General features: G+C 48.2%; 10 protein-coding genes across 10 annotated transcripts; 1 reads left to right on the top strand and 9 right to left on the bottom strand.

Moving 5' to 3' along the window:
- Positions 1 to 246: 246 nt before the first annotated feature.
- On the top strand, positions 247 to 4398 carry LOC144941172 (transcription factor Jun-like). The gene has a single exon (XM_078867729.1). It carries the CDS (start codon positions 831 to 833, stop codon positions 2112 to 2114), a length of 1284 nt encoding a protein of 427 aa, XP_078723855.1. The 5' UTR covers positions 247 to 830; the 3' UTR covers positions 2115 to 4398.
- A 44142-nt stretch (positions 4399 to 48540) lies between these two features.
- LOC144941261 (trypsin-like) lies at positions 48541 to 52696 on the bottom strand. Its single transcript, XM_078867878.1, has 5 exons — positions 52657 to 52696; positions 51060 to 51219; positions 50045 to 50304; positions 49349 to 49482; positions 48541 to 48690 (listed from the first exon to the last, which is right to left on the bottom strand). The coding sequence occupies exons 1-5, from the start codon at positions 52694 to 52696 to the stop codon at positions 48541 to 48543; spliced, it is 744 nt and encodes a 247-aa protein (XP_078724004.1).
- Positions 52697 to 57868: 5172 nt separating this feature from the next.
- LOC144941263 (trypsin-like) lies at positions 57869 to 61405 on the bottom strand. Its single transcript, XM_078867879.1, has 5 exons — positions 61366 to 61405; positions 59766 to 59925; positions 58754 to 59013; positions 58181 to 58314; positions 57869 to 58018 (listed from the first exon to the last, which is right to left on the bottom strand). Exons 1-5 carry the CDS (start codon positions 61403 to 61405, stop codon positions 57869 to 57871), a joined length of 744 nt encoding a protein of 247 aa, XP_078724005.1.
- A 4896-nt stretch (positions 61406 to 66301) lies between these two features.
- On the bottom strand, positions 66302 to 69850 carry LOC144941171 (trypsin-like). The gene is made up of 5 exons (XM_078867728.1): positions 69811 to 69850; positions 68211 to 68370; positions 67187 to 67446; positions 66614 to 66747; positions 66302 to 66451 (listed from the first exon to the last, which is right to left on the bottom strand). The coding sequence occupies exons 1-5, from the start codon at positions 69848 to 69850 to the stop codon at positions 66302 to 66304; spliced, it is 744 nt and encodes a 247-aa protein (XP_078723854.1).
- A 4793-nt stretch (positions 69851 to 74643) lies between these two features.
- LOC144941170 (trypsin-like) lies at positions 74644 to 78178 on the bottom strand. Its single transcript, XM_078867727.1, has 5 exons — positions 78139 to 78178; positions 76541 to 76700; positions 75529 to 75788; positions 74956 to 75089; positions 74644 to 74793 (listed from the first exon to the last, which is right to left on the bottom strand). The coding sequence occupies exons 1-5, from the start codon at positions 78176 to 78178 to the stop codon at positions 74644 to 74646; spliced, it is 744 nt and encodes a 247-aa protein (XP_078723853.1).
- A 5177-nt stretch (positions 78179 to 83355) lies between these two features.
- Positions 83356 to 95605, bottom strand: LOC144941055 (uncharacterized). Its single transcript, XM_078867480.1, has 10 exons — positions 95566 to 95605; positions 93966 to 94125; positions 92954 to 93213; positions 92381 to 92514; positions 92081 to 92218; positions 86852 to 86927; positions 85253 to 85412; positions 84241 to 84500; positions 83668 to 83801; positions 83356 to 83505 (listed from the first exon to the last, which is right to left on the bottom strand). Exons 1-10 carry the CDS (start codon positions 95603 to 95605, stop codon positions 83356 to 83358), a joined length of 1512 nt encoding a protein of 503 aa, XP_078723606.1.
- An 11990-nt stretch (positions 95606 to 107595) lies between these two features.
- LOC144941169 (trypsin-like) lies at positions 107596 to 111144 on the bottom strand. Its single transcript, XM_078867726.1, has 5 exons — positions 111105 to 111144; positions 109505 to 109664; positions 108481 to 108740; positions 107908 to 108041; positions 107596 to 107745 (listed from the first exon to the last, which is right to left on the bottom strand). Exons 1-5 carry the CDS (start codon positions 111142 to 111144, stop codon positions 107596 to 107598), a joined length of 744 nt encoding a protein of 247 aa, XP_078723852.1.
- A 5179-nt stretch (positions 111145 to 116323) lies between these two features.
- LOC144941054 (trypsin-like) lies at positions 116324 to 120474 on the bottom strand. Its single transcript, XM_078867479.1, has 5 exons — positions 120435 to 120474; positions 118808 to 118967; positions 117816 to 118075; positions 116636 to 116769; positions 116324 to 116473 (listed from the first exon to the last, which is right to left on the bottom strand). Exons 1-5 carry the CDS (start codon positions 120472 to 120474, stop codon positions 116324 to 116326), a joined length of 744 nt encoding a protein of 247 aa, XP_078723605.1.
- Positions 120475 to 132352: 11878 nt separating this feature from the next.
- LOC144941165 (trypsin-like) lies at positions 132353 to 135602 on the bottom strand. The gene is made up of 5 exons (XM_078867722.1): positions 135553 to 135602; positions 134790 to 134949; positions 133701 to 133960; positions 132744 to 132877; positions 132353 to 132502 (listed from the first exon to the last, which is right to left on the bottom strand). The coding sequence occupies exons 1-5, from the start codon at positions 135590 to 135592 to the stop codon at positions 132353 to 132355; spliced, it is 744 nt and encodes a 247-aa protein (XP_078723848.1). The 5' UTR covers positions 135593 to 135602.
- Positions 135603 to 137708: 2106 nt separating this feature from the next.
- LOC144941168 (trypsin-like) lies at positions 137709 to 141335 on the bottom strand. The gene is made up of 5 exons (XM_078867725.1): positions 141296 to 141335; positions 140300 to 140459; positions 139284 to 139543; positions 138111 to 138244; positions 137709 to 137858 (listed from the first exon to the last, which is right to left on the bottom strand). The coding sequence occupies exons 1-5, from the start codon at positions 141333 to 141335 to the stop codon at positions 137709 to 137711; spliced, it is 744 nt and encodes a 247-aa protein (XP_078723851.1).
- Between the last annotated feature and the right edge of the window lie 1993 nt (positions 141336 to 143328).

Genomic DNA, 143328 nt, shown 5'->3' with positions numbered 1-143328 from the left:
GCGGGGTGAGTGTGGGATGGAGGGGGGCGGGGTGAGTGTGGGGGGCGGTGGGTGGGGAGTAAAAACAACAACCCGCCAACGCGGTTACGTCATCCCAGCGTGCACCGCGCTGTTTGGGGCGTGGCGGGCCCCGCGCGCGGGGTGCCATGGCGACCGCGAGGCGGACCAATGGGGAGGCTCGCTCATTACGTCATGGGCGACCAATGGGGGATCCTCGTCATTACGTCATGGCTATTCGGGGGCCGCGCGAGCGCGCTTATAAAAGGGGGCAGCGGGGCCCCCCCGCGCCACTCACTCGGCGGGAGACGCCCGTGGTGCTGTTGCGTGCGGGACTCGAAAGCTTTTTGAGACACGCGTTAACTGGTTAACTTGTTTGGTGTAGTTGACTTTTGGTTGAAGGGAAGGGAGAGGAAGGAGGGGTTGTGTGACGGAGATAAAAAAAGTTAACTTTTTTCAGTTTCGTTAAGTGTAAGTCGACGAGACAGGCCCCCGAGTTGTTTCGGTTTTTTGTTATAATTACAACTTTTGGCTGACGCCAGTGTTGGAGTGCGTGGGGGAGAGGACACGTACTCGAGTTGCGTGTTTCACCAGCGACTTCGGTTGGGTTCGACACTTAGAGCCAGTCGCAGCCTATCGAGCAACCCCCCCCCCCTCCAAACTTGAACGTCTCGTCTTCAACACCGGGGATTTCAACTTATACCCGAGGAGCCGAGGAGGGAACGGAGCAGAGGAGTTCCCCCCCTGACCCACCTCGTCCACCACCTGTGTCGTCCAGAACCACGCGGGGATCAGCGGGTGGCGGTGTCACCACCCCACCTCCCCCCCAGTGCATGAACTCCAGGATGGAAGCGACCTTCTACCACGATGACGCTCTGAACGTGGTGGCCCCTCACGCCGACTCCACCCGCTCCCTGCACTCCTCCTTCTCGTCCTCATCCTCCTCATCGTCGTCGACATCACCGTCGACCTTCTCCTATGGCTACCGCTCGGCGAGCGCAATGAAAAAGAGCCTCTCCCTCAACCTCTCGGACCCGGCCAGGGCCCTCAAGCCTCATCTGCGAGCCCCGGGAAGCGGCGGGGAGACCACGACGGCCGCTGCTGCTGCTGCGGCTGCTGCTGCGGCGGCTTCATCCAGCAGTGGAGGAGCCGGAGGTCTTCTGAAGCTCGCCTCGCCCGAGTTGGAGAGGCTCATCATCCACTCCAGCAACGGCCTGGTGACCACCACGCCGACGCCCACGCAGTTCCTGTGTCCGCGCAACGTGACGGACGAGCAGGAGGGCTTCGCCGACGGCTTCGTGAAGGCTCTGGAGGAGCTGCACAAGCAGAACCAGCTGCAGGGCATCCCCTCGAGCGGAGCTGCTGGGACGGGAGCGACCGCCGCCTCCGTCACGGTCGCCGCCGCCGCTGCCGCCGCCGCCGCGGCCGCCGTGGCCGGAGCCGGCGCCCCACTGAGCCCGGCCACGGCGCTCCAAATCGGGGCCATGGCCGCAAACTTTGGCATGGAGGCGCCCGTCTACACGAACCTGACCAGCTACCACCAGCACCACCACCATCACCACCACCAGCATCAGCAGGGAGGCGGTGGGGGTGGAGGAGGAGGAGGCTCGGCCATCAGTGGTGGTGGCGTGCAGCCGCCGGCCACGTACCCCGGTGGTCCACCCTCGGGCTACCAACCTCGGCTGTCCCTGCAGCAGCAGCAGCACCCACGCCTGCAAGCTCTCAAAGAAGAGCCGCAGACGGTGCCTGAACTTGGCAGCAGCAGCTGCTTGACCATCGGCGGTGGCAGCAGCGGCGGTGGCGGCGGCAGCTCGGTGGGCACGGCGAGCGCGTCGCCTCCGCTGTCACCCATCGACATGGAGTCGCAGGAGCGCATCAAGGCGGAGCGCAAACGACTGCGCAACCGCATCGCGGCCTCCAAGTGCCGCAAGCGCAAGCTGGAGCGCATCGCCCGTCTCGAGGATCGCGTCAAGGGCCTCAAGACGCAGAACGCCGAGTTGGCGGCGTCCGCGGGCGCCCTGCGGGAGCAGGTTGCGCGGCTCAAGCAGAAGGTGATTAAGCACGTGCAAGGCGGCTGCCAGCTCATGCTCACGCAGCAGATGCAGCACGGATTCTGAGCTCGCGTGTGGCTTGGCTGCCGGCGATCTTTGCGTGCCACCACGCAACGGGACGACGGGCTCTTGACGGACGGACCAGACCTCATGTTGGTGAGGACACGCGCGCACAGACACGCGTGTGTGCGCGTGTGTCGGGGTTGCTGCCACAGCAGCCGCAGCAGCTGGATCATCACGGGACCCGTGGTGGACTACTTGAAGGCATCTCAGAGCGCCGTGTGTCCGCTAAACCGCGCGCCAAGTATTGGCGTGGCCAGCTGCTGCGCCTCGCCAGTCGCGACGGACACGCCGCTGGACTGACTGTGTGTGTGTACTGCACGCCGGTATACTGACTGTGTGTGTGTACTGCACGCCGGTATACTGACTGTGTGTGTGTACCACACGCCTGCAGAAGACGCGTCGAGCACGATGCTGTTACTGCCCACTCACTGATGCACTGTTTGTGGTGTACGTACTCAGCCCGGCTCATCTCCGGTGTTAACAACCGAGTGAGTTTGTGCGAAGTCGGCAGTGCTTGAACTATGGAGAGACTTGCCCCTGCCATAGGACCGTGGACTTTCCACCAATGCCTCGGCGCTACGAGTGGAGAATGGAACGCCTTGCGATGTTTTATTTTGAGGAGGGAGAAGCGTTTGCCTTTTTAACTTTTACGCACTGCTATCGGCGAGGTCGAAATGGGATGTCTTAAAGCAATGGGCCTGACCGTGGATAATACTGAATTGTGTAGCGCTGCGAACGTGTAACAGAACTTTATACATGCTCGTTAAGTGTACTACATTGAGGGTCATATGTACTATACAGTATATACAGTACTGTATCTGAGTTAAACCTCAGTAGGGAAGTTCAGGTTGAAATTTCAATCGGGGCTCTCCAAACTTTGTCATCCATTTTTAAATGAACTGGCTCCCGCCATAGTAATGTGGAAGTTCCAACAGCTGGCTTGGTGAGAGCATAGGCACTCACCGGCGCCTTTGTGTTGTGTACAGTATATGGCGTGTCTTTAAACAGCACCTTGGCTAATAAAGTGCTGCGAGTATTCGCGTCATCTGTAAAGCAACTTAATATACCATGTACTGCATTACTGATCCCGATGGCCCAGATTGCAGTGATAATACAGTACTGTATAGAGTATATACTCTATCTAATACCATACCAAGTGCGGTCAGTGTCTCGAATGTGTCTGTCTTTCTAAAGTGCGGTCGTGAATTGATGTGGCCGCTCTTGGACATCACTCGGCCACAGTGAACGTTTGTAAATGTTACCATTATTTTTTTCCCTCTAACGTGTAACAGAATGTATGAGTGTGGGTTTTTTTTTGTTTGCGTTTGTCATGGCTACTATTTTGTTTGTACTTGCGTCAGTTTTTGTGACGCCAAAAAAAGCCTGCCCGGGACTCGCGTCGTCCATGACATCTTTCGCGTGCGTCGTTTCACTTTATATTTTAAAAAAAAGGGGGGGGCAAACAAGAAACTTCCCGGTCGTGGTCGTACTAGTAAAATAAATACACCATTCGCCCATATTTCCCGATGCCTTTTTCAAGACGTTGTCGCTAGAAACTTCGACCAGAGTTCGAAGCCAAAGGGACGACTCTACCCCTTCCTGTTTTAAGTTAAAACTAGCGCACACCTTTCGCCCAAACAGATTTGGTGTCGACAGAATATCGCTTTTGTAGGCATAAATCATGCTGGACTGTTAACAGAAAGACCAAATATGTTTTTTGCTTGTCCAATCTTGAGTTTGTGACGTCTATCTGAAAGTGGAATTTATTCAGAAAAAAAAGTCACAGAAGTGATTTTTTTTAAGTTTGAAACTTGAAATCTTTTGAGCTTGGGGAAAGTCTTTTTGTACACTGATAAAGCCTTATTTTGTAAATTAAACTAAATAGCTCTTGACTAAAACAAGTCAGTATTACCATAGCTTTTAGACTTCTTTTGAAAAAAAACTAGTATTGCGTGTAGAACTGGTGTACAAAGTGTTAAAATGTCTTAAACGTATCCTGAAACCAAAGCCTATAGTATAAATATGCAAATGTAATTTGGTGAGGCTTTTTTGTAAGTTATTTTTTTTCCATTTTATTTGGCACGTGTAACACATTGATTGGGTTTGACCCAGCTCCTAGCGCTTGTGTTTAACATGGTTTTATTCATTCCGAACGTGACTGTGTGACGATTAGTTCTACACGCTTTCAAAGCGCTTCAACACTTTGTAAGGATATTTATTAAAACGCAATAAAGTAAACGAGAGACTTGCAGAACTGGATATTGTGCTTTTGTTACAAGTACCAAGTTTACTGTCTGGGCGGGGTGATGCCGTGGCCTGTTTACAGGGGTCAACTTATCTCATCATTCCTGTGGACAATAAAATGAGAGTCACCGTGGAAAGACAGTGGTGGTTATCCTTTGGAGAAACTGATTCCTGCTATAGAAATTACACGTTTCCATCACTGGCTGGCTCATTTGGAAATGAGCGTTTGCCCAATATTACGTACGGTGCGAAATACGTCCATTACCAATTCAAGCAAATGAAAATCGACCTTTGACTAGTTTTCTATAATTTTAAAGCCGCCTAATAGTCACGAACACTTTGCATTGAGCCACTCTGTATGGAGTTGGCAGTTCGTTTCTACGTCCTGCTATGCGCTCTAACTTTGAGGTTAAACGTTCTTGGGTCATCCACAAAGAGTGGGCTATTGTGTCCCGGTGTCAATGCACTTTGGATGTAAAATTAACTTCCGGCAGGCTAAATTCTCTCTCGAATAATCGCACGTGCTGAAGGGTTTCTTAAACCTCGATTGTGGCCCGCCAAATTCCTATATTCGCCAACGCGATTTTTTTTGCCTACTCATTCTCTTACACGGAAGAGCGCCGGGCAATCGCTAGCACGAGGGTGGAACTTTCCTATATTTAGACGGGCAAATAACCCCCCCCCCACCCGCTACCCATGCAGATGCCATGCAAGGAGTGAGATGGAGGCCGCTATTGCCATAGCACAACCACGTAACTCCCAATTGTTGATGTGCAACATTTATTTGTTTGCGATAAAGCAAGCAGGGTATCCAGATGAGACATTTTGCAACCGTTGCACAATCTCACACGAATTACAATTTTACATACAGTACGTAGGTTTGTTTTCAGCCCTTTGTTAATCCATACTTCAGGGTGGTCTTTGCCAGATGTACATTCATGTCCTGTCTAGAAATAGTCGCATTGACATGGTATGCGCTTTTTATTTAGTAAATGAGATAGTGGACGACTGGTTGAAGTTTTCAGTCGGCTGGTGAGGAATGGAGATGACTAGCAACCAGTGAAAATCATGTTCCACGAGTATATAATATTAAAACAAATTACAAAGCCATACAGCATTGGACAAACTTTACATGTTCACACAGACCAGGGATCGGCAACCGAATTAACAAGAAGAGCCATTCGTTTTCGAATTCGGTCCAAAAGACTCAATTTCAAGAGCCGCAATGAATACATCGACATTACCGTCACGAAGCAGTTCGCAAAGAGCCGACAACTGCGATACAACAAAGACAGATCTCTGCGTGGCTTTAGACTGGAGGAGCAAGTGCTGCTGTTAGCGAGCACCTACGAAGGCCGGCACGGCACACGAGGGGGTGGGTAGCTACCATCACGCCCGGCCGTCTTCGTCTCGCCGATTGTGATGTTTACATACTGCACCAGGTACTCATTTGAGGTTGAGTCAACCTAGGGCAGGCACAGGACCGGTTCGAATAATCGTCACTGGTGTTGGCCCTGAGTGGGAATCAAAACCGGAGCGCGAGATGCGCAGCGCAGAGCGCTAACCACTACACTACCGCTCCCCACACACACACAGGCCACACACACACAGGCCACACACGCACACTTGGCATACACGAACCCCCCTGTAGTTGTGACAAGTGCAGTGGCCCATCCTCCAATCCAGCACCTTCCCCACAGCCCTCATCCCCTCTCCCCGTCAGCCCCAACCCCCCTCCGGCACTCTTCCCCCGCCACCCTCTTCAGCCACCCCTACCCTCTCCGTGCTGCTCAGCGCTCAGAAGTGTCGGTGGTCGTCGTCGTCGTAATTTTCCATCGACTCTAAACGCCGTTCGGCTGAGACTGAAAGCGATAAGACGCTCGATCTGTGTGCGTCTGTAACGAGGGCGGCACTGTGACGCTTCCGTGAAGACGAGCCAGTGTAAAAGAGACTTTAGTGAAGACGTTTTGTTGCGATTGGACAACTTGACAAAGGGATCAACAGGTTGTCCAAAAGTTGGGAGAGACGTAAAAACAAACACAAAACTCCCAGCGCTAAAAGGACCCGGGTCGGTAGCACCCCGGCCCTGCCAGCCGAGACAAAAGACAAAGATCCCCCGTGTAGCCTTTAACAGAATGTTGGGGCAAGTGCTGTTAGCGAGAACCTATGAAAGCCGGAGAGACTTACGGGATGTATGGGTGGTTTGGCCAGCAGCACGCCCGGCCGCCTTTGTCTCTCTAGTGGCGATGTTTACACACCGCATCAGGTACTCATTTAAGGCTGAGTCAACCTAGGGGAGGCCCAGGAACGATTCAGATAATCGTCACTGGTGTTGTCCGTGAGCGGGAATCGATCTGGCCCCGCCAGGTTCATAGTGCAGCGCACTAACGCGACGCTACCGCCAGCGGAGGCACAACAACAACAACCGACATTCGCCACTAAGTGGCGGTGACGTCACCACGACGCTTGTGCCAGGCCATGTGCACCTTGAGGCCACGTGAAGTGTCGAACGCCCGCTGGCAGGAGGTCACGGGGAAGACCCAGGTGCCACGGGTCGACTGACTGAGATGACCGAGATGACTGGTTGATACACCACCTGTGCCCCCTACTGTGCCAACTTGCTGTGCTTTAGCCACCCGGCGCTCTGCTCGTTATTGTGAGCGTCGCTCCTCCGCCCTCCGTTGTTGGAGGGCGACTGCCTCCAACTGCCCAAGTAGCGTCCTTCACGAGCCTCCTCCACTGAGGCCGATCTTGATACCGCTGGTCCCAGTCATCGACAAGTCTGGTACCAGTGGTGTCAAGATCGGCCTGACACACACACACAGTGACACACACAGACACCATCCTCCCCAAGTGAGCCACGATCCGAGCCCAGATGTCTCATCGCATCTTACGTAAAAATTATTCTCGTAAATAAGATTCAAGATGAACTAAACTTCACGACACTATTATGTTGATATTCTGGACTTTGTCCAGTGAATAACCGGGCAACACTGATCAAATTGCTGAATCGGAATGTATATTAATCAATTGAATATAATCAGTATGGTACATAATATGACACACCAAATAGGCTTAACGTTAGGTAAGTCGGTCATTCCACACACACACATCCCCGGTATAACACGGTATGGCATACTTGATGCCAGGGGTGGTCGGGACCATTTTCCTTAGGGCCAAATATGACTTTCAAAATTTTTATGGGGCCACCAACGAGTTGACGCTCAGATTTGGTCTCACAATATGCACGCCGTATGCATTGACTGTGTTGCTCAGCTCTGAGCGCACCAACATGAGACACACAATGCTGCCAGGTCAGTTCATCACGTAGTAGTAGGAGGCGTTCGCGATCAATGTCATCCATAATACAGGTTTGTTGTGGGTTAGACCGCGTAAATATAAATGCGTGGTTAAACCTAATCTAAATGTGCCAATTGGTTACAACTTCAGCACGTCGGTGTGTTGGAGAGTAAACACAACATTTACAATTCGAGCATCGTGACGTTTCGCTGGTGATTACAACCAGCCTCATCATGCGATTATCCAGAATTGTCAACACACATTCCCATCTGTGCAATTCGTTTGGTGATGCGGCTGCAATGGCGCACAAAGCAACAACAAACTCAACACCATTGTCACTAAATCTGTGGCCTTCAAATTAAATATAGAATTTGCGACGTTTTGGGCAATGACCCTCCTCTTCATAGCAAATTAGAAAAGAACAAGGGTTCATTGCCTGAAACGTCGTCTTTTTTTTTCCCACCTCTTGCAGCACGTCTGTTCCAGTGTTGGAGGACCTTTCACCAGCTGTGTTGAGAGAAATACATTGCAGGGGTGCACCTTGAAGATTACATTTTAGCATTCAAATGCATTATGAGCAATTGTAAACACGTGACAGAGACATGTGTCCATTACAGGAGTACAGAGTGCATGAGAGTTGTCGCATATCGCTCTCAAGTTTACCAAAAGCTCTATCGTTTGTGCCAAAACCTAGAGTCCATAATTGGAAGCAGCTGAACGGGAGGGAAACGTGATACAGCACAGAACCAACACGCCGATAATCGTGCGGAGAAAATTACTCTATTAAGTTATTAACTCGTTCATTACTTAATCAGATATACCGCTTCATGCGAGGGGTGTGGGGTGCGTGGGTGGGAAGTCCAGCGTCTGACGGAGAGAAATGAGCGGCTCCGTGATGAAACTTGCATTCGTCCACTCATTCCCTTGCAGCTCAGTGCAGTACAATATGTGCAATGCTCTTGCCAGGTTCTATCGCTGAAACGCTGGCTTGGAGTTGGGATTATAGGCGTAACAAGGCACTACCACTCGAGTATAAGATACACCAATACATAGCAAAAGCCTTGCTTAGTATACCCTCTATTCCTCTGAACTGACGTGAACAAGTTTCTATGAGTTTATAAAAGATGATCAGATAATAGGAGAGATGAGGGTGTCACGTGTTTACGTCGTTCTCGCAGCAGCGTACCGGACTGTTCCGGCTGAAATTAATCCCGCACTTTAACCCCCTCACAGAAGATATATTTGTCTTTGTTACTCCAGCCACACATCCAGGCGCCATGCTAACGATGTGTTCATTTGTGTGGTATGAAGAAAGGCCATCGCCCAAAACGTCGTCTATTTTATATAATTTTTCCCTTTTACCGCCACGTTGTTGTTGACAATGAGTGTTTGTGTCAGTCACAGGAAATCTCACCATACTCTACAGCCGGTACGGCCACGCACGTTGCTAGTGCTATGCTGTTGTTATTATTATTGAGCGTGCCTGCTGGTCCAGGCAGAGCCCAAGAGGGATTACCCCCCCCCCACCACCGGCTACAGCTGTTTACATTTACGTCAACTCTGAGCATTTTCACATTTGTGGAGCGCTCACTTCCAATTTATGAAACGCGCAGTCTGCTTTTTTTTTAACAAAAAAAATATTTGTTAAAAGGTAAAGGCTCAGCTCCACAATTGCTTGTCCACCCCACCAGAGAGACATGGATAGAGCGCCTCAAGCGCGTTTTTGGGCGACTCTTCGACTTGATATATTTAGAGCCCCCCCCTCCTCCCACTCCCAATTGTGCCCTCAACACCATTGCCGTGGGACGAAGAATCCATTCGGAAATCTCGCAGAACGGTGCACACCGCGCAACCCTTTGATGCGTTGTGCGTGGCAGGAGCCGCTGTGAAAACACGTGGAGGGAGGGAGCAGGCGAGGGGTGGAGGCAGCGGGAGAGAGAGATACGAGGTGGGGGGGGCTGGGTGGATTCGGGGGAGCCGTGGGGGGCGAGAGGGCGCGAGTTTGCACGGCAGCTCATGCTGTGTTGGACACGGGACATGTGCGTACGTGAGCGTGCATGTGTGTTCGTGTGTGTCCATATATGTATCGTGGTGTGTATATACGTGTCCGTGTGTATAGTGAAGGTGAGCACATTAGGAGGCACAGGCGGTGCATCTGCCAGTCATCTCAGTCAACCCATGACACCTGAGTCTGCTACGTGACCTCCTGCCAGCGAGCCTTCGACACTTCACCTGGCCTCAAAGTGCACCTAGTCTGGCACAAGCGCCTTGGTGACGTCACCGCCACTTCGTGGCGAATGGCGGTTGTTGTTTTGTGTACACCACATATACGTGGAGCGTTAGTTGCAGTGGTTAGTTGCACTGCGCTAGGAACCCGGCGACCAGAGTTTTATTCCCGCTCACGGCCAACATCAGAGACAATGATCTGAATCGGTCCTGGACTTAATCTCCAGTGAGTACGGTGTAGTGCGTAAACATCACAAATGTGGAGACATAGGCGGCTGGGCTTGGTGTGTTCGCTCGCAGCAAATGCCCCAAAAGTCTGTTCAGGCAATAAGGGGGGATCCTTGCCTTGTGTACATACACTGTATGTATGTGTACGTGTCATCATTCTCATCAAGCATGATCGATCGTCAGGAATTATTCAGTTCACAAGTTATTTAGTTCAAGGGCTATTGCAGGGCATGTGAGATGGTGCATGGCTGACTGTGGATGAGGCATTCAAATGGAAATAAAACAATCACTCCGTGATGTAATCTTTCAGAGGCTGTTCTGCAGCTCGCAGAGCAGTGCTGTCAGTGACTCTCCCGTATATGTTTGGGTTTCCCCCACGTGTTCTTGAGGGTAATGTCCGACGTTTTGCTCCACGTGCTAGGAGCGTTCCTGAAGAATGCAGTTCGTCTGCAGGTTCCCGGCAATGCGGAGCGAAACGTGACGGGGTGACACTCCACCCCTGAAAAAAAAAACACAACGGGGGAACGTTGGTGTTAGACGGTTGTTAGGGCTCATCATCTCACGTGGTGTTTTCTAACGAGCATTTTCAGAAATGCCGGGGAAGTAAGTTACTTGCATCTGTTTCCGCGACTGTTTTTGTATTTAAACACAGCATTTCCTTAAGCAGATTGCAAACACAAACAGATACTGTGTGGAAAACAATTGCATATTTTTGTAACTCGTAAAGAGGATCTGTGCAATCACATTTAATCGAGTAGAACTCCCTTTATCCGTCGTGGTATTGTGGGGAAGGAACATCGCGGATCCTATTATCTGCCATGATATCCGCAAATTTACTCCGCTTATCCAGGAGGAGAAAACAAAATTGCCGATAATGAGGAAGAACAATCATACATATGCAAGGTTTCTGGAAGGCTTTTCAGAATGCTTTTGACCCTGGGAAGTATATACAGTAATTAGCAATACTAATTTTATGACGTCATCGCCTTTCCTGGCTTATACTTTTCGTGGCAACTTTTGGGGCCAACTCTTTTGTCAATGTGGCCGGTTTTTCCCCCGAGGGTAAGTCCGTAACAGCAGCACAATGTAAAGCAAAAATGCATTTATATTGCATCATCATTAGAAGAGTTATCGTGACCCCAATCGTGTGCAGACAGACGGAAAAAACGAATGTATTCATGCTTTTAACATTAGTTGCAAAAACATTCTCGCTTACTTTGCTCTGGACAGTTTGCCTCCACGTGCAGTTAATAAAATAATTTTAAAAAACGTTTGTAACGTTGTAACGTTAGCATCTGCCCCTGCTTGACCACGCTCTGGATTTTCTCTCCATAAAAGTGGCAGTTTCCAACGTCAAACCAGGTTCGAGATGAGAGGGAGAGCGAGAGAGTGAGCGAGTGGTGAGGGTTTACATTAAATAAAGTTATAAAAAAAATTTACGAAATGATGAACGAAGCAAAGTGCCGACTACACCGAGTATCTTCTTGTTTCCACTGATCGTAAAAAAAAAGAGAGGGAGGGCCTGGTCTCTCCAACAGCCTCTCTCTATCGGAGGGGAAGATTACGTGGAGTAACATTGTCCGCTTAGTTATTTTTATTTTTGCAGAAAGGGAATGGTCTGCAATTAAATTAACAACATTAGCACTGCATACTAACTTAATTTGATCACAAATGAACATTGTTGGTGATTGAGGCTTTACTTTATTAAAGGGTCACAATTAGAGTAAAACAAAGTCAATTTTGTAAACATTCACAAAGTGTAATTATGGATATTCGATATATTTTGACAAACGCGTGTCACCATTGCCATTGAAGTTGTGCTCTCGCAACCGTTTGCGAGTCGGATTGGACTCTGCGTGTGTCAGTGGCGGGTGTGGTATTCGTGGGAAGTGGTGAGATGTCATGAATGACCAATGCACCAGCGCTCAGAATACACAGAACTCACATTTGCGTCTCGATCGCGCAACCCACGGAGCAGCAATTGGTGGCATCAATTACCGACTACGCAGCGTGAAGTTCGACGAGTTAAAGTGACCGTACAAAAGCGAATGGAACAGAGTTTATGAATGTTTAACAAAAAAGTAGTATTACGAGCCAACTTATTTTACGGGAAATTATAGTTTATTTATTATTGATATTCATTTGTGTGTGTGTGTGGGCAGCATGTTGGAGTTGTCCCGAAATGTGGTCGTTTGGCTCCGCATTTGTTTAACTTTCCTTGCTCTTTTGTTTTAATTGATTTTGTCATTTTGGTGACCTAGGCCACTCATGGTAATGAGGCTATCCTGGTCTCTTGAGATGTCAGCTGGTTAAACAAAACAAAATAAACAAAACTCGCGCAGTTTATGCTAAAAATGAGAAGAAACGACGCTTCATTATCTCAGTTTCTCGGCCGAAATGACCCTCTTCTCACTGATTGTTGATTGGAGAATTTGCGGTCTCCCACGCTACAATATGTTATACAAATCAGAAATGGCAGTCTCCATAAAATGGTTTCGTAAATAAAGTTCAATCATTTAACCACGATAAGAGCAGAGCAGAGCATTCTTGGACACAATCTCTTTCGTAGGGAACTGCTGTTTGTGTTTAGTTTGTTGTCTTTCCCCCGCACCTCCGATTAGCATGTTTGGCTACCCACGGTGCGAAAGAAATTCAACATACAGTACATACATTAAATAAACACGAGAGCGTCTTTTTTAGGATTTTGGTAAGAGCAACTTCATGTCAGAAGTATTCATGTCATGAGCTGTCGAGGTCTTCCTGCTGTGGCCATTTGGTCCAAACTCTCTGGGTACCTTGCGCACCCAGAATTTGCTTCTCTTTGAAAACAATGCCCATCCTGAAATGATTTTCCGCCTGGTGGAAAGACTTCCTTGGGTCAATATTGAAGATGGACAGCTGCGCTTCCACAGCCACGCACACACACCACACAGATGTATGTGTGTGTGTGTATGGTAATTGTAAGCACCCATAACAGTCAAGTTCAAGAGGTCATCACGGCCAGTGCCAGTGATGCCCCCCACACCTCGACACGCTACACCGCCGCAGCTGTTGCAAAGTCAACACCTAACTTTGCAAGGGGCAGCTCTTGCAATATCCCACCCAGGGCTGACCCAGTGGGGATGGAGCACGGGGGCGAGATGGGGGAGGGGGGTAAGGGGGAATTTTGCTCCAGGCTTCAAAAAAAGAGAGGGCCCCACAATGGGTCCTGTTTTATGTTATTGTTGCGAATGCATAACGGAGCCTCACGTGGCGTTCTCTCCCGGGCATCCAGATTTAGGCGATGGAATCGGCTCGCATGCCAGAGCTAGGACAAGCTCTGCATTGCAAGGTTGTGAGAGGTCTACGCACGTATGTATGTTGAACTTCTTTCGCATCGTACGTAGCCAAACGTGCTAATCGGAGGTGTGGGGCGAGACAGCAAACTAAACACAAAAATCAGTTCTAAAGAAATAAGTTTTCAATTAACATTTAAAAGTTCATAGCTCCAGTGGCTTCCTAATAGCAGGAGGAAGAGCGTTCCAGATGGACGCAGAAGTGCATCTGAGAGCACGCGATGCGGTGACCATTTTTGTTTGGTTAGCCAAAAGCCGCTGCGAGGATGACCGGAGTTTGCATGACGGTTTATGCTCCTTGTCAAGATCAGCAAGGTATCGTGATTCGTTTGTGGAAAGCACTGTGTGTGTAATGAGTGGCGAACTTATAATGATGTATTCGTTCAGCAACCGGAAGCCAATGCAGCTTGGCGAGCACTGGACAGACACGGTCAGATGGCCATGGCTTAGTGAGCCCTTAATCCAGCAGTGGATAATATCTGCTTGACGGTGATGGTGACTACGAGGGAAAGCTCAATATTACGGCCCGTCACTTTGTAAAATTCTCGTGGTTTGTATACGTTACCCCCCTTTTATGACTCCACTGCTGGATGAGGGCCTCCCCATGCTCTGCGTGGCATGGGGGTTGTTTCACCATACTTCACCACGCTGTTCAGTGCAGTTTGGTTCATGTAGCAAGCAATCATTTTGGAGCATAGAACAGTACAGTATAATGGGGTTTGCAGCACTATAGTTTGTGTCTGTGGCACATTTCATTATTTATTTACAAAAAATAATGCCATCTAATCTCAAATGCGATTGTCTTGGGTGTTGCTTCTTTTGGCATTGTTTTTTTGTTTTAAACCTTTTGTTTAAACCGTTGTAATGAATATAGCTGCGAGATATGACCACGAGCTGTCATTGGGGATGCACGGTTCTAAATGTTGGACGACAGCTGTGCACATCCCGGGCACAAAAAATATCTGAAATATTTGACATAACTCAACACGTGCCCAAAGCCATGTCAGCATTCGACTTGAGCCAGCCGCAGATGCTTTGAGACGTATAACTTATCTTCACATCAACGTGACGATGTTCGTCTATAAATGCGAAAGAATAACAATTGTACAGCCCTTGGATGGATGAATGCATCCCCATGCTTGGTTGGTCATTGGACTTTTTTTGTCTAGTCTACATCACCAAGGTGGTATAGTGCGGGTTGAGGAAGTTAGGTGGGCAACCACCGCTTCCGATATCACTCACCACCGATGATGATGGGCTGTGGCCGGGAATTGAACTCGGGTGACCGGGATCAAAGCGTCGCCGACCGAACCACAGTGCTGCCACTCCCTCTGTAAGAATGTGTACAACTATCTAGATCCCGCCTACAGTAGGGAGTCATCCACTTTCACAACAGTACAGGATGGCTAAAAGAGAACGTGACGCTTTAATCTAGCAATGTTGACCTGCACATTCAACCGGATGCTGTAAGCGGCGCCATGGGGGGCTCTAAGAACCCCCCTGCTGAAGCCCCCCCCCCTGTTTAACATTCACCCCCCCCTTTCCCCCCGTCCAGAAGACCACATTGCTCAAAGGTGGTCAAGGTGCAGCCCTGCAAGTTCCTGCTCACACCCGTGCTGGCGGAAATGGCCTCCGCCAAAAGGAGTTGCCTCTGGAGAATATTTGCCCTACTCTTCCAGACCCACGCTTTAGCCCGACCACGTGGTTAGTCACGTGTGGTGGGGAGACTGGGTCAGCCGACCCCCCCTCTGGGGTTTTCGAGTTGAGCGCGCGAACCATCACACCACGACCACATTTGCTATCGCAACCTAAAAGCGAGTTGGCTGCGAGGCTGTGGGCATCTGAAGGGCGTTGTATTAGTTTAATAAGGGCAGCTGCAAGGGCTGGCTGGCTTGTGTTTTTGTGCTATTAGGTCGAAGTGTTACATTCTTTGGCCAAAAGTTGACAACCTCGCTCAGCCTTTTCGCAGCATCTTTTACAATTTCATTATTCCATGCGAACCCATGCAACAGTTACCCGTATGGGAGACGCAATCTTGCAAGCGCGGTACAAGCACGTATACGCACGCACAAGCACGCGTGGATATGAGACAAACATCACCCGTGTAAGAAATGGGTCCATTCTCTCCTCCGGCCGCTATGGGCAGTAATTCCACACAACTCTCTCATTGTTCTCTACCCCCCTCTGCCCCCCCCCCTCTCTATTTAAGGCCTCGACACAGATACGTTGTCTTTCTGTGTGCCTATGTGTGTGTCTCTCTCTGTCTCTGTGTCTATGTTTTGTCTCTCTCTCAAATTTAGCAATCTTTGGAAGAACGTAATCAACCAGGTGGGGTGTTGACTGTTGTGTTGGCCGACTCTCTGTGTTGTATTACATTATATTTCCAAGTTTACTATGTTTGTTTTCTCATTCATTTGCACCTGATGATGGTTGCTTGTGTTGCAATCGTAACGTCGTATTCTATTATTATTTAATTTAATTAATGTCTGCGTGGCTTTATCGAAAGAACCAAAGAGAAATCACCCGTGTAGCCTCAACAGACTGTTGGGGCGCAAGTGATGTTAGCGATCAGCGCCTATGAAGGCGGGCACGGCACACGAGGGGGTGGGTGGCCAGCACCATGCCCGGCCGCCTTTGTCTCCCCAGTGGTAATGTTTAGACATCGCACCAGGTACTCATTTAAGGCGAAGTTAACCTAGGGGAGGCCCAGGACCGGTTAAGATTTTCCTCGCTGGTGTTGGCCGTGTGCGGGAATCAAACTCGGGTCGCCGGGTTCGTAGCGCTGCGGGCGCTAAACCGCTACACGACCGCTCCCCACGAACTCACGTGAACTCACGCACACGTGCACACACGCACAAAACGAGACCCAGACGTGCAGTGTAGACATGCAAATACACACACACACGAGCGCCTTCCTATTGTCAGCTCACATGGGATAATCCACTCACCTAAGTGGACAACGGCTCCATATATCGGTCTCTCCAGATTAAAAATTAAAATAAGTTGTCTTTATAGAACCCATCGGTGGCGCGACCATGTGGAAGTGTATGTGTGTACTGTATGATGAGACTTCTTTCACACCGTACGTAGCCAACCGTGCTAATCGAAGGTGGACAATTTTTAGCAGCATTGAGTCAGCACGAGTAAACTCTGGACCCGCTTCGACGCACAGCGTCTCATCAGCAGAGTTAGGCTCGCTTGGTGAATCAATGCTTTTCCTCTTTCATAGTAGAGGTGTTTTGGGTTAGATCGCGTAAATATATAAATGTGTCGTTAAACCCGCCACCACCCGGCACAGCCAACTAGTAAGGGTTGTCACGTAAACAGAAGATGCCAAATCGTCAATTCCTCTTTGTTGGCACTCAAATGTTTGTGGAAGTTGGTGAATGAATATAAGTTTTAAGTCTCAGAGAAAAGGCAATCGGCATGTATACTAAACTAAACTATTGTTTCAGTTTTTTTTTAACCAGGTAAGGCTCACTGAGCTATATAGCTCTTTTTTTAGAAGCGACCTGGCCACAAATGATAGCCCAATGAAGTGGCTCATCATGTGGACATTTATAGCAGTCAAATACTCTAAAAGCAAGTTGATTCTAAATGTGGAAGAAGAAAAACCGGAGGACCCGGAGGAAACCACACGCGACCACGATGAGAGAGACGCGCAAACTCCAAATATACAGCAGCAGGCGTCAGGGTCAGGATCGAACCCACGAATTCCCGTATACCAGGCGAGGTAGTTAACATCTCGCCACCGTGGCCCCCTACCATGTGTGAACCCCTCAGAACTCGGATCTTAAGCCACGTCCGATGGCGGAAGCTCGGTTCCCTGCTGCGTCCAGTAAATGCAGCACTCGGAATGCGGGCGCCCACGACTCGGGTTCACGTGGAAGCCGCGATTCTTCACAACACTTCTTATCAATTCAACGCATTCTTGGCATTCCGGAAGAGACTCCGAAATGTTGTTAGATAATTTGAATACAGAGCTTCCTCTTTTTCTGTGTATTTGTTTGCTTTATCGGTCGTGTAAGGGGCCCTCCATAAATGACGTCACGCACCTAGGGGGGGGGGGGGGTCAGACATTTGTGACGATGTGTGACGAGGGGGGGGGGGGGTTGAGAAATGTGACGTCACATCAAAAATGCGCAACTTTAAATGGATATAGACAACACGTTTTACTTAATGAAATAGACTTTTTGATAAATATTTTCTCCTACAACATCAGAGTGCAGCGGCACATTAAATACGCACTACAATGACAATAGTTTAAAGCGATTTGAAGCATGTTTTAATTTGGGGGGGGGTACAGAGCTTTGTGACGTAATATTTGAGGGGGGTCTGACTTTTTGTGACGCCGTGTGACGATGGGGGGGGGGGAAATCGTCCAAAATCGCGTGACGTCATTTATGGACGACCCCTAATGGTTAACACGCTGGACTAGGAATCCCAGAGGTCACTGGTTCGATCTCCAGGCGCGGCAGCCGGAACAATGGTTCCAGTTCCTCAACAATCTCCCTCATACCCCCAACCGCCAGCAGTATAAACGGCTACACCACAATTAGTCGATCAGCTGGTCCACAAATTGCGGTGGAGGGTAAGTGTGGCTATTCCTACCTCTTCCAAGGTGTCTGGCCAGAGTGGAAGAGTAGGCTAAACACCCTCTGGAGGGCGGTTATCTTCTAGTAGAGGCTCTTCGACATTGCAGGGGCTGCTCCTTTATCCACCTGCTGTGGGTGCTACCGTGCCGGTACCGTATGTTATGAGACTCACGCCTGTTTGCTTTACTGCCTGGTTCCAACAACGCACAGGGACGTGTAAAAAACATTTGCATTATACAACAAACCAAAAAACCCATCAGCAGTTCCTGCCGTCACACACAAAAAAACGTGAGAAATACGTGACCCAAGTGACGAGGCCAGCAGAGATACAGAGATATCCAAACTCTAGGCCGGTTTCGCCCTTGTTAGGGCACATCAGTACAGCCGGGTCACCAATGCAAAGTCTGCTTCTACGGACCACGGACGAGGAGGAGTAGTCTTCGCTTCCGCGCCCTGACGTTGTTCCCCGCAGCGTTCAATGCGCCGCACACTTCCAGATTCAATTGAAGCCCCGGTGCTCTCTTGACGCTTCGGGGCCGGCCCATCGACACGTGTGCTCGGAGCTCGCCCACACGCTCCTTATTTGGGCATCCGGTCCCGAGTCATTACCTGTGCGTGGGCGTGCACGCGCGCGTGTGTGTGTCTGTGTGTCGTTGGAGATGTCGCAAGGCCCTGTTGTGTTGCCTAATGAATTGTTTTGTAACCGCAGGAGTTTCGGTTTTGAACACTCGGCATGCGAGTGAGTACACACGGTCACACTTTTGAGATAAGAGTTTGGTTGGACGCTACAAAAACAGAAATAAACTTCACACAGATTCCAATAATAGTGCGTGGCCTTATTAGGAACAAAAAAAACATACAATACACGCATGGTCCTGTTTGGATACAATAGGCGACGTTTCGTGCTTATGGCCTATTATGTGTGTGCACCACTGCCATCATAACCAAACATGCTGCGTTTGCAGTCCAGTGTACCGCTGAAAATGAGATAAACACGATGCTCCTCGCAACAGATGATTACATTCCTGTTTCGCAAACATTTGTAGAAATCAAGATAATAAACAGTCTAAATAAACTAAACGCAAAAATCTACCTTTTAAAAAAACTGATAAGAAACAAAAAAATGAGTGCATCTTTAATCCAGGCGAACACCTTATCTGCTGGGCCTTGAACTGTATAAACTATGCGATGTTGCATGTAAGCAATCCCATGATTGAAATCGATTCTGAAATTCACAACACATGCCTTGCCTTGTCGATTATTTCCAATGCATGACATGTGTGTGTGTGATGGATAACGATATGACCCACTGACACTTCAGGCGTGAGCAGATTCGAGTGGAGATTACTTCCCATTGCAGTCGCCGCAACAATTCGGAAGGCGACCGGCGCTCTGTACTTTTAAATCGAGATAGAACTGCGCTTTGTGTTTCGATTAGCACGGTTGGCTACGTACGGTGCGAAAGAAGGTCGACATACGTACGTGGACTACAACGTATGTATGACGCAAGACGCAAGTATGACGCGTGGGGGGGGGGGTCGCCAATCACCGGTGCAGATGAAGCCTGCTTGGCTATCGAGATCGGGCGCGCTCCGGATGATGTATGTTTTAAAGCAAATGGTGTGTGACCAGATTGGCAAATGGTATTAACAACGTGGGCACAATTTTGGGGGCGCGTCTTATAATCCGGTATCACAGCCCTGTAACAAATCACTCCAACTCCCCATCCAGTCCCGGGGAGTCACCCCCCCCCCCTCTCTCCCTGGCATCTACTCGCAAGCTACCTTCGAATCCATACCCAGATCGAGTTTTTTTCATGATGCTGATGCCGAAGTGGCGGGGAGGTAGGGCGTAGGTAGGGCGGACGGGGCCGTGCTGGCTGGTTGGTGGGGATGGGTGGTGCGGTGGGGATGGGCTGGTGGTGGTGTCTGGGCAAGCTCGCACACGCCGTGCCCTCTCCCGGCACACCCTGCCTCCACCCTGCCTCCACCCCGCCGCCAACGCCGCCCACGCCTCGGCCCCACACGTCACCGTGACGGAGGAGTCCGCGATTCAACAAGGCGGCGTTATTGCGAGGCTAGAGGCGTCCCTGCTCCGCTCCCTCCCCTCCACCTTCGTCCCAGCTTCCCTCCCACGATCATTCCCTCTCTGCCAGCTCATTCACTCTTTCTCCCCGCCCGGATATGAGTTGTCACCATAAAGCCCAGCCCAGTGTGTGTGTTTTGTGTGCTGGTTTTGCGGTGGCTTGGGTGAACATTATGTGACCGTCTTTACATGATTGAATGCGCTTGGCACGTGACTTACAAAGCGTACTGAGGCACCCTCGATTAGCACGGTTGGCTATGTACGGTGCGAAAGAAAATCAACATACATGTATTTTGTTTCAAATCACTGGTACCCCTGGAGTTTAATATCGGCTCCTATCGTCAGATTGTATTAGGGCTTCCCCCCCCCCCCCCCCTTAAAGTCTGGATTCTCCTGCAGGTGAAATCGCCACTCATTTGCTGCGTTGCGAAATCACCAAGACATTGCCAATCATCCACTCACAAATCGCGGCCGGAATTAACGCAGCGGATTTAGGGCCCTGCAGCTCAGAGGCCTCAGATTTTGAGGGGGTCACCCCCCCCCCATCTCTCCACCAGCATCGTGAGATGCTGGTGGGGAGATGGGGGGGGGGTGACCGTACTCCAGAGGTGGCAACCACACTTCCATTGCATCGAGTCCGGCTGCAGGACGAGGTGGTGGGAGTATGATGGGCGATAGGTGTGCGAGGGCAGGCCACAGACATCAACACATGTAATTTGTGCTTTCAGGTCTGAACATTCAGTGGCTTTGGGTGTGATCCTTATCGCAGCCAACAAATGTTCTTCAAAATTGAACGTATGGGCGTCAACTACTGGTAACTGCCCACCGACAGGGGTGGATCGTGCCGCTGTGGACTGTGCATGGAGTGGATAGATCATGGCTGCTGCTGACGATGGCGATCATGAAAGTGACAAGGTGTCGCTGTGGTGAGAGCGTTCAACTCATTCTCGGAATGTTGCGAGTTAATATCCTGTGCAGAGGATGACTCGAGGCATCATCCCACGGCGACAGATAAAATACAGAACAACTTTGTGCGACGCGAAGAGTGATTGTCCTCGATGTCATAAATATGCCAAACTTACACCTCCAAATGTCTGTAAGTTGCATGTGGCTAAATACTACAGGGAGAACCAGACATTTAACACAGTTTTTTTTTATCTCTGTAATGTTTTTTTCCCCTCCTGTACCTGTTTTTTGTACGTGGTCGTTTTTGCAAAGTTTGGCTTCCGTTGGAATAAAAAATAAAAACGTCAAAAATTTAAACAAAAAAGTGCCTTGCTGATTAAATCAAAACTATACCAAAAGGAAACAATTTCCATCTTCCTTTTATTATTCTCTATCGGTGCCTCTACGGTGTGTCTCGCCGTCTCTTCCCCCCCATCTCTGTGCCCCCCAGGTTCAGGTGGTTCCTAGCTGGGGGGGGGGGGCACACACCATTTTCCAGGGGCATCCTGCAGCAATTGAGGCCACAATTGCACAGCCCCTGTCACAGTGTATTTTTTTTTAGTTTTAGTCAAAGGCAAATATCCTGCGTGGCCGGGCTCCATACAACACATCATATTGTTTCAAGATGTGACGCAGGTGTGTGCAGATCCGTGATTTATCGGACAGATTCTTGAGTGCGGCGTTTTGGCAGGAAACGCGGAGCACGAGAAACGATGTGAGTTGACTGATAAACGCGCGTCCGTGTTTTTGGCGGACTGGTATAGCGGACCCCAGGCAAAGCAAGTGGCTCAACAAACACATAAACAACATTTATGTTTGGAAAACATCGCCTGTGTTGTGACGTTTTGATTAGTAGGCAACATTGTTAAAACAACAATCGTTGTCATTTAATGTTCACTTGCTGGTAGCCCCCGTGGGGACGGTGTTCCTTTGCAGCTTGAAAACAGCTTTATAATAGCGAGGATCTGATTTAAGAAGTTGTTTTTCCTTCCCTGTTGTAGCAGAAAGATCGCCCCCACCCCCACCAAAAACAGAAGCAGTCACCGCGGCGATGTTCGTGGTTGTGGCTCTAAAACTCTCCGGTTTTCGGTTCGTACGGCTTGTTGTTCGGTCCGACGTCCGAAGTTTCGCGTCGCATTGTTGCTGTACTTCCCCCCGCTTGTTGTCCTTCCTTCCTCCGCACCTCCGATTAGCACGGTTGAATACGTACGGCGCGAAAGAAGCTCAACATACATTCCGGGGGCTTTTTCAAGGTACTTGATAGTTCGGGAACAAAAAAAACAGTTCCCAGGAACTAAACTCAGTTCCCGATGAGTCCCGCACGTACTTGTGTGACTGCTCTGGATGCTGTATCGCCTCTTTCAGCTGGAGAGAACGTTCTTGAAAGGTTGTGGCCCCCCAGTGACGCGTGTGGTTTTGCGTTTCAGTCTGGCTAGATGTACAGCTGTAGGGGCATCCTGATGCCATCCCGAACGGTGTGGGGAAGCCTTCATCCAGCAGTGAATCGATCACGGCTGATGAAGACGGTCTATACGAGAGCTGCACTGCGGCGTTGTAAACTGACGGCAGTGCTCTACTCGAAGGTGAAAAGACTTCCATTAGGGGAGCCTTGTACTCGTCATTAACATTCTCGCGTGCCGGGGGTTCTCACCATCTCTCGGGAGACTTCTTGATTCTCAGTTCCAGGGGAGGAGAAACGGAGAAGGATTTGAAAGTCAACCCTCGTCGACGCGCGGAATGCTTTCAGACGTCGGGTCTGGCAGCGCACAAGGCTGCAGGCGGGCATGGTTTTTTTCTCTTTGAATCCAAAGCGGAGTTCATTCACAAAGCGCGTGGCTCCCCCGCAAATAATTGCATCAATCAGCGCGCGCCCAATGCAGTGCGCGTGGACAAACCGGGGGCGGTGACAACCCACGCGCCACCCGTGTTCAATGATCCGATGCACGATCGACTGCTGATGCATAACACTTTCGTCTTAACAAGTTTAATTATTGTACGTTGTTTATCTATATACGTTGTTTATTTATATAAAAAATTTGTTTAGAAAATTATTAGATTTTTTTATGTGATTTAAATAAAATAAAATAAAAAATGTTTTATGAACGCCAAATAATTAAATTGATGGTCATATATATTTAACGTTACATATGATTATTATTTTTTCGGGTCAAATCGTAGAGGTAAAAATGTGTGCGGTAAAAAAGTTTAGATCCAGGGCAGTACTTTACAAAACAGGGGTGGTGCAGGGGTCCAACCGCCACCAAGACTTCTGAAAAGTATCCAGACTAAAACGAGGCTCTCTTGGATAATGAATCAAATATTTAAATCAAAACGAACTTAATTGATCCATCTGCGAGTCTGCCTCCCACTCACAGAGCCCAGTAAGGGTGTTAATCTGGTGATATAGGTACAACCACAGACGATCGGCAGGTCGTGTGTGGTACGGTAGAGTGTGGCTACTCTCACCTCTTCCAAGACGTCTGGCCCAGCATGGAGGAGAAGGCCAAATATCCTCTCGGGGGGCTCTCCAGAGCTCCCTCAATCGGAAGCCCTTCCGCCAGCGGTGGCGTGAGTAGGACATTGCAGGACTGCGCCTTTGCCTTTTACCTGTGAAATTATTTACAACTCGTTCTGAAATGACGAGATTATAACAGCGATGATATCATCAGCAACAACAGTATCAGTTGTATCACTATTTTGAACAGAAGAATGATTGAGACATCATTCCATGATTTATTACATTTCTGTGTGAACTTAAAATAATGTTTTTATTTGGGCATTGGTTTGTGAGACTGGATCAGTGTCTACGGAATTCAAATACCGCTTCATGTTCTACAGAGGCAAGGCACCATGGTATAATATTATTATATTTAGAAAAAATATTTTCCGAATACGATGGTATGTACGTGGCTGATGGTAGAGAAACCTTTCATAATCCCAGCTTGTTGACGTAGTTTTGTCGACTTCTACATTTCGCCATGATTCTGTTCCCTCTGATATTGACGAACAACGTCTGTACATGCGATGGGACGTTTGTGATTCTTCAAGTCAGATGTATCACCATTTTTATCAAAAGAATGACTGATCCGTCATTCCCATGATCGACGTATGACAATTCTGAGCAAACATTCAGTCGAAGCGAGTCAGCTAATTTTGTTCCAACACCCATCTCTGCTTCTTTAACGACGCCCACAGTTAAACCATCCGATCCGGGAGCTTTTCCACTTCCTTTCAAGGCACGGTGTTTTCGTCTTCGAGTGCGACATCCGATGGGAATTAAACTTAAACAATAAAGAGCGAAGCGAAAGGCGGCCGCTGTTGGGTCAGGGCGAGTGGAGTCGTGCCAGGCCACGGCTGAGCCGAGCCCCGTGCGTGATGGATGGACCCTGGACGGGCGTGCCTTGACGGCGGCTATACATAGGTCGCTAATTGCGCAATGACCCGTGGAAACATTAACCTACATCTGCTGGACGACAGGCTCCCTGCCCTTCTCCATGCAGTGGGTAGGTACAGCGATATAGGGCCCCCTTTCAAGTTTACACTTGATACCCTTTGGATAAAAATACCGTATTCTCCGGGTTGGCCTGATTCAACTACCCTAATTCTAAGATGTGAAAATAAAACCTGTCTTTCTTCATCATCTGATGATGTGAATCGTGTTGTATTGGTGCTCATGAAGACTGAGAAGTGAAGGCGGTTTTTTTTTCTTTCACGCAGGGGTGGAGGCGGCTTGCGTGGTCCGCAGAAATGTTTGCATCCGGCCAAAAAAGTCTGAGAACTAAACTGCTGCTCTATCACACTGCTATATCACACCACTCTATCGACACAGTGCTCTACCACACTGCTCTAACTCCACACTGCTCTACCACACTGCTCTAACTCCACACTGCTCTATCACACTGCTCTATCTCCACACTGCTGCTGTATCACACTTCTCTATCTCCACACTGCTCTACCACACTGCTCTATCACACTGCTCTATCTCCACACTGCTCTATCTCCACACTGCTCTACCACACTGCTCTATCTCCACACTGCTCTACCACACTGCTCTACCACACTGCTCTACCACACTGCTCTACCACACTGCTCTACCACACTGCTCTACCACACTGCTCTACCACACTGCTCTACCACACTGCTCAACCACACTGCTCTACCACACTGCTCTACCACACTGCTCTACCACACTGCTCTACCACACTGCTCTACCACACTGCTCTACCACACTGCTCTACCACACTGCTCTACCACACTGCTCTACCACACTGCTCTACCACACTGCTCTACCACACTGCTCTACCACACTGCTCTACCACACTGCTCTACCACACTGCTCTACCACACTGCTCTACCACACTGCTCTACCACACTGCTCTACCACACTGCTCTACCACACTGCTCTACCACACTGCTCTACCACACTGCTCTACCACACTGCTCTACCACACTGCTCTACCACACTGCTCTACCACACTGCTCTACCACACTGCTCTACCACACTGCTCTACCAATCTCCACACTGCTCTATCACACTGCTCTATCTCCACACTGCTGCTGTATCACACTTCTCTATCTCCACACTGCTCTACCACACTGCTCTACCACACTGCTCTACCACACTGCTCTACCACACTGCTCTACCACACTGCTCTACCACACTGCTCTACCACACTGCTCTACCACACTGCTCTACCACACTGCTCTACCACACTGCTCTACCACACTGCTCTACCACACTGCTCTACCACACTGCTCTACCACACTGCTCTACCACACTGCTCTACCACACTGCTCTAACTCCACACTGCTCTATCACACTGCTCTATCTCCACACTGCTGCTGTATCACACTTCTCTATCTCCACACTGCTCTACCACACTGCTCTACCAGACTGCTCTACCACACTGCTCTACCACACTGCTCTATCACACTGCTCTAACTCCACACTGCTCTATCACACTGCTCTATCTCCACACTGCTGCTGTATCACACTTCTCTATCTCCACACTGCTCTACCACACTGCTCTATCACACTGCTCTATCTCCACACTGCTCTATCTCCACACTGCTCTACCACACTGCTCTATCTCCACACTGCTGCTGTATCACACCGCTCTATCTCCACACCGCTCTACCACACCGCTCTACCACACCGCTCTACCACACCGCTCTACCACACCGCTCTACCACACCGCTCTACCACACCGCTCTACCACACCGCTCTACCACACCGCTCTACCACACCGCTCTACCACACCGCTCTACCACACCGCTCTACCACACCGCTCTACCACACCGCTCTACCACACCGCTCTACCACACCGCTCTACCACACCGCTCTACCACACCGCTCTACCACACCGCTCTACCACACCGCTCTACCACACCGCTCTACCACACCGCTCTACCACACCGCTCTACCACACCGCTCTACCACACCGCTCTACCACACCGCTCTACCACACCGCTCTACCACACCGCTCTACCACACCGCTCTACCACACCGCTCTACCACACCGCTCTACCACACCGCTCTACCACACCGCTCTACCACACCGCTCTACCACACCGCTCTACCACACCGCTCTACCACACCGCTCTACCACACCGCTCTACCACACCGCTCTACCACACCGCTCTACCACACCGCTCTAACTCCACACTGCTCTACCACACTGCTCTACCACACTGCTCTACCACACTGCTCTACCACACTGCTCTACCACACTGCTCTACCACACTGCTCTACCACACTGCTCTACCACACTGCTCTACCACACTGCTCTACCACACTGCTCTACCACACTGCTCTACCACACTGCTCTACCACACTGCTCTACCACACTGCTCTACCACACTGCTCTACCACACTGCTCTACCACACTGCTCTACCACACTGCTCTACCACACTGCTCTACCACACTGCTCTACCACACTGCTCTACCACACTGCTCTACCACACTGCTCTACCACACTGCTCTACCACACTGCTCTACCACACTGCTCTACCACACTGCTCTACCACACTGCTCTACCACACTGCTCTACCACACTGCTCTACCACACTGCTCTACCACACTGCTCTACCACACTGCTCTACCACACTGCTCTACCACACTGCTCTACCACACTGCTCTACCACACTGCTCTACCACACTGCTCTACCACACTGCTCTACCACACTGCTCTACCACACTGCTCTACCACACTGCTCTACCACACTGCTCTACCACACTGCTCTACCACACTGCTCTACCACACTGCTCTACCACACTGCTCTACCACACTGCTCTACCACACTGCTCTACCACACTGCTCTACCACACTGCTCTACCACACTGCTCTACCACACTGCTCTACCACACTGCTCTACCACACTGCTCTACCACACTGCTCTACCACACTGCTCTACCACACTGCTCTACCACACTGCTCTACCACACTGCTCTACCACACTGCTCTACCACACTGCTCTACCACACTGCTCTACCACACTGCTCTACCACACTGCTCTACCACACTGCTCTACCACACTGCTCTACCACACTGCTCTACCACACTGCTCTACCACACTGCTCTACCACACTGCTCTACCACACTGCTCTACCACACTGCTCTACCACACTGCTCTACCACACTGCTCTACCACACTGCTCTATCTCCACACTGCTCTACCACACTGCTCTACCACACTGCTCTATCACACTGCTCTATCTCCACACTGCTCTATCACACTGCTCTATCTCCACACTGCTGCTGTATCACACTTCTCTATCTCCACACTGCTCTACCACACTGCTCTACCACACTGCTCTACCACACTGCTCTACCACACTGCTCTACCACACTGCTCTACCACACTGCTCTACCACACTGCTCTACCACACTGCTCTACCACACTGCTCTACCACACTGCTCTACCACACTGCTCTACCACACTGCTCTACCACACTGCTCTACCACACTGCTCTATCACACTGCTCTAACTCCACACTGCTCTATCACACTGCTCTATCTCCACACTGCTGCTGTATCACACTTCTCTATCTCCACACTGCTCTACCACACTGCTCTATCACACTGCTCTATCTCCACACTGCTCTATCTCCACACTGCTCTACCACACTGCTCTATCTCCCCACTGCTGCTGTATCACACCGCTCTATCTCCACACCGCTCTACCACACCGCTCTACCACACCGCTCTACCACACCGCTCTACCACACCGCTCTACCACACCGCTCTACCACACCGCTCTACCACACCGCTCTACCACACCGCTCTACCACACCGCTCTACCACACCGCTCTACCACACCGCTCTACCACACCGCTCTACCACACCGCTCTACCACACCGCTCTACCACACCGCTCTACCACACCGCTCTACCACACCGCTCTACCACACCGCTCTACCACACCGCTCTACCACACCGCTCTACCACACCGCTCTACCACACCGCTCTACCACACCGCTCTACCACACCGCTCTACCACACCGCTCTACCACACCGCTCTACCACACCGCTCTACCACACCGCTCTACCACACCGCTCTACCACACTGCTCTACCACACCGCTCTACCAAACTCCACACTGCTCTACCACACTGCTCTACCACACTGCTCTACCACACTGCTCTACCACACTGCTCTACCACACTGCTCTACCACACTGCTCTACCACACTGCTCTACCACACTGCTCTACCACACTGCTCTACCACACTGCTCTACCACACTGCTCTACCACACTGCTCTACCACACTGCTCTACCACACTGCTCTACCACACTGCTCTACCACACTGCTCTACCACACTGCTCTACCACACTGCTCTACCACACTGCTCTACCACACTGCTCTACCACACTGCTCTACCACACTGCTCTAACTCCACACTGCTCTACCACACTGCTCTACCACACTGCTCTACCACACTGCTCTACCACACTGCTCTACCACACTGCTCTACCACACTGCTCTACCACACTGCTCTACCACACTGCTCTACCACACTGCTCTACCACACTGCTCTACCACACTGCTCTACCACACTGCTCTACCACACTGCTCTACCACACTGCTCTATCACACTGCTCTAACTCCACACTGCTCTATCACACTGCTCTATCTCCACACTGCTGCTGTATCACACTTCTCTATCTCCACACTGCTCTACCACACTGCTCTATCACACTGCTCTATCTCCACACTGCTCTATCTCCACACTGCTCTACCACACTGCTCTATCTCCCCACTGCTGCTGTATCACACCGCTCTATCTCCACACCGCTCTACCACACCGCTCTACCACACCGCTCTACCACACCGCTCTACCACACCGCTCTACCACACCGCTCTACCACACCGCTCTACCACACCGCTCTACCACACCGCTCTACCACACCGCTCTACCACACCGCTCTACCACACCGCTCTACCACACCGCTCTACCACACCGCTCTACCACACCGCTCTACCACACCGCTCTACCACACCGCTCTACCACACCGCTCTACCACACCGCTCTACCACACCGCTCTACCACACCGCTCTACCACACCGCTCTACCACACCGCTCTACCACACCGCTCTACCACACCGCTCTACCACACCGCTCTACCACACCGCTCTACCACACCGCTCTACCACACCGCTCTACCACACCGCTCTACCACACCGCTCTACCACACCGCTCTACCACACCGCTCTACCACACCGCTCTACCACACTGCTCTACCACACCGCTCTACCAAACTCCACACTGCTCTACCACACTGCTCTACCACACTGCTCTACCACACTGCTCTACCACACTGCTCTACCACACTGCTCTACCACACTGCTCTACCACACTGCTCTACCACACTGCTCTACCACACTGCTCTACCACACTGCTCTACCACACTGCTCTACCACACTGCTCTACCACACTGCTCTACCACACTGCTCTACCACACTGCTCTACCACACTGCTCTACCACACTGCTCTACCACACTGCTCTACCACACTGCTCTACCACACTGCTCTACCACACTGCTCTACCACACTGCTCTAACTCCACACTGCTCTACCACACTGCTCTACCACACTGCTCTACCACACTGCTCTACCACACTGCTCTACCACACTGCTCTACCACACTGCTCTACCACACTGCTCTACCACACTGCTCTACCACACTGCTCTACCACACTGCTCTACCACACTGCTCTACCACACTGCTCTACCACACTGCTCTACCACACTGCTCTACCACACTGCTCTACCACACTGCTCTACCACACTGCTCTACCACACCGCTCTACCACACCGCTCTACCACACCGCTCTACCACACCGCTCTACCACACCGCTCTACCACACCGCTCTACCACACCGCTCTATCACACCGCTCTACCACACCGCTCTACCACACCGCTCTACCACACCGCTCTACCACACTGCTCTACCACACCGCTCTATCTCCACACTGCTCTATATCTACGGTGGTCATACTCTGAGGCACGCTCCCTGATTGGGCTGCCGTTCTGTCACCAGTCTCACTCCTTGGCCATCACCCCACGTCGCCTGCATTTGGTCTCGAATGCACGTGTTCCCTTTTTACTGTCTATCTTGTAACTTGAAGAATTAATCTCTCCACGCTTCTTCATGTAATGTATGGTTAATGTAATGTATGCTTTATGTAATGTATGGTTAATGTAATGTATGCTTCATGTAATGTATGCTTCATGTAATGTATGATTTATGTAGTATATGCTTCATGTAATGTATGCTTTATGTAATGTATGCTTTTGTTGCACTCTGCCACTGCCCACGTTTACGATCCACGTCGCAGCAGGAATAGATGGAATGGCTATTCCTGTCACATAAACACTGAACTTTTAGCCTGTTATTTATTTAACTATCACTCAGTACAGACACAAGATTATACTTTTACCGTGTCAAAAGTATTGCGTTGTGTTCAGTGCATTTATTTCAGTTCAGTTCATATATGTGTCTATCGTTCAACCAAAACACACGTATGAATACTGGAACCATAGGAGATACTACGTAATAACAACAAGGTTGCATGCACCAATTCACAACTGGGCTCAGACCTTTGACCTCACGACTGTGGAGAAACGTCACGGTGCTGCTCACCTCACTGCAATCCGCCTACCCATAATGCAACGTGGCAGCAACATTTAAACATTTTGACTCGCAATAAAAAATAGCCTAATATTATTTTTGTTTAATTGAAGGGGTTGTCCGTCACTCAATAGCTATTCATATATCAAATTAAACACCGCTCACCAGGAAACATTGTTAATCTTAAGTCTTATGAGGCTCCGTGGTGCAAGGTGCAGTCTACAACGCGTATCCTATCTCTCTGGCCTTTCTCTATTCACGAGCTATCAAAGGTCATTTGCCCAATATGTCACCTTTGGTATATTTGTTCCTTTTAAGGCCGCAGTGTTATTGACGAATGTGTTGGGGGGGGGGTTTGTTTGTTTAACCTGAGCTGACGGATCCGGACTTGAGTCCACAAAGTTTGCTGTCCGCTAATAAACACCTGGACGGTGACGCTCGTGACGCGGAGCTTCCCATGCCGAGGTGAGGAGGCACGGGAAGGGAACTCAGAAAATGTTTCCGTGATGTCACCTCTCGGAGGCGAAGCGGTTGTTTACTGCCCTCTCGAATCGTGCAGCGCGCCCCTCATTCCGCACGGTGCCCAACGTTTCACTCGGCATGCCGGGGACTTCTTCAGCCGCTGAAGAGCGCTGCTGGTTAACGTAAACGTCTGCAAGGCCAACAGGCAGATCGACTAAAACAAGTTTTATTCTTTCGTGGAGACATAGAACGGAAGGTGACATATATATCTTCTTGGTTCTTTCGGTAAAGTCACGTAGAAGGGAAATAATAAAATAATAAAAATGTAACATAATAAAATAATATAATAATAAAAATGCTTTTTTAGTTTTATTTTCATTTTTATAATTTTATTATTTCCCTTCTACGTGACTTTACCGAAAGAACCAAGATGAATCCCTGCAGTCACGAAAGCTTTAAAGTGACATATATTTAACTTATTTATTACTCAGAATATTCAGCGGTCTGAGCAGGTTCAGTTATAGGCCGCCAGAGGCAAAGGGATGTTTATTATTTCTTAGGCATCAGTGTGAATATCGAAAAGGCAAACCTTAGGGATTTTTAGGATTCAATTGCAGCGTTCAAGACTCGAAGAGGCCAATTAAAGTAACTTTTCTCGCTCCTGCCCGTTCATAGGGAGAGACGTCCTGCGCCAACTGACTTGGACTGCCTTGTTATTTTTCTTCCGTTTGACTTGTGGCTTATTCTCGTCTTACTCACGAACCTCCTTTGGCTTGTACTTTCAAAATGAGTATTCAATTTCCGAATGGATGCCTTTATATAGATGTGATGATTCACATGGTGTAGATGGCGGTTTTTCTAAAAGTCCTACAGCAGAGCTGATGATACAAATGTCTTCTGAAATTGCCACCAAAAATGTAGTCTCGCCCGTTGCTTAAAAGTTGCATTGAATTTGGATAAAAAAACTCAACACTGAGAAGGCTCCGTAGCATTGTGACGTGGGAGGGGAGAGGGGGAGAGGGAGGGGGGCTGATCCTCCCCCTTTCTGAAAATTCGGCCTCCCTCTATACTGTATATATTTTTTTAAATCGTACATTTGGATTTAAAGCTTTCGTGACTGCAGGGATTCATCTTCTTGGTTCTTTCGGTAAAGTCACGTAGAAGGGAAGTAATAAAATAATAAAAATAAAACATAATAAAACAATTCTCACGACGTTTCGGCCACAACGCAAGAAAATCGTACAATTAAGTGATGGGCTTTGCAGGCCGTCCTCGTATACGTAGCTCGAGTAAAATGCACGATAAGCAAAACTGATAACATCAATGGCCCCCTGAGTTGTGGTATGCCCCCCTCCACTGACCCCCTCATTTAAACAAGGGCACAAATACTACAGTCACATCTACTACAGGGCCGTGGCCCCTTAACCACTCTCAAATCCGCTCTCATTTCCATAATCTTCTCGGCACGGCGTAAAACTAACGCCTCGCGTTGGCCGTCGCGAAGTATGGCTTCATCGCGTGAAGCGTTTCCTTGAAATTGGGAATTGATTTGGCCAGGGAAGCGTCTGCGAGTCGAGAGAGCGGGGGGACATCCAGCGGCAGAAGTAACGGACGACGGGAAACGTGAGTCATCTTGCAAGAAATCGCTGGACACTTGGCCATGACGCAGGCACACAATGGCCTGCTTGAAATAAACCGTGCCATTATACCTCCCATACAGACGCAGAAAAAACACCTCCCATACAGATACAAATGATACTCCCATACAGATACAAATGATACCTCCCATACAGACACAAATGATACTCCCATACAGACACAGATAATACTTCTATAGAGACACAAATAATATCTCCCATACAGACATAAATAATACCTCCCATACACATACAAATGATACCTCGTGTCAGTCAACTTTAGTTTTCCGAAAAACTCCAACCTACTCTCTTCCGCCTAATTATTTCATCGTTTCAACTTCGCCCTATCTTCAGTAACTCCTGTGATGTCTTTTCAATGTGTCCCACCAGTCTGTAACCCATCGTACCTCGCTTCTCCCGTCTCATACCAACGTCCCATCCCACCGCTCCTCACCGTCCCCCCTCTCCTTGTGCACAGTCACCGTTTCCGCTCCTTTACCCTACTCGCCCCTTGCACTGCAACAACTTCCACTCCACATGCAGCGAGCAGCACCCTTCCCGCTGTCGAGTTTCCCCTCCTTCCCTCAAGACTTCCCACCGCTTTTCCCATCCGTCCCTCCATCCCTAGGCACCCCCCTAATTCCCGTGGCCACTAACCCCCCCCCCCCATATCCATCCCTATCCCCCTCCCCTCTTTTCTCTTCCTCCTCTCACACGCCACCATATCATATTTACCTAAGACGATTGCAACATTGATATCCCGTGGAGTCCGCGATTTTAGGCACTATATAAATATTAGATAATTGTTATGTTATTTTGCTAAGCGAACTTCTGGACATCATTACAGAAATGGGACCAGATGTTTGAAAAATATTATTGGACCCATTTACCAAATGTCTGCACAGAAATGAAGTCCAGCAACACGACTCAAGAACTTCGTAAAGAAGGTTGACAAAAGTTGGGCTGAAAACACACGCGTGCATAAGCACAACAAGCTCCCAGAACAAAAGGAGATGTCACATCGAAGGCCACTGAAGCAGCCCTTAAAATATGTCCACGCAATAAAGGCCCTCTATCGCAGGGCCTCGTGCGAAGATGCGCCGCGCGCGCTGCGGATAAGGCGGCGGGAAGGGACTTCGGGAATGGTGCCGAGACGTCGCCTCCCACCGGCCAGTCCCTGGCCTGCGGTGATGCAACGTCTTCTGCGCGCGTTCCAAACGGAAATGTCTCAATTCCGTGACGTGACACCAACTCCTGCAATACAGGAGGTGGTGGCGGCGGTGACGGCGGCGGCGAAGCTAAAGGCGCAGCACTGCGATTGCTCGCTTGCGCCACCGCTGGCAGAAGGGCCACCGCTAGGGAGATGCTCTAAGCCGGGGGAGGGCCCATTGAGGACTGCTTCGTGACGTCAATAATTATTAAGCATCACGGTCTCGTATTCACCACGTGCATTGTGGCCTTTTAATATATATATATTTACCGAATTCGCAAAAAATGGCTCTTCCTGTAAATGTGGTTGTCCACCCCCTGCTCGAGTAGAGTTGTTCTCGAGGGTATTTTTTGCCCAATCTTCCGCGCCGGCCAGATGGGAGTACCCACACTTTACCCTACCACGTGTCACTTACCGAGCAATTGTGCTGTACATATTTATTCTGCTGGGTGGACTGTAGTGAGGGGGGGGGGGGGCGGAGGAATCGAATAAACTCGCCCCATTGTCTCAACTGCCGCACCGGAAGATCGAATTGAACTGGGAACCTTTGGAGGCAAGCCCCATGTGCGAACCCTGACACCACCGTGGCAGCATTCATATTCTCACATCGATATTACATCCCTCTGCACGGCATTACAGTCACATTTTCTCGATAATACTTACAAGTTTTGGATGACCTTCATGTTTCGGCGATATACAGTATATATGAACTTACACTCTATGGTATGCATATACATTTCCAGCTACTTGACAAAATACTCAAAAGCACAATTCTGACATCACAGACACAAAGGAGAATGGTCTCTGTCGTGCATCACAGCTCGTAAAGTAAAATACCAAAAGATAACGATGCTCACTGCGCGCGCTTATCAGGTTTCGTGCCCCGCAGAGTAATCCCATTACCCTGGAATTGACCACGGTAATGGTATTACCAGACCCGTGATTTTGCTTGCACTTGAGACGACTTCACAGAGCTCGTTTTTACAAAAATGCCAATAACTCCGCGCGGGGCGACTCGGAGGAACCACAGACAAGCGGGAAAGGCGGCCAGGTGTTGAGCCAACAATTGCCCAAAATCTCTGAGGTCCTCTGTATATTTAGATGTTTTAAGATGATCAATATGTGTTTACGTGTTAGAGGAATAACCAGATAAAATGCTAGCTGTAATTACTGGCGAAATGTTGTGGTTTTACTCTCCAACACACCAGTGTGCTGTACTAGTAACGAATTGGCATGTTCTGTTTACGTGACAAACCTTACTAATTGGCTGTGTCGGGTGGTGGTGGGTTTAACGACACATTCATATTTACGTGATCTAACCACAAAAAGCTGTATTACTGAGAAAACCTACGCATTCGAGGGGGCAAAACTATACCACACATATGGAACAGATGGAGATTAGACCACACGTATGCTGTACCGCATGTTCCTGGCATGCCATAGTATGGCATCTCCACAACCAGGCGAAGGGAGTTTCACAACCTTTGTGCGGTGATCCATCAACACTCGCTGCCTCCACACGGTGCTGTATTAGTAGCCACGTGTGTATCCATCACTGCCCGCAGATCCTGTGCACGTGTGCTGGGTGATTGTCAATTGTGATTGAAGCCTGATAGTGAATTGTACCCACTGGACGGTGATTCGCTAAACAGCATGTGACCGTCAAGGTCTGCTCTTGAATTATCCCACTCTCTGGCTTCAGGTCTTCTGCGGGGTGCCCCTCCAGTGCCCGTCTTGGTATCACGATCTGAATATTTTTTAATATTGTAAGAATCCGATGAGCTATAAAGCTTTTGTTCGCAAATGTCCACAGATCGTAGCCTGCCCTACCCCATCAAGAAAAGTGTTCCAGTCAACACAAACTCATTCTTCTCGTATTTGCAATGCTATTCTGAACTTACTAACATCTTATCTTATGATGTTACAACTAAAAGATTTTTTTATATTTTACCAGATAAGGCCTACTGAGCTCTTTTCCACATGAGACCTGGCCACCAATGATAGATCAACAAAGTGGCTCATTATGTGGAAATTAATTACAGCCAAATACTATAATAGCACGTTTCTCTAAATGTGTGGGGGGTTAGGGGGGTAGGGTGGGGGGGACTCGGAGGCAAATCCTCGCGACCATGGTGAGAGAGACACTGCAAACTCCAAATATACAGCAGCAGGCGTCAGGGTCGGGAGCGAACCCACGACCTCCTGCATAGCATTCACTAACTGTGCATGGTGGTCACCCACCCTAGCATTAGGCAGGCTCAACCCCGCCTCGCTTCTGAGATGTGACAAGATGTTACCCTGCACCGTGGAGGCGGTGAGGGTTGGTGGCTCACGCACATTCGCGAAACTCCCTCCCAACCCATGCGCGTCACGGCCGCCATCTCCTGGCTCGTTAGGTGCGTGGCAGTGCCGCAAGTGGTTTAATGTACATCTGTACATGTGGGGTAGAATATTAACAACTCCCTCGCCACGTGTGAGGTTTCTCCGGGTACTCGGCTGTCCTCCCACACGTATACAACACTCGTTACTCGAGTTGTCCAAACATCCCAATGTAGGGCCACAGAGCTTGGACAATTCTTTGGCACCGGTTGTGGCCGCCTTTCCGCGTGGCTGTGACTTGCACCACGCCTGTGAACGGTTCTCTACTCTCAGTGAGAGCGAACGAAAGCTGCGTGCGTTCTAAGTTCTAAGTTATTCTTTGGTTCTTTCGGTAAAGTCACGTAGAATTTTTTAAATTAATTATATATAAATAAAATAATATGCTATTATAATAGTATGCTATTATTTAATTTATTGTTCTTTCTACGTGACTTTACTGTAAGAACCAACGAGTAATTCCTGCAGTCACGAAAGCTCCAAATCAAGTTCTAAATTATTATTATTCTACGTTATTTGCACCGGTTCACACGAGTTCACATCTGTGTTATGAGTCAGTGATTTATTACTTTATCCCCACTTCACCAGCCACTTTATTGATTTTTCTCGCGTTGGGCTGGCGCAGCATGAAGTCTCGAACGTGTGCTGTGCTTTGACGCCAAGTTATACTTTACTGCCCTCTTGTGTTGGTTTTTTTTAAAATTACACAACTACAGCGAAAGGGTACGTACAGACATAGCATTGGGGGCCGTCTATAAATGACGTCACGCACCTAGGGGGGGGGGTCAGACATGGGGGGGGGGGGGTTGAGAAATGTAACGTCACATCAAAATGCGCAACTTTAAATAAATATAGACAACACGTTTTACTTAATTAAATTAACATTTTAATACATGTTTTCTCCTACAACATCAGAGTGCAGTGCCAAATTAAATACGCACTACAATGACAATAGTTTATAGCGATTTGAAGCATGTTTAATTTGGGGGGGGGGAGGCAGAGCTTTGTGACGTCATATTTGAGGGGGGGTCTGACTTTTTGTGACGCCGTGTGACGAGGGGGGGGGGGTCAAAAATCGTGCAAAATCGCGTGACGTAATTTATGGACGGCCCCTTCCCTGTGTTCATCATCCACTGTGTGGATCAGGGGTGGGCAACCAACTTAACAATGAGAGACTTTTTTTTTTCGAATTCGATTAAAAACGACTCAATATTTCAAGAGCCGCAACGCACTGCGGTGAATACTGGACGGTGGGCTCCTGAATGATGAACGTGTCACGAAGCGGTCCCAGGGAGAGCCACAGGTTGTCGACCCCTTGGTATGGATGAACGCCTCCACACGCAACGCTAATTACGAGGCGGTGGTTTAGCCATACTTCATCAGTGGTGGGTGGCTCAGGACCGGTGCAGATACTCACCTGCCGCTGATGTTAGACGTGGCCGGGATTTGAACGCACGTAACCAGGTGCCTTGCTTTTTATTAAAGGTATCTGTCAAACTGATTAAAGCAGGTTTTTTTGGGTTAGATCGCGTAAATATATAAATGTGCCGTTAAACCCGCCACCACCCGACACAGCAAACTAGTAATGGCTGTCACGTAAATAATTGGTCACTATATTCTTGGTTCTTTCGGTAAAGTTCTTTACCGAAAGAACCAAGAATATGAATCCCTGCAGTCACGAAAGCTTTAAATCGAAATTCGCCACTAGTACAGCACATCGGTGTGTTGGAGAGCCAAGCCACAACATGTACAACCTGAGTACGACGTTTCGCCAGTAATTAAAACTTAGCTTCATCGCGGGTTTAACGACACATCTATGTATTACGCGATCTAACCCCTAAAACCTGGCCGCGAAAGCGACCAATATCCATAAATAAAACAAAACCATAATTGATGTGGACACACAGATGTGTCAGTGTTGATACACTTGTTACATGCGTTAATGTATATTCCGAACACGCCTGTTATATACAGTAGTAACAGGAAATGATCATTAACGTTGTTGTGAATAATATTTAACAAAAGAAATAAGCAGACAATATGCCTCCTTCGCATATTTGTATATATATATAAAATAAAAGCACTGTTTACACATCCCATCAGACACATGGCCACATCTAACAGACAGGATCCTTGCTGATGAATATCTGGCAGTTCACCGGCGTTGGTTCAAGCAAGCCTGATTGCTGATGAGACGAGGAATGTTGCTTGCTGAACCGATGCTGTTGAAATTATGCACACTCAGCAGGCCACGTGACTGGTGGAATGCGTGAATTTTTTTTCTTCACGTGGAGCGATAAATATATATATATTTCACCATGCTGGTCAGTCCGGGTTGGGGAAGGAGTGGGAAGGCAGGACCGGTTCTGACATCACTGGCCACTGATGTTAGCCGTGACCGGAGATCAGACCTGTGGAGGTGAGTGTTGGTGGATCACACAAATGTTGTGAAACTCCATTCCCGTGGGCGTCAAGGTGCCATACAATGGTTTGCCAGAAGGCGGTGCAGCAAAATGTGGACTGATATCGTCTGTCTCTTCTGTATGGGATACAGTGTACCCCCTCGCACGCGTGGGTTGTTTTCAGGCGCTCTGGTTTACACTCCCACATGTGCTCATTAATTGGCTGAAAACATCTTAACAAATAGAGGACCGCACAGCTTGGGCAATTGTTGACACCAGCTCGCCGCCTGACTGCCTTCTTGCTTCTCGGTGGTTCCTCGTGCCTCTTAGTCGTTCCGTCTCTTCGATCGAGTGATCAAATACCGTACGGTGCGTTACAAGTTTAATTTATTATTACATTATAATCAAATTCAGGTCACCTGTTTCAAAACCCAGCGTGCTAAGCACTTAACCACCATCCCATTACAAACATTACCACCACTTCACCCCAAGGCATTCAAGGCATTTTCTATAATTCGAATAATTCCTGCCCAACCATCACTAAGTAACCGTGGAGCATGGTTATTCAGGTCACATCCGTATTTGCAAAAAGAGGAATTTCGCAACGAGCCCTCCCTCTCTCCCCCTCCGGTTCATAGACATTGGAAGTGACCTCACGCAAGGATTGAACCGGCTCGTGTTTGCTTCATGCCTTCGATAAACATTACACATCTAACCCTTGCGGACTTTACTTTTGGCACTTCCACAACACAACGAGCCTGCCTGGTCTGCATCGCTGTTCCGTTGCAAAACAACTCGTGAATGCCTTTACACCGACGGCGCACGCAGAGGCAGAGAACACAGCAGATGATGCAAAGCAAACACACGAAGTCTGGATGACCCCCCACTGGTTCTAAAGAAAACCCCGGTGAGTAATGACAAGATTAGATGCCAAGGTCTCAACACGTTGCTAATTAAAGCTTGGTTATTCATTGTCCGTGGTCCCCAAGTATTCACAACCTTGCTCAATTCAAGCAATGCATTAACTATTTCTCCTTTACCTTCAACAGTGCTGGTTGCTACTAGCCATGGGGATGTTGGCTTTTGGGCCCGTGATCATTAACTGTGATGAAATAAAATAAAATTCACAACTGATGGGTCAATGTATTCTTTGTTTCACGAGGACGCCAGCTTTACTGGCAGACAAAACACGCTTTAAGTCTGTAGTGGGCATTTACATGCCAGATTTATAGATGCAGATTAAAATAACAGATAACAGTCTGGCTCTATTGATAAAAACAACACACACACACACTTTGTTTTAGTGTTCATCACCCCATGGTCTTGTGAAGCCGTGCCACGGCTCGCTCGCCACGAGACGTCATCAACGTTGCTCATCGACTGTTTTCCACGTGTCTAAAATAATGTTTCGTCACTTGATTGCCATTTTGCTATCGGCAGGCTCATGCTAGGATCAGTCTCACGCGACGGGGAATATAATATGTCAAATTCACGTGTGTTTGATTTATATTTGCTTCATTCATATACTTGTTATTTGATTGTTTTTGTGATTTGGGTGACTCAGACCTCTCTCGCAAATGAGACACATCCTGGTCTGTCGAGTTCTCATCTGGCTAAACATAAATCTACGCCGTACGAAATATTCTCGGCTCTGAGTGGGAAATCAAACTCGCGTAGCTGGGTTTGTAGCTCAGTGCGCTAACCACTGCAACCCCCGCTGTGCGTACACACATTCCCAAAGCACGTGCATTTCCATTAAAAAATATACAATATGTCTAAAACCTTTTCACTGCAATAATACATTTACAATAATGGCAACACGTTCCCCGTTAAATTAACATCGGCTTTTTTTGCAGTGGAATTTAAACATCGCGTGTTTCAATCGTCATGAAGTTTTGTGCCTCATCACCGGGACGATTGCACAGCCTCCGCACCGACCCACACACGAGGTGTGAAGCAAACAGGCACGTGGTGTCACCTGGAGACGAGCTGTTTGGTATTTACTCCAATAAAGGCAGCGGAGTAGGACCTGCTTATTCAGTGCGTCTGGGGCTGAGCGTGGGTCCACACAGGCTGACGGTAAGAATGTAAACTCATACTTTTAAAAGTGCTTGTAAAAGTATTTTACACATGCCTAATGATGAATAGTGCAGTGGACAATTAGCATTGATGTTATGTATATTCACATTTACCATCCATTGTTGTGTATATGGTCATGTTTATACGTACACTTGAAGTTTATGATATTCATAACTTTCATTTGGTTATTTATAAGTGGTTAGATCGCATCACTCACAACTGGATAAGTGAAAGTCGAATGCGAGGCGAATGACACGTTTTTTGGCATAAAATTACGTGGCCTAACCCCAACATAAATAAACGATCTCAATCATTGTTGAGTCCGCTATGATCCGTTTGGTGTCAATAAAATGATAGCCACATTGTGGGAGATTGACCGTGGTCATCCAACAAACAAAATGGTACTGCCATAGAAATGTGGAATTTTGGTCACTGGCTCAGTGCCACCTCTTTGTTGATCAGAGCAGGGACACTTTGTCATCACTTGTCCAACTACTGCTGGATGAAGGCCTTCCCATGTCATGTCAGTTATAATGATTGTTTGACCATATTTCACAGGGAGACAATGCATTTACACTTTCAATAATATATGCAATGAGGTACAAAAAATAAAATATTGTAATATCTTATCTAAAAAGTAAGGCATGTTGTGGTTTTGAGATATTTTTTTATGAAATAACCTCAGTTTTGACTAAAACAAAACCTAAGTCATATATTTGTGTGGACCGTGTTTTCATCACACCGCCACGCATAATAACAAATTTCAAGAGAGTGATTGTAATGATTTACATCTTTCCCAAATGCATATTTAACAATAATAATCACACAAGTATGAATATTTTAGTTGGTGCCACTCGACGCGAAATATCGAAAGTAACATAATTTGGAATTTCTATTTTTTTCAGAATCTTGGCAGCGCACGCTACACTTCCGTTATTTATGATTTAAAGTCAAAGGGACCTGCGGCACTGTCGCACGCGAACGCAACACCCAACACAAATACCTGCTGAGTCGAGTCAACCCCAACGTTACGACAGGGAATACCGGGTATGAAGGCACGCGACTCTCCCTTCGTTTTACGTTACACAGGAAAGTAAACGATTGTCCTGTGTGCCGTGTTCTGAAACATCAGCTTCAAAGTCGACAGCAACAGTTGCTGAGATAAGACCTCAAGTAATCGAACTCCTTTCATTATCTCTGTGCCCTGCATGTTTTTGGCCTTCTCGGTTTAACGGACACCACCGACAACTATTGCGAATGACGCATAAGCCTTGACAAACAAAACAACGCTATCTTACAAATAATCCTTAGGAGCATATCGACACTCAAATAGTCGTTAGGATTTACGATTGATTGACTCCAAACACCTCGCAGACACACACCAAGCCACCAGCATGACAACCGGTGAGAGTCTGTAAGTTTTAGTTTCCGGCAAACCCCCCCCCGCCCCCGATACACCACGACCCACGTCGGAAAATGCAAGCCGATCGACTCCAGAAGAGCTCCAACCCGTACGCCATCGACGTGCTGCAGCTGCGCAAGGATGACCTCTGTGTGGACATCCTCAACACGGAGCTCCTGCTGCGGTTGCTGGTGGAGCACGGCGCGCTGAGCTACCACCAGCACGCCGCCCTGGTGCTGCTCGAGTCGCGCCGCGAGTGCAACGCCAGCATGCTGGAGATGGTGGCGCGCTCCGGCGAGCGGGCGTGCCGTCTCTTCTTCAACCCGTGCCTCAAGCGTGCCGAGCCCGAGGTGTACCTGGGCATCCGCCGCTACGTGGCAGAGGTGTCGACGAAGGTGGGCGACAGCCAGCGCCAGCTCATCGGCTACCTGCTCGAGATGGACGGCTGCGAGCTGGGTGACGTCAACAAGGGCGGCGGCCAGCCGAAGAAGAGCGTCGTCAAGGCCAAAGTGGAACCCGTCAAGGCCAAGCCCGCGCAGCCGGCGGCGGCCGTGACCGCTGTGAGCGTGCTGAAGGCCGCCGTCGACGGCGACGTGGACCACATCCAAAAGGCTCGGACGGCGAACTTCAACTTGAACGTGGTCAACAGGAACAGGGAGGGGCCGCTCCACCTGGCCGCGGCGCAGGGTCACGCCAAGGTCGTGGCGGCGCTGCTCAAGGCAGGGGTCAACGTGAATGCGAGGGACGCCAGCGGCAAGGCTCCGATTCACGCGGCGACGCGCAACGGGCACGGCGACGTGGTCAAGCTCCTGCTGGACGCCGGGGCCGACGTTGTCGGATCGAAGGGTTCGGCGAAGTCGACGTCGAAGAGCGGCGGCAGCAGCTCGTGCTGCTCGTGTTGCTGGGAATAAAGTGAGGCACGGGATTTGGAGGCGCCGATAGTCGCTGCTGCTGCTGCTGGGGTTGCAAATGCCTTGTGTGTGTTGTTGCGCGATTGTTCTGTTGTGATGGATTTTTGTTGGGGTCGTCGTTTGCCGATGTTATTCTTTGTTGGCATTAGCCAAGCTGATAGGCCATCATCGTGTGGCAGTGCGGTCTTCGCGTATACGGTATCCGGAGGTATACTCTGCAGCAGTGAGCATTTGGGTGACAATACTGCCAGAGGTGTGGACTCGAGTCATGTGACTTGGACTCGAGTCAGACTCGAGTCATGAATTTGATGACTTGCGACTCGACTTGGACTTGCATAACAATGACTTTGTCCCACCTCTGAATACTGCACTATGCTGATACGTTCTAAGGAGGATGAAACCGGGCCACAGTTGTTTATCACTGCATCACTGCTGCCTATCAGTCAGTTGCTCAAATGAATTGTGTTGGTGGCCTCAGACAAGAGAACCAGAATGTACTTCTTCATGAAATGCTTCCCATGGTTTTTGCATAATGCACTAAGGCCGAGTGCTTTTTACACGCTTCTGTTATCATTTGAAAACTTCTGGTAGCTGCGACATTCACGATATGATACGGTATGTGACGTTTCACGGTGACAATGATCGTTTTTATAATTCCCCCATAACTTTGCAATTGTATTTCGCATCGTCTCACGCTTTGATGTACATACAGCACTTTAAATTGGAATAAAAATCGCTTCAACTTGTTTTGACTGTAGCGTGCACTCAACATAAGCCCGACACGATAGTTGCTACAGTATACGATTAGCATTGCGTAGTCACCAATGCTCCAGTAACCGCATGAAAAACCCGTCAAAACCGGTGATATTTAAGGTAGAAATGTCTCGTAATCATCGTAACATTGTAATATTGACGGGAGCTGCCGTGTTTGTAATGGTCACCAGCACCCTGGACGTGCAATACGATCTCCGGGCGCGGCAGCTGTAACATCCAGCCGTGTAAATTAAACGTATTTGTGACGTTATATCAGACGTTAGTTGTAAATACTGGATTGTGTAGCAGCACGAAGCGACTGTAACTACTTGGCGAGGAAATCGGAGAATCTGAATCTTTAATACCAAAGATGAGTTATGAAGTTATTTTTTTACAGACTAGCTTTACTACCCAGCTTCGCCCGGGACTTGGATTCACTACGCCCGGCCGCCTTTGTATCCCCAGTGGCGATGTTCACACACCACACGAGTTACTCGTTTGAAACTGAGTCGACCTAGGGGAGGCCCAGGACCGGTTCAAATAATCGTCACCGTTGGTGGCCGTGAGCAGGAATCGAACTCGGGTGGGTCGCCGGGTTCGTAGCGCTGCACGCTAACCACTACACTACCGCTCCCCCCACACACACGTGCGTGTCCATAGGTACACATACACGCGCTTGCTGCAGACACACAATTTTCAGGGTGCGTACAGCAGTAAACGACTGAAATAATGAAGCAATGCTGCGCGAAGAACGCCTTAGACCTGCAACACATTTGTATGGCACTTTACTCGCAGCGGGTTGGAGGGGGGCGTGACGTCAGCAGGTACACTGCGTTACGCTTCCGCATGCGGGTGACAAACAGATGTGATGTCACAGCTCACTTGGCGTGCAAACTATATGCATTATTGCGCCCCCACCTCCCCAAAAATACAAAAGTCAATTTTGATAATTTTTGCATGGTGTAGTCTGGAAAGTACCCACATGCAAAATTTCAAGTTTATTGCATGTCGGGAAGTATGCTAAATATTTTGAACAGACACATATTCACAAATTCCCTTTTATATATCTAGATTAGTCCAGTCGGGGTTTCTCTGTTTCCTCAGGAGCCATTCACACACACACGAGTCTGTACTGCTATACAGTACACACGTGTGTACTGTACCGTACTGCAAGTGGTACAACTTCCTGACAGCGGTGGTGGTGATGATGAAAACGTTTAACAATAAAAATTAAAAAGCGAATTCCCATACCTGGCAACCCCTTATCAGTGCCCTACCTTACTAGAGACCAACTCAGACCTTATTGGTCACCCCGTGCCCTTATAAATCTCAACGTTCATTCTACAAAGTCCCACCACAATAGAGAAACACAAACAAAGAGACAAATGTTTTTTTGCCCGTATTGAAACGGCTGTACGCCGTATGGACCTGAAAAACTACATTTCCCTGCACAAGAATACGGGGTAAGCCGTATGGGGTTGACAGGTACAGTATTCATTCCCTCTGTATGTGACTGTGCGTCTGTTGTTGGAAGGTTCCACGCGGTGACTTCTGAGCGCCGTGCGGTTTAAAGGTCCCCACTAGAGGTGACCCGGATTCGACGATCGACTCTTATGCCTGAATGGTTCATCGAGTCCTCAAAGGTTGTTCGATTTACCGACCATCAATTCACAAGTCTAGAGGCAGTGGTTGAGAAGGGGGAGGAATATTGAAGCTTTCGTGACTGCAGGAATCCATACTCTTTGGTTCTTTCGGTAAAGTCACGTAGATAGAAAATTAATAGATCACGACGTTTCGATCGCAACACAAGCAATCGTCACCAGGTGAGACAAACACAGCAGGAGAACTGCCGAGGCAGGAGAAAGAGCTGCTGCTGCTGCTGCAACAAGAGGTTATTTAGGCTTTTGGTGGGCTCAACCCAAGGGTAAGTGGGCGGAATTAGAGATGGAATTTGCATGTAAATGTAAGAGATTAGCATGTCAATGTGGGATGGCTCCAGCAACCAGGGGCTGTGCCAATGAGAAGATTAGCATGTCAATGTCAGAGAGCCGGACAACAAAATAAAATAACGGCAAGAGCAACTACGAGGAGAGACCAGCATGTCAACGAGAGAGACACACATGGAGAGAGAGACACAGAGAGAGAGAGACGTATAAAGAGACACACAGAGAGACACACAGAGAGAGAGACACACACATAGAGAGACACACGCACAAAGAGAGAGACACACACAGAGACACAACACAGAGAGACACACAGAGAGAGACAAACACAGAAAGACAACCCCCACACAGAGAGAGACACACACAGAGACACACAGAGAGAGTCACACACAGAGACACAAAGAGAGAGAGAGACGCACACATAGAGACACACAGAGACACACACACACAGAAACAACCACAGAGATAGAGAGACACACAAAGAGAGACACAAGCACATAGAGAGACACACACCCAGAGAGACACACACGCATATAGAGAGACACACACACAGAGACACAAAGAGAGAGACACACATAGAGACACATACCGAGAGAGAGGCACACACACAGAGAGACAAACAGAGAGACACGCACACAGAGAGAGACACATACACAGAAACATCACAGCCAGCTATAGTCTGTTAAAAAACGAGAGCTCCCGCCAGATCGAGGGAAAGGGGCAACGGTAGCTCTGTTAGTGAGACACTTAGCCCGTTAATGTGAAGACATTTAACCTGGTGATGTACTCAAGGAGTCGGAAATAACTGCTGACATCGGCAGGTAGGATGGAAACATCACAGTCAGTTAAGACTGCCTGGTTAATAACGTCCTTCCAATGATTGCTCAGTTTGTGCCCATCTTCTCGGTTGGAGTTGTGTCTGTGTTTATATATTTGGATGGCTTCATGAACAAATCTCTGATGATAGCCGGTGGGTTAGCAGAGTACCTTCGTCTTGGAAAAATTTATTTTGTGTGAGCCCACAGCGTTAAAACAATGATCAGCAACGGCAGAGGTAAATTGGTCCTACCGTGTTTCAGATCTGCCTTGTGTTCACGAACACGGTCCGAGACATGTCGTTTCGTTTCCCCAATGTAACTTCTGCCGCAGCCACAACTTAGTTTGTAGACACCAGGGTATTGCATATCAGGAATCGCATCCTTCACAGATGGGATAAAAGGGGGAGGAGTTGATTTTTATGGGGCGGGTGATATTCAAATGAGGACAATGACGGGTTGTGATTGGCTGGGAGGGTCTCTGAGAGCGCCCGAGGTCACGCTGTAGCCCCGCTTCTGGATGTGGGAGGAGTTTGGCTGTGGGAGGAGTTTGAATCGACCATTGGGAAACCGCTATTAGCCAATGCATTTGCATTGCAACCCTCAAATTATTTTGTATGTGTAGTGACATAGCGCCGACTGCTGTCCAGCAGCGGCAATTGCGCTGGACAGTTAATGCACATGCCATTGAGCATATTACACAGGTATGCCGGCAGGGCGGAGGAACTGGAGCAAGGGTCACGGAAGACGTCATCGGGAAGCCCCTGGAACCTGCGGCTGGACAGCTGTTGGCTGTCTCGGTCGACGCCGTCGGTTCAACGCAGCTAAGCTTGTGTCTAAGCTGGGCTGTACAGTAATGGGAGCAAGAAGGAGGCGATCCTGTGTGTTTACGCCTGAAAGGTGTTACAATAAAAGAAGGTGCCTCCTGCAACTACCTCGTCTCCGACTTGTGATACACTACATATGAATTGATTCAACTCAAGAACTTTCTTGCCAAAACTATTACAATTGCAAGAAAAAAAACACTTATGCAAATGAATTCAAATGACCACTTTGACCAATTTTTACTGACAATTTCTACTTTGAAGTGGAAACTTTTTCTTAAAGGGTTGCAGGTAGGAGCAATAGTGGTCTTCATACTGAGCTATAGACCTGTTACTGAACAGTAAAATCCACTGTTGTGCCGTACTATTCTATGCTCTTGTGTGCTTCACACCGTCACTTTTAAGAAGAAAATAAGACGACAAAAAAATGGTGGCATCAACATTTCAAAGGTTTTATTCGTTTCATGGCATTAAAACTATCATGGTGCTTGTTGCTCGGCAAGGAGGGTTCGAAGTAAGTTGCTCAGTTGGCGGCCATGGTGCTGGCGATCCAGGAGTTGTAGTTGCACACCTTGGTGTACACGCCGGGGTAGTTGGGCAACGCGCAGCCGCGACCCCAGGACACGATGCCCTGCAGCTGGCCATTGCATACGACGGGGCCGCCGGAGTCATTCTGCGGTGGCGGCATCAGGGGTTAGAGCGTCAGGGGTTAGCGGCTGGCTCCTGCATCTAATGTGGTTCCAAGCTTTTCTGGACGCACAGACGACTGCCTTGGACCGCGAGTTTGTGGCCTATTCCAAAAATATTGTCCGTGAAAAACGAAGTGATAAATATTGAGTTAGATGAAAGAGATGTAACCAAAATGTCGATGAGAGAGTAATTAACTTTTTGTGTTCATATGGTGTAAGAGGACCGGAATTCAAGATGCTTTTTCATGAATCTGGGACCCTGGTGCTGCTTGGGGCTCTGAACGTTTGCTTTGTTTGCTTATGCCTGGCACTACCACTAATGAGTGAGGCACTGCTGTTAGTCCATGGGCCCAGACCAGATATTCCACTTGTCAAAACCACCTGAGGAGGCGTAACTTTAGTGGTTACAATCAGTGGGTTGTGACATAATTCACTCTTAATAGCTATATAAACATATCCGCAATATTTTAATCTTGCTACATTGGTACAAATATCTACTTTGGGCCGTGAACTACGACAGTAGTATACTTTGTCTGGATCTGTATGTTTGTTGGAGGTGGCACTGGTTTGTAGCAAGAGGGCAGGTCGACGCTCATACTCCCGTTCAGACTTGTCGACTCAAGTCGATTCAGGGGACCTCACCTGGCAGGAGTCCTTGCCACCCTCCTGGTATCCCAGGCAGATCATGTTGTTGGTGATGTCACCGGGGTAGGAGTTCCTGCAGGAGGTATCACTCAGCACGGGCGCCTGGACGCACATGAGGACATCGGGGCTGCCTGTATGGAGACACGCGGGTGGCAGTGGTGAGGCATCGTGCACTGGGGAAAGATATTGGGGTAACGTGAGGACGGAGAAACTCATAAGCACAGGCTGCGGCAGAAGAGAGTTCAGTGGACTCAGCGTGAAGGTCCCAGTAATGCTGAGACAATGCAATGGGTTGGTAGCTTGTGCCCATTTATAAACCTGGAGAAAAGTAAGCAGAGGAAGACAGCGGAGGAAAGGGCGAGATGAACCAGGCCCCCACGATGGACTGTATGGGCCGCATTCGGCCCGCAGACTGCAGATTACCCACCACTTTATTACATTTTTCTCTGATGTGTTTTTGGGTTGTACTGCGTGTTGTTGGACATGACATCTGACGTTTCGCTGCACGTGCTGGGAGCTCCCAAAAAGTGGAGCGAAACGTTGTTCGTCATGATGAACACGACGTGGTACAGCCCGAAAACACATCCGAGAGCTATACAGAGTGACCACGAAACCGACATTGTAAAATCATTAAAAACTCTTGCTAAAATGGATTTTCCAGGGTAGACGGCCGTCGAAGCGCCGTGTCCTCACCGACGCTGGTCTGGGTCTCGCCCCAGCCGGAGATGGTGCACATGACTCCGGTGTCGACGCAGGAGGAGGGCAGCGGGATGGCCTGCGCGTACTGGTTGAGTGTGGCGGGCGTGGACAGCTTGATGAGCATGATGTCGTTGTCGGTGGAGGCCGATCTGTACTGGGGGTGGCGGATCGCCTTGGAGGCCTGGATCCACTGCTCGTTGCCCTCGGACACGAAGATGTTGTGCTCGCCGATGCGCACAGAGATGCGGGACGGGCTGGGGGTGGAGAAAGTAGATGATTGCAGTGATGATGATTTTTATTTACCGGGGATCGCTTACATTTAGGTTTTAGGTTTTTTTGGGGGTTTTATTTTGGCACAGGTTAAACCCATTGGACCATGAATGCGAATCGTTTATGGGGATCTGGTCACACAATAGAAACCTGGTTACCGCAATAACAATACAACTCGAACAAAACAATCTAAACAAAACTGTACATGGTCAAGTTCCAAATTGTAAGGTCATGCATCAACATGACACAACTAGCACGTATGGTAAGATTAGGTGTACTGTATTTCTATGCCAACACATATACACTCCCCACCATAACCAACCCAAATTGACCAGTGTGGTTGATTGACAAGTGCTGTAACTATTTGATATAATTGCCTTACCAAAACGAACTGCTGGGGCACATCGCCTTGTTGTGGAAAGAGGATGTCGCATACCTTTGCAATCTGCTCATAGCCCTTTCTTGTTTGCTCGCATGGGTCTCATTCAAAATCATATGATCGGCTTCTTCATAGTATTAGCTGTGACACTGCTGCCTCATCGGTGAAGCTCAAGTAAATATTCTTTGTGGCTAGGTTTTAGTTCAACAACATGAGCTTTAATTTTTTTTTCAGATTAGGTCGTGATCAACAGGTTGTAGGTGTACACTGCATTTTACACAAGTCGATGCTACTTCACTGAGACCACCAGACACGCAGCACGCAACGAGATTCGCTCATGTCCACGCGCAGCACACTCACGTCTGGTAGCAGTGAGCGGCAGACACGACCCACTCGCTGGAGATCAGGGAGCCTCCGCAGAAGTGGTATCCGATGTTGAGGGACACCTGCCACGGCTGCGAGTGGGCTGCGCACTCGGAGCCACCCACGATGTGGTCCTCATACATGTATGGGGCCGCCGCTGTCAGCGAAGCAGAGTGTGAATTGGTATCCTGGCCACGGTCAATTACTCAGACCCAACATTCATCGTGAGGATACTCGTCAACAGGATCATGGCCATCGACATTGTCTATAAGGCAAATAGGTGAATCCAAGGGAAGTAATGGAGGCAATGCTACCCCCCTCCCACCCCTGGAGTCCCAAAATAAATTTGTTATTGATATTTACCAGAAAAAACGTACGGACATTTCATGAACACCACTCTTGGGAATATTATAGATCCGCTTCTGTTGTCTCCGTGATGATCATCATCACCAATGTTACCACTAACACAATTACAAAGTCCAATTCCAGCAAAAAAGTCACTCCGCTATGGTTACTAGAAATGTTGCATCACTTGCTCAATCGTCGTTCTTGTCTGATGGACAATATGGGCCCCACAGAAGGAATTTAGAATTTCCACCAATCGCTTGAGAACAAAAACGGACATAAGCCCCATCTTGCACTTGGGTATAATTCAGTTTTAGTCAAAGACCAATTTTCCGGCAGAGCCAAATAAGCAGCACACCTTCCTCTTCTCTGTTAGTTTGGTGATGCACATCACCATAAGAGGCGCAAAGTGTTTCCTATTGAACTAACCTAGCGGAGGCCTACGCTTAATTAAGATACCAAATGACCACTAATGATACCCATCATTCATAAGAGGTTTTTGGGTTAGATCGCGTAAATATTTAAATGTGTCGTGAAAACCCGCCACCACCCGACAAAGCCAACTAGTAAGGGTTGTCACGTAAACAGAACGTGGCCAATTCGTCACTAGTACAGCACACCGGTGTGTTGGAGAGCCAAGCCACCACATTTCCGTGACAACCTTTACTCGTTGGCTGTGTCGGGTGGTGGCGAGTTTTAACGACACATTTATATTAAAATAGGTTTTCCCCTTTTTCTGGCAACAAAACAGGTGGTAAGATGTTAAAACACCAAACTGAAACCTTTAACAAGGAATCATGACTGCATTAACCATAATACTTATGGTCAGAATGCAAAAAAAACATACTCTGATAATATATGAATTGTCTTTCAAACTGATTGGTCCACACTAGAGACAGCTTTCTTTGGAGACTAGTCACAAATGGTGTTAGATCAGAGGACGCCAAAAGGCACCAAAAGGCTTCCTCTGGTCTATACATTTAAATATCTAATCCAAAAACCTTTATTATAGATATTGGTCGCGAAAGCCTGCGTGTTGAACTGATACCCATAATTGTCTGCCCTACTTAAACCAATGCTGTTAAACTGCCAGATGTCTATAGGCAAACATTAGCACGGTTGGATACGTACGGTGCGAAATAAGTGTAGCATACGTACAAAGACCATCTCTGCCGGACATGGGTCCCAGTTCGACCCAAAACCATTCACTACGCAACCAGTTAGCAGTGTAAGTTACACAAAGTCTCACCAGCGGTGCCCACGAGCAGAGCGAAGATGAGTCCGTACATGGTGCAGTGAAGATCCTGAACGACGATGCTGAACCACTGCCGAGGGTCCCCTTTTATACCCGTTGGGAGCCCTCTTATCTCATGGCTTTATTCTCATTTCTACGTTACCCAATGCCTTATGTATGTCTCATTAAACTCGTCGATATTTTCCCACCTGAGACAATAAATTGCGAGTCAGCGATTCCACACGTTAATATTGGTTCCATTTATTAATTGTTTTCCACGGACGTTGCTTATATTGTTCTGTTTATGATCTCATACTTGGTAGAGATGGTGCCATTTGTGCGTGTGTAACGTGGCAGCTGTGATTAAGAGTATTTCTGCAGTTTGCGGACCAATTCTACAAATTGTGGAACCATTCCGATCTCTGTGGAAAAGTTACGGAATTGAGAGCTTTCGCCTGTGACTAGCCGATGTTCATAGAATTTAGCTAAAATTATTGCCTATAAAATTAACACTTATGTAAGTATGCATGAGTATATATAATATCCTCTAGAGGGGCTATTTAGTGGTCCTTTAAGTGAAGTCTATATTCACGTTAAACCATGAAGAGAAAGTCAAATGTGTCATAGTCAAAGTTATTATATTTTATTAAGCAGATCCCTAATATATTATTAATTGAATAGTCAAATACATTAATACTGATACATATATTTATGGATTTGGCCAGGTGTCAGATTCTTTATCAAAATTCTCGTTACTAAACCCCCACCACTCGACAAAATTAAGACGTTGAAAAAGACAACATTCATACATGCCAAGATGTTGATCACATTCAAACCAATAAAGCTCAACGGTGGTTTAAGGCTTTTCACGACATAATTTGAACATCCCTACCCGGGCTTCATCAGGTAGGGAAGTTTACAATCAAATGAGGCTGCTTCAGTACGAGCCGTGACATTACCACCTGCAAAAGAGCGTCATATTCCCATATATTTTCAACGAGAACCTGGCTGCTTACAATGTGACTTATTTCAAACAACTTCAAATACATCCATTTCAAAATCACATATAGATCATTGTATCAGCTACGAAAAGCTACATTTTACGTTAACACTGTTTTGTAACACGTCTTTCCATTGTTTCTGTGCACACCTTGCATGTGCCATGGATTCTATTGTTAACAGGTAAAGGGTGTCTCAATCAACTCTCGCCTAGTCACAAAAAAGTATATTTTCATGTTTCCTACGATGTCCTGTTATCGGCAGCTGAGCTGTACGTCCACCATATGCAGCACTTCTCATGAACGAGAGTCATCCTGAGTAATACTATGTATGTTGAACATCTTTCACACGGAACGTAGCCAACTGTGCTAATCAGAGGTGCGGGGGAAGGACAGCAAACTTAAATCTGTATTTAAAAGTGCATAGTTCCAGTCGCTTCCGAATACGCTTGTTAATCCAAGAAAGCATCACTGCGTATCATGACTCTTCTTCAGAAGGGTCCTGTCACGTTTTTTGCAGTTGAAGTCGATGATTCCTATGCATATTCATCTTGAGTAAATCACACGTGTCTGTCCATTTTTGTCTACGTGTGTCACTGTGCATGTGTGAATGTTTCTGTGTCATTTAGGAAGCGGTAGGGTAGAGGTTACCGCGCTGCACTACGAACCCGGCGACCCGAGTTCGATTTCCGCTCACGGCCAACACCAGCGACGATTATCTGAACCGGTCCTGGGCCTCTCTTATGTCGACTGCTGCAATGTATAACATCGCCACGAGGAATACAATGGCCGCTGGGCGTGGTGCTGGCCACCCACCCCTAGTGTGCCGTGCAAGCCTTTATACGTGCTTGCTTAAAGCGCTTCACCCAACAGTGTGTTAATGCTATACGGTGGATATTTGTCTTTGTTTTTGTGTCATTGTGTACAACGCCGGCCGTGGAGGCGAGGGTTGGTGGATCGCACAAAGTTGTGAAACTCGTACTTTTACACGTGTGTGCATAATTTATATAAGCCTACAGATTGCTCTTTAATAAACGTTCGATACTTTCTACATGAGGCTCAAACCATTTTCTGTAAGCCTACATCGTGCTCTTCAATTCGTTGCCTGTTACATTTACAATGTTAATGCCCTCATGTAACATCTAACAGTGATGGACTTTGTTAGGTTTGGGGTCGTCATGTTTTCACTCCACGGAAGCTCCGAAATTACTTTCATTACGTTAAGTGTGGTTTAGTCTTCACAATTTTGTTCACGTTTGTGCTTGTGTACCAGTTCTATATCACTGCCTCACTTCTGCTTGTCATTCGGATAAATTTGGTCACGTTTATTGTGAGGGTGACCGAAGAGAAGTGGACCACAATGTACAACTTCACTCAATACTCATGAGGGTTTTCGCATCTTGCACAATAGTCAATAGCTTTTCATACGCTTCTACATTGTTGCTTGAAACTTCTGCTTGCTGCAATGTCAAATATTCACGATATGACGCGATATTGCATTTCATGATAACAATGATCGTGATATGTTTACCATGACTTTGTAATGTATTTGACATTGTCTTGTTTTCCTTGCTTTGATGAACAGTGCGGTTGTATGAAATGAAGGGAGCTGATTTACATGGGTTGGACCAGATGACGCCAATAGGCGCACTTTTGGCGTCATCTGGTCCAACCCATGTGAGACTAGGCTCTAAGGAAAGCTGTCTCGGGTGTGGACCAATCAACTTCAAGGACAGTGCACATTATCAGAGTTATGTCTTTTGTTTGTATTATGACTGCAGGTATTGCGGTCTATGCAAACATGACTCCTTGTAAAAAGGCGTCATTTTTGTTGCCAGATAGAAGGGTAAAAAAACAATTATCATATTTTTACTGACAAATGAGGTTCCCATAATGAAGGGCGCTGTTGTGGTATCCGGTTTAATAGCACGCTAGACTTCTCGATTCAATTTCCCGGTGCGGCAGTTGAAACGGGGTACATTTATTAAAACCCCCAGTCTCTGTCCACCCAGCAGTGTAAATGTTATATTTTGTATTGGTTACATTATGCGAAGGTTACTTATTGCCGGTTTGCATGACAAAATGAGATTGTATCTACATTACTGTAGCTGGGATTGAGATAGGAGGGGGTGACCTGCAGTGAGTTTCTCTGTCTCCTCTCGAGCCCTGCTACATACAGAACGTGTAACACGTACTCGACAGAGTCACACACAAGGCAAATGTCCACACATCACCGCGTGCATCTTGGCCGTCCACTCGGTGAGGACGTCAGTCAAACAGACGCCGAGATGGCGGCTCATTCACGTTCATGTAACTGTGACGTACACAGACAGATGACACCCATAACGCCGACCTCGGGCGTTGATTGGATTTTTGAAGATCTGGACGAATAGGGGGGTGGGATTCGACGATTCGGTGTTCGGTCCGAGTGTTGGGTTTGAGTTCAGAATCAGAAGAATGAATTATCCTGAAGGAATCCGATGTGCTCTAAAGCTCTTTTTCACATTTGTCCGCGGAGTGGAATGAGTAATGATGAGTCTTGGGGATGCGCGGCTAACATCAGTGGCGAGTGGTGACATGAACTGCACCTGCTCCGCATCCCGTCACCACGCGCCCCCGCCCCCGCATCGTAAAAAAATGACAGCCTTCATCCAGCAGTGAATTTGATGGTGGTGATGCTCAAAATATCTCAATATGAAAGCGCACCCCCTGTGTATAGCCGTGTGTGTGTGCCTGTGTCGTGAAGGACGCGACTGTTCAGTTGGAGGCAGTCGCCCTCCAACAACAAAGGAAGTTAGAGGAGTGACGCTCACAACGAGCGGAGCACCAGACAGATAAAATGAAGCAAGCTTACACAGTAAGGGACACAGCTGGTGTGCAACTGCCAGTCATCTCAGTGAGTCGACCCATGGGACCTGGGTCTGTCCCTAACCTGTCAGAAAGCTTTCGACACTTAACGCGGCCTCAAAGTGCACTTGGCCTGGCACAGGCGACGTGTTGACGTCACCGCCACTTAGTGGTAAATGGCGGCTGTTGTTGTTGGAAGGTACCACGTGGTGACTGCTGAGCGCCGTGCGATTTAAAGGTTCCAGCGCCCCTCAGAAGAGGTGATCCGGAAACGACGATCGACTCTTATGCCTGAATGGTTCATCGAGTCCTCAAAGGTTGATCAATTTAACGACTATCGATTATTAAATCTAGCAGGAGAGAGGAAAAGAGGGAGGAGTTTATTTGCATGGGGTGGGTTATATTCAAATTAGGACAATGGCGGGTTGTGATTGGCTGGGAGTGTCCCTGGGAGCACCCCAAGGTCACGCTGTATTTCCTGTTTCGAGCTGTGAGAGGAGTTTGTATCGACCAATGGGAAGCCGAAATAATCCATCTCATTTGCATGTCACCCCAACCTTTGCATCGACTCTACTCAGTTGATTCTTGGCCAAATGATTCGACATACCCAAAGCAAATTACTTAAATTGGCCACTTTGTTGCTATGAACAATTTTAACTAAACATATATTTTTTAAACGTATACTATTGTTTCAAGGATTGCAGGTGGGAGGTATAGGGCCACCATACCAAAGGGTTTAAGAAGTCCCGTGCTGTATAGGCTACTACGGGGCTGATTTGTGGATAGCAGAGCAGTAGAGCAACTCAATCTATTGTACCGTGCTGATGTAGTGACATAGGACGTCACTACTGTGTCGGCCCGTACGAGGGCTGGGGGCCCCAAGGGGGTGCCTGGGGGTCACGTGGTGGAGGGACCCAGACCTCCCGTGAGGTGGGGGAAGGGAGGCGTGGCCTGGGAAGGGAGGCGTGGCTTGGGCAGAGCCGGCCACGTCAGAGCAGATATAAGCGTGGTGTGAACGCAGAGCGGGGCTGTTGAACTCCGAAGTGAAGACGGTATCATCGGTCCTCATGTCCCGGGTCGTCGTCGTGGACCAGGCAGCCCGTTGTCTACCTGGTCCACACTGTGTCGTGTTCCAGAGTGTTAGTGCGTTGAGGAAGGTGGTCACCACCTCATGTACAGTGTTATATTACTTACCGTTTAATAGTGTTGCCTCCAAGCTGTGTGTGTGTGTGTGCACCTAATTCGAACCCACTACACTATTAAGACAAAAATAAGACGACAAAAACATGGTGGCATCAACATTTCAAAGGTTTTATTCGTTTAATGGCATTACAACCATCATGGTGCTTGTTGCTTGGCAAGGTGGCTTGCGAGTGAGTCGCTCATTTGTCAACCATGCTGCTGGCGATCCAGGAGTTGTAGTTGCACACCTTGGTGTACACGCCGGGGTAGTTGGGCCGGGCGCAGTTGCGGCCCCAGGACACGATGCCCTGCAGCTGGCCATTGCACACGACGGGGCCACCAGAGTCTCCCTGCAGTGGCGGAATCAGGGGTCAAAGGGTCACCAGTTAGCAATTAACTTTGTCTCGATCTGAATGATTGGTGGAGTTGGCACTGGTTTGTAGCAAGAGGGCAGGTCGACGCTCATACTCCCGTTCAGACTTGTCGACTCAAGTCGCTTCAGGGGACCTCACCTGGCAGGAGTCCTTGCCACCCTCCAGGTATCCCAGGCAGATCATGTTGTTGGTGATGTCACCGGGGTAGGAGTTCCTGCAGGAGATGTCACTCAGCACGGGCGCCTGGAAGCACATGAGGACATCGGGGCTGCCTGTATGGAGACACGCGGGTGGCAGTGGTGAGGCATCGTACACTGGGGAAAGATATTGGGGTAACGTGAGGACGGAGAAACTCATAAGCAGAGGGGGCGGCATTAGAGAGTTTAGTCGACTCAGTTTGAAAGTCCCAGTAATGCAGAGGCAATGCATTTGGTTGGTAGCATTTATAAACCTTGAGAAAAGTAAGCAGATGAAGACAGTGGAAGACAGGGCGAGATGAAATTCAAGAGTTTGGAGATCCCTTCTGGACAGATATTGAGAAAGGAACGGAAAGAATGGAAGAAAATGGGGGAAGCCTGTGACGCGGTACAGCCTGAAACACATCCGAAAGCTATACAGAGTGACCACGAAACCGACATTGTAAGATCTTTAAAAACTCTTCTTGGAATGGATTTGCCAGGGAAGACGGACGTCTAAGCGCCGTGTCCTCACCGACAATGGTGTAGGTCTCGCCCCAGCCGGAGATGGTGCACATGACTCCGGTGTCGACGCAGGAGGAAGGCAGCGGGATGGCCTGCGCGTACTGGTTGAGGGTGGCGGGCGTGGACAGCTTGATGAGCATGATGTCGTTGTCGTAGGTGACTGAGTTGAACTGGGGATGGCTGATCACTTTGGAGGCCTGGATCTTCTGCTCGGTGCCCTCGGACACGAAGATGTTGTGCTCGCCGATGCGCACAGAGATGCTGGACGCGCTGGGGGTGGAGGAAGTGGATGACAGTAGTGATGATGATTTTTATCTATAGGGGATCGCTTAAATTTAGGTTTTAGGTTTTTTGGGGGGTTTATTTTGGCACAGGCAAAGCTCATTGGGCCATGAATGCTAATCGTTTATGGGGAACTGGTTACACAATAGAAACCTGGTTACAGCAATAACAATAAAACACGAACAAAACAATCCTAACAAAACTGGACATGGTCAAGTTCCGAATGGTAAGGTCATGCATCAACATGGCACAACTAGCACGTATTGTAAGATTAGTTGTAATTTAATTCAATGCCATCACGTCGACACTTCCCACCGTCACAAACCCAAATTGACCAGTGTGGTAGATTTCCAAGTGCTGTAAATATTGGTATAATCGCCTAAGCAAAACAAACTGCTGGGGCACATCGCCTTATTGTGGAAAGAGGATGTCGCATACCTTTGCAATCTGCTCATAGCCCTTTCTCGTTTGCTCGGATGGGTCTAATTCAAAATCATATGATCGGCTTCTTCATAGTACCAGCTGTGGCACTGCTGCCCCATGGGTGAAGCTCAAGTAAATATTCTTTGTGGCTAGGTCTGAGTTCAACAACATGAGCTTTAAGCTATTTTCAGATAAGGTCGTGATCACCAAGTTGTAGGTGTACACTGCATTTTACAAAAGTCGATGCGACTTCACTGACACCACCAGACACGCAGCACGCAACGAGATTCGCTTAGGTCCACGCGCAGCACACTCACGTCTGGTAGCAGTGAGCGGCAGACACGACCCACTCGCTGGAGATCAGGGAGCCTCCGCAGAAGTGGTATCCGTTGTTGAGGGACACCTGCCACGGCTGCGAGTGGGCAGCGCACTCGGAGCCACCCACGATGTGGTCCTCATACATGTATGGGGCCGCCGCTGTCAGCGAAGCAGAGTGTGAATTGGTATCCTGGCCACGGTCAAGTACTCAGACCCAACATTCATCGTGAGGATACTCGTCAACAGGATCATGGCCATCGACATTGTCTATAAGGCAAATAGGTGAATCCAAGGGAAGTAATGGAGGCAATGCTACCCCCCTCCCACCCCTGGAGTCCCAAAATAAATTTGTTATTGATATTTCCTAGAAAAAACGTACGGACATTTCATGAACACCACTCTTGGGAATATTATAGATCCGCTTCTGTTGTCTACGTGATGATCATCATCACCAATGTTACCTCTAACACAATTACAAAGTCCAATTCCAGAAAATAAAGTCACTCCGCTATGGTTACTAGAAATGTTGCATCACTTGCTCAATCGTCGTTCTTGTCTGATGGACAATATGGGCCCCACAGAAGGAATTTAGAATTTCCACCAATCGCTTGAGAACAAAAACGGACATGAGCCCCATCTTGCACTTGGGTATAATTCAGTTTTAGTCAAAGACCAATTTAACAGAACAGCCAAATAAGCAGCACACCTTCCTCTCCTCTGTTAGTTTGGTGATGCACATCACCATAGGAGGCGCAAAGTGTTTCCGATTGAGCTAACCTAGCGGAGGCCTACGCCAAATTAAGATACCAAATGACCACTAATGATACCCATCATTCATAATAGAGGTTTTGGGGTTAGATCGCGTAAATATATAAATGTGTTGTGAAAACCCGCTACCACCTGAAACAGCCAACTAGTAAGGGTTGTCACGTAAACAGAACGTGGCAATTCGTCACTAGAACAGCACACCGGTGTGTTGGAGAGCCAAGCCACCAAATTTACGTGATAACCTTTACTCGTTGGCTGTGTCGGGTGGTGGCGGGTTTCAACAACATGTTTATATTAGAATAGGTTTTTCCCTTTTTTTCTGGCAACAAAACAGGTGTTAGGATGTTAAAACACCAAACTGAAACCTTTTACAAGGAATCATGACTGCATTAACCATAATACTTATGGTCAGAATGCAAAAAAAAACATACTCTGATAATATATGCATTGTCTTTAAAACTGATTGGTCCACACCAGACAGCTTTCTTTGGAGACTAGTCACAAATGGTGTTAGACCAGAGGACGCCAAAAGGCGCCAAAAGGCTTCCTCTGGTCTATACATTCATATATCTAACCCAAAAACCTCTTTTATAGATATTGGTCGCGAAAGCCTACGTGTTGAACTGATACCCATAATTGTCTGCTCTGCTTAAACCAATGCTGTTAAACTGCCAGATGTCTATAGGCAAAGATTAGCACGGTTGGATACGTACGGTGCGAAATAAGTGTAGCATACGTACAAAGACCATCCCTGCTGGACATGGGTCCCAATTCGATCCAAAACCATTCACTACGCAACCAGTTAGCAGTGTAAGTTACACAAAGTCTCACCAGCGGTGCCCACGAGCAGAGCGAAGATGAGTCCGTACATGGTGCAGTGAAGATTCTGAACGACGATGCTGAACCACTGCCGAGGGTCCCCTTTTATACCCGTTGAGAGCCCTCGTATCTCATGGCCTTATTCTCATTTCTATGTTACCCAATGCCTTATGTTTGTCTCATTAAACTCGTCGATATTTTCCCACCTGAGACAAAAAATTGCGAGTCAGCGATTCCACACGTTAATATTGGTTCCATTTATTAATTGTTTTCCACGGACGTTGCTTATATTGTTCTGTTTATGATCTCATACTTGGTAGAGATGGTGCCATTTGTGCGTGTGTAACGTGGCAGCTGTGATTAAGAGTATTTCTGCAGTTTGCGGACCAATTCTACAAATTGTGGAACCATCCCGATCTCTGTGGAAAAGTTACGGAATTGAGAGCTTTCGCCTGTGACTAGCCGATGTACGTACAATTTAGCAAAAATTATTGCCTATAAAATTAACACTTATGTAAGTATACATAAGCATATATCAAATATCCTCTACTGGGGCTATTAAGTGGTCCTTTAAGTGAAGTCTGACAGCGGTGCTGTAATAAATCCATTGCAAGGATGCACCTGTGCCTTTTATACTTATGCCAACGACATTGCTGCATTTCTATATTCACGTATACCATGTAGAGAAAGCCAAATGTGTCATAGTCAAAGTTATTATATTTTATTACTTGAATAGTCAAATACTTTAATACTGATACATATATTTATGGATTTGGCCACGTGTCAGATTCTTTGTCAAAATTCTCGTTACTAAGCCCCCACCACTCGACAAAATAAAGACGTTGAAAAAGACAACATTCATACATGCCAAGGTGTTGATCACATTCAAACCAATACAACTCAACGGTGGTTTAAGGCTTTTCACGACATAATTTGAACTTCCCTACCCGGGCTTCATCAGGTAGGGAAGTTTACAATCCAATGAGGCTGCTTCAGTACGCGCCGTGACATTACCACCTGCAAAAGCGCGTCATATTCCCATATATTTTCAACGAGAACCTGGCTGCTTACAATGTGACTTATTTCAAACAACTTCAAATACATACATTTCAAAATCACATATAGATCATTGTATCAGCTACGACAAGCTACATTTTACGTTAACACTGTTTTGTAACACGTCTTTCCATTGTTTCTGTGCACACCTTGCATGTGCCATGGATTCTATTGTTAACAGGTAAAGGGTGTCTCAATCAACTCTCGCCTAGTCACAAAAAAGTATATTTTCATGTTTCCTACGATGTCCTGTTATCGGCAGCTGAGCTGTACGTCCACCATATGCAGCACTTCTCATGAACGAGAGTCATCCTGAGTAATACTATGTATGTTGAACATCTTTCACACGGAACGTAGCCAACTGTGCTAATCACAGGTGCGGGGGAAGGACAGCAAACTTCAATCTGTATTTAAAAGTGCATAGCTCCAGTCGCTTCCGAATACGCTTGTTTATCCAAGAAAGCCTCACTGCGTCTCATGACTGTCACGTTTTTTGCAGTTGTAGTCGATGATTCATTTGTATATTCATCTTGAGTAATTTACACGTGTGTCCATTTTTGTCTACGTGTGTCACTCTGCATGTGTGAATGTGTCTGTGTCATTTGGGGAGTGGTAGGGTAGAGGTTACCGCGCTGCACTACGAACCCGGCGACCCGAGTTCGATTTCCGCTCACGGCCAACACCAGCGACGATTATCTGAACCAGTCCTGGGCCTCTCTTATGTCGACTGCTGCAATGTATAACATCGCCACGAGGAATACAATGGCCGCTGGGCGTGGTGCTGGCCACCCACCCCTAGTGTGCGGTGCCAGGCTTTATACGTGCTTGCTTAAAGCACTTCACCCAACAGTGTGTTAATGCTGTACGGTGGATATTTGTCTTTGTTTTGTGTCATTGTGTACAACGCCGGCCGTGGAGGCGAGGGTTGGTGGATCGCACAAAGTTGTGAAACTCGTACTTTTACACGTGTGTGCATAATTTATATAAGCCTACAGATTGCTCTTTAATAAACGTTCGATATTTTCTACATGAGGCTCAAACCATTTTCTGTAAGCCGACATCGTGCTCTTCAATTCGTTGCCTGTTACATTTACAATGTTAATGCCCTCATGTAACATCTAACAGTGATGGACTTTGTTAGGTTTGGGGTCGTCATGTTTTCACTCCACGGAAGCTCCGAAATTACTTTCATTACGTTAAGTGTGGTTTAGTCTTCACAATTTTGTTCACGTTTGTGCTTGTGTACCAGTTCTATATCACTGCCTCACTTCTGCTTGTCATTCGGATAAATTTGGTCACGTTTATTGTGAGGGTGACCGAAGTGATGTGGACCACAATGTACAACTTCACTCAATACTCATGAGGGTTTTCGCATCTTGCACAATAGTCAATAGCTTTTCATACGCTTCTACATTGTTGCTTGAAACTTCTGCTTGCTGCAATGTCAAATATTCACGATATGACGCGATATTGCATTTCATGATAACAATGATCGTGATATGTTTACCATGACTTTGTAATGTATTTGACATTGTCTTGTTTTCCTTGCTTTGATGAACAGTGCGGTTGTATGAAATGAAGGGAGCTGATTTACATGGGTTGGACCAGATGACGCCAAAAGGCGCACTTTTGGCGTCATCTGGTCCAACCCATGTGAGACTAGGCTCTAAGGAAAGCTGTCTCGGGTGTGGACCAATCAACTTCAAGGACAGTGCACATTATCAGAGTTATGTCTTTTGTTTGTATCATGACTGCAGGTATTGCGGTCTATGCAAACATGACTCCTTGTAAAAAGGCGTCATTTTTGTTGCCAGATAGAAGGGTAAAAAAACAATTATAATATTTTTACTGGCAAACGAGGTTCCCATAATGAAGGGCGCTGTTGTGGTATCCGGTTTAATAGCACGCTAGACTTCTCGATTCAATTTCCCGGTGCGGCAGTTGAAACGGGGTACATTTCTTAAAACCCCCAGTCTCTGTCCACCCAGCAGTGTAAATGTTATATTTTGTATTGGTTACATTATGCGAACGTTACTTATTGCCGGTTTGCATGACAAAATGAGATTGTATCTACATTACTGTAGCTGGGATTGAGATAGGAGGGGGTGACCTGCAGTGAGTTTCTCTGTCTCCTCTCGAGCCCTGCTACATACAAAACGTGTAACACGTACTCGACAGAGTCACACACAAGGCAAATGTCCACACATCACCGCGTGCATCTTGGCCGTCCACTCGGTGAGGACGTCAGTCAAACAGACGATGAGATGGCGGCTCATTCACGTTCATGTAACTGTGACGTACACAGACAGATGACACCCATAACGCCGACCTCGGGCGTTGATTGGATTTTTGAAGATCTGGACGAATAGGAGGGTGGGATTCGACGATTCGGTGTTCGGTCCGAGTGTTGGGTTTGAGTTCAGAATCAGAAGAATGATTTATCCTGAAGGAATCCGATGTGCTCTAAAGCTCTTTTTCACATTTGTCGGCGGAGTGGAATGAGTAATGGTGAGTCTTGGGGATGCGCGGCTAACATCAGTGGCGAGTGGTGACATGAACTGCACCTGCTCTGCATCCCGTCACCACGCGCCCCCGCCCCCGCATCGTAAAAAGATGACAGCCTTCATCCAGCAGTGAATTTGATGGTGGTGATGCTCAAAATATCTCAATATGAAAGCGCACCCCCTGTGTATAGCCGTGTGTGTGTGCCTGTGTCGTGAAGGACGCGACTGTTCAGTTGGAGGCAGTCGCCCTCCAACAACAAAGGAAGTTAGAGGAGTGACGCTCACAACGAGCGGAGCACCAGACAGATAAAATGAAGCAAGCTTACACAGTAAGGGACACAGCTGGTGTGCAACTGCCAGTCATCTCAGTAAGTCGACCCATGGGACCTGGGTCTGTCCATAACCTGTCAGAAAGCTTTCGACACTTAACGCGGCCTCAAAGTGCACTTGGCCTGGCACAGGCGACGTGTTGACGTCACCGCCACTTAGTGGTAAATGGCGGCTGTTGTTGTTGGAAGGTACCACGTGGTGACTGCTGAGCGCCGTGCAATTTAAAGGTTCCAGCGCCCCTCAGAAGAGGTGATCCGGAAACGACGATCGACTCTTATGCCTGAATGGTTGATCGAGTCCTCAAAGGTTGATCAGTTTAACGACTATCGATTATTAAATCTAGCAGGAGAGAGGAAAAGAGGGAGGAGTTTATTTGCATGGGTTATATTCAAATTAGGACCATACCAAAGGGTTTAAGAAGTCCCGTGCTGTATAGGCTACTACGGGGCTGATTTGTCGATAGCAGAGCAGTAGAGCAACTCAATCTATTGTACCGTGCTGATGTAGTGACATAGGACGTCACTACTGTGTCGGCCCGTACGAGGGCTGGGGGCCCCAAGGGGGTGCCTGGGGGTCACGTGGTGGAGGGACCCAGACCTCCCGTGAGGTGGGGGAAGGGAGGCGTGGCCTGGGAAGGGAGGCGTGGCTTGGGCAGAGCCGGCCACGTCAGAGCAGATATAAGCGTGGTGTGAACGCAGAGCGGGGCTGTTGAACTCCGAAGTGAAGACGGTATCATCGGTCCTCATGTCCCGGGTCGTCGTCCTGGACCAGGCAGCCCGTTGTCTACCTGGTCCACACTGTGTCGTGTTCCAGAGTGTTAGTGCGTTGAGGAAGGTGGTCACCACCTCATGTACAGTGTTATATTACTTACCGTTTAATAGTGTTGCCTCCAAGCTGTGTGTGTGTGTGTGCACCTAATTCGAACCCACTACACTATTAAGAAGAAAATAAGACGACAAAAACATGTGGCATCAACATTTCAAAGGTTTTATTCGTTTAATGGCATTACAAACATCATGGTGCTTGTTGCTTGGCAAGGTGGCTTGCGAGTGAGTCGCTCATTTGTCAACCATGCTGCTGGCGATCCAGGAGTTGTAGTTGCACACCTTGGTGTACACGCCGGGGTAGTTGGGCCGGGCGCAGTTGCGGCCCCAGGACACGATGCCCTGCAGCTGGCCATTGCACACGACGGGGCCACCAGAGTCTCCCTGCAGTGGCGGAATCAGGGGTCAAAGGGTCACCAGTTAGCAATTAACTTTGTCTCGATCTGAATGATTGGTGGAGTTGGCACTGGTTTGTAGCAAGAGGGCAGGTCGACGCTCATACTCCCGTTCAGACTTGTCGACTCAAGTCGCTTCAGGGGACCTCACCTGGCAGGAGTCCTTGCCACCCTCCAGGTATCCCAGGCAGATCATGTTGTTGGTGATGTCACCGGGGTAGGAGTTCCTGCAGGAGATGTCACTCAGCACGGGCGCCTGGAAGCACATGAGGACATCGGGGCTGCCTGTATGGAGACACGCGGGTGGCAGTGGTGAGGCATCGTACACTGGGGAAAGATATTGGGGTAACGTGAGGACGGAGAAACTCATAAGCAGAGGGGGCGGCATTAGAGAGTTTAGTGGACTCAGTGTGAAAGTCCCAGTAATGCAGAGGCAATGCATTTGGTTGGTAGCATTTATAAACCTTGAGAAAAGTAAGCAGATGAAGACAGTGGAAGACAGGGCGAGATGAAATTCAAGAGTTTGGAGATCCCTTCTGGACAGATATTGAGAAAGGAACGGAAAGAATGGAAGAAAATGGGGGAAGCCTGTGACGCGGTACAGCCTGAAACACATCTGAAAGCTATACAGAGTGACCACGAAACCGACATTGTAAAATCTTAAAAAACTCTTCTTGGAATGGATTTGCCAGGGAAGACGGACGTCTAAGCGCCGTGTCCTCACCGACAATGGTGTAGGTCTCGCCCCAGCCGGAGATGGTGCACATGACTCCGGTGTCGACGCAGGAGGAAGGCAGCGGGATGGCCTGCGCGTACTGGTTGAGGGTGGCGGGCGTGGACAGCTTGATGAGCATGATGTCGTTGTCGTAGGTGACTGAGTTGAACTGGGGATGGCTGATCACTTTGGAGGCCTGGATCTTCTGCTCGGTGCCCTCGGACACGAAGATGTTGTGCTCGCCGATGCGCACAGAGATGCTGGACGCGCTGGGGGTGGAGGAAGTGGATGACAGTAGTGATGATGATTTTTATAGGGGATCGCTTAAATAGGGGATCGCTTAAATTTAGGTTTTAGGTTTTTTGGGGGGTTTATTTTGGCACAGGCAAAGCTCATTGGGCCATGAATGCTAATCGTTTATGGGGAACTGGTTACACAATAGAAACCTGGTTACAGCAATAACAAAAAAACACGAACAAAACAATCCTAACAAAACTGGACATGGTCAAGTTCCGAATGGTAAGGTCATGCATCAACATGGCACAACTAGCACGTATTGTAAGATTAGTTGTAATTTAATTCAATGCCATCACGTCGACACTTCCCACTGTCACAAACCCAAATTGACCAGTGTGGTAGATTTCCAAGTGCTGTAAATATTGGTATAATCGCCTAAGCAAAACAAACTGCTGGGGCACATCGCCTTATTGTGGAAAGAGGATGTCGTGTACCTTTGCAATCTGCTCATAGCCCTTTCTCGTTTGCTCGGATGGGTCTAATTCAAAATCATATGATCGGCTTCTTCATAGTAACAGCTGTGGCACTGCTGCCCCATGGGTGAAGCTCAAGTAAATATTCTTTGTGGCTAGGTCTGAGTTCAACAACATGAGCTTTAAGCTATTTTCAGATAAGGTCGTGATCACCAAGTTGTAGGTGTACACTGCATTTTACACAAGTCGATGCGACTTCACTGACACCACCAGACACGCAGCACGCAACGAGATTCGCTTAGGTCCACGCGCAGCACACTCACGTCTGGTAGCAGTGAGCGGCAGACACGACCCACTCGCTGGAGATCAGGGAGCCTCCGCAGAAGTGGTATCCGTTGTTGAGGGACACCTGCCACGGCTGCGAGTGGGCAGCGCACTCGGAGCCACCCACAATGTGGTCCTCATACATGTATGGGGCCGCCGCTGTCAGCGAAGCAGAGTGTGAATTGGTATCCTGGCCACGGTCAAGTACTCAGACCCAACATTCATCGTGAGGATACTCGTCAACAGGATCATGGCCATCGACATTGTCTATAAGGCAAATAGGTGAATCCAAGGGAAGTAATGGAGGCAATGCTACCCCCCTCCCACCCCTGGAGTCCCAAAATAAATTTGTTATTGATATTTACCAGAAAAAACGTACGGACATTTCATGAACACCACTCTTGGGAATATTATAGATCCGCTTCTGTTGTCTCCGTGATGATCATCATCACCAATGTTACCACTAACACAATTACAAAGTCCAATTCCAGAAAATAAAGTCACTCCGCTATGGTTACTAGAAATGTTGCATCACTTGCTCAATCGTCGTTCTTGTCTGATGGACAATATGGGCCCCACAGAAGGAATTTAGAATTTCCACCAATCGCTTGAGAACAAAAACGGACATGAGCCCCATCTTGCACTTGGGTATAATTCAGTTTTAGTCAAAGACCAATTTAACAGAACAGCCAAATAAGCAGCACACCTTCCTCTCCTCTGTTAGTTTGGTGATGCACATCACCATAGGAGGCGCAAAGTGTTTCCGATTGAGCTAACCTAGCGGAGGCCTACGCCAAATTAAGATACCAAATGACCACTAATGATACCCATCATTCATAATAGAGGTTTTGGGGTTAGATCGCGTAAATATATAAATGTGTTGTGAAAACCCGCTACCACCTGAAACAGCCAACTAGTAAGGGTTGTCACGTAAACAGAACGTGGCAATTCGTCACTAGAACAGCACACCGGTGTCTTGGAGAGCCAAGCCACCAAATTTACGTGATAACCTTTACTCGTTGGCTGTGTCGGGTGGTGGCGGGTTTCAACAACATGTTTATATTAGAATAGGTTTTTCCCTTTTTTTCTGGCAACAAAACAGGTGTTAGGATGTTAAAACACCAAACTGAAACCTTTTACAAGGAATCATGACTGCATTAACCATAATACTTATGGTCAGAATGCAAAAAAAAACATACTCTGATAATATATGCATTGTCTTTAAAACTGATTGGTCCACACCAGACAGCTTTCTTTGGAGACTAGTCACAAATGGTGTTAGACCAGAGGACGCCAAAAGGCGCCAAAAGGCTTCCTCTGGTCTATACATTCATATATCTAACCCAAAAACCTCTTTTATAGATATTGGTCGCGAAAGCCTACGTGTTGAACTGATACCCATAATTGTCTGCTCTGCTTAAACCAATGCTGTTAAACTGCCAGATGTCTATAGGCAAAGATTAGCACGGTTGGATACGTACGGTGCGAAATAAGTGTAGCATACCTACAAAGACCATCCCTGCTGGACATGGGTCCCAATTCGATCCAAAATCATTCACTACGCAACCAGTTAGCAGTGTAAGTTACACAAAGTCTCACCAGCGGTGCCCACGAGCAGAGCGAAGATGAGTCCGTACATGGTGCAGTGAAGATTCTGAACGACGATGCTGAACCACTGCCGAGGGTCCCCTTTTATACCCGTTGAGAGCCCTCATATCTCATGGCCTTATTCTCATTTCTATGTTACCCAATGCCTTATGTTTGTCTCATTAAACTCGTCGATATTTTCCCACCTGAGACAAAAATTTGCGAGTCAGCGATTCCACACGTTAATATTGGTTCCATTTATTAATTGTTTTCCACGGACGTTGCTTATATTGTTCTGTTTATGATCTCATACTTGGTAGAGATGGTGCCATTTGTGCGTGTGTAACGTGGCAGCTGTGATTCTACAAATTGTGGAACCATCCCGATCTCTGTGGAAAAGTTACGGAATTGAGAGCTTTCGCCTGTGACTAGCCGATGTACGTACAATTTAGCAAAAATTATTGCCTATAAAATTAACACTTATGTAAGTATACATAAGCATATATCAAATATCCTCTACTGGGGCTATTAAGTGGTCCTTTAAGTGAAGTCTGACAGCGGTGCTGTAATAAATCCATTGCAAGGATGCACCTGTGCCTTTTATACTTATGCCAACGACATTGCTGCATTTCTATATTCACGTATACCATGTAGAGAAAGCCAAATGTGTCATAGTCAAAGTTATTATATTTTATTACTTGAATAGTCAAATACTTTAATACTGATACATATATTTATGGATTTGGCCACGTGTCAGATTCTTTGTCAAAATTCTCGTTACTAAGCCCCCACCACTCGACAAAATAAAGACGTTGAAAAAGACAACATTCATACATGCCAAGGTGTTGATCACATTCAAACCAATACAACTCAACGGTGGTTTAAGGCTTTTCACGACATAATTTGAACTTCCCTACCCGGGCTTCATCAGGTAGGGAAGTTTACAATCCAATGAGGCTGCTTCAGTACGCGCCGTGACATTACCACCTGCAAAAGCGCGTCATATTCCCATATATTTTCAACGAGAACCTGGCTGCTTACAATGTGACTTATTTCAAACAACTTCAAATACATACATTTCAAAATCACATATAGATCATTGTATCAGCTACGAAAAGCTACATTTTACGTTGACACCGTTTTGTAACACGTCTTTCAAATTGTTTCTGTGCACACCTTGCATGTGCCATGGATTCTATTGTTAACAGGTAAAGGGTGTCTCAATCAACTCTCGCCTAGTCACAAAAAAGTATATTTTCATGTTTCCTACGATGTCCTGTTATCGGCAGCTGAGCTGTACGTCCACCATATGCAGCACTTCTCATGAACGAGAGTCAATCGGAGTAATACTATGTATGTTGAACATCTTTCACACGGAACGTAGCCAACTGTGCTAATCAGAGGTGCGGGGGGAAGGGTAGCAAACTTAAATCTGTATTTAAAAGTGCATAGCTCCAGTCGCTTCCGAATACGTTTGTTAATCCAAGAAAGCCTCACTGTGTCTCATGACTCTTCTTCAGAAGGGTCCTGTCACGTTTTTTGCAGTTGAAGTCGATGATTCCCATGCATATTCATCTTGAGTAATTCACACGTGTCTGTCCATTTTTGTCTACGTGTGTCACTGTGCATGTGTGAATGTTTCTGTGTCATTTGGGGAGTGGTAGGGTAGAGGTTACCGCGCTGCACTACGAACCCGGCGACCCGAGTTCGATTTCCGCTCACGGCCAACACCAGGGACGATTATCTGAACCAGTCCTGGTCCTCTCCTATGTCAACTGCTGTAATGTGTAAACATCGCCACTAGGAATACAAAGGCGGCCGGGCGTGGTTTTGGCCACCCTCCCCTGGTGTGCCGTACCGACCTTTATAGGTGCTCGCTAAAAGCACTTGCCCCAACAGTGTGTTAATGCTATACAGTGGATATTTGTCTTTGTTTTTCTCTTATTGTGTACAACGCCGGCCGTGGAGGCAAGGGTTGGTGGATCGCACAATGTTGTGAAACTCGTACTTTTACACGTGTGCATAATTTATTTAAGCCTACAGCTTGCTCTTAAATAAACGGTCGATACTTTCTACATAAGGCTCAATCCATTTTCTGTAAGCCTACATCGTGCTCTTCAATTCGTTGCCTGTTATATTTACAATGTTAATGCCCTCATGTAACATCTAACGGTGATGGACTTTGTTTGGTTTGCGGTCGTCATGTTTTCACTCCACGCAATGATGTGATAGGATCAAGCTCCGAAATTACTTTCATGCGTTAAGTGTGGTTAAGTCTTCACAATGTTGTTCACGTTTATGCTTGTGTATCAGTTCTATATCACTGCATCACTGCTGCCTGTCATTCGGATAAATTTGGTCACGTTTATTGTGACGGTGACTGAAGAGAAGTGGACCACAATGTACAACTTCACTCAATACTCGTGAGGGTTTTCACATCTTGCATAATAGTCAATAGCTTTTTACACGCTTCTACATTGTTTCTTGAAACTTCTGCTTGATGCAATGTCAAATATTCATGATATGACGCGATATTGCATTTCACGATAACAATGATCGAGATATCTGTTTACCATGACTTTGTAATGTATTTGACATTGTCTCGTTTTCGTTGCTTTGATGAACAGTGCGGTTGTATGAAATGAAGGGAGCTGTTGTGGTACCAGGTTTAATAGCACGATGGACTTCTCGATTCAATTTCCCGGTGCGGCAGTTGAAACAACGGGGTACATTTCTTAAATCCCCTAGTCTCTTATTCTTAGGTTTTTTTCGGTAAAGTCAAGTAGGTAAAAAATTAAAATTAATAAAAGTAAAATAAAAATAAAATAAAAATCACGACGTTTCGTAGGCAACACACGCTTCCGTCTTCAGGTGGAACCGTCACAGCACGCTTGCTGTATCAAGTAAATGAGAGATTCCAAGAGATACTACCCCGTATATATACTGGTTGAGGGGGGGGGATGGGCCAGGACAGGCCCCCTTTTTATTATTATGGTAAGGTGCGGCTTGAGACTACGGCTAGGACCGAGCCTCTGCCATGTAGATGGCTAAAGCACAAAAGCAGGTCAGGAAGAAACAGCCTCCTGCTATGTTGCTTGGTGGGTAAAACTTATAGCAGGAAACCAGTGTGTGAAAAAAGCTAAACATGGTAAAACAAAACTGGCTGTCTATCAGTAACCTGTACAGTAACTCAAGAAAGCTTCAAATCTAGAACCCTAGTCTCTGTCCACCCAGCAGTGTAAAGGTTATATTTTGTATTTGTGTATTGGTTAAATTATGCGAACGTTACTTATTGCTGGTTTGCATGACAAAATGAGATTGTATCTACAGTACTGTAGTTGGGATTGAGATTGTAGGGGGTGATCTGCAGTGAGTTTCTCTGTCTCCTCTCGAGCCCTGCTACATACAGAACGTGTAACACGTACTTGACAGTCACACACAACGCAAATGTCAACACATCACCGCGTGCATCTTGGCCGTCGTGTTCGGTCCGAGTGTTGGGTTTGAGTTCAGAATCAGAATAATTATTTATCCTGAAGGAATCCGATGTGCTCTAAAGCTCTTTTTCACAGATGTCCACGGAGCGGGATGAGTAACGGTGCGGCTTTGGGGTGCGCGGCTAACATCAGTGGCGAGTGGTGACGTGAACTGCACCTGCTCTCCATCCCGTCACCCCCCCCGCATCGTAAAAAGATGGCAGCCTTCATCCAGCATTGAATTTGATGGTGATGATCAAAATATCTCAAGATGAAAGCGCACCCCCTGTTTATAGCCGTGTGTGGGTGCCTGTGTCGTGAAGGCAGTCGTCCTCCAACAACAATTTAAGGCAGAGGAGCGACGCTCACAACAACGAACGGAGCGCCGAAAAAAATGAAGCAAGCTGACACAGTAAGAGACGCAGCTGGTGTGCATCTGCCAGTCATCTCAGTGAGTCGACCCATGGCACCTGGGTCTGTCCCGTGACCTGTCAGAAAGCTTTCGACACTTAACGCGGCCTCAAAGTGCACTTGGCCTGGCAAAATCGCCGTGTTGACGTCATCGCCACTTCGTGGTAAATGGCGGGTGTTGTTGTTGGAACGTACCACGTGGTGACTGCTGAGCGCCGTCCGGTTTAAAGGTTCCAGCGCCCACACAATAGGTGATCCGGACACGACGATCGACTCTTATACCTGAATGGTTCATTGAGTCCTCAAAGGTTGATCGATTTAACGACCATCGATTATTAAATCTTGCAGAAGAGATGGTAAGAGGGAGGAATTTATTTGCGTGGGGTGGGTCATATTTAAATTGGGAAAATGGCGGGTTGTGTTTGGCTGGAAGCGTCCCTGAGAGCGCCCCAAGGTCACGCTATTTCCTGTGTCGAGCTGTGGGAGGAGTTTGATTCGACCAATGGGAAGCCGGCATTAACCATCTCATTTGCATGTCACCCCCTCCTTAGCATCGACTCTACTCAGTTGATTCTTGGCCAAACGATTCGACATACCCGACGCAAATTAGTTAAATTGGCCACTTCGATGCTATGAACAATGTTAACTAAACATATGTTTGTTAAACGTATACTATTGTTTCAAGGATTGCAGGTCAGAGGTATAGGGCCACCATACCAAAGGCGTTAAGAAGTCCTGTGCTGTATTGGCTGCTACGGGGCTGCTTTGTGGTTTGCAGAGCAGTAGAGCAAATCAATCCATTGTACCGTGCTATGCGGTGTTTCGATCATCAACTTTACGAAGAAAATAAGATGACAAAAACATGGTGCCATCAACATTTCAATGATTTTATTCGTTTCATGGCATTACAATCATCATGGTGCTTGTTGCTCGACAAGGTGGCTTCCGAGTGAGTGGCTCAGTTGGCAGCCATGGTGCTGGCGATCCAGGAGTTGTAGTTGCACACCTTGGTGTACATGCCGGGGTAGTTGGGCAGGGCGCAGTCGTTGCCCCAGGACACGATGCCCTGCAGCTGGCCATTGCATACGACGGGGCCACCGGAGTCTCCCTGCATTGGCGGAATCAGGGGTCAAAGGGTCACCAGTTAGCAATTAACTTTGTCTCAATCTGAATGATTGGTGGAGGTGGCACTGGTTTGTAGCAAGTGGACAGGTCGACGCTCAAACTCCCGTTCAGACTTGTCGACTCAAGTCGCTTCAGGGGACCTCACCTCGCAGGAGTCCTTGCCACCCTCCAGGTATCCCAGGCAGATCATGTTGTTGGTGATGTCACCGGGGTAGGAGTTCCTGCAGGAGATGTCACTCAGCACGGGCGCCTGGAAGCACATGAGGACATCGGGGCTGCCTGTATGGAGACACGCGGGTGGCAGTGGTGAGGCATCGTACACTGGGGAAAGATATTGGGGTAACGTGAGGACGGAGAAACTCATAAGCAGAGGGGGCGGCATTAGAGAGTTTAGTGGACTCAGTGTGAAAGTCCCAGTAATGCAGAGGCAATGCATTTGGTTGGTAGCATTTATAAACCTTGAGAAAAGTAAGCAGATGAAGACAGTGGAAGACAGGGCGAGATGAAATTCAAGAGTTTGGAGATCCCTTCTGGACAGATATTGAGAAAGGAACGGAAAGAATGGAAGAAAATGGGGGAAGCCTGTGACGCGGTACAGCCTGAAACACATCCGAAAGCTATACAGAGTGACCACGAAACCGACATTGTAAAATCTTTAAAAACTCTTCTTGGAATGGATTTGCCAGGGAAGACGGACGTCTAAGCGCCGTGTCCTCACCGACAATGGTGTAGGTCTCGCCCCAGCCGGAGATGGTGCACATGACTCCGGTGTCGACGCAGGAGGAAGGCAGCGGGATGGCCTGCGCGTACTGGTTGAGGGTGGCGGGCGTGGACAGCTTGATGAGCATGATGTCGTTGTCGTAGGTGACTGAGTTGAACTGGGGATGGCTGATCACTTTGGAGGCCTGGATCTTCTGCTCGGTGCCCTCGGACACGAAGATGTTGTGCTCGCCGATGCGCACAGAGATGCTGGACGCGCTGGGGGTGGAGGAAGTGGATGACAGTAGTGATGATGATTTTTATCTATAGGGGATCGCTTAAATTTAGGTTTTAGGTTTTTTGGGGGGTTTATTTTGGCACAGGCAAAGCTCATTGGGCCATGAATGCTAATCGTTTATGGGGAACTGGTTACACAATAGAAACCTGGTTACAGCAATAACAATAAAACACGTACAAAACAATCCTAACAAAACTGGACATGGTCAAGTTCCGAATGGTAAGGTCATGCATCAACATGGCACAACTAGCACGTATTGTAAGATTAGTTGTAATTTAATTCAATGCCATCACATCGACACTTCCCACCGTCACAAACCCAAATTGACCAGTGTGGTAGATTTCCAAGTGCTGTAAATATTGGTATAATCGCCTAAGCAAAACAAACTGCTGGGGCACATCGCCTTATTGTGGAAAGAGGATGTCGCATACCTTTGCAATCTGCTCATAGCCCTTTCTCGTTTGCTCGGATGGGTCTAATTCAAAATCATATGATCGGCTTCTTCATAGTACCAGCTGTGGCACTGCTGCCCCATGGGTGAAGCTCAAGTAAATATTCTTTGTGGCTAGGTCTGAGTTCAACAACATGAGCTTTAAGCTATTTTCAGATAAGGTCGTGATCACCAAGTTGTAGGTGTACACTGCATTTTACACAAGTCGATGCGACTTCACTGACACCACCAGACACGCAGCACGCAACGAGATTCGCTTAGGTCCACGCGCAGCACACTCACGTCTGGTAGCAGTGAGCGGCAGACACGACCCACTCGCTGGAGATCAGGGAGCCTCCGCAGAAGTGGTATCCGTTGTTGAGGGACACCTGCCACGGCTGCGAGTGGGCAGCGCACTCGGAGCCACCCACAATGTGGTCCTCATACATGTATGGGGCCGCCGCTGTCAGCGAAGCAGAGTGTGAATTGGTATCCTGGCCACGGTCAAGTACTCAGACCCAACATTCATCGTGAGGATACTCGTCAACAGGATCATGGCCATCGACATTGTCTATAAGGCAAATAGGTGAATCCAAGGGAAGTAATGGAGGCAATGCTACCCCCCTCCCACCCCTGGAGTCCCAAAATAAATTTGTTATTGATATTTACCAGAAAAAACGTACGGACATTTCATGAACACCACTCTTGGGAATATTATAGATCCGCTTCTGTTGTCTCCGTGATGATCATCATCACCAATGTTACCACTAACACAATTACAAAGTCCAATTCCAGAAAATAAAGTCACTCCGCTATGGTTACTAGAAATGTTGCATCACTTGCTCAATCGTCGTTCTTGTCTGATGGACAATATGGGCCCCACAGAAGGAATTTAGAATTTCCACCAATCGCTTGAGAACAAAAACGGACATGAGCCCCATCTTGCACTTGGGTATAATTCAGTTTTAGTCAAAGACCAATTTAACAGAACAGCCAAATAAGCAGCACACCTTCCTCTCCTCTGTTAGTTTGGTGATGCACATCACCATAGGAGGCGCAAAGTGTTTCCGATTGAGCTAACCTAGCGGAGGCCTCGCCAAATTAAGATACCAAATGACCACTAATGATACCCATCATTCATAATAGAGGTTTTGGGGTTAGATCGCGTAAATATATAAATGTGTTGTGAAAACCCGCTACCACCTGAAACAGCCAACTAGTAAGGGTTGTCACGTAAACAGAACGTGGCAATTCGTCACTAGAACAGCACACCGGTGTGTTGGAGAGCCAAGCCACCAAATTTACGTGATAACCTTTACTCGTTGGCTGTGTCGGGTGGTGGCGGGTTTCAACAACATGTTTATATTAGAATAGGTTTTTCCCTTTTTTTCTGGCAACAAAACAGGTGTTAGGATGTTAAAACACCAAACTGAAACCTTTTACAAGGAATCATGACTGCATTAACCATAATACTTATGGTCAGAATGCAAAAAAAACATACTCTGATAATATATGCATTGTCTTTAAAACTGATTGGTCCACACCAGACAGCTTTCTTTGGAGACTAGTCACAAATGGTGTTAGACCAGAGGACGCCAAAAGGCGCCAAAAGGCTTCCTCTGGTCTATACATTCATATACCTAACCCAAAAACCTCTTTTATAGATATTGGTCGCGAAAGCCTACGTGTTGAACTGATACCCATAATTGTCTGCTCTGCTTAAACCAATGCTGTTAAACTGCCAGATGTCTATAGGCAAAGATTAGCACGGTTGGATACGTACGGTGCGAAATAAGTGTAGCATACGTACAAAGACCATCCCTGCTGGACATGGGTCCCAATTCGATCCAAAATCATTCACTACGCAACCAGTTAGCAGTGGAAGTTACACAAAGTCTCACCAGCGGTGCCCACGAGCAGAGCGAAGATGAGTCCGTACATGGTGCAGTGAAGATTCTGAACGACGATGCTGAACCACTGCCGAGGGTCCCCTTTTATACCCGTTGAGAGCCCTCATATCTCATGGCCTTATTCTCATTTCTATGTTACCCAATGCCTTATGTTTGTCTCATTAAACTCGTCGATATTTTCCCACCTGAGACAAAAATTTGCGAGTCAGCGATTCCACACGTTAATATTGGTTCCATTTATTAATTGTTTTCCACGGACGTTGCTTATATTGTTCTGTTTATGATCTCATACTTGGTAGAGATGGTGCCATTTGTGCGTGTGTAACGTGGCAGCTGTGATTCTACAAATTGTGGAACCATCCCGATCTCTGTGGAAAAGTTACGGAATTGAGAGCTTTCGCCTGTGACTAGCCGATGTACGTACAATTTAGCAAAAATTATTGCCTATAAAATTAACACTTATGTAAGTATACATAAGCATATATCAAATATCCTCTACTGGGGCTATTAAGTGGTCCTTTAAGTGAAGTCTGACAGCGGTGCTGTAATAAATCCATTGCAAGGATGCACCTGTGCCTTTTATACTTATGCCAACGACATTGCTGCATTTCTATATTCACGTATACCATGTAGAGAAAGCCAAATGTGTCATAGTCAAAGTTATTATATTTTATTACTTGAATAGTCAAATACTTTAATACTGATACATATATTTATGGATTTGGCCACGTGTCAGATTCTTTGTCAAAATTCTCGTTACTAAGCCCCCACCACTCGACAAAATAAAGACGTTGAAAAAGACAACATTCATACATGCCAAGGTGTTGATCACATTCAAACCAATACAACTCAACGGTGGTTTAAGGCTTTTCACGACATAATTTGAACTTCCCTACCCGGGCTTCATCAGGTAGGGAAGTTTACAATCCAATGAGGCTGCTTCAGTACGCGCCGTGACATTACCACCTGCAAAAGCGCGTCATATTCCCATATATTTTCAACGAGAACCTGGCTGCTTACAATGTGACTTATTTCAAACAACTTCAAATACATACATTTCAAAATCACATATAGATCATTGTATCAGCTACGACAAGCTACATTTTACGTTAACACTGTTTTGTAACACGTCTTTCCATTGTTTCTGTGCACACCTTGCATGTGCCATGGATTCTATTGTTAACAGGTAAAGGGTGTCTCAATCAACTCTCGCCTAGTCACAAAAAAGTATATTTTCATGTTTCCTACGATGTCCTGTTATCGGCAGCTGAGCTGTACGTCCACCATATGCAGCACTTCTCATGAACGAGAGTCATCCGGAGTAATACTATGTATGTTGAACATCTTTCGCACGGAACGTAGCCAACTGTGCTAATCAGAGGTGCGGGGGAAGGACAGCAAACTTCAATCTGTATTTAAAAGTGCATAGCTCCAGTCGCTTCCGAATACGCTTGTTTATCCAAGAAAGCCTCACTGCGTCTCATGACTGTCACGTTTTTTGCAGTTGTAGTCGATGATTCATTTGTATATTCATCTTGAGTAATTTACACGTGTGTCCATTTTTGTCTACGTGTGTCACTCTGCATGTGTGAATGTGTCTGTGTCATTTAGGGAGCGGTAGGGTAGAGGTTACCGCGCTGCACTACGAACCCGGCGACCCGAGTTCGATTTCCGCTCACGGCCAACACCAGCGACGATTATCTGAACCGGTCCTGGGCCTCTCTTATGTCGACTGCTGCAATGTATAACATCGCCACGAGGAATACAATGGCCGCTGGGCGTGGTGCTGGCCACCCACCCCTAGTGTGCCGTGCCAGCCTTTATACGTGCTTGCTTAAAGCACTTCACCCAACAGTGTGTTAATGCTGTACGGTGGATATTTGTCTTTGTTTTGTGTCATTGTGTACAACGCCGGCCGTGGAGGCGAGGGTTGGTGGATCGCACAAAGTTGTGAAACTCGTACTTTTACACGTGTGTGCATAATTTATATAAGCCTGCAGATTGCTCTTTAATAAACGTTCGATACTTTCTACATGAGGCTCAAACCATTTTCTGTAAGCCTACATCGTGCTCTTCAATTCGTTGCCTGTTACATTTACAATGTTAATGCCCCCATGTAACATCTAACAGTGATGGACTTTGTTAGGTTTGGGGTCGTCATGTTTTCACTCCACGGAAGCTCCGAAATTACTTTCATTACGTTAAGTGTGGTTTAGTCTTCACAATTTTGTTCACGTTTGTGCTTGTGTACCAGTTCTATATCACTGCCTCACTTCTGCTTGTCATTCGGATAAATTTGGTCACGTTTATTGTGAGGGTGACCGAAGAGATGTGGACCACAATGTACAACTTCACTCAATACTCATGAGGGTTTTCGCATCTTGCACAATAGTCAATAGCTTTTCATACGCTTCTACATTGTTGCTTGAAACTTCTGCTTGCTGCAATGTCAAATATTCACGATATGACGCGATATTGCATTTCATGATAACAATGATCGTGATATGTTTACCATGACTTTGTAATGTATTTGACATTGTCTTGTTTTCCTTGCTTTGATGAACAGTGCGGTTGTATGAAATGAAGGGAGCTGATTTACATGGGTTGGACCAGATGACGCCAATAAGCGCACTTTTGGCGTCATCTGGTCCAACCCATGTGAGACTAGGCTCTAAGGAAAGCTGTCTCGGGTGTGGACCAATCAACTTCAAGGACAGTGCACATTATCAGAGTTATGTCTTTTGTTTGTATTATGACGGCAGGTATTGCGGTCTATGCAAACATGACTCCTTGTAAAAAGGCGTCATTTTTGTTGCCAGATAGAAGGGTAAAAAAACAATTATCATATTTTTACTGGCAAATGAGGTTCCCATAATGAAGGGCGCTGTTGTGGTATCCGGTGTAATAGCACGCTAGACTTCTCGATTCAATTTCCCGGTGCGGCAGTTGAAACGGGGTACATTTCTTAAAACCCCCAGTCTCTGTCCACCCAGCAGTGTAAATGTTATATTTTGTATTGGTTACATTATGCGAACGTTACTTATTGCCGGTTTGCATGACAAAATGAGATTGTATCTACATTACTGTAGCTGGGATTAAGATAGGAGGGGGTGACCTGCAGTGAGTTTCTCTGTCTCCTCTCGAGCCCTGCTACATACAGAACGTGTAACACGTACTCGACAGAGTCACACACAAGGCAAATGTCCACACATCACCGCGTGCATCTTGGCCGTCCACTCGGTGAGGACGTCAGTCAAACAGACGCCGAGATGGCGGCTCATTCACGTTCATGTAACTGTGACGTACACAGACAGATGACACCCATAACGCCGACCTCGGGCGTTGATTGGATTTTTGAAGATCTGGACGAATAGGGGGGTGGGATTCGACGATTCGGTGTTCGGTCCGAGTGTTGGGTTTGAGTTCAGAATCAGAAGAATGATTTATCCTGAAGGAATCCGATGTGCTCTAAAGCTCTTTTTCACATTTGTCCGCGGAGTGGAATGAGTAATGGTGAGTCTTGGGGATGCGCGGCTAACATCAGTGGCGAGTGGTGACATGAACTGCACCTGCTCGGCATCCCGTCACCACGCGCCCCCGCCCCCGCATCGTAAAAAGATGACAGCCTTCATCCAGCAGTGAATTTGATGGTGGTGATGCTCAAAATATCTCAATATGAAAGCGCACCCCCTGTGTATAGCCGTGTGTGTGTGCCTGTGTCGTGAAGGACGCGACTGTTCAGTTGGAGGCAGTCGCCCTCCAACAACAAAGGAAGTTAGAGGAGTGACGCTCACAACGAGCGGAGCACCAGACAGATAAAATGAAGCAAGCTTACACAGTAAGGGACACAGCTGGTGTGCAACTGCCAGTCATCTCAGTGAGTCGACCCATGGGACCTGGGTCTGTCCCTAACCTGTCAGGAAGCTTTCGACACTTAACGCGGCCTCAAAGTGCACTTGGCCTGGCACAGGCGACGTGTTGACGTCACCGCCACTTAGTGGTAAATGGCGGCTGTTGTTGTTGGAAGGTACCACGTGGTGACTGCTGAGCGCCGTGCGATATAAAGGTTCCAGCGCCCCTCAGAAGAGGTGATCCGGAAACGACGATCGACTCTTATGCCTGAATGGTTCATCGAGTCCTCAAAGGTTGATCAATTTAACGACTATCGATTATTAAATCTAGCAGGAGAGAGGAAAAGAGGGAGGAGTTTATTTGCATGGGGCGGGTTATATTCAAATTAGGACAATGGCGGGTTGTGATTGGCTGGGAGTGTCCCTGGGAGCACCCCAAGGTCACGCTGTATTTCCTGTTTCGAGCTGTGAGAGGAGTTTGAATCGACCAATGGGAAGCCGAAATAATCCCTCTCATTTGCATGTCACTCCAACCTTTGCATCGACTCTACTCAGTTGATTCTTGGCCAAATGATTCGACATACCCAAAGCAAATTACTTAAATTGGCCACTTTGTTGCTATGAACAATTTTAACTAAACATATATTTTTTAAACGTATACTATTGTTTCAAGGATTGCAGGTGGGAGGTATAGGGCCACCATACCAAAGGGTTTAAGAAGTCCCGTGCTGTATAGGCTACTACGGGGCTGATTTGTGGATAGCAGAGCAGTAGAGCAACTCAATCTATTGTACCGTGCTGATGTAGTGACATAGGACGTCACTACTGTGTCGGCCCGTACGAGGGCTGGGGGCCCCAAGGGGGTGCCTGGGGGTCACGTGGTGGAGGAACCCAGACCTCCCGTGAGGTGGGGGAAGGGAGGCGTGGCCTGGGAAGGGAGGCGTGGCTTGGGCAGAGCCGGCCACGTCAGAGCAGATATAAGCGTGGTGTGAACGCAGAGCGGGGCTGTTGAACTCCGAAGTGAAGACGGTATCATCGGTCCTCATGTCCCGGGTCGTCGTCGTGGACCAGGCAGCCCGTTGTCTACCTGGTCCACACTGTGTCGTGTTCCAGAGTGTTAGTGCGTTGAGGAAGGTGGTCACCACCTCATGTACAGTGTTATATTACTTACCGTTTAATAGTGTTGCCTCCAAGCTGTGTGTGTGTGTGCACCTAATTCGAACCCACTACACTATTAAGAAAAAAATAAGACGACAAAAACATGGTGGCATCAACATTTCAAAGGTTTTATTCGTTTAATGGCATTACAACCATCATGGTGCTTGTTGCTTGGCAAGGTGGCTTGCGAGTGAGTCGCTCATTTGTCAACCATGCTGCTGGCGATCCAGGAGTTGTAGTTGCACACCTTGGTGTACACGCCGGGGTAGTTGGGCCGGGCGCAGTTGCGGCCCCAGGACACGATGCCCTGCAGCTGGCCATTGCACACGACGGGGCCACCAGAGTCTCCCTGCAGTGGCGGAATCAGGGGTCAAAGGGTCACCAGTTAGCAATTTACTTTGTCTCGATCTGAATGATTGGTGGAGTTGGCACTGGTTTGTAGCAAGAGGGCAGGTCGACGCTCATACTCCCGTTCAGACTTGTCGACTCAAGTCGCTTCAGGGGACCTCACCTGGCAGGAGTCCTTGCCACCCTCCAGGTATCCCAGGCAGATCATGTTGTTGGTGATGTCACCGGGGTAGGAGTTCCTGCAGGAGATGTCACTCAGCACGGGCGCCTGGAAGCACATGAGGACATCGGGGCTGCCTGTATGGAGACACGCGGGTGGCAGTGGTGAGGCATCGTACACTGGGGAAAGATATTGGGGTAACGTGAGGACGGAGAAACTCATAAGCAGAGGGGGCAGCATTAGAGAGTTTAGTGGACTCAGTGTGAAAGTCCCAGTAATGCAGAGGCAATGCATTTGGTTGGTAGCATTTATAAACCTTGAGAAAAGTAAGCAGATGAAGACAGTGGAAGACAGGGCGAGATGAAATTCAAGAGTTTGGAGATCCCTTCTGGACAGATATTGAGAAAGGAACGGAAAGAATGGAAGAAAATGGGGGAAGCCTGTGACGCGGTACAGCCTGAAACACATCCGAAAGCTATACAGAGTGACCACGAAACCGACATTGTAAAATCTTTAAAAACTCTTCTTGGAATGGATTTGCCAGGGAAGACGGACGTCTAAGCGCCGTGTCCTCACCAACAATGGTGTAGGTCTCGCCCCAGCCGGAGATGGTGCACATGACTCCGGTGTCGACGCAGGAGGAAGGCAGCGGGATGGCCTGCGCGTACTGGTTGAGGGTGGCGGGCGTGGACAGCTTGATGAGCATGATGTCGTTGTCGTAGGTGACTGAGTTGAACTGGGGATGGCTGATCACTTTGGAGGCCTGGATCTTCTGCTCGGTGCCCTCGGACACGAAGATGTTGTGCTCGCCGATGCGCACAGAGATGCTGGACGCGCTGGGGGTGGAGGAAGTGGATGACAGTAGTGATGATGATTTTTATCTATAGGGGATCGCTTAAATTTAGGTTTTAGGTTTTTTGGGGGGTTTATTTTGGCACAGGCAAAGCTCATTGGGCCATGAATGCTAATCGTTTATGGGGAACTGGTTACACAATAAAAACCTGGTTACAGCAATAACAATAAAACACGAACAAAACAATCCTAACAAAACTGGACATGGTCAAGTTCCGAATGGTAAGGTCATGCATCAACATGGCACAACTAGCACGTATTGTAAGATTAGTTGTAATTTAATTCAATGCCATCACGTCGACACTTCCCACCGTCACAAACCCAAATTGACCAGTGTGGTAGATTTCCAAGTGCTGTAAATATTGGTATAATCGCCTAAGCAAAACAAACTGCTGGGGCACATCGCCTTATTGTGGAAAGAGGATGTCGCATACCTTTGCAATCTGCTCATAGCCCTTTCTCGTTTGCTCGGATGGGTCTAATTCAAAATCATATGATCGGCTTCTTCATAGTACCAGCTGTGGCACTGCTGCCCCATGGGTGAAGCTCAAGTAAATATTCTTTGTGGCTAGGTCTGAGTTCAACAACATGAGCTTCAAGCTATTTTCAGATAAGGTCGTGATCACCAAGTTGTAGGTGTACACTGCATTTTACACAAGTCGATGCGACTTCACTGACACCACCAGACACGCAGCACGCAACGAGATTCGCTTAGGTCCACGCGCAGCACACTCACGTCTGGTAGCAGTGAGCGGCAGACACGACCCACTCGCTGGAGATCAGGGAGCCTCCGCAGAAGTGGTATCCGTTGTTGAGGGACACCTGCCACGGCTGCGAGTGGGCAGCGCACTCGGAGCCACCCACAATGTGGTCCTCATACATGTAGGGGGCCGCCCCTGTCAGCGAAGCAGAGTGTGAATTGGTATCCTGGCCACGGTCAAGTACTCAGACCCAACATTCATCGTGAGGATACTCGTCAACAGGATCATGGCCATCGACATTGTCTATAAGGCAAATAGGTGAATCCAAGGGAAGTAATGGAGGCAATGCTACCCCCCTCCCACCCCTGGAGTCCCAAAATAAATTTGTTATTGATATTTACCAGAAAACACGTACGGACATTTCATGAACACCACTCTTGGGAATATTATAGATCCGCTTCTGTTGTCTACGTGATGATCATCATCACCAATGTTACCACTAACACAATTACAAAGTCCAATTCCAGCAAATAAAGTCACTCCGCTATGGTTACTAGAAATGTTGCATCACTTGCTCAATCGTCGTTCTTGTCTGATGGACAATATGGGCCCCACAGAAGGAATTTAGAATTTCCACCAATCGCTTGAGAACAAAAACGGACATGAGCCCCATCTTGCACTTGGGTATAATTCAGTTTTTGTCAAAGACCAATTTAACAGAACAGCCAAATAAGCAGCACACCTTCCTCTCCTCTGTTAGTTTGGTGATGCACATCACCATAGGAGGCGCAAAGTGTTTCCGATTGAGCTAACCTAGCGGAGGCCTCGCCAAATTAAGATACCAAATGACCACTAATGATACCCATCATTCATAATAGAGGTTTTGGGGTTAGATCGCGTAAATATATAAATGTGTTGTGAAAACCCGCTACCACCTGAAACAGCCAACTAGTAAGGGTTGTCACGTAAACAGAACGTGGCAATTCGTCACTAGAACAGCACACCGGTGTGTTGGAGAGCCAAGCCACCAAATTTACGTGATAACCTTTACTCGTTGGCTGTGTCGGGTGGTGGCGGGTTTCAACAACATGTTTATATTAGAATAGGTTTTTCCCTTTTTTTCTGGCAACAAAACAGGTGTTAGGATGTTAAAACACCAAACTGAAACCTTTTACAAGGAATCATGACTGCATTAACCATAATACTTATGGTCAGAATGCAAAAAAAAACATACTCTGATAATATATGCATTGTCTTTAAAACTGATTGGTCCACACCAGACAGCTTTCTTTGGAGACTAGTCACAAATGGTGTTAGACCAGAGGACGCCAAAAGGCGCCAAAAGGCTTCCTCTGGTCTATACATTCATATATCTAACCCAAAAACCTCTTTTATAGATATTGGTCGCGAAAGCCTACGTGTTGAACTGATACCCATAATTGTCTGCTCTGCTTAAACCAATGCTGTTAAACTGCCAGATGTCTATAGGCAAAGATTAGCACGGTTGGATACGTACGGTGCGAAATAAGTGTAGCATACGTACAAAGACCATCCCTGCTGGACATGGGTCCCAATTCGATCCAAAATCATTCACTACGCAACCAGTTAGCAGTGTAAGTTACACAAAGTCTCACCAGCGGTGCCCACGAGCAGAGCGAAGATGAGTCCGTACATGGTGCAGTGAAGATTCTGAACGACGATGCTGAACCACTGCCGAGGGTCCCCTTTTATACCCGTTGAGAGCCCTCATATCTCATGGCCTTATTCTCATTTCTATGTTACCCAATGCCTTATGTTTGTCTCATTAAACTCGTCGATATTTTCCCACCTGAGACAAAAATTTGCGAGTCAGCGATTCCACACGTTAATATTGGTTCCATTTATTAATTGTTTTCCACGGACGTTGCTTATATTGTTCTGTTTATGATCTCATACTTGGTAGAGATGGTGCCATTTGTGCGTGTGTAACGTGGAAGCTGTGATTCTACAAATTGTGGAACCATCCCGATCTCTGTGGAAAAGTTACGGAATTGAGAGCTTTCGCCTGTGACTAGCCGATGTACGTACAATTTAGCAAAAATTATTGCCTATAAAATTAACACTTATGTAAGTATACATAAGCATATATCAAATATCCTCTACTGGGGCTATTAAGTGGTCCTTTAAGTGAAGTCTGACAGCGGTGCTGTAATAAATCCATTGCACGGATGCACCTGTGCCTTTTATACTTATGCCAACGACATTGCTGCATTTCTATATTCACGTATACCATGTAGAGAAAGCCAAATGTATCATAGTCAAAGTTATTATATTTTATTACTTGAATAGTCAAATACTTTAATACTGATACATATATTTATGGATTTGGCCACGTGTCAGATTCTTTGTCAAAATTCTCGTTACTAAGCCCCCACCACTCGACAAAATAAAGACGTTGAAAAAGACAACATTCATACATGCCAAGGTGTTGATCACATTCAAACCAATACAACTCAACGGTGGTTTAAGGCTTTTCACGACATAATTTGAACTTCCCTACCCGGGCTTCATCAGGTAGGGAAGTTTACAATCCAATGAGGCTGCTTCAGTACGCGCCGTGACATTACCACCTGCAAAAGCGCGTCATATTCCCATATATTTTCAACGAGAACCTGGCTGCTTACAATGTGACTTATTTCAAACAACTTCAAATACATACATTTCAAAATCACATATAGATCATTGTATCAGCTACGACAAGCTACATTTTACGTTAACACTGTTTTGTAACACGTCTTTCCATTGTTTCTGTGCACACCTTGCATGTGCCATGGATTCTATTGTTAACAGGTAAAGGGTGTCTCAATCAACTCTCGCCTAGTCACAAAAAAGTATATTTTCATGTTTCCTACGATGTCCTGTTATCGGCAGCTGAGCTGTACGTCCACCATATGCAGCACTTCTCATGAACGAGAGTCATCCGGAGTAATACTATGTATGTTGAACATCTTTCGCACGGAACGTAGCCAACTGTGCTAATCAGAGGTGCGGGGGAAGGACAGCAAACTTCAATCTGTATTTAAAAGTGCATAGCTCCAGTCGCTTCCGAATACGCTTGTTTATCCAAGAAAGCCTCACTGCGTCTCATGACTGTCACGTTTTTTGCAGTTGTAGTCGATGATTCATTTGTATATTCATCTTGAGTAATTTACACGTGTGTCCATTTTTGTCTACGTGTGTCACTCTGCATGTGTGAATGTGTCTGTGTCATTTAGGGAGCGGTAGGGTAGAGGTTACCGCGCTGCACTACGAACCCGGCGACCCGAGTTCGATTTCCGCTCACGGCCAACACCAGCGACGATTATCTGAACCGGTCCTGGGCCTCTCTTATGTCGACTGCTGCAATGTATAACATCGCCACGAGGAATACAATGGCCGCTGGGCGTGGTGCTGGCCACCCACCCCTAGTGTGCCGTGCCAGCCTTTATACGTGCTTGCTTAAAGCACTTCACCCAACAGTGTGTTAATGCTGTACGGTGGATATTTGTCTTTGTTTTGTGTCATTGTGTACAACGCCGGCCGTGGAGGCGAGGGTTGGTGGATCGCACAAAGTTGTGAAACTCGTACTTTTACACGTGTGTGCATAATTTATATAAGCCTGCAGATTGCTCTTTAATAAACGTTCGATACTTTCTACATGAGGCTCAAACCATTTTCTGTAAGCCTACATCGTGCTCTTCAATTCGTTGCCTGTTACATTTACAATGTTAATGCCCCCATGTAACATCTAACAGTGATGGACTTTGTTAGGTTTGGGGTCGTCATGTTTTCACTCCACGGAAGCTCCGAAATTACTTTCATTACGTTAAGTGTGGTTTAGTCTTCACAATTTTGTTCACGTTTGTGCTTGTGTACCAGTTCTATATCACTGCCTCACTTCTGCTTGTCATTCGGATAAATTTGGTCACGTTTATTGTGAGGGTGACCGAAGAGATGTGGACCACAATGTACAACTTCACTCAATACTCATGAGGGTTTTCGCATCTTGCACAATAGTCAATAGCTTTTCATACGCTTCTACATTGTTGCTTGAAACTTCTGCTTGCTGCAATGTCAAATATTCACGATATGACGCGATATTGCATTTCATGATAACAATGATCGTGATATGTTTACCATGACTTTGTAATGTATTTGACATTGTCTTGTTTTCCTTGCTTTGATGAACAGTGCGGTTGTATGAAATGAAGGGAGCTGATTTACATGGGTTGGACCAGATGACGCCAATAAGCGCACTTTTGGCGTCATCTGGTCCAACCCATGTGAGACTAGGCTCTAAGGAAAGCTGTCTCGGGTGTGGACCAATCAACTTCAAGGACAGTGCACATTATCAGAGTTATGTCTTTTGTTTGTATTATGACGGCAGGTATTGCGGTCTATGCAAACATGACTCCTTGTAAAAAGGCGTCATTTTTGTTGCCAGATAGAAGGGTAAAAAAACAATTATCATATTTTTACTGGCAAATGAGGTTCCCATAATGAAGGGCGCTGTTGTGGTATCCGGTGTAATAGCACGCTAGACTTCTCGATTAAATTTCCCGGTGCGGCAGTTGAAACGGGGTACATTTCTTAAAACCCCCAGTCTCTGTCCACCCAGCAGTGTAAATGTTATATTTTGTATTGGTTACATTATGCGAACGTTACTTATTGCCGGTTTGCATGACAAAATGAGATTGTATCTACATTACTGTAGCTGGGATTAAGATAGGAGGGGGTGACCTGCAGTGAGTTTCTCTGTCTCCTCTCGAGCCCTGCTACATACAGAACGTGTAACACGTACTCGACAGAGTCACACACAAGGCAAATGTCCACACATCACCGCGTGCATCTTGGCCGTCCACTCGGTGAGGACGTCAGTCAAACAGACGCCGAGATGGCGGCTCATTCACGTTCATGTAACTGTGACGTACACAGACAGATGACACCCATAACGCCGACCTCGGGCGTTGATTGGATTTTTGAAGATCTGGACGAATAGGGGGGTGGGATTCGACGATTCGGTGTTCGGTCCGAGTGTTGGGTTTGAGTTCAGAATCAGAAGAATGATTTATCCTGAAGGAATCCGATGTGCTCTAAAGCTCTTTTTCACATTTGTCCGCGGAGTGGAATGAGTAATGGTGAGTCTTGGGGATGCGCGGCTAACATCAGTGGCGAGTGGTGACATGAACTGCACCTGCTCGGCATCCCGTCACCACGCGCCCCCGCCCCCGCATCGTAAAAAGATGACAGCCTTCATCCAGCAGTGAATTTGATGGTGGTGATGCTCAAAATATCTCAATATGAAAGCGCACCCCCTGTGTATAGCCGTGTGTGTGTGCCTGTGTCGTGAAGGACGCGACTGTTCAGTTGGAGGCAGTCGCCCTCCAACAACAAAGGAAGTTAGAGGAGTGACGCTCACAACGAGCGGAGCACCAGACAGATAAAATGAAGCAAGCTTACACAGTAAGGGACACAGCTGGTGTGCAACTGCCAGTCATCTCAGTGAGTCGACCCATGGGACCTGGGTCTGTCCCTAACCTGTCAGAAAGCTTTCGACACTTAACGCGGCCTCAAAGTGCACTTGGCCTGGCACAGGCGACGTGTTGACGTCACCGCCACTTAGTGGTAAATGGCGGCTGTTGTTGTTGGAAGGTACCACGTGGTGACTGCTGAGCGCCGTGCGATTTAAAGGTTCCAGCGCCCCTCAGAAGAGGTGATCCGGAAACGACGATCGACTCTTATGCCTGAATGGTTCATCGAGTCCTCAAAGGTTGATCAATTTAACGACTATCGATTATTAAATCTAGCAGGAGAGAGGAAAAGAGGGAGGAGTTTATTTGCATGGGGCGGGTTATATTCAAATTAGGACAATGGCGGGTTGTGATTGGCTGGGAGTGTCCCTGGGAGCACCCCAAGGTCACGCTGTATTTCCTGTTTCGAGCTGTGAGAGGAGTTTGAATCGACCAATGGGAAGCCGAAATAATCCCTCTCATTTGCATGTCACTCCAACCTTTGCATCGACTCTACTCAGTTGATTCTTGGCCAAATGATTCGACATACCCAAAGCAAATTACTTAAATTGGCCACTTTGTTGCTATGAACAATTTTAACTAAACATATATTTTTTAAACGTATACTATTGTTTCAAGGATTGCAGGTGGGAGGTATAGGGCCACCATACCAAAGGGTTTAAGAAGTCCCGTGCTGTATAGGCTACTACGGGGCTGATTTGTGGATAGCAGAGCAGTAGAGCAACTCAATCTATTGTACCGTGCTGATGTAGTGACATAGGACGTCACTACTGTGTCGGCCCGTACGAGGGCTGGGGGCCCCAAGGGGGTGCCTGGGGGTCACGTGGTGGAGGGACCCAGACCTCCCGTGAGGTGGGGGAAGGGAGGCGTGGCCTGGGAAGGGAGGCGTGGCTTGGGCAGAGCCGGCCACGTCAGAGCAGATATAAGCGTGGTGTGAACGCAGAGCGGGGCTGTTGAACTCCGAAGTGAAGACGGTATCATCGGTCCTCATGTCCCGGGTCGTCGTCGTGGACCAGGCAGCCCGTTGTCTACCTGGTCCACACTGTGTCGTGTTCCAGAGTGTTAGTGCGTTGAGGAAGGTGGTCACCACCTCATGTACAGTGTTATATTACTTACCGTTTAATAGTGTTGCCTCCAAGCTGTGTGTGTGTGTGCACCTAATTCGAACCCACTACACTATTAAGAAAAAAATAAGACGACAAAAACATGGTGGCATCAACATTTCAAAGGTTTTATTCGTTTAATGGCATTACAACCATCATGGTGCTTGTTGCTTGGCAAGGTGGCTTGCGAGTGAGTCGCTCATTTGTCAACCATGCTGCTGGCGATCCAGGAGTTGTAGTTGCACACCTTGGTGTACACGCCGGGGTAGTTGGGCCGGGCGCAGTTGCGGCCCCAGGACACGATGCCCTGCAGCTGGCCATTGCACACGACGGGGCCACCAGAGTCTCCCTGCAGTGGCGGAATCAGGGGTCAAAGGGTCACCAGTTAGCAATTAACTTTGTCTCGATCTGAATGATTGGTGGAGTTGGCACTGGTTTGTAGCAAGAGGGCAGGTCGACGCTCATACTCCCGTTCAGACTTGTCGACTCAAGCCACTTCAGGGGACCTCACCTGGCAGGAGTCCTTGCCACCCTCCAGGTATCCCAGGCAGATCATGTTGTTGGTGATGTCACCGGGGTAGGAGTTCCTGCAGGAGATGTCACTCAGCACGGGCGCCTGGAAGCACATGAGGACATCGGGGCTGCCTGTATGGAGACACGCGGGTGGCAGTGGTGAGGCATCGTACACTGGGGAAAGATATTGGGGTAACGTGAGGACGGAGAAACTCATAAGCAGAGGGGGCAGCATTAGAGAGTTTAGTGGACTCAGTGTGAAAGTCCCAGTAATGCAGAGGCAATGCATTTGGTTGGTAGCATTTATAAACCTTGAGAAAAGTAAGCAGATGAAGACAGTGGAAGACAGGGCGAGATGAAATTCAAGAGTTTGGAGATCCCTTCTGGACAGATATTGAGAAAGGAACGGAAAGAATGGAAGAAAATGGGGGAAGCCTGTGACGCGGTACAGCCTGAAACACATCCGAAAGCTATACAGAGTGACCACGAAACCGACATTGTAAAATCTTTAAAAACTCTTCTTGGAATGGATTTGCCAGGGAAGACGGACGTCTAAGCGCCGTGTCCTCACCAACAATGGTGTAGGTCTCGCCCCAGCCGGAGATGGTGCACATGACTCCGGTGTCGACGCAGGAGGAAGGCAGCGGGATGGCCTGCGCGTACTGGTTGAGGGTGGCGGGCGTGGACAGCTTGATGAGCATGATGTCGTTGTCGTAGGTGACTGAGTTGAACTGGGGATGGCTGATCACTTTGGAGGCCTGGATCTTCTGCTCGGTGCCCTCGGACACGAAGATGTTGTGCTCGCCGATGCGCACAGAGATGCTGGACGCGCTGGGGGTGGAGGAAGTGGATGACAGTAGTGATGATGATTTTTATCTATAGGGGATCGCTTAAATTTAGGTTTTAGGTTTTTTGGGGGGTTTATTTTGGCACAGGCAAAGCTCATTGGGCCATGAATGCTAATCGTTTATGGGGAACTGGTTACACAATAGAAACCTGGTTACAGCAATAACAATAAAACACGAACAAAACAATCCTAACAAAACTGGACATGGTCAAGTTCCGAATGGTAAGGTCATGCATCAACATGGCACAACTAGCACGTATTGTAAGATTAGTTGTAATTTAATTCAATGCCATCACGTCGACACTTCCCACCGTCACAAACCCAAATTGACCAGTGTGGTAGATTTCCAAGTGCTGTAAATATTGGTATAATCGCCTAAGCAAAACAAACTGCTGGGGCACATCGCCTTATTGTGGAAAGAGGATGTCGCATACCTTTGCAATCTGCTCATAGCCCTTTCTCGTTTGCTCGGATGGGTCTAATTCAAAATCATATGATCGGCTTCTTCATAGTACCAGCTGTGGCACTGCTGCCCCATGGGTGAAGCTCAAGTAAATATTCTTTGTGGCTAGGTCTGAGTTCAACAACATGAGCTTTAAGCTATTTTCAGATAAGGTCGTGATCACCAAGTTGTAGGTGTACACTGCATTTTACACAAGTCGATGCGACTTCACTGACACCACCAGACACGCAGCACGCAACGAGATTCGCTTAGGTCCACGCGCAGCACACTCACGTCTGGTAGCAGTGAGCGGCAGACACGACCCACTCGCTGGAGATCAGGGAGCCTCCGCAGAAGTGGTATCCGTTGTTGAGGGACACCTGCCATGGCTGCGAGTGGGCAGCGCACTCGGAGCCACCCACGATGTGGTCCTCATACATGTATGGGGCCGCCGCTGTCAGCGAAGCAGAGTGTGAATTGGTATCCTGGCCACGGTCAAGTACTCAGACCCAACATTCATCGTGAGGATACTCGTCAACAGGATCATGGCCATCGACATTGTCTATAAGGCAAATAGGTGAATCCAAGGGAAGTAATGGAGGCAATGCTACCCCCCTCCCACCCCTGGAGTCCCAAAATAAATTTGTTATTGATATTTACCAGAAAAAACGTACGGACATTTCATGAACACCACTCTTGGGAATATTATAGATCCGCTTCTGTTGTCTCCGTGATGATCATCATCACCAATGTTACCTCTAACACAATTACAAAGTCCAATTCCAGAAAATAAAGTCACTCCGCTATGGTTACTAGAAATGTTGCATCACTTGCTCAATCGTCGTTCTTGTCTGATGGACAATATGGGCCCCACAGAAGGAATTTAGAATTTCCACCAATCGCTTGAGAACAAAAACGGACATGAGCCCCATCTTGCACTTGGGTATAATTCAGTTTTAGTCAAAGACCAATTTAACAGAACAGCCAAATAAGCAGCACACCTTCCTCTCCTCTGTTAGTTTGGTGATGCACATCACCATAGGAGGCGCAAAGTGTTTCCGATTGAGCTAACCTAGCGGAGGCCTACGCCAAATTAAGATACCAAATGACCACTAATGATACCCATCATTCATAATAGAGGTTGTGGGGTTAGATCGCGTAAATATATAAATGTGTTGTGAAAACCCGCTACCACCTGAAACAGCCAACTAGTAAGGGTTGTCACGTAAACAGAACGTGGCAATTCGTCACTAGAACAGCACACCGGTGTGTTGGAGAGCCAAGCCACCAAATTTACGTGATAACCTTTACTCGTTGGCTGTGTCGGGTGGTGGCGGGTTTCAACAACATGTTTATATTAGAATAGGTTTTTCCCTTTTTTTCTGGCAACAAAACAGGTGTTAGGATGTTAAAACACCAAACTGAAACCTTTTACAAGGAATCATGACTGCATTAACCATAATACGTATGGTCAGAATGCAAAGAAAAACATACTCTGATAATATATGCATTGTCTTTAAAACTGATTGGTCCACACCAGACAGCTTTCTTTGGAGACTAGTCACAAATGGTGTTAGACCAGAGGACGCCAAAAGGCGCCAAAAGGCTTCCTCTGGTCTATACATTCATATATCTAACCCAAAAACCTCTTTATTAGATATTGGTCGCGAAAGCCTACGTGTTGAACTGATACCCATAATTGTCTGCTCTGCTTAAACCAATGCTGTTAAACTGCCAGATGTCTATAGGCAAAGATTAGCACGGTTGGATACGTACGGTGCGAAATAAGTGTAGCATACCTACAAAGACCATCCCTGCTGGACATGGGTCCCAATTCGATCCAAAATCATTCACTACGCAACCAGTTAGCAGTGTAAGTTACACAAAGTCTCACCAGCGGTGCCCACGAGCAGAGCGAAGATGAGTCCGTACATGGTGCAGTGAAGATTCTGAACGACGATGCTGAACCACTGCCGAGGGTCCCCTTTTATACCCGTTGAGAGCCCTCATATCTCATGGCCTTATTCTCATTTCTATGTTACCCAATGCCTTATGTTTGTCTCATTAAACTCGTCGATATTTTCCCACCTGAGACAAAAATTTGCGAGTCAGCGATTCCACACGTTAATATTGGTTCCATTTATTAATTGTTTTCCACGGACGTTGCTTATATTGTTCTGTTTATGATCTCATACTTGGTAGAGATGGTGCCATTTGTGCGTGTGTAACGTGGCAGCTGTGATTCTACAAATTGTGGAACCATCCCGATCTCTGTGGAAAAGTTACGGAATTGAGAGCTTTCGCCTGTGACTAGCCGATGTACGTACAATTTAGCAAAAATTATTGCCTATAAAATTAACACTTATGTAAGTATACATAAGCATATATAAAATATCCTCTACTGGGGCTATTAAGTGGTCCTTTAAGTGAAGTCTGACAGCGGTGCTGTAATAAATCCATTGCACGGATGCACCTGTGCCTTTTATACTTATGCCAACGACATTGCTGCATTTCTATATTCACGTATACCATGTAGAGAAAGCCAAATGTATCATAGTCAAAGTTATTATATTTTATTTCTTGAATAGTCAAATACTTTAATACTGATACATATATTTATGGATTTGGCCACGTGTCAGATTCTTTGTCAAAATTCTCGTTACTAAGCCCCCACCACTCGACAAAATAAAGACGTTGAAAAAGACAACATTCATACATGTGTAGGGGTGTTAGAGAGAGAGCCCGTTATGCATGGCAGCCTATGGTAAACAAACACAGTAGGCGGGGCTACATGTGTGTACGAGCAGGTGCCCTCTGCGACGTCCGCGCCAGACACCCTGGGGGGTCGATTCGGTCATTATGATCCCCCGGGGCCCCACCCCTCAGGGAGGGGTTGGGTATAAAAGGGGAATGTATCGAAGGGCTCGGGAGTGTTGTGTTAGCTAAGAAGAGAAGACGGAAGACGTCCTAGATAGAGCCCTGGTCTCCCCCTGGCACGCCGTCCTTATCAGGACCGCGCAGGCTCGAGCCAGTGGCGTGGTACCAGAGCCAGAGCCAGTGCTGGTCTGGACTCTGGGTACCGGGCCCGACTGACCAGTGTCGGGCCAAGATAGCCTCCCCTAGCCCATTAGAGGAGGACTCAGAGGCAGGCTAGGGTTAGCCTAGAGGTGTGTCCTCAGATAGACGGGTGAGGGGGCCGATACCCCCTCAGTGTGTATGTCACAACGTGTGGTGTTAAATAAACAAGTGTGCCTCCAACTCCGGTGTGAACGAGTCATAAGCGTTACTACATCTGGCGTCAGAAGTGAAACAAAGTACGAACATGGATACACGCCGGACGACTCGAGTCGGGGTACCAGAGGCAGAAGACACCACTGCAGTCGGAGGGCCCGAGACGGCTGAAGATGCCATCGACCAGCCGGGGCTGGGCGCATCCACGCCACAGCAGCTGGAGGAAGGGGAGCCGTCGATGGAGGGGCTGAGGGAGGCGCACGCGAAGCTGACCGAGCTGCTGTACGCCGCAGCCGCCATACTCGACACCATCACGCAGCTGGGGGCTGCGGGACCGCCACGGGGCAACGGCAGCCGACGATCACAGCGCCTTCCCGCCATTTCCACGGAGCAACATTTTGAAACTCCCGCCATCGCCGCAGCTGCTGTTGAGGGCGTGGCCGCTCTAAGCATCGCGTCCAACGGCGGGAGTACAGTACCTGCCGCGTCACCACCAACGGGCGGAACGTCACCACGGGTGCGACCGGCGATGCCATCGCTGGTTCGTGCCGACGCTGACTTGAGTGAGGCGGACGAGGGAGTGCGTTCTTCCTCTGCAGCCGCTGCCTTACATCAGCGGCTACCTCCACTCAAGGAATTTGTGGGCGAGGATGGCGACTGGGGCGGCTTCCAGCGGCGCTTCCTCGCTCACCAGGAGATGGCACAGTGGACAGACGCCGAGGCTCTCCGCGCGCTGCCAGCACTTCTCGACAGCGACGCCCTCGCCACTCTAACATCGGCTTCGAAGGAGAGGCGCTCCACGCTGCGGAAGGCGATGCAGGTGCTGTCGGCGGTATATGGTCCACCATCGGACTGTCGCCAACTCTTTTACGATCGCCAGCGGGGGACGAAGGAGTCGCCCCTGGCGTACCGCACAAGCCTCCTGGCACTGGCGAAGGAGGCCTTTCCACGAATGGATGACGAGGGTGTCGACGCCATGGTGACAGAGAAGATACTTTTGCTGGCGGACGACTTAGACATCGTCATTGTCGCACAGGACGATGCAGAGATGTGCTCCCTCCAAGCGGCCCGTCTTCTCCACGCAAACCTGTCCTCTCAACGACGGAAGGCCAGCAAGGCGGCGAGCGGGCGTGCCGTCGCTGCAGCCACCCTCCCGGCGGAAGAGGTTTGCGCCATCGACCATCAACGGCAGCATGGAGCGGGAGTACGGGAGGACCGGGCCGGTTCAAGCCGTCTACAACATCCATCGTCGTCACCAGCGCTTCCACGCTGTTACAACTGCGGCATCCGGGGCCACGTCGCCTCGGGGTGCCGCTCTCCTGGGCAGCGCAGGACGACACCTCAACGGGACGCCGGCCCTCGTCACAAGCTCCACCATCATAATCCGGCGAGTCGCGGCACCCCTCATGCTTGGCCCACGCACACGCCCGTCACACACTCAAACACCGCAGCGAAGGGGGGGCCAATATCGCGTACCATGGCACCAACACGCACCGCTCTGGGTACTCAGATTGAACCCAGCCAGTGGTCCGTGTTGGCCCATCGGGTTGTAGCCGCGTCGTCAGGGTCGTCGGCCGTTGTGGGCCACATCGATGGGGTCGAGGTGCGCATCCTGGTCGATACAGGAGCATCGGCGACCATTATTTCGGAGTTGATTTATAACATTCTCCCTGCCCAAAGCCGTCCTTTGATGCCTGTTAACGTGCCATTCTTTGCTGCTAACGGGGGTTCACTTGGCATCATCGGACAAATTCGTGCCCAAATTTGTGTCGGGGATATTAAATTGTCTGGGCCGATTTTTGTTTCCTCCTCGCTGGCGGTTCCGTGCCTGCTGGGGACGGACTTCCTGGCCAAAATGCCGATTAGGATATTAATCGACCAGGGATGCATTGAGCTCCCATCGGGCCGACGCATGGCGTTTCTGCCATCCCCCGCTACGAGCCGGACGGCGTTCGCGACGGTGCCGGCGTTCGTAGATAGAACGGTGCGCGTTCCTCCGGGGGCGCAAATGTTGATTCCTTTGAAACTTCGGCGGCCCTTCGCTAAGGGCATTGGGGCTCAAGGGGTTCTGTTGGGACCGTCTAGGGCCGGGGTCAGTGGACCTGATTTACTCCCGGCCCAGACCATAGTGAGAGGGGAAGGAGAACCCTTCATCGCGGTCCTCAATGTGGGCTCGCAGACGGTGGTGGTCCCACAGGGGACCGTGCTTGCTCACGCAACGCCGGTGCCCTGTGAGGAACCCGTCGCGAGTCATGTCGGCGCTGTCCCTGCACCGCGACCACATTCGGACAGCGATGAAGGGTGGCTCGAGGCGCTTTGTGCGGGATCGACGGACCTGTCAAATTTAGAGCGTCAACGTCTTAAGACACTACTAAGGGAATTTTCCGACGTTTTCAGTCGGGATAAATACGATTTGGGCTGCACTAATCTGCTGCGTCACCATATTGATACGGGTGACAGCGCGCCAATACGCCAGAATCCTTTTCGGTTGAGTCCCGCCGAAAAGGACCATGTCAAATCGGCTGTTGATGACATGCTAGCCGCCGACATCATTTCTCCCTCCAACAGCCCTTGGGGAGCGCCGATCGTCCTGGTTAAGAAGCAGGACGGTTCGTTGCGGTTTTGCGTTGACTTTCGGCGCCTTAACAAAATTACGGTTGCCGACGCATACCCGCTCCCACGGATGGACGAATCGCTTGACGCCTTGGCGGGAGCGCGATTCTTCTCCACATTGGACTTACTTTCGGGATTCTGGCAGCTTCCTCTGGACGATGATTCAAAGCCTAAAACTGCTTTCCGTACTCCGCACGGCCTGTTTCAATTCAACCGGTTGCCGATGGGCTTACACTCAGCGCCGGCAACTTTCCAGCGGTTGATGGAATTGGTTTTGGCTGGATTGCAATGGGAGTCGTGCCTGATTTATTTGGATGACGTTATTGTCTTTGGCAAAACTTTTGATGAACATCTCCAGAGGTTGCGGGCGGTTTTCCTAAAGATGCGGGCTGCTAATTTGAAATTTAAGCCCCAAAAATGCCATTTGTTACGCGAGTCGGTGCGTTATTTGGGGCACATCGTGGGACGCTCAGGTATTTCTACCGATCCCGCCAAAACGCAGTGTGTAAGCTCCTGGCCGACTCCCACCTCAGTGGGAGAGGTTAGGAGTTTTATTGGGTTTGCGTCGTATTATAGACGCTTCGTCGCTAATTTTGCGACTATAGCAAAACCCCTACACGCTTTAACATCAAAAGGGGTTCGGTTCTGCTGGGGTCAGGAGGAGGAAGCTGCTTTTTGCTCCCTTCGGGACGCTTTGGTAAACGCTCCTCCCCTGATTTACCCTGATTTTTCAAAACCATTCTTGCTCGACACCGATGCGAGCAACACGGGTATTGGGGGCGTGCTCTCCCAGGTGGTTGACGGCGTGGAACGTGTGGTTGCGTACGGCAGTCGGGTCTTGTCTCCAGCGGAGCAACGATATTGTGTCACCCGTAGGGAACTGTTGGCAATTGTCCATTTCATCCAACAGTATCGCCCATATCTGTACGGTCGGCATTTCACCGTCCGCACAGATCATGCGGCACTGCAGTACGCCCTGAGGGTTCAACAGCCATCGGGACAATTGTCCCGATGGTTGGAGGTCCTCCAGGATTACGATTTCCAAACCACATACCGTAAGGGCGTTCGCCACACCAACGCGGACGCTCTGTCGCGCTTGCCAACCACCTCCGAGTGTGCATGCCTCCTGGGGTCTGGACGTTGCAGACCTCCAGGGGACACATCGGTTCCTGTCTTGGCGGCCGCCAACGACGACGATACAGTAGTTACTAATTCGATCGAACAACAGGGCAAAGATTCCCTGTTGGGGTTGCCCGTCATTGACTGGGGGCGCCTCCAGATGGAGGATGTGTCCCTCCTCGGGTGGCGACGTCGCGTCGGGGGTGCGGCGGGGGGAAAAAGAGGTGGTTCCGACGCATGGGAAATGTGCCAAGGCCTGCTGATGCATTGGGACGGGAAGTCGCGTCGACATCGGCTGGTGGTCCCTACTGGGTTGCGGGGCAGGGTGGTATGGGCCGCTCATGAGCGCCTCCTACACCTGGGGACCCAAAAGACTCTCGCCTTGCTGCAACTTGATTTTTATTGGCCTGGCATGACGAGGGATGTTGGGGATTTGTTGGGATCATGCCCTCGATGTGCACAACGCAAACCGCCGGCACGGGAGTCTAACCCGCCCTTGCAATCGATCAAAGTGTCCAGGATAAACGAGCTGGTCGCTCTGGACATTTTGGGACCATTCCCCGCCACCCCCAGGGGGAATAGATATTTGTTGACTGGTGTCGAGTATTTTACACGCTGGCCTATGGCCTGGCCTCTGGCCAACCAGTCGGCAGCAGCCATCGTGGAGGCCTTTGTTCAGGGTTATGTCCTGGACAAAGGTGCTCCGGAGAGGCTGCTGACCGACCAGGGCAGAAATTTTTCCGGTAAACTACTCAGACAAGTCTGTGATCTCCTGGGCACAAAGAAAATTCGGACCTCCCCATATCACCCACAAACTGACGGGATGGTCGAACGGTTGCATCGCACCATCACGTCCATGTTATCACAACAAGTTTCGGACTCGCAAACGGATTGGGACCTACAAATTCAGGGGGTCTTGGCGGCGTACCGGATGGCACCCCATGCAGCTACGGGGTTTTCTCCCTTTTACCTCATGTACGGCCGAGAACCAGACCCGCCTGTTCGTGCCCAGTTGCAGATCCCCGTGCCGCAGGGAAAAACTAATCTGGCTGACCACGTTAAATTTAATCTGGACAAATTGACCGAGGCACGGGATGCTGCAATGCAAAACTCTGACCTCCGTCAGAAGGCGAATGAGCGCCTCAGATTGAGTCGAGCGCACATGCTGCAGTGGAAGCCGGGGGACAAGGCATGGCTGCACTGCCCCCAGGTGCCACTGGCAACCTCCTCTAAACTGGTGCGGCCGTGGCGGGGCCCTGTGGAAGTGGTGGAGGTGTTACGACCGCAGTGCGTGCGCATCAAGTGGGGGAAGCGGCGATGGTTCGTGCACCCCTCTAGGTTAAAACCCTTCTCTGCGGTACACAATCACACTTCACACGCGCGTGGCCAAGCATGTGGGGGGTCGGCCGACTCGCTGGGTCCGTCTCCGTCGCTCTCACCTAATGCCTTGCCGGCTGTGCCACCTTCAGGTGCATCAGGAGTGACGGGCTCACGCCCAATCACCCCTCCTGCGGATACCGAGGGTCACGCGGAGTCGGATGAATGCTCACCCCAAGACGGACAATTGCCACCTGATGGTCCGCCACACGCGGTTACCCCGTGTGAGGGGCCCGCTGCAAGGACGCGCGCTAAAATGCGCAAACTGTTGTGAGGCCGGAAAATGTGTACATAGCTGTTGTGTTCATTGGATGTTGTGTGGGTGGTGTGTTCCCCACTCCTCGGATGTACATATGTTGGCTTCACCGTGTGTTGTGTGTGCGTGGTGGGTTCCCTGCTGATTGTATATAGGCTGTTTTTTTTTACGGAATTCGTATTTATTCGGAGGGGGTGCGACGGGTTGTTTTCTCATCTTGCTGTTGCGTTCTTGTTCTGGTTCCTGTTATTGTTCAAAAATAGTGAGGCACACGCGCGGTCAGGGGGTGAAGGCACCTTTATTGTCAAATTTTTGTATGTTGGCAGCCGGGACGGCTGCATGCTATGCGGGGGGGAGTGATGTAGGGGTGTTAGAGAGAGAGCCCGTTATGCATGGCAGCCTATGGTAAACAAACACAGTAGGCGGGGCTACATGTGTGTACGAGCAGGTGCCCTCTGCGACGTCCGCGCCAGACACCCTGGGGGGTCGATTCGGTCATTATGATCCCCCGGGGCCCCACCCCTCAGGGAGGGGTTGGGTATAAAAGGGGAATGTATCGAAGGGCTCGGGAGTGTTGTGTTAGCTAAGAAGAGAAGACGGAAGACGTCCTAGATAGAGCCCTGGTCTCCCCCTGGCACGCCGTCCTTATCAGGACCGCGCAGGCTCGAGCCAGTGGCGTGGTACCAGAGCCAGAGCCAGTGCTGGTCTGGACTCTGGGTACCGGGCCCGACTGACCAGTGTCGGGCCAAGATAGCCTCCCCTAGCCCATTAGAGGAGGACTCAGAGGCAGGCTAGGGTTAGCCTAGAGGTGTGTCCTCAGATAGACGGGTGAGGGGGCCGATACCCCCTCAGTGTGTATGTCACAACGTGTGGTGTTAAATAAACAAGTGTGCCTCCAACTCCGGTGTGAACGAGTCATAAGCGTTACTACACATGCCAAGGTGTTGATCACATTCAAACCAATACAACTCAACGGTGGTTTAAGGCTTTTCACGACATAATTTGAACTTCCCTACCCGGGCTTCATCAGGTAGGGAAGTTTACAATCCAATAAGGCTGCTTCAGTACGCGCCGTGACATTACCACCTGCAAAAGCGCGTCATATTCCCATATATTTTCAACGAGAACCTGGCTGCTTACAATGTGACTTATTTCAAACAACTTCAAATACATACATTTCAAAATCACATATAGATCATTGTATCAGCTACGACAAGCTACATTTTACGTTAACACTGTTTTGTAACACGTCTTTCCATTGTTTCTGTGCACACCTTGCATGTGCCATGGATTCTATTGTTAACAGGTAAAGGGTGTCTCAATCAACTCTCGCCTAGTCACAAAAAAGTATATTTTCATGTTTCCTACGATGTCCTGTTATCGGCAGCTGAGCTGTACGTCCACCATATGCAGCACTTCTCATGAACGAGAGTCATCCGGAGTAATACTATGTATGTTGAACATCTTTCGCACGGAACGTAGCCAACTGTGCTAATCAGAGGTGCGGGGGAAGGACAGCAAACTTCAATCTGTATTTAAAAGTGCATAGCTCCAGTCGCTTTCGAATACGCTTGTTTATCCAAGAAAGCCTCACTGCGTCTCATGACTGTCACGTTTTTTGCAGTTGTAGTCGATGATTCATTTGTATATTCATCTTGAGTAATTTACACGTGTGTCCATTTTTGTCTACGTGTGTCATTCTGCATGTGTGAATGTTTCTGTGTCATTTAGGGAGCGGTAGGGTAGAGGTTACCGCGCTGCACTACGAACCCGGCGACCCGAGTTCGATTTCCGCTCACGGCCAACACCAGCGACGATTATCTGAACCGGTCCTGGGCCTCTCTTATGTCGACTGCTGCAATGTATAACATCGCCACGAGGAATACAATGGCCGCTGGGCGTGGTGCTGGCCACCCACCCCTAGTGTGCCGTGCCAGTCTTTATACGTGCTTGCTTAAAGCACTTCACCCAACAGTGTGTTAATGCTGTACGGTGGATATTTGTCTTTGTTTTGTGTCATTGTGTACAACGCCGGCCGTGGAGGCGAGGGTTGGTGGATCGCACAAAGTTGTGAAACTCGTACTTTTACACGTGTGTGCATAATTTATATAAGCCTGCAGATTGCTCTTTAATAAACGTTCGATACTTTCTACATGAGGCTCAAACCATTTTCTGTAAGCCTACATCGTGCTCTTCAATTCGTTGCCTGTTACATTTACAATGTTAATGCCCCCATGTAACATCTAACAGTGATGGACTTTGTTAGGTTTGGGGTCGTCATGTTTTCACTCCACTGAAGCTCCGAAATTACTTTCATTACGTTAAGTGTGGTTTAGTCTTCACAATTTTGTTCACGTTTGTGCTTGTGTACCAGTTCTATATCACTGCCTCACTTCTGCTTGTCATTCGGATAAATTTGGTCACGTTTATTGTGAGGGTGACCGAAGAGAAGTGGACCACAATGTACAACTTCACTCAATACTCATGAGGGTTTTCGCATCTTGCACAATAGTCAATAGCTTTTCATACGCTTCTACATTGTTGCTTGAAACTTCTGCTTGCTGCAATGTCAAATATTCACGATATGACGCGATATTGCATTTCATGATAACAATGATCGTGATATGTTTACCATGACTTTGTAATGTATTTGACATTGTCTTGTTTTCCTTGCTTTGATGAACAGTGCGGTTGTATGAAATGAAGGGAGCTGATTTACATGGGTTGGACCAGATGACGCCAATAAGCGCACTTTTGGCGTCATCTGGTCCAACCCATGTGAGAATAGGCTCTAAGGAAAGCTGTCTCGGGTGTGGACCAATCAACTTCATGGACAGTGCACATTATCAGAGTTATGTCTTTTGTTTGTATTATGACGGCAGGTATTGCGGTCTATGCAAACATGACTCCTTGTAAAAAGGCGTCATTTTTGTTGCCAGATAGAAGGGTAAAAAAACAATTATCATATTTTTACTGGCAAATGAGGTTCCCATAATGAAGGGCGCTGTTGTGGTATCCGGTGTAATAGCACGCTAGACTTCTCGATTCAATTTCCCGGTGCGGCAGTTGAAACGGGGTACATTTCTTAAAACCCCCAGTCTCTGTCCACCGAGCAGTGTAAATGTTATATTTTGTATTGGTTACATTATGCGAACGTTACTTATTGCCGGTTTGCATGACAAAATGAGATTGTATCTACATTACTGTAGCTGGGATTGAGATAGGAGGGGGTGACCTGCAGTGAGTTTCTCTGTCTCCTCTCGAGCCCTGCTACATACAGAACGTGTAACACGTACTCGACAGAGTCACACACAAGGCAAATGTCCACACATCACCGCGTGCATCTTGGCCGTCCACTCGGTGAGGACGTCAGTCAAACAGACGCCGAGATGGCGGCTCATTCACGTTCATGTAACTGTGACGTACACAGACAGATGACACCCATAACGCCGACCTCGGGCGTTGATTGGATTTTTGAAGATCTGGACGAATAGGGGGGTGGGATTCGACGATTCGGTGTTCGGTCCGAGTGTTGGGTTTGAGTTCAGAATCAGAAGAATGATTTATCCTGAAGGAATCCGATGTGCTCTAAAGCTCTTTTTCACATTTGTTCGCGGAGTGGAATGAGTAATGGTGAGTCTTGGGGATGCGCGGCTAACATCAGTGGCGAGTGGTGACATGAACTGCACCTGCTCGGCATCCCGTCACCACGCGCCCCCGCCCCCGCATCGTAAAAAGATGACAGCCTTCATCCAGCAGTGAATTTGATGGTGGTGATGCTCAAAATATCTCAATATGAAAGCGCACCCCCTGTGTATAGCCGTGTGTGTGTGCCTGTGTCGTGAAGGACGCGACTGTTCAGTTGGAGGCAGTCGCCCTCCAACAACAAAGGAAGTTAGAGGAGTGACGCTCACAACGAGCGGAGCACCAGACAGATAAAATGAAGCAAGCTTACACAGTAAGGGACACAGCTGGTGTGCAACTGCCAGTCATCTCAGTGAGTCGACCCATGGGACCTGGGTCTGTCCCTAACCTGTCAGAAAGCTTTCGACACTTAACGCGGCCTCAAAGTGCACTTGGCCTGGCACAGGCGACGTGTTGACGTCACCGCCACTTAGTGGTAAATGGCGGCTGTTGTTGTTGGAAGGTACCACGTGGTGACTGCTGAGCGCCGTGCGATTTAAAGGTTCCAGCGCCCCTCAGAAGAGGTGATCCGGAAACGACGATCGACTCTTATGCCTGAATGGTTCATCGAGTCCTCAAAGGTTGATCAATTTAACGACTATCGATTATTAAATCTAGCAGGAGAGAGGAAAAGAGGGAGGAGTTTATTTGCATGGGGCGGGTTATATTCAAATTATGACAATGGCGGGTTGTGATTGGCTGGGAGTGTCCCTGGGAGCACCCCAAGGTCACGCTGTATTTCCTGTTTCGAGCTGTGAGAGGAGTTTGAATCGACCAATGGGAAGCCGAAATAATCCATCTCATTTGCATGTCACCCCAACCTTTGCATCGACTCTACTCAGTTGATTCTTGGCCAAATGATTCGACATACCCAAAGCAAATTACTTAAATTGGCCACTTTGTTGCTATGAACAATTTTAACTAAACATATATTTTTTAAACGTATACTATTGTTTCAAGGATTGCAGGTGGGAGGTATAGGGCCACCATACCAAAGGGTTTAAGAAGTCCCGTGCTGTATAGGCTACTACGGGGCTGATTTGTGGATAGCAGAGCAGTAGAGCAACTCAATCTATTGTACCGTGCTGATGTAGTGACATAGGACGTCACTACTGTGTCGGCCCGTACGAGGGCTGGGGGCCCCAAGGGGGTGCCTGGGGGTCACGTGGTGGAGGGACCCAGACCTCCCGTGAGGTGGGGGAAGGGAGGCGTGGCCTGGGAAGGGAGGCGTGGCTTGGGCAGAGCCGGCCACGTCAGAGCAGATATAAGCGTGGTGTGAACGCAGAGCGGGGCTGTTGAACTCCGAAGTGAAGACGGTATCATCGGTCCTCATGTCCCGGGTCGTCGTCGTGGACCAGGCAGCCCGTTGTCTACCTGGTCCACACTGTGTCGTGTTCCAGAGTGTTAGTGCGTTGAGGAAGGTGGTCACCACCTCATGTACAGTGTTATATTACTTACCGTTTAATAGTGTTGCCTCCAAGCTGTGTGTGTGTGTGCACCTAATTCGAACCCACTACACTATTAAGAAAAAAATAAGACGACAAAAACATGGTGGCATCAACATTTCAAAGGTTTTATTTGTTTAATGGCATTACAACCATCATGGTGCTTGTTGCTTGGCAAGGTGGCTTGCGAGTGAGTCGCTCATTTGTCAACCATGCTGCTGGCGATCCAGGAGTTGTAGTTGCACACCTTGGTGTACACGCCGGGGTAGTTGGGCCGGGCGCAGTTGCGGCCCCAGGACACGATGCCCTGCAGCTGGCCATTGCACACGACGGGGCCACCAGAGTCTCCCTGCAGTGGTGGAATCAGGGGTCAAAGGGTCACCAGTTAGCAATTAACTTTGTCTCGATCTGAATGATTGGTGGAGTTGGCACTGGTTTGTAGCAAGAGGGCAGGTCGACGCTCATACTCCCGTTCAGACTTGTCGACTCAAGTCGCTTCAGGGGACCTCACCTGGCAGGAGTCCTTGCCACCCTCCAGGTATCCCAGGCAGATCATGTTGTTGGTGATGTCACCGGGGTAGGAGTTCCTGCAGGAGGTGTCACTCAGCACGGGCGCCTGGAAGCACATGAGGACATCGGGGCTGCCTGTATGGAGACACGCGGGTGGCAGTGGTGAGGCATCGTACACTGGGGAAAGATATTGGGGTAACGTGAGGACGGAGAAACTCATAAGCAGAGGGGGCGGCATTAGAGAGTTTAGTGGACTCAGTGTGAAAGTCCTAGTAATGCAGAGGCAATGCATTTGGTTGGTAGCATTTATAAACCTTGAGAAAAGTAAGCAGATGAAGACAGTGGAAGACAGGGCGAGATGAAATTCAAGAGTTTGGAGATCCCTTCTGGACAGATATTGAGAAAGGAACGGAAAGAATGGAAGAAAATGGGGGAAGCCTGTGACGCGGTACAGCCTGAAACACATCCGAAAGCTATACAGAGTGACCACGAAACCGACATTGTAAAATCTTAAAAAACTCTTCTTGGAATGGATTTGCCAGGGAAGACGGACGTCTAAGCGCCGTATCCTCACCAACAATGGTGTAGGTCTCGCCCCAGCCGGAGATGGTGCACATGACTCCGGTGTCGACGCAGGAGGAAGGCAGCGGGATGGCCTGCGCGTACTGGTTGAGGGTGGCGGGCGTGGACAGCTTGATGAGCATGATGTCGTTGTCGTAGGTGACTGAGTTGAACTGGGGATGGCTGATCACTTTGGAGGCCTGGATCTTCTGCTCGGTGCCCTCGGACACGAAGATGTTGTGCTCGCCGATGCGCACAGAGATGCTGGACGCGCTGGGGGTGGAGGAAGTGGATGACAGTAGTGATGATGATTTTTATAGGGGATCGCTTAAATAGGGGATCGCTTAAATTTAGGTTTTAGGTTTTTTGGGGGGTTTATTTTGGCACAGGCAAAGCTCATTGGGCCATGAATGCTAATCGTTTATGGGGAACTGGTTACACAATAGAAACCTGGTTACAGCAATAACAAAAAAACACGAACAAAACAATCCTAACAAAACTGGACATGGTCAAGTTCCGAATGGTAAGGTCATGCATCAACATGGCACAACTAGCACGTATTGTAAGATTAGTTGTAATTTAATTCAATGCCATCACGTCGACACTTCCCACTGTCACAAACCCAAATTGACCAGTGTGGTAGATTTCCAAGTGCTGTAAATATTGGTATAATCGCCTAAGCAAAACAAACTGCTGGGGCACATCGCCTTATTGTGGAAAGAGGATGTCGTGTACCTTTGCAATCTGCTCATAGCCCTTTCTCGTTTGCTCGGATGGGTCTAATTCAAAATCATATGATCGGCTTCTTCATAGTACCAGCTGTGGCACTGCTGCCCCATGGGTGAAGCTCAAGTAAATATTCTTTGTGGCTAGGTCTGAGTTCAACAACATGAGCTTTAAGCTATTTTCAGATAAGGTCGTGATCACCAAGTTGTAGGTGTACACTGCATTTTACACAAGTCGATGCGACTTCACTGACACCACCAGACACGCAGCACGCAACGAGATTTGCTTAGGTCCACGCGCAGCACACTCACGTCTGGTAGCAGTGAGCGGCAGACACGACCCACTCGCTGGAGATCAGGGAGCCTCCGCAGAAGTGGTATCCGTTGTTGAGGGACACCTGCCACGGCTGCGAGTGGGCAGCGCACTCGGAGCCACCCACAATGTGGTCCTCATACATGTATGGGGCCGCCGCTGTCAGCGAAGCAGAGTGTGAATTGGTATCCTGGCCACGGTCAAGTACTCAGACCCAACATTCATCGTGAGGATACTCGTCAACAGGATCATGGCCATCGACATTGTCTATAAGGCAAATAGGTGAATCCAAGGGAAGTAATGGAGGCAATGCTACCCCCCTCCCACCCCTGGAGTCCCAAAATAAATTTGTTATTGATATTTACCAGAAAAAACGTACGGACATTTCATGAACACCACTCTTGGGAATATTATAGATCCGCTTCTGTTGTCTCCGTGATGATCATCATCACCAATGTTACCACTAACACAATTACAAAGTCCAATTCCAGAAAATAAAGTCACTCCGCTATGGTTACTAGAAATGTTGCATCACTTGCTCAATCGTCGTTCTTGTCTGATGGACAATATGGGCCCCACAGAAGGAATTTAGAATTTCCACCAATCGCTTGAGAACAAAAACGGACATGAGCCCCATCTTGCACTTGGGTATAATTCAGTTTTAGTCAAAGACCAATTTAACAGAACAGCCAAATAAGCAGCACACCTTCCTCTCCTCTGTTAGTTTGGTGATGCACATCACCATAGGAGGCGCAAAGTGTTTCCGATTGAGCTAACCTAGCGGAGGCCTACGCCAAATTAAGATACCAAATGACCACTAATGATACCCATCATTCATAATAGAGGTTTTGGGGTTAGATCGCGTAAATATATAAATGTGTTGTGAAAACCCGCTACCACCTGAAACAGCCAACTAGTAAGGGTTGTCACGTAAACAGAACGTGGCAATTCGTCACTAGAACAGCACACCGGTGTCTTGGAGAGCCAAGCCACCAAATTTACGTGATAACCTTTACTCGTTGGCTGTGTCGGGTGGTGGCGGGTTTCAACAACATGTTTATATTAGAATAGGTTTTTCCCTTTTTTTCTGGCAACAAAACAGGTGTTAGGATGTTAAAACACCAAACTGAAACCTTTTACAAGGAATCATGACTGCATTAACCATAATACTTATGGTCAGAATGCAAAAAAAAACATACTCTGATAATATATGCATTGTCTTTAAAACTGATTGGTCCACACCAGACAGCTTTCTTTGGAGACTAGTCACAAATGGTGTTAGACCAGAGGACGCCAAAAGGCGCCAAAAGGCTTCCTCTGGTCTATACATTCATATATCTAACCCAAAAACCTCTTTAATAGATATTGGTCGCGAAAGCCTACGTGTTGAACTGATACCCATAATTGTCTGCTCTGCTTAAACCAATGCTGTTAAACTGCCAGATGTCTATAGGCAAAGATTAGCACGGTTGGATACGTACGGTGCGAAATAAGTGTAGCATACCTACAAAGACCATCCCTGCTGGACATGGGTCCCAATTCGATCCAAAATCATTCACTACGCAACCAGTTAGCAGTGTAAGTTACACAAAGTCTCACCAGCGGTGCCCACGAGCAGAGCGAAGATGAGTCCGTACATGGTGCAGTGAAGATTCTGAACGACGATGCTGAACCACTGCCGAGGGTCCCCTTTTATACCCGTTGAGAGCCCTCATATCTCATGGCCTTATTCTCATTTCTATGTTACCCAATGCCTTATGTTTGTCTCATTAAACTCGTCGATATTTTCCCACCTGAGACAAAAATTTGCGAGTCAGCGATTCCACACGTTAATATTGGTTCCATTTATTAATTGTTTTCCACGGACGTTGCTTATATTGTTCTGTTTATGATCTCATACTTGGTAGAGATGGTGCCATTTGTGCGTGTGTAACGTGGCAGCTGTGATTCTACAAATTGTGGAACCATCCCGATCTCTGTGGAAAAGTTACGGAATTGAGAGCTTTCGCCTGTGACTAGCCGATGTACGTACAATTTAGCAAAAATTATTGCCTATAAAATTAACACTTATGTAAGTATACATAAGCATATATCAAATATCCTCTACTGGGGCTATTAAGTGGTCCTTTAAGTGAAGTCTGACAGCGGTGCTGTAATAAATCCATTGCACGGATGCACCTGTGCCTTTTATACTTATGCCAACGACATTGCTGCATTTCTATATTCACGTATACCATGTAGAGAAAGCCAAATGTATCATAGTCAAAGTTATTATATTTTATTTCTTGAATAGTCAAATACTTTAATACTGATACATATATTTATGGATTTGGCCACGTGTCAGATTCTTTGTCAAAATTCTCGTTACTAAGCCCCCACCACTCGACAAAATAAAGACGTTGAAAAAGACAACATTCATACATGCCAAGGTGTTGATCACATTCAAACCAATACAACTCAACGGTGGTTTAAGGCTTTTCACGACATAATTTGAACTTCCCTACCCGGGCTTCATCAGGTAGGGAAGTTTACAATCCAATGAGGCTGCTTCAGTACGCGCCGTGACATTACCACCTGCAAAAGCGCGTCATATTCCCATATATTTTCAACGAGAACCTGGCTGGTTACAATGTGACTTATTTCAAACAACTTCAAATACATACATTTCAAAATCACATATAGATCATTGTATCAGCTACGAAAAGCTACATTTTACGTTGACACCGTTTTGTAACACGGCTTTCAAATTGTTTCTGTGCACACCTTGCATGTGCCATGGATTCTATTGTTAACAGGTAAAGGGTGTCTCAATCAACTCTCGCCTCGTCACAAAAAAGTATATTTTCATGTTTCCTACGATGTCCTGTTATCGGCAGCTGAGCTGTACGTCCACCATATGCAGCACTTCTCATGAACGAGAGTCAATCGGAGTAATACTATGTATGTTGAACATCTTTCACACGGAACGTAGCCAACTGTGCTAATCAGAGGTGCGGGGGGAAGGGCAGCAAACTTAAATCTGTATTTAAAAGTGCATAGCTCCAGTCGCTTCCGAATACGTTTGTTAATCCAAGAAAGCCTCACTGCGTCTCATGACTCTTCTTCAGAAGGGTCCTGTCACGTTTTTTGCAGTTGAAGTCGATGATTCCCATGCATATTCATCTTGAGTAATTCACACGTGTCTGTCCATTTTTGTCTACGTGTGTCACTGTGCATGTGTGAATGTTTCTGTGTCATTTGGGGAGTGGTAGGGTAGAGGTTACCGCGCTGCACTACGAACCCGGCGACCCGAGTTCGATTTCCGCTCACGGCCAACACCAGGGACGATTATCTGAACCAGTCCTGGGCCTCTCCTATGTCAACTGCTGTAATGTGTAAACATCGCCACTAGGAATACAAAGGCGGCCGGGCGTGGTTTTGGCCACCCTCCCCTGGTGTGCCGTACCGACCTTTATAGGTGCTCGCTAAAAGCACTTGCCCCAACAGTGTGTTAATGCTATACAGTGGATATTTGTCTTTGTTTTTCTCTTATTGTGTACAACGCCGGCCGTGGAGGCAAGGGTTGGTGGATCGCACAATGTTGTGAAACTCGTACTTTTACACGTGTGCATAATTTATTTAAGCCTACAGCTTGCTCTTAAATAAACGGTCGATACTTTCTACATAAGGCTCAATCCATTTTCTGTAAGCCTACATCGTGCTCTTCAATTCGTTGCCTGTTATATTTACAATGTTAATGCCCTCATGTAACATCTAACGGTGATGGACTTTGTTTGGTTTGCGGTCGTCATGTTTTCACTCCACGCAATGATGTGATAGGATCAAGCTCCGAAATTACTTTCATGCGTTAAGTGTGGTTAAGTCTTCACAATTTTGTTCACGTTTATGCTTGTGTATCAGTTCTATATCACTGCATCACTGCTGCCTGTCATTCGGATAAATTTGGTCACGTTTATTGTGACGGTGACTGAAGAGAAGTGGACCACAATGTACAACTTCACTCAATACTCGTGAGGGTTTTCACATCTTGCATAATAGTCAATAGCTTTTTACACGCTTCTACATTGTTTCTTGAAACTTCTGCTTGATGCAATGTCAAATATTCATGATATGACGCGATATTGCATTTCACGATAACAATGATCGAGATATCTGTTTACCATGACTTTGTAATGTATTTGACATTGTCTCGTTTTCGTTGCTTTGATGAACAGTGCGGTTGTATGAAATGAAGGGAGCTGTTGTGGTACCAGGTTTAATAGCACGATGGACTTCTCGATTCAATTTCCCGGTGCGGCAGTTGAAACAACGGGGTACATTTCTTAAATCCCCTAGTCTCTTATTCTTAGGTTTTTTTCGGTAAAGTCAAGTAGGTAAAAAATTAAAATTAATAAAAGTAAAATAAAAATAAAATAAAAATCACGACGTTTCGTAGGCAACACACGCTTCCGTCTTCAGGTGGAACCGTCACAGCACGCTTGCTGTATCAAGTAAATGAGAGATTCCAAGAGATACTACCCCGTATATATACTGGTTGAGGGGGGGGATGGGCCAGGACAGGCCCCCTTTTTATTATTATGGTAAGGTGCGGCTTGAGACTACGGCTAGGACCGAGCCTCTGCCATGTAGATGGCTAAACCACAAAAGCAGGTCAGGAAGAAACAGCCTCCTGCTATGTTGCTTGGTGGGTAAAACTTATAGCAGGAAACCAGTGTGTGAAAAAAGCTAAACATGGTAAAACAAAACTGGCTGTCTATCAGTAACCTGTACAGTAACTCAAGAAAGCTTCAAATCTAGAACCCTAGTCTCTGTCCACCCAGCAGTGTAAAGGTTATATTTTGTATTTGTGTATTGGTTAAATTATGCGAACGTTACTTATTGCTGGTTTGCATGACAAAATGAGATTGTATCTACAGTACTGTAGTTGGGATTGAGATACGAGGGGGTGATCTGCAGTGAGTTTCTCTGTCTCCTCTCGAGCCCTGCTACATACAGAACGTGTAACACGTACTTGACAGTCACACACAACGCAAATGTCAACACATCACCGCGTGCATCTTGGCCGTCGTGTTCGGTCCGAGTGTTGGGTTTGAGTTCAGAATCAGAATAATTATTTATCCTGAAGGAATCCGATGTGCTCTAAAGCTCTTTTTCACATTTGTCCGCGGAGTGGGATGAGTAATGGTGAGTCTTGGGGATGCGCGGCTAACATCAGTGGCGAGTGGTGACATGAACTGCACCTGCTCCGCATCCCGTCACCACGCGCCCCCGCATCGTAAAAAGATGACAGCCTTCATCCAGCAGTGAATTTGATGGTGGTGATGCTCAAAATATCTCAATATGAAAGCGCACCCCCTGTGTATAGCCGTGTGTGTGTGCCTGTGTCGTGAAGGACGCGACTGTTCAGTTGGAGGCAGTCGCCCTCCAACAACAAAGGAAGTTAGAGGAGTGACGCTCACAACGAGCGGAGCACCAGACAGATAAAATGAAGCAAGCTTACACATCTAAGGGACACAGCTGGTGTGCAACTGCCAGTCATCTCAGTGAGTCGACCCATGGGACCTGGGTCTGTCCCTAACCTGTCAGAAAGCTTTCGACACTTAACGCGGCCTCAAAGTGCACTTGGCCTGGCACAGGCTACGTGTTGACGTCACCGCCACTTAGTGGTAAATGGCGGCTGTTGTTGGAAGGTACCACGTGGTGACTGCTGAGCGCCGTGCGGTTTAAAGGTTCCAGCGCGCCTCAGAAGAGGTGATCCGGACACGACGATCGACTCTTATGCCTGAATGGTTCATCGAGTCCTCAAAGGTTGATCAATTTAACGACCAGCGATTATTAAATCTAGCAGGAGAGAGGAAAAGAGGGAGGAGTTTATTTGCATGGGGCGGGTTATATTCAAATTAGGACAATGGCGGGTTGTGATTGGCTGGGAGTGTCCCTGGGAGCGCCCCAAAGTCATGCTGTATTTCCTGTTTCGAGCTGTGAGAGGAGTTTGAATCGACCAATGAGAAGCCGACATAATCAATCTCATTTGCATGTCACGGCAACCTTTGCATCGACTGTACTCAGCTGATTCTTGGCCAAATGATTCGACATACCCAAAGAAAATTACTTAAATTGGCCATTTTGTTGCTATGAAAATTTTTAACTAAACATATTTTTTAAACGTATACTATTGTTTGAAGGATTGCAGGTGGGAGGTATAGGGCCACCATACCAAAGGGTTAAATAAGTCCCGTGCTGTATAGGCTGCTACGGGGCTGATTTGTGGATAGCAGAGCAGTAGAGCAACTCAATCTATTGTACCGTGCTGATGTAGTGACATAGGACATCACTACTGTGTCGGCCCGTACGAGGGCTGGGGGCCCCAAGGGGGTGCCTTGGGGGTTACGTGGTGGAGGGACCCAGACCTCCCGTGAGGTGGGGGAAGGGAGGCGTGGCCTGGGAAGGGAGGTGTGGCCTGGGCAGAGCCGGCCACGACAGAGCAGATGTAAGCGTGGTGTGAACGCAGAGCGGGGCTCTTGAACTCCGAAGTGAAGACGATATCATCAGTCCTCAAGTCCCGGGTCGTCGTCCAGTGTTAGTGCGTTGAGGAAGGTGGTCACCACCTCATGTACAGTGTTATATTACTTACCGTTTAATAAATAGTGTTGCCTCCAAGCTGTGTGTGCACCTAATTTGAACCCACTACACTATTAAGAAGAACATAAGACGACAAAAACATGGTGGCATCAACAATTCAAAGGTTTTATTCGTTTCATGGCATTACAACCATCATGGTGCTTGTTGCTTGGCAAGGTGGCTTGCGAGTGAGTCGCTCATTTGTCAACCATGCTGCTGGCGATCCAGGAGTTGTAGTTGCACACCTTGGTGTACACGCCGGGGTTGTTGGGCCGGGCGCAGTTGCGGCCCCAGGACACGATGCCCTGCAGCTGGCCATTGCACACGACGGGGCCACCAGAGTCTCCCTGCAGTGGCGGAATCAGGGGTCAAAGGGTCACCAGTTAGCAATTAACTTTGTCTCGATCTGAATGATTGGTGGAGTTGGCACTGGTTTGTAGCAAGAGGGCAGGTCGACGCTCATACTCCCGTTCAGACTTGTCGACTCAAGTCGCTTCAGGGGACCTCACCTGGCAGGAGTCCTTGCCACCCTCCAGGTATCCCAGGCAGATCATGTTGTTGGTGATGTCACCGGGGTAGGAGTTCCTGCAGGAGATGTCACTCAGCACGGGCGCCTGGAAGCACATGAGGACATCGGGGCTGCCTGTATGGAGACACGCGGGTGGCAGTGGTGAGGCATCGTACACTGGGGAAAGATATTGGGGTAACGTGAGGACGGAGAAACTCATAAGCAGAGGGGGCGGCATTAGAGAGTTTAGTGGACTCAGTGTGAAAGTCCCAGTAATGCAGAGGCAATGCATTTGGTTGGTAGCATTTATAAACCTTGAGAAAAGTAAGCAGATGAAGACAGTGGAAGACAGGGCGAGATGAAATTCAAGAGTTTGGAGATTCCTTCTGGACAGATATTGAGAAAGGAACGGAAAGAATGGAAGAAAATGGGGGAGGCCTGTGCCCGGAAGTGGCAAGTCACAGGCTCACACCACAACAATATAAAGATGGACAAGTACAGTTAAAACTCTCAGTCCTGTTTAAACTCCAGGTATAACCTGCAATGCTTAGCTTTAAACATTAAGAATTTTTCTCATTCAGAAATATCTCTGAACATAAAATGATGACGTCCATAACTTTATTGCCCAGACAATGGTGGGTGATCGTTGAGAAGAATCTGAAGTGCATATTTAATATCCAATTTTATTACCATGATGTAAACATGTCAGAGCATTGTGGCATCGTGTAGGAGGAAGATCCTAAACTAGTGATGGGCAACCCAGACGAGTTAGCGCGCCTATTGAGTCGCCCTCCTTCACGGCAGTGGGCCGCAAGCTTGACATTGTGCTTGTGTACTCATCATGACTCCACTTCAACATGCCCTCACGAGGGACTGCTTGGGCTCCATTCGGCCCGCAGACTGCAGATTACCCATCGCCCTATTACATTTTTCTCTGAAGTGTTTTTGGGTTGTACTGCGGGTTGTTCGACATGACATCTGACGGTTCACTGCACGTGCTGGGAGCTCCCAAAAAGTGTAGTGAAACGTCGTACGTCATGGTGAACATGATGCGGTACAGCCTGAAAACACATCCGAGAGCTATACAGAGTAACCACGAAACCGACATTGTAAAATCTTTAAAAACTTTTCTTTAAATGGATTTTCCAGGGAAGACGGACGTCTAAGCGCCGTGTCCTCACCGACGCTGGTCTGGGTCTCGCCCCAGCCGGAGATGGTGCACGTGACTCCGGTGTCGACGCAGGAGGAAGGCAGCGGGATGACCTGCGCGTACTGGTTGAGGGTGACGGGCGAGGACAGCTTGATGAGCATGATGTCGTTGTCGTAGGTGAATGAGTTGAACTGGGGATGTCTGATCACCTGGGAGGCCTGGATCTTCTGCTCGGTGCCCTCGGACACGAAGATGTTGTGCTCGCCGATGCGCACAGAGATGGGGGAAGCGCTGGGGGTGGAGGAAGTGGATGACAGTAGTGATGATGATTATTATCTATAGGGGATCGCTTACATTTATTTTGGCACAGGTAAAACCTATTGGGCCATGAATGCTAATCGTTTATGGGGAACTGGTCACACAATAGAAACCTGGTTACAGCAATAACAATAAAACACGAACAAAACAATCCAAACAAAACTGGACATGGTCAAGTTCCGAATGGTAAGGTCAAGCAACAACATGGCACAACTAGAACTTATCGTAAGATTAGTTGTAATTTAATTATATGCCATCACGTCGACACTTCCCACCGTCACAAACCCAAATTGACCAAAAAGTGTGGTAGATTGCCAAGTGCTGTAACTATTTGGTACAATCGCCTAAGCAAAACAAACTGCTGGGGCACATCGCCTTGTTGTGGAAAGAGGATGTCGCATATCTTTACAATCTGCTAATAGCCCTTTCACGTTTGTTCGCATGGGTCTATTTCAAAATCATATGATCGGCTTCTTCATAGTACCAGCTGTGACACTGCTGCCCCATGAGTGAAGCTCAAGTAAATATTATTTGTGGCTAGGTCTGAGTTCAACAACATGAGATTTAAGTTATTTTCAGATAAGGTCGTGATCACCAGGTTGTAGGTGTACACTGAATTTTACACAAGTCGATGCGACTTCACTGACACCACCAGACACGCAGTACGCAACGAGATTCGCTCATGTCCACGCGCAGCACACTCACGTCTGGTAGCAGTGAGCGGCAGACACGACCCACTCGCTGGAGATCAGGGAGCCTCCGCACAAGTGGTATCCGATGTTGAGGGACACCTGCCACGGCTGCGAGTGGGCAGCGCACTCGGAGCCACCCACGATGTGGTCCTCATACATGTATGGGGCCGCCGCTGTCAACGAAGCAGAGTGTGAATTGGTGTCCTGGCCACGGTCAATTACTCAGACCCAACATTCATCCTGAGGATAATCGTCAATAGGATCATGGCCATCGACATCATCTTTCAGGCAAAGTGGGGAATCCAAGGGAAGTAATGCAGGCAATGCTACCCACCTACCACCCCTTGAGTCCCAAAATAAATTTGTTATTGATATTTATCAGAAAAAACGTACTGTTAATGTAAGCCCTTATTTAAAAGTACGGACATTTCATAAACACCACTCTTGGGAATAGTATAGATCCGCTTCTGTTGTTTCCGTGATGATCATCATCACCAATTTTACCAGCAACACAAGTACAAAGTCCAATTCCAGCAAAAAAATTCACTCCGCTTTGGTTACTAGAAATGTTGCATCACTTGCTCAATCGTCGTTCTTGTCTGATGGACAATATGGGCCCCACAGAAGGAATTTAGAATTTCCACCAATCGCTTGAGAACAAAAACGGACATAAGCCCCATCTTGCACTTGGGTATAATTCAGTTTTAATCAAAGACCAATTTAACAGAACAGCCAAATAAGCAGCACACCTTCTTCTCCTCTGTTAGTTTGATGATGCACATCACCATAGGAGGCGCAAAGTGTTTCCGATTGAGCTAACCTAGCAGAGGCCTACGCCAAATTAAGATACCAAATGACCACTAATGATACCCATCATCATAATAGAGGTTTTGGGGTTAGATCGCGTAAATATATAAATGTGTTGTGAAAACCCGCTACCACCCGACACAGCCAACTAGTAAGGGTTGTCACGTAAACAGAAGGTGGCAATTCGTCACTAGTACAGCACACCGGTGTGTTGGAGAGCCAAGCCACCAAATTTACGTGACAACCTTTACTCGTTGGCTGTGTCGGGTGGTGGCGGGTTTTAACAACACGTTTACATTAGAATAGGTTTTTCCCTTTTTTTCTGGCAACAAAACAGGTGTTAGGATGTTAAAACACCAAACTGAAACCTTTTACAAGGAATCATGACTGCATTAACCACAATACTTATGGTCAGAATGCAAAAAAAACATACTCTGATAATATATGCATTGTCTTTAAAACTGATTGGCCCACACCAGACAGCTTTCTTTGGAGACTAGTCACAAATGGTGTTAGACCAGAGGACGCCAAAATGCGCCAAAAGGCTTCCTCTGGTCTATACATTTATATATCTAACCCAAAAACCTCTATTATAGATATTGGTCGCGAAAGCCTACGTGTTGAACTGATACCCATAATCGTCTGCCCTGCTTAAACCAATACTGTTAAACTGCCAGATGTCTATAGGCAAAGATTAGCACGGTTGGATACGTACGGTGCGAAATAAGTGTAGCATACGTACAAAGACCATCTCTGCTGGACATGGGTCCCAATTCGACCCAAAATCATTCACTACGCAACCAGTTAGCAGTGGAAGTGACACAAAGTCTCACCAGCGGTGCCCACGAGCAGAGCGAAGATGAGTCCGTACATGGTGCAGTGAAGATTCTGAACGACGATGCTGAACCACTGCCGAGGGTCCCCTTTTATACCCGTTGAGAGCCCTCGTATCTCATGGCCTTATTCTCATTTCTATGTTACCCAATGCCTTATGTTTGTCTCATTAAACTCGTCGATATTTTCCCACCTGAGACAAAAAATTGCGAGTCAGCGATTCCACACGTTAATATTGGTTCCATTTATTAATTGTTTTCCACGGACGTTGCTTATATTGTTCTGTTTATGATCTCATACTGGGTAGAGATGGTGCCATTTGTGCGTGTGTAACGTGGCAGCTGTGATTAAGAGTATTTCTGCAGTTTGCGGACCAATTCTACAAATTGTGGAACCATCCCGATCTCTGTGGAAAAGTTACGGAATTGAGAGCTTTCGCCTGTGACTAGCCGATGTTCGTACAATTTAGCAAAAATTATTGCCTATAAAATTAACACTTATGTAAGTATACATGAGCATATATATAATATCCTCTACTGGGGCTATTAAGTGGTCCTTTAAGTGAAGTCTGACAGCGGTGCTGTAATAAATCCATTGCAAGGATGCACCTATGCCTTTTATACTTATGCCAACGACATTGCTGCATTTCTATATTCACGTATACCATGAAGAGAAAGCCAAATGTGTCATAGTCAAAGTTATTATATTTTATTAATTGAATAGTCAAATACTTTAATACTGATACATATATTTATGGATTTGGCCACGTGTCAGATTCTTTGTCAAAATTCTCGTTACTAAGCCCCCACCACTCGACAAAATAAAGACGTTGAAAAAGACAACATTCATACATGCCAAGGTGTTGATCACATTCAAACCAATACAACTCAACGGTGGTTTAAGGCTTTTCACGACATAATTTGAACTTCCCTACCCGGGCTTCATCAGGTAGGGAAGTTTACAATCCAATAAGGCTGCTTCAGTACGCGCCGTGACATTATCACCTGCAAAAGCGCGTCATATTCCCATATATTTTCAACGAGAACCTGGCTGCTTACAATGTGACTTATTTCAAACAACTTCAAATACATCCATTTCAAAATCACATATAGATCATTGTATCAGCTACGAAAACTACATTTTACGTTGACACCATTTTGTAACACGTCTTTCAAATTGTGTCTGTGCACACCTTGCATGTGCCATGGATTCTATTGTTAACAGGTAAAGGGTGTCTCAATCAACTCTCGCCTAGTCACAAAAAAGTATATTTTCATTTGTTTCCTAAGATGTCCTGTTATCGGCAGCTGAGCTGTACGTCCACCATATGCAGCACTTCTCATGAACTAGAATCATCATGAGGCATACTATGTATGTTGAACATCTTTCGCACGGAACGTAGCCAACTGTGCTAATCAGAGGTGCGGGGGAAGGACAGCAAACTTAAATCTGGATTTAAAAGTGGATAGCTCCAGTCGCTTCTGAATACGCTTGTTAATCCAAGAAAGCCTCACTGCATCTCATGACTCTTCTTCAGAAGGGTCCTGTCACGTTTTTTGCAGTTGTAGTCGATGATTCCTATGTATATTCATCTTGAGTAATTTACACGTGTGTCCATTTTTGTCTACGTGTGTCACTGTGCATGTGTGAATGTGTCTGTGTCATTTAGGGAGCGGTAGGGTAGAGGTTACCGAGCTGCACTACGAACCCGGCGACCCGAGTTCGATTTCCGCTCACGGCCAACACCAGCGACGATTATCTGAACCGGTCCTGGGCCTCTCCTATGTAAACTGCTGTAATGTGTAAACATCGCCACTAGGAATACAAAGGCTGCCGGGCGTGGTTCTGGCCACCCACCCCTGGTGTGCCGTGCCTGCCTTTATAGGTGCTCGCTAAAAACACTTGCCCCAACAGTGTGTTAATGCTGTAAGGTGGATATTTGTCTTTGTTTTTGTGTCATTGTGTACAACGCCGACCTTGGAGGCGAGGGTTGGTGGATCGCACAAAGTTGTGAAACTCGTACTTTTACACGTGTGCTTAATTTATATAAGCCCACAGCTTGCTCTTAAATAAACGTTCGAGACTTTCTACATGAGGCTCAATCCATTTTCTGTAAGCCTACATCGTGCTCTTCAATTCGTTGATTGTTATATTTACAATGTTAATGCCCTCCTGTAACATCTAACAGTGATGGACTTTGTTAGGTTTGGGGTCGTCATGTTTTCACTCCACGCAATGGTGTGATAGGATCAAGCTCCGAAATTACTTTCATGAAGTTAAGTGTGGTTTAGTCTTCACAATTCTGTTCACGTTTGTGCTTGTGTACCAGTTCGATATCACAGCATCACTGCTGCCTGTCATTAGGATAAATTTGGTCACGTTTATTGTGACGGTGACCGAAGAGAAGTGGACCACAATGTACAACTTCACTCAATACTCGTGAGGGTTTTCACATCTTGCACAATAGTCAATAGCTTTTCATACGCTTCTACATTGTTTCTTGAAACTTCTTCTTGCTGCAATGTCAAATATTCACGATATGACGCGATATTGCATTTGACGATAACAATGATCGAGATATCTGTTTACCATGACTTTGTAATGTATTTGACATTGTCTCGTTTTCGTTGCTTTGATGAACAGTGCGGTTGTATGAAATGAAGGGAGCTGTTGTGGTACCAGGTTTAATAGCACGATGGACTTCTCGATTCAATTTCCCGGTGCGGCAGTTGAAACAACGGGGTACATTTCTTAAATCCTCCAGTCTCTGTCCATCCAGCAGTGTAAACGTTATATTTTGTATTTGTGTATTGGTTAAATTATGCGAACGTTATATATTGCTGGTTTGCATGACAAAATTATATTGTATCTGTAATGTAGTAACTCGGCGGGAGACGACTTCACGGGTAACACACTCTTTATTTTATCAAACTTGGTTACAGGTGACTAACACCTACTTTGTATCTCGGGTGACAAACACCCACTTAGCTACTTGGCGACTAACGCCCACTGAGCTACTCGGATGACCAACATCCACTTAGTACTCGGGTGACAAACACCCACTTAGCTACTTGGCGACTAACGCCCACTGAGCTACTCGGATGACCAACATCCACTTAGCTACTCGGCGACTAACGCCACTGGGCTACTCGGATGACCAACATCCACTTAGTACTCGGGTGACAAACACCCACTTAGCTACTTGGCGACTAACGCCCACTGAGCTACTCGGATGACCAACATCCACTTAGCTACTCGGCGACTAACGCCACTGAGCTACTCGGATGACCAACATCCACTTAGCTACTCGGCGACTAACGCCACTGAGCTACTCGGATGACCAACATCCACTTAGCTACTCGGCGACTAAGTCTTCAGCTCCGTCTTCGGGTCTTCAACTGGGTAACTCTCCCCGAGTGCTCTCGCGCGTCCCCCTTTATACCCCACCTGCGGACGTCGCTGCGAGCACCCACTTATTCGACCAATCGCCGGGCGCTGGCTACGATCCTCTTTTCCCACATCTCATCGTGCCTCACCACTCACTCCGCGCCGCCCCGTCATCTGTCACTCCCGGCGCGCGCGTCCACACCACGCCCACAACGCGTGCCCAACCCCGCACCCCGCGCCGCCCCGTGATCCATCACTGTCACAGTCGGCGCACGTCAATACCACCACTACATCACCCCCTACCACATAGCTCGCAGCCGCCCCGGCTGCTATAAAAATATACAAACCCCCCCTGTGTGCCCCGTAACACAACACAACAACAAGAACAACAACTAAGCTAACAACACAACCCGACGCGAACACTACCATCCGCAACCCTCAACCAATGCCACCGCGACAATAGAACAATATATACAAACCGGCGAGTGACAATAGCAATGTGTATGCAAAAAAATAAATGGAAATTTTTTTTTTTTTTCTTTCGACTCGTGCAGTGTCCCCTTTTCTTCCGAGCGTCCCTACAACGGGACATTACCCCGGCAGAGGGGAACACCGGGCGAGCTCGGTGTAGAGCAAAAAAAAAACCGTCTTCATGAAAATTGTTTAGACCTAGCCCGAGTCCGCCTTGCCGGTCCGTCGTACGGCACCAGACGCGGTTGAACGTCCGGTGGTGCCGGCGGTTCAGGGAGACATCGGCCAGGCATCGAGGACTCGTGCGTGCCCCGGGGTTCAGGCTCTCGACGGTCAGCAGCCGTCAAGCCCGAGGCACCTGGGGGTGGGTCAGGTGGAGACACGTGAGGATCAGCCTGCGACACCTCCCTCCCCGAGTCGACGGTCACATCACACGCCCGGTCGTAACGGCACAGAACGGGGTCACACGGTGCCGCATAGGGCTTCAGTCGGGAGGGGTGCACATACCAACGGCGTTTCCCCCATTTAATCTGTATACTCTGGGGTCGTGCAACCCGCACAATTTCCACCGGTCCCCTCCAAGGTCTCAACAACTTGGGGGACGTAGCCAACGGTGCATGTGGACAATGCAGCCAGGCCTTATCGCCTGGTTTCCAATCATGCGTATGCACCCTCCGCTCATGCAATTTCTCGTTTGCAATTTGCCGCGACCGCGAATTCAACCTTGCCGCCTCCCGCGCTTCAGTCAATTTGGCGATATTAAATTTGATGTGGTCTGCCAATTTAGATTTTGCACGTGGCTGGGAAATCCCCAGTTGGACGTCCATGGCCGGATCAGCCTCCCGCCCATACATAAAAAAAAATGGGGAAAACCCCGTCGCCGCATGAGGGGCCATTCGATAGGCCGCGAGTACCCCCGGCACCTGTAAGTCCCAATCAACCTGATCGTCGCAGACCTGTTGGCACAACATAGACGTAATCGTCCTGTTCAGACGCTCAACCATCCCGTCAGTCTGCGGGTGGTAGGGGGAAGTACGCACTTTCTTTGTACCCAACAGGTCGCACACCTCGCGCAACAAAACGCTCGAAAAATTCTTCCCTTGATCCGTCAGCAAGCGTTCGGGGGCGCCCTTGTCCAACACATAACCCTGGACAAAGGCGTCCGCCACCGCCGCAGCCGACTGGTTGGCGAGCGGCCATGCCATAGGCCATCGGGTGAAGTATTCCACGCCAACCAGCAGGAACCTATTTCCCCTTGGTGTAACCGGAAAGGGCCCCAAGATGTCCAACGCTACCAATTCGTTTATACGCGAAACCTGAATGGATTGCAGCGGTGGATTAGCTGCCAATGGTGGCGGTTTCCTTTTGGCGCACCCTACGCATCCCTTAAGAATATTCGCCACGTCGTTACCCATCCCCGGCCAATAATAGTCTCGCTGGATTAGGGCGAGCGTTTTGTGAAAACCCAGATGCATGAGCCGTTCATGAGCTGCCAGAACAACCCTACCCCGCATAGCAACAGGCACAACGAGCACGTGACGCCGGGACATGTTGTCCCACCTCATCAAAAGGCCCTGTCTGCACACCCAGGAACCGACCCGCGCCTCCCCTTCTTCGGGAGCGCCAACTTTCCGACGCAGCGTAAGTAGGGAGCTGTCGGACATCTGGAGGCGGCCCCACTCAATGAGGGGCAACGACAACAGCGAATCCCTCCCCGTGGGGGCGTCCTCTCCCGGGGTGTCAGTGGCGGCGAGCGCAACTCCCGGGGTGCCGGCGACCGGGGGTTTGCACCGCGCTGATCCCAACAAACATGTGCAGTCCGTGCACGGCGGCAACCGCGACAAGGCGTCCGCGTTTGAGTGCCGCAACCCCTTTCGGTAAATCGTCGTGAATTGGTAGTCTTGAAGGACCTCCAACCATCGGGACAATTGGCCCGATGGCTGTGCCACGCGCATAGCGTATTGTAGAGCCGCATGGTCCGTCCGGACCGTAAAATGACGGCCGTAAAGATACGGCCTGAATTGCTGTGTAAAAAACACAATGGCTAACAATTCACGACGAGTTACGCAATAGCGTTGTTCTGCGGGGGAAAGAACCCTACTACCGTAGGCGACCACCCGTTCAACCCCCCCGACCACCTGTGAGAGCACCCCCCCGATACCCGTATTGCTGGCGTCCGTGTCAAGCAAAAACGGTTGTGTGAAATCGGGGTAACACAAGGGGGGAGCCTGCACCAAAGCGTCACGGAGGGAGCAGAACGCAGCCTCCTCTTCCGCCCCCCAGTGAAACCTCACACCCTTAGCCGTCAAAGCGTGCAGGGGCTTGGCTATGGTGGCAAATTGCTTGACAAAACGACGGTAATAGGAGGCAAAACCAATGAAACTACGAACCTCCGTGACCGAGGTTGGCGTTGGCCATGAGCTGACGCAATGCGTCTTAGCAGGGTCCGTCGAGATCCCTGAACGACTCACGATATGGCCCAAATACCTGACCGATTCCCGAAGCAGAAAACATTTAGCCGGTTTAAATTTAAGCTTAGCGGAACGCATCCTGAGGAACACCGCTCTCAGTCGCTGGAGGTGCTCCTCGAAAGTCCGACTAAAGACGATAATATCGTCAAGATAAGTCAAACAGGTATCCCATTGGAGGCCCGACAAAACCAATTCCATGAGTCTCTGGAACGTGGCGGGAGCGGAATGTAAGCCCATGGGCAAACGGTTGAATTCAAATAGGCCCCCAGGTGTCCGGAAAGCAGTTTTAGGTTTAGACTCGTTATCGAGTGGCAATTGCCAAAATCCAGAAAGCAGATCGAGTGTGGAAAAAAACTGCGCTCCCGCCAAGGCATCCAGCGACTCATCCATCCTGGGGAGCGGATACGCATCCGCCATCGAGATTTTGTTTAAGCGGCGGAAATCGACACAAAACCGCAAGGACCCGTCCTGTTTCTTTACTAGGACAATAGGAGCACCCCACGGACTAGAAGAGGGCGAAATGATATCTGCCGCCAACATATCATTAACCGCCGATTGCACATGTTCCTTCTCGGCCGGGCTGAGCCGGAAGGGATTCTGACGAATAGGGGCCGCGTCCCCTGTAGCTATGTGGTGGCGCAACAGGTCAGTGCAGCCGATATCGTACTTATGTTTGCTGAACACGTCAGCAAACTCGATGAGCAAACCCCTCAATGCTCCCAATTGCACCCCGGACAAGTTAGCAGAACCCGCACACAGCGAGTCCAACCACTCAGTCCCCTCATCACTTTGAGGATGCGACTTGACAGTGAAATCTGCTTGAGCCACGAGCCGTTCCTCAACGGGTAGCGGCGCGGCGTGAGCCAGCACCGTTCCCTGCGCAATTACGGCCGGCCGCGACCCCGTATTCAGGACCATTACGAACGGCTCACTGTCCCCTCTCACCATGGTTTGAGCAACCGCTAAGTCGAGGCCCTTACTGGCTCTGTTTGACGGCCCCAACAGCACCCCCTGTGCCTCCGCACCCACCTCGAGTGGCTTCCTGAACCGAAGGGGTACTAACATTTGCGATCCCGGGGGCACCCGTACAGTGTGAGTCGCCAGCGCCTGCACCGTCGCACAAACCGTGCGCACTTTGGTAGGGCTCGACAAGAAGGCAACCCGCCGACCTGACGGAAGCTCTATGCAGGCCTGATCTATAAGAATTTTGATGGGCATTTTTGACAAAAAGTCCGTACCTAGCAAACAGGGAACGGCCAGCGATGATGATACAAAAATAGGGCCCGCTAATTTAATGTCACCAATGCAAATAGTCGCCCGAATCTGGCCGATGATCCCCAGGGATCCCCCATTCGCCGCATAAAATGGCACGTCTACCGGCAGAAGGGGTCTACTTTGGACGGGAAGAATGTTATAAATAAGGTCCGAGATGATGGTGGCCGACGCACCCGTGTCAACAAGCACCCGGACCTCAACCCCGTCAATGAACCCCGTTACCACGGACGACCCGGCCGACGCAGCCACGATCCTGTGGGCCAATTCGGACCACTCGACTGCTTGCGGGCCGCGTACGGACCCCCCTCGCCGAATTGAACCCCCGGCACCCAGCCGCGAACCCCCCACCGCGAAGCGGCGACCCGAATGTGCCGTGTTTGTGGACCGAACGTGTGAGGTGCCGCGACTTGCCGGGTTTTGTTGGGATGACTTGTGGCCCTGGTCGTCGTCCCGACGTGGTCCTGCGGCGCGCTGACGCGGGGCCCGGCACCCGGCTGCGACGTGACCCCGAAGGCCGCAGTTGTAGCAGACGACGGACGTCGTAGGTTTCGGTTGCTCCAGCTTGCGGGGCGAACGTGTGGGCGAACGACCTCCCGTTCTCCACTCCCCCGGACGCGATGCAGCGAAGGCCTGCTCCTGCACCGCAGCTGGCTGAGGTTCGGCGATCGTGGCGGCCAGTGCCGCATTCCCCGGCCATTTGCAGACGACCCCCGGCTTGCGTTTGAGGACCTCGTACGCGTGAATGCTCGTGGCGATCGCCAGGGAGCAGATCTCCATCTCGTCTGCCACGTTGATGGGGACCCCCAACTCGTGGGCCAACACCAGCAGCTGCTCCGTCACCATGGCGTCCTTCCCCTCCTTATCCATGCGGGGAAAAGCCGCGTCCGCCAAGGCGAGTAGTGCCGTACGGTAGGCTAGCGTCGTTTCCCCAGCCACCTTCCGCCGATCGTAGAACTGGTGGCGACACGTGGAGGGCGGCCCGAACACCTTCGCCATCAGGTGTAGTGCGGCCTGGAGCGTAGAGCGGGACGACCTTGCAGCAGATGTGAAGGCTGCAAGCGCGTCGTCGTCAAGCATCGCTGGCAACGCACGCAGGGCAGTGGTGTCGGACCACCCCGACATCTCCTGATGAGCGAGGAACCTTCGTTGGAAGGCTCCCCAGTCGCCCCCATCCGCCTTGAACGCCGACAGCGCGGGCAATCTTTGCTGGAGGACCCGATCGTCGTCGACGTCGGAGAGATTTTCCCGCGCTCCGCTGGAGTTGTGTAAAATGTCGGCTCGGTTGTCAGGCGCAAAATGGAGGGCTCCGGCGCGCGCTGATGACGTGGGCTGCGCTGCGCGGAGGTGTCCGGCCACGTGGCGTCCGTCTTTCCCGCCAATCGGTGGCGGCCCCCCAAAAACGGCGGCAACTTCCAGACTTTTGGCGCGAAGCGCCTTTTGGCGGGAATCCTCCAACGTCGCTTCCTCCACGACCCCCGCAGCCGTTTTTCCGCTCGCCGGAACGGAGATGTCGGCCAAGACAGCGGCGGCGGCGAGTAGCAACTCCGCCAACCGGGAGTGCGCGTCCTGGAGGCTGGTGTCGGAGGCCAGCGGAGCGTCGGCCATCACCGCGAAGTGCTGCATCGGCGGCAACTCCTCGTCCTCTACTCCCGAGGTCGGTGTCCCCGGTACGCCGTCGTCATCCCGACCTCGCTCGTGGGTACGGGTAGTCTTCCTTGTGTCCATACTTCTTGAAGACAGGTTTACTTCTGACGCCAGTTGTAATGTAGTAACTCGGCGGGAGACGACTTCACGGGTAACACACTCTTTATTTTATCAAACTTGGTTACAGGTGACTAACACCTACTTTGTATCTCGGGTGACAAACACCCACTTAGCTACTTGGCGACTAACGCCCACTGAGCTACTCGGATGACCAACATCCACTTAGTACTCGGGTGACAAACACCCACTTAGCTACTTGGCGACTAACGCCCACTGAGCTACTCGGATGACCAACATCCACTTAGCTACTCGGCGACTAACGCCACTGGGCTACTCGGATGACCAACATCCACTTAGTATTCGGGTGACAAACACCCACTTAGCTACTTGGCGACTAACGCCCACTGAGCTACTCGGATGACCAACATCCACTTAGCTACTCGGCGACTAACGCCACTGAGCTACTCGGATGACCAACATCCACTTAGCTACTCGGCGACTAACGCCACTGAGCTACTCGGATGACCAACATCCACTTAGCTACTCGGCGACTAAGTCTTCAGCTCCGTCTTCGGGTCTTCAACTGGGTAACTCTCCCCGAGTGCTCTCGCGCGTCCCCCTTTATACCCCACCTGCGGACGTCGCTGCGAGCACCCACTTATTCGACCAATCGCCGGGCGCTGGCTACGATCCTCTTTTCCCACATCTCATCGTGCCTCACCACTCACTCCGCGCCGCCCCGTCATCTGTCACTCCCGGCGCGCGCGTCCACACCACGCCCACAACGCGTGCCCAACCCCGCACCCCGCGCCGCCCCGTGATCCATCACTGTCACAGTCGGCGCACGTCAATACCACCACTACATATCTACAGTACTGTGGTTGAGATTGTAGGGGGTGATCTGCAGTGAGTTTCTCTGTCTCCTCTCGAGCCCTGCTACGTACAGAACGTGTAACCCGTACTCGACAGAGTCATACACAACGCAAATGTCCAAACATCACCGCGTGCATCTTGGCCGTCCACTCGGTGAGGACGTCAAACCGACCCTGAGATGGCGGCTCATTCACGTTCACGTAACTGACGTACACAGACGATACCCATTACGCCGACGTCGGGCGTTGATTGGATTTTTGAAGATTTGGACGAATAGGGGGGTAAGGTTCGACGATTTGGTGTTCGGTCCGAGTGTTGGGTTTGAGTTCAGAATCAGAAGAATGATTTATCCTGAAGGAATCCGATGTGCTCTGAAGATATTTTTCACAGATGTTCGCGGAGCGGGATGAATAATGGTGGGGCTTGGGGATGCGTGGCTAACATCAGTGGCGAGCAGAGGTCGCAACCAGGTACCCAATACCCGGCTACGGGTACCCGTTTGCGACCCTGGTGCGACCGGGTAAGGGTACGGGTAAGGAATCAAAACCCGTTTGCGACCTCTGGTGGCGAGTGGTGACGTGAACTGCACCTGCTCCCCATCCCGTCACCACGCGCCCCCGCCCCCGCATCGTAAAAAGATGACAGCCTTCATCCAGCAGTGAATTTGATGGTGGTGATGCTCAAAATATCTCAATATGAAAGCGCACCCCCTGTGTATAGCCGTGTGTGTGTGCCTGTGTCGTGAAGGACGCGACTGTTCAGTTGGAGGCAGTCGCCCTCCAACAACAAAGGAAGTTAGAGGAGTGACGCTCACAACGAGCGGAGCACCAGACAGATAAAATGAAGCAAGCTTACACAGTAAGGGACACAGCTGGTGTGCATCTGACCTGTCAGAAAGCTTTCCACACTTAAAGCGGCCTCAAAGTGCACTTGGCCTGGCACAGGCGCCGTGTTGACGTCACCGCCACTTAGTGGTAAATGGTGGCTGTTGTTGTTGGAAGGTCCCACGCGGTGACTGCTGAGCGCCGTGCGGTTTAAAGGTTCCAGCGCCCCTCACAAGAGGTGAACCGGACACGACGATCGACTCTTATGCCTGAATGGTTCATCGAGTCCTCAAAGGATTATCAATTTAACGACCATCGATTATTAAATCTAGCAGGAGAGAGGAGTTTATTTGCATGGGGCGGGTTATATTCAAATTAGGACAATGGCGGGTTGTGATTGGCAGGGAGTGTCACTGGGAGCAACCCCAAGGTCACGCTGTATTTCCTGTTTCGAGCTGTAAGAGGAGTTTGAATCGACCAATGGGAAGCCGACATAATCCATCTCATTTGCATGTCACCCCAATCTTTGCATCGACTATACTCAGTTGATTCTCGGCCAAATGATTCGACATACCCAAAGCAAATTACTTAAATTGGCCATTTTGTTGCTATGAAAATTTTTAACTAAACATATTTTTTAAACGTATACTATTGTTTGAAGGATTGCAGGTGGGAGGTATAGGGCCACCATACCTAAGGGTTTAAGAAGTACTGTGCTGTATAGGCTGCTACGGGGCTGATTTGTGTATAGCAGAGCAGTAGAGCAACTCAATCTATTCTACCGTGCTATTTAGAAGAAAATAAAACGACAAAAACATGGTGGCATCAACATTTCAAAGGTTTTATTTGTTTCATGGCATTACAACCATCATGGTGCTTGTTGCTCGGCAAGGTGGCTTCCGAGTGAGTCGCTCAGTTGGCAGCCATGGTGCTGGCGATCCAGGAGTTGTAGTTGCACACCTTGGTGTACACGCCGGGGTAGTTGGCCAGGGCGCAGCCGCGGCCCCAGGACACGATGCCCTGCAGCTGGCCATTGCATACGACGGGGCCACCGGAGTCTCCCTGCAGTGGCGGTCAAAGGGTCAGCAGTTAGCAGTTGGTTCCAGCATCTAATGTGGTTCCCAACCTTTATGTCTGTGAAAAACATACGTGATTAATATTGAGTTGGATGAAAGAGATGCAACCAAAATATCGATGAGAGTGTATGTTTGGTGGAGGTGGCACTGGTTTGTAGCAAGAGGGCAGGTCGACGCTCATACTCCCGTTCAGACTTATCGACTCAAGTCGCTTCAGGGGACCTCACCTGGCAGGAGTCCTTGCCACCCTCCTGGTATCCCAGGCAGATCATGTTGTCGGTGATGGACCCAGGGTAGGCGTTCCTGCAGGAGGTATCACTCAGCACGGGCACCTGGACGCACATGAGGACATCGGGGCTGCCTGTATGGAGACACGCGGGTGGCATTGGTGAGGTATCATACACTGGGGAAAGATATTGGGGTAACGTGAGGACGGAGAAACTCATAAGCAGAGGGGGCGGCATAAGAGAGCTCAGTGGACTCAGCGTGAAGGTCCCAGTAATGCAGAGGAAATTTAATGGGTTGATAGCTTGTGCCCATTTATAAACCTGGAGAAAGTTATCAGAGAAAGACAGTGGAAAAGAGTTCCGTGACGACTGCTGGACAGCCACTGAGAAAGTAAAGGAAGACATGGGGGAGGCCTGTGCCCAGAAGTAGCCAATCACCAGCTCACACTACAACAACAACAAGATGGACAAGTCTAGTTACAACTTTTAGTCAAGTTTGAACTCCAGGTCAAGCCTGCCTCATGCTCAGAACTGTTATTCAATGCTTAGCTATAAACAATGCAAAAAAGATCCACGAAAATATCGCTAGACAGAGTACCATGTACTTATACTAACATTTTTTTTTATCTTAATGAATGTTTTACCATGGTACAAGCATGTATAAGTGTTGTGTCAGCTTGTATGGAGAAGAAATCAACTAATTTCTCTGATATGTTTTTGGGTTGTACTGAGTGTTCTTCAGCATGACGTCCGAACGAAGCTTCACTCGTAGTGTTGGGAACTCCCAAGAATTAGAGCGAAACGCTAGACATCATGATGAACACCACGTGGCACAGCCCGGAAACACATCCGAGATCTAAACAGAGCAACCATGAAACGGATATGGTAAAATCTTTAAAAAGTATTCCTTTAATTGCTTTTCCAGGGTAGACGGACGTCTAAGCGCTGTGTCCTCACCGACGCTGGTCTGGGTCTCGCCCCAGCCGGAGACGGTGCACATGACTCCGGTGCCGACGCAGGAGGAGGGCAGCGCGACGGCCTGCGCGTACTGGTTGAGGGTAGCGGGCGAGGCCAGCTTGATGAGCATGATGTCGTTGTCGGTTTTCGCCGAGTTGTACTGGGGGTGGCGGATCGCCTTGGAGGCCTGGATCCTCTGCTCGGTGCCCTCGGTCACGAAGATGTTGTGCTCGCCGATGCGCACGGAGATGCGGGACGCGCTGGGGGTGGAGGAGGTTGACGATAGTAGTGATGAAGATTTTAATTTATATTTCTTTGCTTTCATGCCCTAGCAACCAAAAGCACCTTGCGCCACATTTAATTCCAACAATTTCAATGTCCTGCTGTAAAATGATCTAGGCGGCTAAGTGCAAGAACAATCATAGAATGCAAGCTCAGTTCATGTTGGGGAACTGACTCATCATCCCACCGGGCACAATAAGATAAGTACAGGAAACCCTTGCCCAACGCAGCTTTATCAAACTCTTGTTTCGGCTCTACACGGTGTACCGAATGAGGTCTGTTTCATGGTATACGGGGGTGATGTTTCGGCTCTACGCGGTTTTACGTTGCTAAGATTTTCATCTCCGTCTCGAAAAGTAGTGCCTTGAGAGTGCTGCATCCGTTAGGAAGGATTCATCAAATTAACTGTGAGAACGATTTATTTTCCATATATGTTTTTGCATGTATATATATATTTGCATACTTTTTTTCCGTGACACACAACCAGCACAACACAAATATTCACATATTGGCCGCATGTATCTGGCCCTCCTCTCGTTGAGGACGTTGAACGGATGTATAGAATCATTAACGTTCAAATGCACAGTCCCCTTCGTTTCTCTAGTGTTGACCAGCTTCACGAGGTACTCATTTAACGGTGAGTCAACCTGGGGGAGGGCACAGGACCGTGTCAGATATTGTCACTTATGCTGGGAATCGAGTTCGGGTTGCAGGGTTCGCAGCGCAGTGCACTAATCGTTGCAATACTACTCCCCTCCCATTCACACACGCACACAAAGAGCATCGCTTATGTCCGTGTGAACTCACGTCTGGTAGCAGTGAGCGGCAGACACGACCCACTCGCTGGAGATCAGGGAGCCTCCGCAGAAGTGGTATCCGATGTTGAGGGACACCTGCCACGGCTGCGAGTGGGCAGCGCACTCGTAACCACCCACGATGTGGTCCTCATACATGTACGGGGCCGCCGCTGTCAACAAAGCAGAGTGTGAATTGGTAGCCTGAACACGGTTAATTATTCAGACCCAAAATTAATCGTGAGGATAATCGTCAGCAGGATCATCACGCCTCTGGGGTTACTAGCAATGTTGCATCACTTGCTCAATCGTTCTTTTGAGATAGACAATATAGGCCCCATAGTAGGAATGTAAAGTTTTCACCAATCTCTTGGGATAAAACACGGGCATGCGCCCCATCCAGCTTTTTCGTATAATTCAGTTTAACTCAAATACTTTTCTGGCACAGTCAAATTAGGAGCACACCGTTGATCTCCTCCATTAGTTTGTTGACGCACATCATCAGCAGAGGTGAAAAGTGTTCCAATTTGATCCAACCTTGTGGAAGCCTAAGCCAGATTAAGATAGCAAACGACCACTAATAATGTCCATCATTGTCAGGCTTGCTTAAACCAATGCTATTAAACTGGCAGATGTCTATAGTCAAAGATTGGCACGGTTGGCGAAAGAAGTTCAACATACGTACAACGACCATCTCTGCCAGACATGGGTCCTAGTTCGACCCAAAACCATTCACTACGCAGCAAGTTACCAGTGGAAGTTACACAAAGTCTCACCAGCGGTGCCCACGAGCAGAGCGAAGATGAGTCCGTACATTGTGCAGTGAAGATCCTGAACGACGATGCTGAACCACTGCCAAGGGTCCCCTTTTATGCTCGTTGAGACCCCTCTTATCTCATGGCCTTGTTATAATCTCTACGTTACCTGGTGCCTTATGCCTGTCTCATAAAATTCGTCGATATTTTCCCACATGGGATGAAAATAGCAAGTCACCGGTCCCACATGTTAAAATTGGTCCCATTTTATGTTTTTCTTTCCACGGACGTTGTGTCCATTGTCCCAGTTCAGATTTCCTTCTTGGTAGTAATGGTGCCATTTGACGTTATGTGTGTTATGTGGCAGCTGTGATTAACAGTGGTTCTGCAGTTGCACACCCGTTCCACAAATTGTGAAAATATCTAGATCTCTGTGGAAAAGTTCTGGAATTGAGAGCTCATAAAATTAATACTTACGTAAGTATATATCAGTATATATATAATATCCTCTAGAGGTGTTCTTTAGAGCTCCCTCAAGTGGAGGCCCTTCTGCCAGCGGTGCAGTGAGAAATACATTGCAAGGCTGCACCTTTACCTTTCTTACTTAAGTATACGCCAAGGACATTACTGCTGTCAAATTTATCAGTCAAAGTCATTATATTTTATTAAGCAGACATCGGAGTGCTTTTAACTGAGAGTCAAAATCACGGATACTGATCCATATTTTTTTGGGGTGGTAGTTTTCAATAATCTATGGTAATCCAGCATCAGGGTTGGTGGATTGCGAAAACGTTGTGAGAATCGCTTCCTGTGAGCGTCGATGTGCGATATCCTCGCTCTCCAGGAGAAGGCAGTACAGAAAGTGGACTGCATTCCATCTGTATGGTGATTTTGTTGCCCCCTCGTGCCCATAGGGGTTCTCCGATTTACTCCCACTTGTATAATGAAAGTTGCATTAATGGACAGAAAACATCTTGACATAACCCAATATAGGACCCTATTGCAAAGAGTCCGACGACTCAGCGTGGCTTTCCTGGATAAATAAGTTATTATTATAAGTAAAAAAACGAGCTAATGTGTGCTTGCATACGTATATTAGGATGATCTAGAGTTTGCCACCGTTTTCACAGCACTCACACTTAAGTGTTTTCACCCAAAAACCAAACTGGGTCAGTTTGGTCAGCCTAGGTCTGTCTGTGTACGTCTCAAAGTGCACTTGGCGTGGCACAGTCGCCGTGTTGACGTCACCGCCACTTAGTGGTAAATGGCGGCTGTTGTTGTTGTTGTTGGAAGGTCCCACGCGGTGACTGCTAAGCGCCGTGCGGTTTAAAGCTTCCAGCGCCCCTCACAAGAGGTGAACCGGACTCGACGATCGACTTTTATGCCTGAATAGTTCATTGAGTCATCAATGTTTGATCGATTTACCGACCATCGATTATTTAATCTGGCAGGAGAGAGGGAGGAGTTTATTTGCATGGGGCGGGTCATATTCAAATTAGGAAAATGGCGGGTTGTGATTGGCTGGAAGCGTCCCTGAGAGCACCCCAAGGTCGCGCTTTATTTCCTGTGTCGAGCTGTGGGAGGAGTTTAAATCGACCAATGGGAAGCATACATAATCCATCTCATTTGCATGTCACCCCCTCCTTTGCATCGACTCAACTCAGTTGATTCTTGGCCAAACGTTGTGATTTAATTAATTTATTTTTTATTGAATATATTTTATTTTTTCACCTAGGTGACTTTACCGAAAGAACCAAAGAGTATGGATCCTTGCAGTCACGAAAACTTCAAATCTAGAACAAACGATTCGACATGCCCAAAGCAAATTACTTATATTGGCCACCTTGTTGCTATGAACAATTTTAACTAAACTATGTTTGTTAAACGTATACTATTATTTAAAGGATTGCAGATGGGAGGTATAGGGCCACCATACCAAAGGGGTTAAGAAGTCCTGTGCTGTATAGGCTGCTACAGGGCTGCTTTGTGGGTAGCAGAGCAATCGAGCAACTAAATCCATTGTACCATGCTATGCAATGTTTCGATCATCAACTTTACTAAGAAAATAAGACGACAAAAACATTGTGCCATCAACATTTCAAAGGTTTTATTCGTTTCATGGCATTACAATCATCACGGTGCTTGTTGCTCGGCAAGGTGGCTTCCGAGTCAGTCGCTCAGTTGGCAGCCATGGTGCTGGCGATCCAGGAGTTGTAGTTGCACACCTTGGTGTACACGCCGGGGTAGTTGGGCAGGGCGCAGCCGCGGCCCCAGGACACGATGCCCTGCAGCTGGCCATTGCATACGACGGGGCCACCGGAGTCTCCCTACAGTGGCGGAATCAGGGGTCAAAGGGTCAGCAGTTAGCAGTTGGTTCCAGCATCTAATGTCGTGGTTCCCAACCTTTATGTCTGTGAAAAAAAACGTGGTTAATATTGAGTTAGATGGAAGAGATGCAACCAAAATATCGATGAGAGTGTATGTTTGGTGGAGGTGGCACTGGTTTGTAGCAAGAGGGCAGGTCGACGCTCATACTCCCGTTCAGACTTATCGACTCAAGTCGCTTCAGGGGACCTCACCTGGCAGGAGTCCTTGCCACCCTCCAGGTATCCCAGGCAGATCATGTTGTCGGTGATGGACCCAGGGTAGGCGTTCCTGCAGGAGGTGTCACTCAGCACGGGTGCCTGGACGCACATGAGGACATCGGGGCTGCCTGTATGGAGACACGAGGGTGGCAGTGGTGAGGCATCATACTCTGGGGAAAGATATTGGGGTAACGTGAGGACGGAGAAACTCATAAGCAGAGGGGGAGATAGTTCAGTGGACTCAGCGTGAAGGTCCCAGTAATGCAGAGGAAATGCAATGGGTTGGTAGCATTTGTAAACCTGGAGAAAAGTAAGCAGAGGAAGACAGTGGAAGAGAGGGCGAGGTGAAATTTAAGAGTTTGGAGAACCCTTCTGAACAGATACTGAGAAAGGAACGGAAAGAATGGAACAAAATGGGGGAGGCCTGTGCCCAGAAGTGGCAAGTCACAGGATCACACCACAACAATATAAAGATGGACAAGTACAGTTACAACTCTTAGTCCAGTTTAAACTCTAGGTATAACCTGCAATGCTTAGCTTTAAACATTAAGCATTTTTCTTATCCAGAAATATTTATAAACATAAAATGATGGCGTTCATAACTTTATTGCCCAGACAATGGTGGGTCATCGGTGAGAAGAATCTGAAGTGGATATTTATTGGTCAATTGTTTTACCATGGTATAAGCATGTCAAAGCATTGTGGCAGCGTGTAGTTGGAAGATACTAAACTAGTGATGGGCAACCCAGACGAGTTCGCGCGCCTATTGAGCGGCCCTCTTTTACGGCAGTTGGCCGCAAGCTTGACATCGTGCTTGTGCACTCATCATGACCCCACTTCAACATGCCCCCACGAGGGACTGCATGTGCTCCAATCGGCCCACAGACTGCAGATTACCCACCGCTCTATTAAATTTTTCTGTGATGTGTTTTTGGGTTGTACTGCGTGTTGTTCGACATGACATCTGACGGTTCACTGCACGTGCTGGGAGCTCCCAAAAAGTGGAGTGAAACGTCGTACGTCATGATGAACATGACACGGTACAGCTTGAAAACACATCCGAGAGCTATACAGAGTAACCACGAAACCGACATTGTAAAATCTTTAAAAACTCTTCTTCAAATGGATTTTCCAGGGAAGACGGACGTCTAAGCGCCGTGTCCTCACCGACGCTGGTTAGGGTCTCGCCCCAGCCAGAGATGGTGCACGTGACTCCGGTGTCGACGCAGGACGAGGGCATCGGGATGGTCTGCGCGTACTGGTTGAGGGTGGCGGGCGAGGACAGCTTGATGAGCATGATGTCGTTGTCAGTGATGTCCGAGTTGTACTGGGGGTGGCGGATCGCCTTGGAGGCCTGGATCCACTGCTCGGTGCCCTCGGACGCGAAGATGTTGTGCTCGCCGATGTGCACAGAGATGCGGGATGCGCTGGGGGTGGAGGAAGTGGATGACAGTAGTGATGATGAATTGTATTCATAGGGGATCGCTTAAATTTAGGTTTTAGGTTTTTTTTTGGAGGTTTTATTTTGGCACAGGTAAAACCCATTTGGCCATGAATTATAATCGTTTATGGGAATCTGGTCACAATAGAAACCTGGTTACAGTAATAACAATGAATCACGAACAAAACAATCCAAAAAACACTGTACTTGATCAAGTTCCGAATGGTAAGGTCAAGCATTAACATGGCACAACTAGCACGTATGGTAAGACTAGTTGTACTGTAATTCTATGCCATCACATCTACGCTTACCACCGTCACAAACCCAAATTGACCCAAATTGTGGTAGATTGCCAAGTTCTGTAACTATTTGGTATAATCGTCTAAGCAAAACAAACTGCTTGGGCACATTGCCTTGTTTTGGAAAGAGGATGTCGCATACTTTACAATCTGCTCATAGCCCTTTCTCGATTGTTCGTATGGGTCTAATTCAAAATCACATGATCGGCTTCTTCATTTTACCAGCTGTGACACATCTGCCCCATCGGTGAAGCTCAAGTAAATATTATTTGTGGCTCTGTCTAAGTTCAACAACATGAGCTTTAAGTTATTTTCAGATATGGTCGTGATCACCAGGTTCTAGGTGTACACTGCAGTTTACACAAGTCGATGCTACTTCACTGACACCACCAGACACGCAGCACGCAACGAGATTCGCTTAGGTCCACGCGCAGCACACTCACGTCTGGTAGCAGTGAGCGGCAGACACGACCCACTCGCTGGAGATCAGGGAGCCTCCGCAGAAGTGGTATCCGATGTTGAGGGACACCTGCCACGGCTGCGAGTGGGCAGCGCACTCGGAGCCACCCACGATGTGGTCCTCATACATGTATGGGGCCGCCGCTGTCAGCAAAGCAGAGTGTGAATTGGTGTTCTGGCCACGGTCAATTACTCAGACCCAACATTCATCGTGAGGATAATCGTCAAAAGGATCATGACTATCGACATTGTCTGTAAGGCCAAGTGGAGAATCCTAGTGAATTAATGGAGGCAATGCTACCCCCTCCTACCCCTTGAGGTCAAAAGTAATTTTGGTATTGATATTTTCCAGAAAAAAAACGTATTGTTAATGTAAGCACCAATTTAAAAGTATGGACATTTCATGAACACCCATGAACCACTAACACAAAGACCAATTCCAGCAAAAAAAGTCATTCCGATATGTTTACTAGAAATGTTGCATCACTTGCTCAATCGTCGTTCTTGTTTGATGGACAATATGGGCCCGACAGAAGGAATTTAGAATTTCCAACAATTGCTTGGGAACAATAATGGATATTAGCCCCATCTTGCACTTGGGTATAATTCAGTTTTAGTCAAAGACAAACTTTCCGGCACAGCCAAATAAGCAGCACGCATTCCTCTCCTCTGTTAGTTTGGTGATGCACATCACCATAGGAGGTGCAAAATGTTTCCGATGGAGCTAACCTAGCAGAGGCCTACGCCAAATTAAGATACCAAATGACCAATAATGATATCCATCATTGTCTGTTCTGCTTAAACCAATTCTGTTAAACTGCCAGATATCTATAGGCAAAGATTTGCACGGCTGGATACGTACGGTGCGAAATAAGTTCAGCATATATACAAAGACCATCTCTGCTGGACATGGGTCCCAGTTCGACCCAAAACCATTCACTATGCAACCAGTTAGCAGTGGAAGTTACACAAAGTCTCACCAGCGGTGCCCACGAGCAGAGCGAAGATGAGTCCGTACATGGTGCAGTGAAGATCCTGAACGACGATGCTGAACCACTGCCGAAGGTCCACTTTTATACCCGTTGAGAGCCCTCTTATCTCTTGGCCTTATTCTCATCTCTACGTTACCCAATGCCTTCTGTCTGTCTCAATAAACTCGTCGATATTTTCCCATGTGAGACAAAAAATTGCGAGTCAGCGATTCCACACGTTAAAATTGGTTCCATTTATTGTTTTTTTTTTCCACGGACGTTACTTATATTGTTCTGGTTATGATCTCATACTTGGTAGAGATGGTGTCATTTGTGCGTGTGTAACATGGCAGCTGTGCTTAAGAGTATTTTTGCAGTTTGCGGACCCATTCTACAAATTGTGGAACCATCCCGATCTCTGTGGAAAAGTTCTGGAATTGAGAGCTTTTGCCTGTAACTAGCCGATGTTCGTAGAATTTTGCTAAAATTATTGCTTATAAAATTAACACTTATGTAAGTATACATGAGGATAAATAATATCCTCTAGAGGGGCTATTTAGTGGTCCTTTAAGTGAAGTCTGCCAACGGTGCTGTAATAAATCCACTGCAAGGATGCACCTATGCCTTTTATACTCATGCGAAGGACATTTCTGCATTTATATATTCACGTATACCATGAAGAGACAGTCAAATGTGTCAAAGTAAAAGTTATTATATTTTATTAAGCAGATCCCTAATTATTTTTAATTGAATAGTCAAATACATTAATACTAATCCATATATTTATGGATTTGGTCACGTTACTAAGCCCCCACCACTCGACAAAATTAAGACGTTTAAAAAGACAACATTCGTACATGCCAAGGTGTTGATCACATACAAACCAATAAAGCTCAACGGTGGTTTAAGGCTTTTCACGACATAATTTGAACTTCCCTACGCGGGCTACATCAGGTATGGAAGTTTACAATCCAATTAGGCTGCTTCAGTGCGCGCCGTGACATCACCACCTACGAAAGCACGCGTCAAATTCCCATATTTTTTCAACGAGAACCTGGCTGCTTACAATGTGTGACTTATTTCAAACAACTTCAAATACATCCATTTTAAAATCACATATAGATCTCTGTATCAGCTACGAAAAGCTAAAACTTAAGTTGACACTGTTTTGTAACACGACGTTCCATTGTTCTTGTTCACACCTTGCATGTGCCATGGATTCTATTGTTAACAGGTAAAATGTGTCTCAATCAACGCTCGCCTAGTCATACAAAGTAGCTTTTCATTTGTTTCCTACGATGTCCTGTTATCCGCAGCTGCGCTGTACGTCCACCATATGCAGCACTTCTCATGAACGAGAATCATCATGAGGCATGCTCTGTATGTTGAACATCTTTCGCACGGAACGTAGCCAACTGTGCTAATCGGAGGTGCGGGGGAAGGACAGCAAACTTAAATTTGGATTTAAAAGTGCATAGCTCCAGTCGCTTCCGAATACGCTTGTTTATTCAAGAAAGCCTCACTGCGTCTCATGACTCTTCTTCAGAAAGGTCCTGTCACGTTTTTTGCAGTTGTAATCGATTATTCCTTTGCATATTCATTTTGAGTAATTTTCGTCTACGTGTGTCACTGTGCATGTGTGAATGTGGCTGTGTCATTTGGGGAGTGGTAGGATAGAGGTTACCGCGCGGCCAACACCAGCGACGATTATCTGAACCGGTCCTGGGCCTCTACTATGTCGACTGCTGCAATGTATAAACATCACCACTAGGAATACAAAGGCGGCCGGGCGTGGTGCTGGCCACCCACCCCGAGTGTGACGTGCCAGCCTTTATACGTGATCGCTAAAAGCACTTGACCCAACAGTGTGTTAATGCCAGAGGTGGGACAAAGTCATTGTTATGCAAGTCCAAGTCGAGTCGCAAGTCATCAAATTCATGACTCGAGTCTGACTCGAGTCCAAGTCACATGACTCGAGTCCACATCTCATAGGTGGGACAAAGTCATTGTTATGCAAGTCCAAGTCGAGTCGCAAGTCATCA

Source organism: Lampetra fluviatilis, chromosome 24 (assembly GCF_964198595.1).
Source record: "Lampetra fluviatilis chromosome 24, kcLamFluv1.1, whole genome shotgun sequence".
Lineage (NCBI taxonomy): Eukaryota > Metazoa > Chordata > Hyperoartia > Petromyzontiformes > Petromyzontidae > Lampetra > Lampetra fluviatilis.
Note: the sequence above shows the minus strand (reverse complement) of the source record. Positions and strands in the feature narration are given on the sequence as shown.

Bases quoted from the DNA above. Each gene is read 5' to 3' on its own strand.
- LOC144941172 (XM_078867729.1), top strand. From the start codon at position 831: ATGAACTCCAGGATGGAAGCGACCTTCTACCACGATGACGCTCTGAAC.
- LOC144941261 (XM_078867878.1), bottom strand. From the start codon at position 52,696: ATGTACGGACTCATCTTCGCTCTGCTCGTGGGCACCGCTG. The intron at 49,483-50,044 runs GTGAGGACACGG...GTCTCCATACAG, and splicing joins CGAGACCCAGACCAGCGTCG to GCAGCCCCGATGTCCTCATG. The intron at 48,691-49,348 runs GTGAGGTCCCCT...CCGCCACCGCAG, and splicing joins GTGGCAAGGACTCCTGCCAG to AATGACTCCGGCGGCCCCGT.
- LOC144941263 (XM_078867879.1), bottom strand. From the start codon at position 61,405: ATGTACGGACTCATCTTCGCTCTGCTCGTGGGCACCGCTG. The intron at 59,926-61,365 runs GTGAGACTTTGT...CTTCGCTGACAG, and splicing joins TCTGCTCGTGGGCACCGCTG to CGGCGGCCCCATACATGTAT. The intron at 58,315-58,753 runs GTGAGGACACGG...GTCTCCATACAG, and splicing joins CGAGACCTACACCATTGTCG to GCAGCCCCGATGTCCTCATG.
- LOC144941171 (XM_078867728.1), bottom strand. From the start codon at position 69,850: ATGTACGGACTCATCTTCGCTCTGCTCGTGGGCACCGCTG. The intron at 68,371-69,810 runs GTGAGACTTTGT...CTTCGCTGACAG, and splicing joins TCTGCTCGTGGGCACCGCTG to CGGCGGCCCCATACATGTAT. The intron at 66,748-67,186 runs GTGAGGACACGG...GTCTCCATACAG, and splicing joins CGAGACCTACACCATTGTCG to GCAGCCCCGATGTCCTCATG.
- LOC144941170 (XM_078867727.1), bottom strand. From the start codon at position 78,178: ATGTACGGACTCATCTTCGCTCTGCTCGTGGGCACCGCTG. The intron at 75,090-75,528 runs GTGAGGACACGG...GTCTCCATACAG, and splicing joins CGAGACCTACACCATTGTCG to GCAGCCCCGATGTCCTCATG. The intron at 74,794-74,955 runs GTGAGGTCCCCT...CCGCCAATGCAG, and splicing joins GTGGCAAGGACTCCTGCGAG to GGAGACTCCGGTGGCCCCGT.
- LOC144941055 (XM_078867480.1), bottom strand. From the start codon at position 95,605: ATGTACGGACTCATCTTCGCTCTGCTCGTGGGCACCGCTG. The intron at 83,802-84,240 runs GTGAGGACACGG...GTCTCCATACAG, and splicing joins CGAGACCTACACCATTGTTG to GCAGCCCCGATGTCCTCATG. The intron at 83,506-83,667 runs GTGAGGTCCCCT...CCGCCACTGCAG, and splicing joins GTGGCAAGGACTCCTGCCAG to GGAGACTCTGGTGGCCCCGT.
- LOC144941169 (XM_078867726.1), bottom strand. From the start codon at position 111,144: ATGTACGGACTCATCTTCGCTCTGCTCGTGGGCACCGCTG. The intron at 108,741-109,504 runs GTGAGTGTGCTG...CTCCACCCCCAG, and splicing joins GCCGCTCACTGCTACCAGAC to CGCGTCCAGCATCTCTGTGC. The intron at 107,746-107,907 runs GTGAGGTCCCCT...CCACCACTGCAG, and splicing joins GTGGCAAGGACTCCTGCCAG to GGAGACTCTGGTGGCCCCGT.
- LOC144941054 (XM_078867479.1), bottom strand. From the start codon at position 120,474: ATGTACGGACTCATCTTCGCTCTGCTCGTGGGCACCGCTG. The intron at 118,076-118,807 runs GTGAGTGTGCTG...CTCCACCCCCAG, and splicing joins GCCGCTCACTGCTACCAGAC to CGCTTCCCCCATCTCTGTGC. The intron at 116,474-116,635 runs GTGAGGTCCCCT...CCGCCACTGCAG, and splicing joins GTGGCAAGGACTCCTGCCAG to GGAGACTCTGGTGGCCCCGT.
- LOC144941165 (XM_078867722.1), bottom strand. From the start codon at position 135,592: ATGTACGGACTCATCTTCGCTCTGCTCGTGGGCACCGCTG. The intron at 134,950-135,552 runs GTGAGACTTTGT...CTTTGTTGACAG, and splicing joins TCTGCTCGTGGGCACCGCTG to CGGCGGCCCCGTACATGTAT. The intron at 133,961-134,789 runs GTGAGTTCACAC...CTCCACCCCCAG, and splicing joins GCCGCTCACTGCTACCAGAC to CGCGTCCCGCATCTCCGTGC.
- LOC144941168 (XM_078867725.1), bottom strand. From the start codon at position 141,335: ATGTACGGACTCATCTTCGCTCTGCTCGTGGGCACCGCTG. The intron at 140,460-141,295 runs GTGAGACTTTGT...CTTTGCTGACAG, and splicing joins TCTGCTCGTGGGCACCGCTG to CGGCGGCCCCATACATGTAT. The intron at 139,544-140,299 runs GTGAGTGTGCTG...CTCCACCCCCAG, and splicing joins GCCGCTCACTGCTACCAGAC to CGCATCCCGCATCTCTGTGC.